This window comes from Oreochromis niloticus, linkage group LG15 (assembly GCF_001858045.2).
Source record: "Oreochromis niloticus isolate F11D_XX linkage group LG15, O_niloticus_UMD_NMBU, whole genome shotgun sequence".
Classification (NCBI taxonomy): domain Eukaryota; kingdom Metazoa; phylum Chordata; class Actinopteri; order Cichliformes; family Cichlidae; genus Oreochromis; species Oreochromis niloticus.
In genome coordinates, this window is record NC_031980.2 from 24,678,088 (window position 1) to 24,799,983 (window position 121,896).

The 121,896-nt window shown below is 42.6% G+C and overlaps 2 protein-coding genes and 1 long non-coding RNA gene across 5 annotated transcripts; 2 read left to right on the plus strand and 1 right to left on the minus strand.

The window, feature by feature from the left end:
* Positions 1 to 35,684: 35,684 nt before the first annotated feature.
* Positions 35,685 to 108,326, minus strand: nmbr (neuromedin B receptor). The gene is made up of 5 exons (XM_005452453.4): positions 106,375 to 108,326; positions 80,646 to 80,787; positions 77,500 to 77,715; positions 50,123 to 50,361; positions 35,685 to 46,099 (listed from the first exon to the last, which is right to left on the minus strand). Exons 1-5 carry the CDS (start codon positions 106,782 to 106,784, stop codon positions 45,940 to 45,942), a joined length of 1,167 nt encoding a protein of 388 aa, XP_005452510.1. The 5' UTR covers positions 106,785 to 108,326; the 3' UTR covers positions 35,685 to 45,939.
* LOC102081273 (uncharacterized) lies at positions 65,212 to 66,731 on the plus strand. The gene is made up of 3 exons (XR_266246.4): positions 65,212 to 65,269; positions 65,390 to 65,473; positions 65,578 to 66,731. It is a non-coding gene; the product is annotated as an uncharacterized LOC102081273 (long non-coding RNA).
* Positions 108,327 to 110,899: 2,573 nt separating the features above from the next.
* Positions 110,900 to 116,815, plus strand: gje1a (gap junction protein epsilon 1a). 3 transcript variants are annotated; one of them, XM_019345448.2, is made up of 5 exons: positions 111,043 to 111,057; positions 111,181 to 111,221; positions 112,414 to 112,596; positions 113,344 to 113,541; positions 114,633 to 116,815. In XM_019345448.2, the coding sequence occupies exons 2-5, from the start codon at positions 111,192 to 111,194 to the stop codon at positions 114,828 to 114,830; spliced, it is 609 nt and encodes a 202-aa protein (XP_019200993.1). In that variant the 5' UTR covers positions 111,043 to 111,057; positions 111,181 to 111,191; the 3' UTR covers positions 114,831 to 116,815. The 3 variants fall into 3 exon arrangements, with proteins under 3 accessions (XP_005452511.1, XP_005452513.1, XP_019200993.1); XM_005452454.4 differs by lacking the exon at positions 111,181 to 111,221 and having other exon boundaries at positions 110,900 to 111,061; XM_005452456.4 differs by lacking the exon at positions 111,181 to 111,221 and having other exon boundaries at positions 110,903 to 111,057.
* The last annotated feature ends 5,081 nt before the right edge of the window (positions 116,816 to 121,896 follow it).

Sequence of the window (121,896 nt, forward strand, 5' to 3'; positions counted from 1 at the left end):
GTATATAAAGCTTCAAAAAGATTCCTTTATTATTTCACACATACTGGCTTTTCCCCTTGCTGTCCCCTTGTTTTATTTAATGAAGTCTTGTTGTGCTCATGTCACCCCCTTTATAAGCCTTGGAAGATAATTATCAAATACCAACACTGCTGGAAACAACCTTTCTGCCCATCAGAATTCATCCAGTTGCACAGAAGCAATAGGCAACAAAGACAGGCAACATTAAAGGGAAGAAATGGACAGCAGACGTGAATGTTGAGGAGAGACATGAAAAGACACGAGTTAATGGGAGCTGAAAGAAAATGCAGAAAAAAAGGATGGTGAAGAAATGCAGGAGGAGACGATCTGATGTCAGTGGAGAGCAGGCGAGGGAGCTCATTACTGCAGGAAAGATGACCTCTGTGACTCTCGACGCTAGCTGAGGATGATTGAGTCTCCATGTTAGAGCCACTTATGCTGGAGGAAATCCCATGCAGGAGCGGTGTGGGACTCAATCAGGAAGGTCCTTCCATTACATTTCAAAGTGTGTGTGTGTGGGGGTAAAACTGCCCGTCAAATGTCCTCCATCAGAAACCTCTCAGTATGCAAATCTGGAAAAATCATAGAAATTCACACAGTATAGTCAGTCTCTTTGTAAACTGTCAAATGACAAGGAGCATGGCAAAAATTAATTTACTGCAGTAAAAGCTCGCCACCATGCTCAACGAATTTCCCTCTTCATTCATATTTTATTTTTGATTTGATTTGGTTTGGTAGTAGAAACCAGTGAGTGTGGAAGTCAGAGGGTGTAACAGGCTTTGGTTGAAGGGTCTTCCAGCTGCTCTCGGCCCCATTTCCTTCCATTTATCACCTTACCCTTCCCAGTCCTACAACCCTACCTGCTCACAGACAGTGCTATTCATCTATGGCTTATCCTCTGTGAGTGTTTCTGTTTTCTAGCCTTTTAGCAGTCTTATTGTAAAACTCTGGGAATCAGTTTACCTACTCCGTGTCCAATTTTGCTTCTGCCAAAGCAGATTAAAAAATCAGATGTTATAGAAGTATGAAAAAATGATGCTCTTACACACTCCTGAATGAGTAAAATACATTAGAGTAAAATAGATCACTGTCTTGTAGTTTACTAGTCACTACTGTTTGTATCTTCTGCTGTTTTTTACAACCTGCTGTTACACACAGATGGGAAAAATATAAAAAGGGAGAGAGACTGGGATCGATTCAGACATAGGGCTGAAACCTGTGGGAGAATTTTACATCAATAAACATTTTAGAACAAACCAGAGCAGTGAAAGATGAGAGAATAATCTACAGCAGATAACATTGTGCTCAACAAACAGGATAAAAAAAAATCATAAATCACTGCACCTATTTCCCATTGTCCTACCAAAATAAAGAGAAATCACTAAAATTAAAGTTACTTTAGAAAGTGCTTCGAAATAACTAAAGCTATTAGTGCTGAGAGACATTTAAAGGTGGTTACAAGTGCAGAGGCTTGGTTTGGCTTTGATACAGATGTTTGTTCAGGAGCTGTAGACGTCACATCAAAGTTAGTGTCATTGTTTTCAGCATGACAAGTAACCATGGCAACTGGAGAAAACATCAGAAAAACTGAGAGCAGATGGGATTTTCACCAGCTGCTTCAAGTGTGGAGAAAAGCTGTCCCAAACACAACTCCAAGTAAAATGAGAAAGTTCTTTCATGCAAACGGAGCATCCTCCGAGGAAAAGACAACAGCAAAAGTGTGATTGAGTTAAACTGCCAGACAACCCGGAGAGATTTTGTCACGAAGAGTTTCCTGATCAGGTTTAATTCACTGCAGTACATGTAAATAAATAATGAGATGCTTCATCACTAAAACATCTGGCTTTAGAGACGAGGACTGTTAATCTCATCTACCAGTAAAAAATCCCATAAACACAGACATCCAGAGGAAAGACGAGTTAACTTCTGTGCTCCTCGTGTATTATTCAGGCTGAGAGTGGATGAAAGCTCGGTTTGCTCAGACGGGTAGAAGGAATGAAAGCTACTGACAGCGAGCGGTATTGATTACTATTTTGGGGCGAGAGGGAGGGCAAGACTTTTCACTTTAAGGTCCTCTGACTTGCCTGCAAATTATGTTTGACAGGGTTTAAAAGTCCTGATGTGAAACTTAACTGATCAGATACAACAAGTCTTCTGCAGCAACATTTTCAGTATGAAAGATTCTCACTCTTGTACTTTGAGCATTTTTCCTAAAACTTATATACTAATAAGACTAAAGGCTTTTAAGGTAATGACCTTATAGTACGACATCACTCCATTAGAGCACTTTGCGCTCACACTGCAGGCTTACTTGTTGTTCATAGAGTATTTAAAAGTAGAATGGGAGGCAGAGCATTCAGCTTTCAGGCCCCTCTTCTGTGGAACCAACTCCCAGTTTGGATTCAGGAGACACGCTGAGTGTGGTTTTTGTTTTGTTTTTTTTCATCTTCTTCTTACTTTCTGGCTGTCTTTTACCGGGTGTCTTCATCTTTTCTTCCTCCCCTCACCCCAAACCGATCATGGCAGATGGCCATCACTCCCTGAGGTTTTATCCTGTTAAAAGGAAGTTTTTCCTTCCTGCTATTGCCAAGTGAAGCAGGCAGTCAGCAAAAGCAAAAGAATTCAAGAGAATCAAAATTCAAAAGCAGGCAAAATGCCAAAAACTCACCACTGGGCATCAAAAGAAGTTGGGTTTTTTTTTCATTGAGGCTTTCTCTCAGTGATTTATAAAATAAGTATAAAGGCAGCTGAAGAAGCGTTACCTTCTTCCATCCCAACTCTGTGAAGTGCTGTTAGGCGGAGTGCTGATGCCTCCATCTATCTTTGAGCCACAGCTGACTCAAACTTGGTGTGTCACATTTTCCTCCATACAAAAACACAAAACAAGAACAATAAAAAACAAGTTTCTTTCTTATTCATCTGAAATCTGCATAATTTGTGGTCATCCTGAAAAATCTCCCCTTTAGATAGAGGGCATCGGGTGATCCATGACAACAGGTAAAAGGGACAACTATTGTAAACTAAAACAAGACAACGTAGAGTTTAATATCTAATAAGACCATTTTAAAAATACGTTTTATTCTAAAAGTTTCCTCAGGACTTCCTTTCCGCTTTCACCAACATGTGTTTTCTTTCACTCTCCGAAGTGGGAGTTGTGTCGTATTCATTGTCTGCACCTGAACACTGAATGACGTCGCTGTTTTCGTGCACTTGGCGATCGGTTTTAATCCTTGGGGAAATTTATTTGTGTTTACATGTTTCTAAATCCTTTCTGCTCTTGTAGCAACAAAGAGCAATTTCCTCCCTACATGTCTGAGTCACATTTTATCTGCAGCCACTAAATTAGATTTGGACCTTTTGTGTGTAATCTGATGTTGTGCCTCTCTCCAACATCTCGTCTCAGCGAACCATGTCCTCTGACTTCCGCTGAGATGCTTTCTCCACATTCATTCCTGATCTGTAGTTAAAAGCATGACTCAGACATGAAGTTTGGCCAATGGAAAAGATGCAAAGAAATGGAAAGTTCAGCAATCGAGTCTTCATTTCTGTTGCTTCTCTAATGTCTTGTCCAGCTGTTCCTCAACAGCAGGACAAGAAATCATGTTCCAAGTGGACAGCAAATGGGTGGCAAAAAAGAGAAAACCCAAATCAAGCGAAGCAGAAGTTAAAACAAACCATGGAAAAAAAGCACAGAAACCAAGTCTCATCAAAAACAGAAGGAATCACCCCCTTTGCTTCAATGCTGCACACGATGAAAGGGAAATAATCTATTTAGATAAAAAGCACTTACTACAAACCCCGCAGGCCTAACCAGACTGGGTTTGGAGGTCAAAGACCATAACAGCTGCTGCTGTCAGTGTGCTGATGTCATAGTCCTAAAGAGCCCGGCTGTTAAACAGCAGGACACCAATCAGCAGCAGACATGTCGAGACCAGACATGCAGACGGAAACCTGCAGGGGGACACTGAAAGGTCCTCATAAGCCGCGAGAGCACACTCCTATAAATGCACATATGTAGAGTATTACACCGAGGCCTGGTACTGCTGCAAAACTCCAATGACAGTGATCTGAACTTGAACTTTATCCACTGAGTTTTCTGAGCTTCCACTCCAGTGACAGCTGTCATCAGAGGCGTTTCATATTTGCATTTTCTGTCTTCACCCTGAGAAGATGATATCATTCAGAGGTTTTTTTCCAAAGGTTCCCTTGAACCTGAGGTAGAATTAGTTAAAGGTGATGGTGATTTTGGCCAGCTGAGGTTCAGAAACGGGCTTTAACGCATTACTTTCGTTCTATTGCTATGAAAAGTTAAAAGTGCAACGCTTAATGTGAGACATGTGAGACAGCTGCAAAAACAGCTGCATTTATTATTATGAGTCTTTTTAAATGAGTCGCCTATTTTTGGTGAAGTGCTTCATCCGTCTAATGACTCCATCAGCTTGTGTTGTGGTTGTTGTTCGGTCAGGACGTGTTGTCCTCGGTCTCCGTGTCCTCTGACTCACAGTTAAAGCACTGTCCTGGCTTCTATATCTTTCAGTCTTCTTCCCCCTTGGCTCTGCATTTACTGCAAACTCCTCCAGTTTTCTAACAAATGAAACCTCTCTCCTGATGCCCCCCACCAACCTCCCCACCTTCATATTTACACCCCCTAACACCATCTTTTGATTCATGGATAAAGCATGTAGCTTTGGTGCTCCACAGCAGCTTTTATAGCTGCAACTGCATCAGATGAAAAGGAAGATTTTTTTTCTTTATGCTTTTTCACTTTCCTGATCCCAGGTCGTAACTCCAATCACTCCCTTTTTTTGAGACTGGTGCATCATTTTATTGGTTGGGTCTGATGTTAGGCTCTATTATATCACCAGTATTTCCAGAATTGCCTCCGCTCCACCAGAAAGACTGAAAAATTAAGAAAATGAGCAGGAACAAGAGGGCGCACACAGCACGAGTCTCTGTATTGTCACTGAGCTGCAGGTAGACATGGATGAGGAGCGACATTTAATCATTAAAACAGCACACATGGTGTTATTTGAGGAACACTGATGAACCAAAGGCACTGGGGCGCCATTAATTATCTTCTTACCATCTGATCTGAGATGATGGAAAATCTCAGTTTAATATGAACCAGTTCAATGAACTACTGATAAAATACCATCTATTGTTGGTGTACATGCAAGTATGAAGTACGTTTTGTGCTTTGACTGCATAGACAGATTGTTAAATTATGCTGCACCATTATTTGCCATTGCTTGGCTCACTGGCACGGTCACCTGTAGTTTGTCTGGAAGACACTCACTGGTATTCAAACACTCAACAATTATTCTTTGAGCGTTAGTGAAACAGGAAATGGGAACTGTTTACCTTCAAAGTAAAAGTTGTGCCGTTGTAAATGTGTTGGCTGAAGCAAGTACTGTTTAAACTATGATCAACCATGGCCGTCTGCAAGACCAAAGCAATTGCTGAGAGATTTTGATGCAACATTGTCATTGCACCTGTTTTCACCCAGAGACTGTGAGCAACCTCCAGCAACCACGTACCAGCCAGCTGGAAAACCTGTGTGACAGAGGGTAGATCAAATTTAAATAACACAGTTTTGTTTTAATGTGGAGACTCATGGAACTTTATGTTTGTACCTTCTACTGCAGAGCTGGCAAACCTTCAAGCCGAAAGCAATAACTCAAACTGTGTGTGTCTGAGAGTGTGTGCTTGCTGACTCACAGCACAGCTGTGGAACATTCACATTAAATCATGACTAATGCATAAAGTGATTTGTGCTTATGAGAAGGTTGCAGCACAATGAGTTTGGTACTATGAGCGGTCCTCTCCTTCTCTCCAGTGCTGCTCAGACGCTGCCCTTTTCTGCCTCTACAGCAGGTGACTGAGCAGTACTCTTCTCATCAAGATCAGCAGTACAAAGGTCAAGAGAGAAGGTGCGGTCAGTGCCAGTGTGGGCCATTAAGCAGCACTCTGACAGTGTGTGGCCACTTGTCTCTGCAGGACGGTGGGAGGTTTGCCTGGTTCCATTAGTTTGCCTTTTACTCTCTTTCAGTTATTTTTGTGGTTTTCTGTTGAGAGTATTTTTTTTTTTTCGCCTTCAGTTAATAACACCATTCAGGTGGCTACCTGGCTTTTTTCACTCCGAGTTATCAGGACATAGGGACAAAATACATGTAAGGACTGGCAGCGGAGGGTTCAGCAAGTTCAACCAAACACAGTCGACCTGCAGGACACACACACAGTGTTACGTTCCCCTGAGGGGTCTAGGCGGTGAGGAAGTAACAAAAAGTGTACGGGTCAGAAAAAGGAGTCAAGGAGGCAAAAGGGTTAAATTAAAGAGTTTTATTAAAGTAGCTCAACTAAAAGAGACGGACAAGCCGCTATCACCATTTAAGGAAAACAAACAAAACTCAAGCGTTGGTCAATAAAGTAAAACCTAAGCCAAAAAGAGAGCAGCTCGCTAGCTGCAACCACACAAACACACAGCTCGCTAGCTGCAACCACACTAATGGCACTCTGGCCCAGAGTTCACCTTTCCCTGGGCTTAAATACTTTAAATTACTCATGTCAGTCAGCTGTGTAAAAGGGAAAGGTGGCACCTCAGGCAGAAGAGGTGGTGGGACACACCCACACAGGCACCTTCAGGAGGAGGCCCTGCTAGGGCCGTAACATACAGCCAAAGTCATTAAGAACTATCTTCAGCGTAAAAAAGAACAAGAAGTGCTGGTATGGCCCCCACAGAGCCCTCCTCTCTACATCATAAAGTGTGTCTGGGATTACACAAAGAGACAGAAGTTTGGAAGCCGACATCCACAGAAGTTCTGTGGTTACTTCTCCAAGATGTTTGGAACAACCACCAGCTGAGTTCCTTCAAAAACTGTGTGCACGTGTACCTAGAAGAAGGCAAAGGGTGGTCACACCAAATATTGATTTGATTTAGATTTCTCTTTTGTTCATTCACTGCATTTTATTGATTTCTGAAAATAAATGATTAACACTTCCATTTTTGAAAGCATTCTTTGCTTACAGCATTTTGTCTCACCTGCCTAAAGCTTTTGCACAGTACTGTATGTATTCCTCCAAACAAGCCGTCTGTGTGGCCAAAAAATAAAAAAATCCAGATTATTAAAGCTGCTTGAATACAAGCTTTTATATCACCTTTTAAGTTAAGGAGCTCAAAGATGACCTCACAGACACCCTGAACACCTCTCGGAGTGAAGCAGATCTCCCCACATGCTTCAAAGCTCTCACCATAATATCGCCCATGCCATCATGCTTCACTGACTTCTGCAGACCCCTAACCCTGCTGACCCTCATCATCAGAAAGGGTTTTGAAAGGCTAGTCACACCTCCCTCTCCAGACCCTATCAATGTGCATGTCAGGCCAACAGGTTGACTGATGATGATGATGTAATTTCCTCTGCCCTCCACTCAGCCCTTACCCGTCTGGACACAAAAACACAGCAATGATAATGAGACACACTTCTGTGTCTGAGTGTGCACAGTGTCACAGACGACCTCTCCTAAATGTAAAACACTGCAAAGCAACGCCTCTACTTCCTCTGCAAACTGAGGAGAGTGAGACCCCAGACACCCATCTTGTGCTTCTTCTACTGACACACCACTGAAAGCATCCTGACCAGCTGCATCACTGTGAGGTTTGGAAACTCCACTGCCTCCAACCGCAGGTCCCTGCAGAGTGCTGTAAGTACAGCAGGAAGGATGATTGGTGGCTTACTCCTCTCCATCCTGGAAATCTCCAACACCTGCCTACCCTGCAAAGCAGTGAGCACTGTGGGCAACTCCACGTGTCCGCCCCACATTTTTTTCAGTCTCCTGCCCTACGGAGGAAATACTGGATCCTTTGTGTGTGTGTGTGTGTGTGTGTGTGTGTGTGTGTGTGTGTGTGTTTTTTAAAGTGTACATATTATTGTGTGTTTGTTTCTTTCCAAAGTTAATAAGTGAACTGACCAATGAAGTCTGACAGCCCCAAACATTAGTTTCCTTCAGGGGATTTTAATGGCCTTTCTGCTTCATTACCTGAAACAATAAATATCACCAAAGAGGGATAGGAAAGGAGATGGGTCTGCCCCAGCTTGCTCTGACACTGCGAGGTCAGGATTTATTGGAGGAAAGATAGAGATTTGTATGTTTTTTGGATTCAAATGTAATAAGAACCCATAAAAACCAACAGATATTAAATGGCAATCAGTACAACAACTACAGTTATATAATCTGGCCTGTTTATGGGGTTTCTATGGCTGTAATAAGGGATAGTGATAGATCTCTCTATTTTGACTTCCCTCCACACATGAATCCAAATAATAACACTACTGACTGATGCCTTTCCTGATTGGCTCATTGGGTGCAGGGGAGGAACAATTTCATAATTCTGTCATTGTTTTATGTTGTGGAGTCACTGAGTGCAATGTTACATAATATCTGTGGCAAGTTTTTTTAAAAAGATTTTAGCCTTGATCAGACTGGACAGAGCACAGAGAGCAGACAGGAGAGCAGGGAGAGAGTCGAGGCGGAATGACAAACCCAGGCCTCCAACAGCCTCAAGACCACCTGTTCAACCTCGTGTGCTATAGTAATACACTGGTAGGGATGGGAAATGATAAGAATTTAGTGATTCCCATTCCATTATTTATATTAGTCATCAATTTGATTCCTTATCGATCCTCATCGGGTCCTCATTGGCTTAGCTTTGAGAATCACCACCATTGGTGGGCGGCATATTAAAGACATTACAGTCAAATGAATTACATGCCATGTACAGGAACAGAGCAAAGAAAAATCTGGAGCACAAAAAACCATAAATCCAAAAAGCTATTCAATAGTGGCTTTTAAATGGCTTTTTGGAGGAAAGATAGAGATTTGTATGTTTTTTGGATGGAGATTTGTATATTTTTTGGCCAGTCAGACCACAGGGCAGGACTCTGGGGCTGAGGCCTCCCACCCGAGGAACAGGTACGGATGCAGAGGTGGTCTGGGTCTTCCTTCCCTGCAGTGAAAAACAGAGAAATGAGGAGTAAAAACCTGTGAATTTGAGCCAGTGGTTAAAAAGCTGCTTCCTGAGCTGGAAATGATAGTTATCTTAGATCATTTTGAAATTTTAAATCAAGTGGCTAATGGGATTTTTTTTAAAACACACAAACACACTTTTTGGCTCTTGCTTGCACATCTAAAACATTCTTACAGTTACCTGCAACACCATGATTCGTCATTTGCATCATTAAAGCATGCACATTACAAATGGCAGCACTGGCACGGTGCTGGTTGTTGCATTTGCATTGGGAGAAAGCCAGCTACATTTAATACCTACTGCACAACAAATATATTTACCCTGCCATCCTCATAGTTTGACTCTGTGTTTGCTTTGTGTCCCTCAGAAGGAGGCGGGGCCACACATCCTCAGGTTTGTGTGCACCCACTGACTCCAAAGCGAGATGAGAACGGGCTGGTGTTGCATTGACCTGTAACGCCTTGTCAAATCAGGCCACTTTAACTGTCCATGACACCACATCTAGTCTCTCTCTCACACACACACACAGATCCTCTGTCAGTGTGATTAGCACTCTTTGACTTTTAATCAGTTTAATTAGGCAGCTGAAAAGGCCAGTCTGTGGTTTGCTGGTCAGATGAATGAGCAGGACCAGTCGCCCTTTCTCTGCTCATTAAACGCAGCCGTAATGGATTCAGTTTTTAAACCTGCAGCGATAACGGTTCATGACTCCAGTGTGATGGTTCAATCTCTGCAGTCGGTCCTGGTCACCAGATGCAGCCACACATAATGAGGACAGAAGATGCAGATCCTGCATTGTCTGATGACAGAATTATTTCTTTTCCTGGCAGGCAGCCCTCAGAGTCCCCGCTGCCTGTTACAGGCGCCCTGTGGAGTTTCCTTTTAAACCAGTCAGTAAAAGCAGATCTTTTGTCTGTAGCAGCAAGTCACACAACACTGTTCTTGTCGCCGTGATTGCTGTATTGTGAATGGGTTTTTTTTTTATTAGCTTAAAACATTTTTTGTGTCTTGTTTCTACACAGACTTCATCTATCAGTTTTCTTTCTTTTCAGGAAAGAATTTAGAGCCTATGCAAAGAGCTGATGTCAACATGCTGGTGTGTTAATAGTAGGACTTCTTTGAGCAGTCTTGTAGGAATGGATCAGTCAGTGATGAATAGCAACATGTTCTAGCTTTATGGAGGACTTTCTTATAAAGCAAAAAACCATTTCCTCTCCAGCTTATGAGTTATCTGCGTTTGGCTGCGTGTGTGAGAGTTATACCAGGGAGTCTAGTACTTCTGATTGGAGGCTCCATTTTTCACAGGAACTCATTATAGGAGTTTCATATCAGTGAACAGGCATGGTGGTTAGCACTGTTCCCTTAAAAGCAAGAAGGGCCTGGGTTTCAATCCACCATTGTGCTTAGTTTGCATGTTCTACGCATGGCTGCGTGGGTTCTCTCCTGGTACTTCGACTTCCTAATGGTGCTTCCCTGGTCAGTGTTAAGCCCCAAAGGGGTTTCTGAGCTTCTTGTTCGAAAATGAAATGCCCAAAATTAATTGAGTATTTTTCTGCAATTACAAACCCTGTGTATACAATCTTGGTATCAAAATAAAGCTAACACTTGTGAAATTTCATCAGAGGTGTAAATATTGCAGCAGATATTACTGTGTCAAAGTAGATTTTTTCCTTGCCTAATTTATTTATTTATTTTTTAGCATCTAACCCTTTTAGAAAATATGCTTCAGTTCACATTTTATTCCAGAAATTCAGTAACCAGAATATAAACATCATCTGTGCAAAGATTTATGTTTCTAAAGTGAAACTGTGAAAAATTACAGCACTGTTAATACATAAATACCCAGACGTTGTACAAAAAAAAGTCAGATTTTGGCACGCATTGGACACCATGTCAGTTGAATTTTTTAGGTATTAAAGAGCAGAAATTATTTAATTTCATTAACAGGCCTAAAAATGCACATTCAAATGGCAATGGGCCTTTTCTGCCATGGGCATGGCTCGTTTAATTGACCTCTGGCCCTTTAAACTCTGAGGGGCTGTAACTTTGGTTTCTTTCGGCCAATTTCCATGATTTTCAATCTCTTTTTAATCGTTTGTGTCACGCCCGGTGTGGCAGGCGTGTGGAGATTGTAGAGAGGACCCAAAAGGCGGCAGCTCTGGTGCAGGTGAGTCTTTATTTACACACGTGGGTACAAACAACAACGGCAGGTGAACAAGAACTGAAAAACCTAAACTGGGAAGAGCTAACAAACAAACCTGAAACCTGAACACTAACCGAGGAAGAACAGAACCAAAATTACAATAATAGAAAACACAAAACGCTGGGTCAAAAGGACCCAGGATCATGACAGTACCCCCCCCCCTCAAGGGCTGGCCCCAGACAGAGCAAAACAAGAAAACCAAGAAACGCCCAAAACAGAAAACAACCCGACCAGGGCGGGCGGTGGGGCCCAGGAAGGAGGGCACGAAGCCAAAACAAAACAGGAGCACCAGAAAACACAACACGAGCCCAAAACCAAAAGAAGACAAAAAGGAAACACACCAGAGCACAGGAAAACAGGCCAAAACAGAACACCACAGGGGCTGGCCGTGAGGATGGCGACGTGGACACAGTTCAGGGGGACGGCCAGGGGGCCGACAGCACCGGAGCCCAAACAGTTCAGGGGGCCGGCCGTGCGGACGGCAGCGGCGGTGACGTGGGCACAGTTCAGGGGGCCGGCCGTGCGGACGGCAGCGGCGCCGACGTGGGCACAGTTCAGGGGTCGGCCGTGAGGACGGCAGCGGCGCCGATGTGGGCACAGTTCAGGGGCCGGCCCGGGGCCGACAACACAGGAGCCCGGACAGTTCAGGGGCCGGCCGTGAGGACGGCAGCGGTGGCGATGTGGACCCAGTTCAGGGGGCCGGCCGTGAGGACGGCAGCGGTGGCGACTCAGGCGAAGGCGGTCCGGGGGCTGCCCACGACGGCAATGTCGCCTGGCCCGTGGCCTGGAAAGTGGCCAGTTAGCTGCAGACCCAGACGGGGCAGGACCAGGCGACGCTGAAAGCGAAGACTCGGAGGCTGGACCAGACGGGGCTGAAGACTCGGAGGCTGGACCAGACGGGGCTGCAGCAGGCGACGCTGAAGACTCGGAGGCTGCAGCTGGCGTAGCTGATGAGGCTGCAGGCGACGGCGTGGAAGCCGGAGACGAAGGCGACGGCGTAGATGGTGAGGCTGCCGCTGGCGTGGAAGCCGGAGGCGGTGGCGCTGCAGGCGGCGGCGTGGAAGCCGGAGACGGAGGCGCTGCAGCTGGCATGAAAGCCGGAGGCGGTGGCGCTGCAGGCGGCGGCGTGGAAGCCGGAGGCGGTGGCGCCGGAGGCGGTGGCGCTGCAGGCGGCGGCGTGGAAGCCGGAGGCGGTGGCACTGCAGCTGGCGTGAATGAAGAGGCTGCAGCTGGCGTGGAAGCCGGAGACGGAGGTGCTGCAGGCGGCGGCGTGGAAGCCGGAGACGGAGGCGCTGCAGCTGGCGGCGTGGAAGCCGGAGACGGAGGCGCTGCAGCTGGCGTGAATGAAGAGGCGGCAGCTGGCGTGGAAGCCGGAGACGGAGGCGCTGCAGGCGGCGGCGTGGAAGCCGGAGGCGCTGCAGCTGGCGGCGGCGTGGAAGCCGGAGACGGAGGCGCTGCAGGCTGGACGGATCCCTTGGATCCTCCAGCGACGACAGGAAGCAAAGGCCGGACGGGCCCCTTGGACCCTCCAGCGACGACAGGAAACAAAGGCCGGAGCGGTCCTTCGGACCCTCCAGCGGCGACACGAGGTAAAGAGTCCACTAGCCGACATAAAGGCAGCTGGCAATGCACTGAGCACTGGCTTTGCCCAGGCAACGCTAACACGGAGGAGTTCTCTGAGGGCTGCTTAATCTTCAGGGGTCCAGTAATAGCTGGGGGGTGAAACCTAGCTTCTGGGGAGGCCCTGGAGTGCATTACTTCGCCTGAAGCAGCTAAAGCGCAAGAATCTCCCTGGGAGGAACTTAGACTTTCTCCCTGCATGAAGTGAGTGTGTGAGACTGGTGACGGAATGAGCGACGGAGCTACGGGGGACACTGGAGCTACGGGGGACACTGGAGCTACGGGGGACACTGGAGCTACGGGGGACACTGGAGCTACAGGCGGCACAGGGGCCTGAACTACAGGCGGCACAGGGGCCTGGGCTGCGGGTGAAACTGGGAGCACTGGAGGCTGGGCAGCTAAGTGAGCTACTGGAGGCTGGGCAGCTAAGTGAGCTACTGGAGGCTGGGCAGCTAAGGGAGCTACTGGAGGCTGGGCAGCTAAGGGAGCTACTGGAGGCTGGGCAGCTAAGGGAGCTACTGGAGGCTGGGACGGAGTGGCGGAGCGAGGCTGGGACGGAGTGGCGGAGCGAGGCTGGGACGGAGTGGCGGAGCGAGGCTGGGACGAGGAGGTGGGGAGTTTGTGTAGCTCTGAACGTGGAAGTCCCAAGAACAAAGCAAAGGATTGCAGCGGAGTAAGCCCAGTGTCTTCCACCACATAATCCTTCTTTCGCCGCTGCTTGCTCCTCCTGCAGGGCCTGACTTCTGAAAGCAGCGGTGGAGTGACACCAGAAAACTGAGCTGAGAGCGGCTGCTGAGCAGGCGATGAGCTGTTCTCATAATCATCTGCCGCACAGAAGACAGCCCCAGAATGAACAGTCAAATAGTCCAAAAACTGAAAAGAGTCCTCACTCACCACAGCCGGCGAATTAGAAGTCCGAACGTCCGGCTGTGGGTGGCGCGCCGGCGGCGCGATCGGCGTTTCCTCCCCGCAGATGGCTCCGACGGGCCGGGCAAGATCACATCCGGCGAGTCGGGCAGCGAGGCAGGAGTGGCTGAGAGAAGGTGAGGAGTGCGCCGGAGAAAAGCCTGCATGGTCGGAGGAAGAGATTCCAAAAGCCATGGCAGGCCAGAAAAGTGCCGTTGAAGCCGGCTTTCAACAGCATGGCGAAGCTCATACGGAGGGTTCTCCAGCCATTTCCCGAGGAGGATCTCCACATTATAGGTGATGTCATCTTGGAGCTCCTCGGACGGATTGAATGCCGCAGGGTCCATGGTGGCTGGTTCGTGCTGTCACGCCCGGTGTGGCAGGCGTGTGGAGATTGTAGAGAGGACCCAAAAGGCGGCAGCTCTGGTGCAGGTGAGTCTTTATTTACACACGTGGGTACAAACAACAACGGCAGGTGAACAAGAACTGAAAAACCTAAACTGGGAAGAGCTAACAAACAAACCTGAAACCTTGGGTCGAGAAACGGAGATGCGGGGGGAGAACACGGAGGGGAGCAACACAGACGAACCAGCAACTAACAGAGGCAGACACGAGGTTTAAATACACAGAAGGATAACGAGGGAATGAGACACAAAAGGAGGGCACAGCTGGGAGTAATCAGACCTGACGAGACAGGGGAAAAGTAAACTGAACACACTAAGATAAGACAGAGACCTTTAAAGTAAAACAGGAAACACATACACGTAATGACACAGACTAAACACAGGGATACACGGGTAGAAAAGAATGAACACTAACCGAGGAAGAACAGAACCAAAATTACAATAATAGAAAACACAAAACGCTGGGTCAAAAGGACCCAGGATCATGACAGTTTGAGCCAATAGAATCACAGTAACGATGCCACGTTCACGTCACTTCAACCAACCAGAAGTTGCAAGGAGGTTGTTGACGGAAGTGGCTCTGATGCGGCTAGTTAGCCGTGGTAGCTCGTGATAATCATGAGCCTATCGGCTAATGGCGAAAATAATGGAGGAAATCGGGATTGTAAGCCAATTTCTGTCTTAGCGCATTTGCGCCGCTGTGCATTTTTGTGGTCTTCTTTTGCAGATCTTTCAGTGAATTTTGGTCAGAGCGTGGTAAAACTTGGTGTTTGGAATCGGTGATAGCTCTGAAGGCTAAATAGCCTTTCTTTAGCCGGTTACATGAAGTCTGGAGAATTTCTGGTTCGGTTTTGTTTTTTTAGCGGACTTTTTTTGTGCATTTATGTAACTGCTCTTTTACTCATGGCTTGTTTTCGTTGTGTTTGGTGGTTGTAGAAATGGTTTATAAGAGATTTTAGCTAAGATTCAGAGGTTTCTGTGGATACCATAAATGTCGGGACTCACATTTCTGACCCCGTGTTATAACCGATTAAACGTGATCTTCTCCCTTTTGAGCTAACCACGCTAACGCGGTGTCGCTGTGCAGCCCCACGCACGGGGCAATTCGCGCTAACTCGCTAACGGAGATTTGCCGCATTAATGCGGTTATGGCATTAATGTCATTTTAACGAGATTAAAGCTTACAGCACTAAATATAATATAATATTTATAAAAATATGTAATTTTGTGTTTTTTGGTTTTGCAGTCCTGCCTTTTGTTTGTATATGAATTTCTGCAATGAAATCTTATGTGTTTTTAATATATTTTTTAAAAAGAAAACTGCATTGCAGTCACTGTTTCCTTCTAAAGCCTCCTTAAACATAATTGTTCAATAGCCCTCAGAGTAAAAGTGGAATCCAGAATGTTTGCCCAGAGCCTATGGAGATAATATTATAGAAAATTTCTCTTCAAGGTATTTTTCAGCTTCAGCCTCTTCCTGTGTGAGGTATGTGGCAGCTAGCAAAGCCTTAGTGTGACAGCTGCTACCATCACGACTACAACCCAGCCAACTCGAACTCCACGAAAATGCAGCTGAAGAATTAAAGGTTAGGTGCAGAACAAACAAAATGACAAAAGCAAACAAAAATGAGTGCAGAACAGATGGACACCGTGCGTGAATATCTTTGTGGCAAAATCAAAAGAGAATACAGCAAAACATCGAACTCAGTCTTTGCCAGACAAATTATAAGAGGAAGACATGATGCTCTAGGAATTTTTATTTATTATTATTTTTTATTTTTAGGAGAAAATGGAGGTCAAAGTTTAACCGTCAGAAAGAAAAAAAAACTTTTTGGAGGGTGAATTCAATAAACTTTTTAAAAGCATCTTGATCATATGAATGATATCATTTTACATGATTAACTCTAAACATGGCTGAACAGGAACAAAACAAAACAGGAGCACAAAGATTCCCAAACTAAAAGTCCACAAGGAACACAGGAGCTCGGGTCACAGTTCATAGACAGTTCAGGAGGCCAACCCGGAGGCCAACGGCTCAATAGTCCATCTCCAAGCAGGTCCGGAGGCCGGCCGTGCGGAAGGCAGCGGCGATAACGGGGCAGTTCTAGAGGCCAACCGTGCGGACGGCAGCGACGGCATAGGTGAAGCAAATTCAAAGACAGGCCGTGTGAAAGGCATCAGCGGCGATGAAGCAGTTCTAGAGGCCGACCGCGCGGACATCATCGACGGCGTAAAAACAGTTCAGGCGGCCGGCCACACAGAAGGCAGTGGTGGCAAGGAAGCAGTTCTAGAGGCCGACTTGCGGATGGCTGCGGTGCCGACACAGACGAAGCAAATCCAGAGGCGGACCACGCGGAAGACAGTGGCGGCATGGAAACAGTTCAGGAGGCCAGCCGCGTAGAAGACGGAGGCGATAGAGCAGGTCCGAAGGCTGTCTGCGCCGGTGAAGAGATCCAGTCAGCGGCCTGGAAAGTGGCCACCGACGCCGAACCGAGGTTGAGAAGGCTGAGCCAGACGCGGACGAGGCGGCAGCGTGGCCACCGCATGACCAGACGAGGCAGGACCAGGTGGCAGTATGGCAACCACAGGACCAGAAGCAGGAGGTGGCTGAGTGGACCCCTCAGCGAAGGCGGACGGCTGGAGTGGTTCCTCTGACCCCTCGTTGAAGACAGGAGACTGAACTAGGGGCGACTGCACAGGAGACTGAACTACTGATGGAGCTGGTAAAACAGTTAATGATGAAACTATCTCCTGAGCTGAATACTGAACAGCTAATAGCTGAGCAGCAGGCTGCGCTAATGGCTGAGCTACTGGCCGAGCTACAGGCTGACGGAGTGACTGAATGGAAGCCTGAGTGACCGAGTGTGGTGATGGTGGTAGTGGAAGTGAAGCAGATGGTTGAGTGGATGGCAGAGCTAACGGCTGTGGTGCGGGCAGAGCTACAGGCTGGGCACCTGACCGAGCTACAGGGTGGGCAGCAGGCTGAGCTACAAGCTGGACAGCCAGCTGTGGCTTCCTTCCCGAAGACTGGACTGACGGGCCCGGCAAAAAATCCTCCGCTGGGCTGGGAAGGCAAGCGGCTGTAGATGGGTGGAGGTGCAACTCATTGAGGAGAAAATCTTGCTCCAGTGGGTGCAGAGATTTTAGCAGCCAGGGGAGACCGGAAACTAGCCGTTGTAGCCGGTTCGCTACAGCATGACGGAGCTCCTTCCCCGAATGCTCCAGCCACAAGTTAATCAGCTTCTCCACAGAGTAGCTAATGTCCTCCTGGAGCTCCTCACACACAGGGAGGAACACAGGAAGAAACACAGGAAGGAACGCGGGGAGACAACACAGATGAACCAGCAACAAGCAGAAGAGAACACAGGGCTTAAATATTCACAGGAGCAATCAGGGAATTGGACACAGGAGGGGAACACAGCTGGGAGAAATCAGAGCTGTCCTGAGTTTGGGTCCTATTTCCCCTCATCTCCACGGTTAGCCAGCGCAGCTGTGACATACATATATATGTGTATATATTAAACTGAATAATGTTGTGTATGTTTCTCACCTTATGCCACAAATAGCTCTTTAACTTCTTTAATGACTGGGCTTTTGCCTCGGGTTTGATAACTACAGGCCCCGCCCTAAAAGAGTGGATTAGATTGATTTTTCACTCTAATTTATTCTAAAACAGGTCATCCAACTAATTAGGTTGCATTTGAAGGTAACATTGTGATGTGTATCTAACTGAATTGAGGTTTACTGATTACATCTGCAAACATCATATTCCCTTAATATTAATTACAATGTACTGTATTTGTGACGTTATAATTGGGAGCTGAGCCCCCCTAAAAGTTTGAACCTAAAATTGCTCCTGGTTTTTACATTTTGGTCATCATTAAAATTAAAGTTAATTTAGAAAATGCAAAAGATAATGGCTAATGGCGTTTCAAGATGGCTCACTGCATTTCTCGAAAGATTTTGGCCTTAAATACAATAAAGCTGGCAAAAGACAAACTTGGTGGCATGTTGTCAGCAGGTGCTTCATGTCACATACTGTACAGCAATCTATACCAACCATTTCCTTTAACCATCGAAAGTTTCTGAGATGAGAAGTGAGAGCTGGTCTGTGGTAATGTTCACGGGACCCACTGAAGCTGCTCAGAAATTAACTTTACACACACATAAACCCACATGAAAACACTTTACTGTGGCAATATGGATAAAAAGGACACACACTGCCTGTGTGTGTGTGTGTGTGTGTGTGTGTGTGTGATACAAAGGAAAACAGTGTTATTGACTGTCGCTCCATCACTATGAAAAACAAAACCACAGCCCTTTGTGCTGTTGAGTCAGTAAAACACACAGAGTCAGGTCAGAGATGGTTATATGAGTGTGTGTGAGCTAAAACGTGCAGCAGAAGGGCTTCATGAGGCAAATTAAATAGCAGTCAGCAGCAGGTCAGCCATCCTGGGGGGTCAGAGAGCTAAAGAGGACTTCTCCTGTGAGTATTCAGGTTCATTGTTTCAGTTTAAAAGCTGCACGGGCGTGTTGTTGGAGCGGTCTGTGAAAATTCAGTGCAAAGATGCGTCTCAAAGGCACTCTTTAGAGGCTTTTATGTCTTCTGACAGGGTCTGTGGGAAACATGCTGCACTGCAGAGAATTTTATGTTGTCACATGGTAAAAACTGTCAGTAGTGCTGACTTGCCACATCATTATGGCCTAAATATTCTATCATTATTGTCAAAGTCCTCTGTATAGGGCTGTATTTGCAGGATGTACACCAGTATGTATCTGTGGCCATTTTCAGGAGAGTCAGCAGTGTTACTGTACATATAGACTCCTGAGTTTCCCCTTTAATGGAGCTAGACCTGGTAAAACTCAGGAGCTGTCCCCGTTCTGGCTGAAACCGGAACCAGTGTTTAGGAAACTGCAAAAACTGCAGTTCCTCTTTCTGCCACTTAAGGCTCCAACAGCAAATCAATGCCTCTAGATTCTCATCCTAAAATGTTGAACTTTACAGCATTAAAGAGCATGTTTATGTCTGGCTACAGGAAACAGGTTTGACCTCTGTTAACACATTGTTTCAACATTAACAGATGGTGCAAAAGTGACGTTAAATCAATATCAGATTTCAACGTTGATTCAGTAGAATTGCCTGATATTGATTTAACATTGTTTCAATGGATATTTGCTATCTGGGTGATGCCTCAAAGCAAGAAGGTCCTGGGTTTTAATCCATTGACCGGCTGGAGCCTTTGTGTCTGGAGTTTGCATGTGTGGGTTCTGTACAGGAACTCCAGCTCCTTCCCAAAGTCCAAAGACAAGCACGCTCGGTCTATGGCGATTCTAAACTGGCCGTGAGAGTGAACGTCTCTCTCTCTCTCCCTGTGTTAGCCCTACAACTGATGACCTGCACAGGTGATCAGGTCAACCTGAGACAGGGTGAACTGTGACAGTTGAGGTAGGCTCCAGCCCCTTGTGACGAATAATGTAATATCATAAGATAGATAAGATAATTCTTTATTGTCATTGCACAGTCATACATAGTACAGTAGTACAATGAAATTGGAAAAACTGTCCTACGTCGGCACTACATATAACACAACACGACACGATATGACACATCACAACGCAACACAAACAACACAACACAGTATATTAACTTAGAAATAAAAAAGAAGAATAAGTGTATGTGTATTGCACACTGTTATTATTGCACATTAATTATTATTGCACCTTGTTATAAATATAAATATTATTATTGTTATTGTTTTAAACATTGTTACCTCCCCCTAAAAAAAGTCCAGGCAGGTAGCCAATCAGGTCAGCTATTTGCATTGATTAGGGCTATTGCCCTATTGTAAAAGCTGTCCTTGAGTCTGTTTGTTCGGGACCTCAGCAGCCTGAACCTCCTGCCAGACGGCAGCAGCTTAAACACCCGATGTCCTGGGTGTGTACAGTCTCGTAGGATGCTGCGTGCCCTCTTGAGACAGCGAGTGCTGTACAGGTCCTTCAGGGAGGGAAGAGGATGTCCAATGATTTTTTGGGCCATATTGATGACCCTCTGGAGTGCCTTTCTGTGTGCTGTGGTGCAGCTGGAGAACCATACACCGATGCAATATGTCAGCACACTTTCAATGGAGCAGCGGTAGAAGACGGTCAGCAGCTCCTTCTTCAGGTCCATTTTTCTGAGGATTCTCAGAAAGTGGAGACGCTGTTGGGCCTTCTTTAAGACCGCAGAGGTGTTAGAGCTCCATTGGAGGTCTGTGTCTATGTGCACACCCAGAAACTTGAAACTGGAGACCCTTTCCACGCACTCCCCGTTGATGCTGACAGGCTGCAGCTCAGACTTCCTCCTTCTGAAGTCGACTACCAGTTCTTTTGTCTTGGTGGTATTGAGGTCCAGGTTGTTATCTACACACCAATCTGACAGCCTCTGAACTTCAGCTCTGTACGCCGTCTCATCTCCCCCTGAGATGAGCCCCACCACGGTGGTATCATCTGCAAACTTGATGACTGCGTTGTCTGGGTGGGTACTAACACAGTCATGTGTGTACAGAGTGTACAGTAGGGGACTCAGTACACAGCCTTGTGGAGAGCCGGTGTTGAGGCTGAGGGCTGAGGAAAGATGAGGCCCCACTCTAACTCTCTGTACACGGTCTGACAGGAAGTCTCTGATCCAGCGGCAGGTGGTAGAAGGAAGTCCGATTTCCAGCAGTTTAACTATTAGTCTGTCCGGGAGTATCGTATTGAAAGCAGAGCTAAAGTCAACAAAGAGCAGCCTGGCGTAACGGCCCTGCACTTCCAGGTGAGAGATGGTGGTGTGGAGCGTTGTAGCAATGGCATCTTCAGTTGATCTGTTAGCTCTGTATGCGAACTGGAGTGGGTCGAGTGTGGGTGGCAGGCAGGACATGATGTGACGTCGGACCAGTTTCTCAAAGCACTTCATTATAACAGGTGTTAGAGCAACTGGTCGGTAGTCGTTGAGGCTGCTAATGTTAGTACGCTTTGGCAGTGGGACAATTGTGGCTGACTTAAGGCACGGTGGGATGCAGGACTGGGACAGTGAAGTGTTGAAGATCTTAGTGAAGACCCCAGCCATCTGGTCTGCACACTCTTTTAGGACCTTTGCGGTTACCCCATCTGGTCCGGCGGCCTTCCTGGGGTTCACTGCCCTCAGTGTGCGCCTCACCTCATATTCCTGCACTATGAGGCTTGGGCTGCTGCTGCTGTCCGATGTTTTTGCTGCTGCTGCCTCTGGTCCCTTCACCTCAAAGCGTGCGAAGAAGTGGTTCAGCTCCTCCGCAAGCTCCGCATTGCCCTCAGTCAACGTGGTATTGCAAGGTTTGTAGTTGGTTAAGTGCTGAACTCCTTGCCATACCTGTCGTGAGTTGTTGGTGCTGAAGTGGTCTTCGATCCTTCTCTTGTATAAAAAGCTTCTGAACGCCTCCTCAGTGGACCTTTTGCTACCATTTAGACTTGACGAGTCTTTGATTCTTTTCAGGTTTATTGTACTTTGTTTAAATTTTGTTTGGGTTTCAACCATCTGTTTTCTATTAGATGCAGACAAATGCAAAAGGACGTGGAACGTATTTCTGCATACAGTTTAAGAGGCTGTAAAATCACAGACGAGCACAGAAACATGCTCCTGCAGAAGCTTCGGTGCAGGCTGTGGAAATAAAGTACCCGTGAACACCAAATGGCACAGGTTTTGAACCCACTCATGCAGACTCGTGTCAGCCTTGAGATGCCCTGTTTAGCTGTGATAGCAGTTGACCAGCGGAGGAAGAAGCAGTCAGTGAGGCTGATGAGGAAGAGGCGGATGTCACACGGTGGATAAATGTTTAAAGCAATAAGAGGCAGAAATGTACGAATTATGACTCGGTGTCACTGATGGACGTGGAGCCATATCCCTCACTCGTGGCTCTTTCAGCATTGTGACATCTTGCCAATGTTACAGCTGGTTATGGATATTGTGTCCTGCAAATACAACTGTTAAGTCATTTGAAATAATTCGGGGACCATGTAAATTCTTCATTCAGCAGTCTGAAAAGGCAAATCTGTGCATTCAGGTCTAAGCTGCTCAGGTGTAGAGTGAAGATAGTCGCTCTTATTCTGCATTATTTGATTTGGCTGCCTTGGCTGAAGCGCTGCTAAGTGTCCCAGCGTGGGTATACAACTGAATGCTTTTGTGAGTGAATGATGAAGCGTGACAGTGTTGTAAAGCGAATCAAAACCACATCCCCGTCCATTCAAATTCAGCTTTTTTCATGATTATTATTCCTCGACAGGTGCAGTCAGCGATAAACGACAAACACTTTGTGGAATTTTTTTTTTTTTAACATAAACCCAAAGATAATAAAATAATAATCCCCTCAGACATTTTTCATGACACGCAGCTCGATTCAAGTCGCTCAATTTATGTGAACCTGCCTGTTTCACAGTGACTGTAGGACAGCAGGGCGAACTTTTTATTTTCTCCAAACTGGTGTTGGTGCCACAAAGCAGACGAGCACTGAAATAACTCAGGCGCCTTACAAAAATGTATGCCATCATCTGACATTTTCTGAATCTGGCCTGCCTGAAGTCGTGCTGCAGGCACAGGGCTATCAAAGCACTCAATCAATGAAATTCAAAGAGCACTTCAGATAAACCCCCGAACACGTCTTAAATCCTTGGAAAGTATCAATAGACTGAGTTTGCCAAGTGAATCCAGTCTGGTGGTGCTTTCAAGTACATCTCTTAGTTTCTTTAGAAGTAAAAGAACCAATGAAGTGCTCAGTGTCTCAGAGTATTAAACTGCATAAATACTGACAGGGTTTGCAGGGTCTGATAATGGCATTACTGCTTTTACTAAATATATTACCAGTACTGTTAGCCTTCAGGTCCAGCTGCTGTTAAGGTTGTGATCAAGGGTCTTTGACTATTTAGATTTTTGAATTCTAACTTTATTTCATGTTTTGTTTTTGATAGGTTTGTAGCTTGAACCTATTCGCTGGAACGTTCAGAACAATTTGCTACACAGCAAAAACAAGACACAAGTAGGCAAAGTTCCTTGTAGTACTCATGCATGAGGGAGACCTGCCTGGAGCCAAGTGTCGTTCCACCCACTTGACCTCCGTCAGACTTTCAGCCAGGTTCCCCATAGCACTCCTTTTATTGTGGTTACATGAATATGCATAAGTTCATTAACATATGACCTCTTATATAGGTATACATGTGAACGAAGAATACCGTGTGTGTGTGTGTGTGTGTGTGTATCTGTGTGTGGGGGTCAAACTGTGACCCCAGGAAGACTCCCCAGAGCCGTCCATCTAAACAAAAGGCACTTAGACTAAAACAGATATAGATACGTTTATCCTACCATAAAGCAATAAGACAAGGTACAACCTCTCCCATGCTCCCAGAGTGTGGGTGTGAAAACCAGAACACTCTGGAATACACACAATGCCGTTGCAGACTATTAAGGATCAAACCTCCTATCACTACACAATCGATTATACACCTCTAAGCATATATGGTTAAATATTTCTTAATACAAATGACAATAATAAAATATAAACCCAACAGTTTTCTATAACTTTATTTTCAGTGTAGGCTGTGTTTTCTTTTATAATTTCTAATAGTAGTTATTGTTTAGAATGAATTCCCTGATTTTCAGTTTTCTAGTCCTCTCCGTGTCTGTTAAGACTCCTTTTCTGTGTCATATGTTTATGTGTTTGGCTACTTCCTGTTTTTATTTTAATAAAATCATCATCTCATGTGCTCTGTGAAATAAATAAAGTGCCTTCAGAATTATTGAGTCCATATAAAAGATGAACAACGAGACTATGTCATCATTGATCCCTAAATTCTTAAACCTGTTAGCATTTTGGATGCTAATATGATGTTTTTTGAGACAGAGTGTGAATGTGGCCTGCTATCAACTACAATAAAGAATGCATTAAAACCTACATGAGTGCAGTATATATCATAACTGTGTGGTTCTGGAGTTTATATTAAACGTGTTCATTTCTGCTGTAAAGTTGGGGTCTGACTCACATTTGGAAACAGCACCAAGTGGCCATTAAAGGAACTGCAGTTACTGGCATTTCTGTGTTTGTGTCATGGTCTCCGTGTCTCTCCAGCTGGCTCACTCTGGGCCAGAGGTTTGTTATTGTTTTGATCTTGAGCCTCACTGGTGGCTAGCGTTTCTTAAATGGCTATACAAAGCCACCACAATAGGGAACCTAATATATACATTTAGCCTCTTAATGAGAATTTTTCACACAGGCTTTTTTCTTTTTTTAGGCTTTATTTAGGTTCAGCAACAGTCTTTTGCCCTGAATTTGGTGCTGCTTCATAACAAAATCATGGTGTTTACATCAAGTTGAGGTCAGCTGACTACTTTCGTTGCGACTGAAAAATCCACTGTTGGCACCCTTCATGAGACACAATCAGCTAAGATATGCTAAACACTTAGACACAAAGCCAGCTCACACTGAACCGTGGGGTGTGGGAGAACACAGAAAGAAATCATGGGTTTCGAGTTGGACTCGATCTTTAAGCCTCACTCTGCTTTATAAGAACAGTGGAAAGATCAATAAGGTTCTCCCCTCTGTAGGTAATGAACATCATCTTCGACCCAGTGATTCTTAAATGCTTCTGGTGAACAATGGTGAGGCGCAGGCAGGTCGTATTGCCCTGAATCTAAACCAGGAAATGGTTGTCTGCCAAGAGACATCACTTAAGTTCAGTCAGCGGAAGCTCAGGCACATTCCAGATGTCAGGATGCTTGGTTTCCTTATTTTTTCTGTTAATGCCTCTCACCTCTGGCTTCCTCCTCACATTATTGTTTGCCCAAGATCGATCCACTGAGAAAAGCTTTAATCAATTAAATCGGACTGGAAATGAAAACAATCTGCCCTGATTCTCACATAGGTGCATATATACAGATAAAAGTCTCAGTCCACTGCCTCTGCAGATTTCTTAGTTGCTGTGTATTTTTTCCCCCACAATCGTGTACAGGACTTTATCTCTAAATAAGAATAACCAAAATACACCCCAGTTTTCAGACAGGTTTGCATCTTAAATTTAGCGGCACCAGATTAGCTTCAGATAAGTTTACGCAGACTGGTGTGCGCAGAAATTTTCATACCCTCAGGAAACAACAAGCTCTATCTTTCCTTTGGTCAACAGAAGGTCTTAAGAACAAAATCCACTTATGTGATTCAACTTTCCTGAGAGGTGAGGCAGTGTTAGTGATAAGCAGCAAACATAAAAACTCCCTCAAATCTCTCTCGCACACAGACACAAAATATCCGCTCTCACTCCTTCTGCCACCCTTCCAATTCTGTTTATTTTCACTTGTATTATCTTCATTCATTTTTAACATTTCTTTGGATTAGAGGAGTAAAATATACAATCGGCCTGTATGAGCAGCTTCTGTTCATGTTTCAGAGAGCACGTGGCATCTCTGAATGTGTCACTGCAGACCTATGGGTTGATCATGACTGAGACGTGTCAGCTGACAGTGGGTCAGACCTCAACCAGTTTGCTTCCTCCTGCATAGAAGCTCAGGTGGGTGGGAATTAAGGTGTGAGGACATTTACGATGGCAGGACGGTTGTAAGTTAGGGAATGGTGCTAAATCAGCTGCTACTGTAGCCACTGTATTTATGTGCATTTGCATTTGGAAAGTTAAAACAGATGCTACATGAACTCAAATGCATGCTTGGTATTGATGCTGCTTTTTCCCAGTGGGGGTTAACCCTCTTTATCACTCATGCAGTATGTCCTCCCAAGAGACTGGTGGTACCAGTATCTGTTCCAGCAGGCAGGTAATTTATATTCAGCACATGTCAAACTGTGTGAGATGATCTCGCTCTCAGACTGTGTCACTCTTTAGAAGATTGGCATCAGAAGATTGAAGTTTCTAGCATTGTACTGTCTTCTTTCATCTCGCTGTTGGCATCTTCTGTTTCCTGTGGGTTGTGTTTAAGTGGCTCTCCTTCCAAGCTATTGGATCCTTTTATCCAGAAGTGGCGATCGTGGCTCAAGAGTTGGGAGTTCACCTTGTAATCGGAAGGTTGCTGGTTCGAGCCCCAGCTTGACAGTCTCGGTCGTTGTGTCCTTGGGCAAGACACTTCACCCGTTGCCTACTGGTGGTGGTCAGAGGGCCCGGTGGCGCCAGTGTCCGGCAGCCTCGCCTCTGTCAGTGCGCCCCAGGGCGGCTGTGGCTACAATGTAGCTTGCCATCACCAGTGTGTGAACGTGTGCGTGAATGGATGAATGACTGGATGTGTAAAGCGCTTTGGGGTCCTTAGGGACTAGTAAAGCGCTATATAGGGAGTGCAGAATTATTAGGCAAATGAGTATTTTGTCCACATCATCCTCTTCATGCATGTTGTCTTACTCCAAGCTGTATAGGCTCGAAAGCCTACTACCAATTAAGCATATTAGGTGATGTGCATCTCTGTAATGAGAAGGGGTGTGGTCTAATGACATCAACACCCTATATCAGGTGTGCATAATTATTAGGCAACTTCCTTTCCTTTGGCAAAATGGGTCAAAAGAAGGACTTGACAGGCTCAGAAAAGTCAAAAATAGTGAGATATCTTGCAGAGGGATGCAGCAGTCTTAAAATTGCAAAGCTTCTGAAGCGTGATCATCAAACAATCAAGCGTTTCATTCAAAATAGTCAACAGGGTCGCAAGAAGCGTGTGGAAAAACCAAGGCGCAAAATAACTGCCCATGAACTGAGAAAAGTCAAGCGTGCAGCTGCCAAGATGCCACTTGCCACAAGTTTGGCCGTATTTCAGAGCTGCAACATCACTGGAGTGCCCAAAAGCACAAGGTGTGCAATACTCAGAGACATGGCCAAGGTAAGAAAGGCTGAAAGACGACCGCCACTGAACAAGACACACAAGCTGAAAGCTGACTGATGAAATGAGAGTGAGTCTTGATGGGCCAGATGGATGGGCCCGTGGCTGGATTGGTAAAGGGCAGTGTTGGGAAATCAGTTTTACCCCGGTTCTTTTTTATTCCTCGGGCTCCCAGAGATGGCACCGGACCCAGTAGTCATTTTTACAAAATCTTTATTCATCTTTATTCATCTTCATTTAAGCATGCACTTCTAGAAGGGAAGACGAGGCCGGTGTCCCTCTGAAACAATCTTCACCCCTTTGTTAGTTCCAGGCAGCTTTATAGAGGCGACCCCATCATAAATCCCCCACAATGTGCTGCAGACTCTGTGTCTGTGTCTATGTGCACGAGCACGTGAGTGCCTGTGTGTGCGCGTACCCGCGTGTCTATGTGAGTGCTTGTGAGTGACTGTGTGTGCATACCTGGTATGTGCGTGCACGTGAGTGAGTGTGCATATAGGTGTGGGAGTATATCAGTTAAAACACTGTGGGTGTGTGTCTCTTCCTAGGGGCCATAAATACCATCTCCCCTCCAGACCACAGTTATCAAGTTAAATGTTGAGACCCCCACACAGGTATCCTCTGGGGAATTTCCACTCAGCATTAACTCCTCTTTGTCTTACTTTCACAGTTCAACTGGGGGAGGGTCTCCTAAGATCTACTCCTAAGTTCATGACACAGTCAGGCCTTTATTTATATCCAGGGCAGTGTCAGTGTCTCTACCATAATTCTACATTCTATCTTAACACATTTCTAAACTCTAAAGGAAACTAAACATTCCTACATGTCTAAACTCTAAAATAAGCTAAACATTTCTACAGCAGAGAGCTCCAGTCCGACTCAGACGCCAGCAAGGTGGAGGTGGAGTACTGGTTTGGGCTGGTATCATCAAAGATGAGCTTGTGGGGCCTTTTCGGGTTGAGGATGGAGTCAAGCTCAACTCCCAGTCCTACTGCCAGTTTCTGGAAGACGCCTTCTTCAAGCAGTGGTACAGGAAGAAGTCTGCATCCTTCAAGAAAAACATGATTTTCATGCAGGACAATGCTCCATCACACGCGTCCAAGTACTCCACAGCGTGGCTGGCAAGAAAGGGTATAAAAGAAGAAAAACTAATGACATGGCCTCCTTGTTCACCTGATCTGAACCCCATTGAGAACCTGTGGTCCATCATCAAATGTGAGATTTACAAGGAGGGAAAACAGTACACCTCTCTGAACAGTGTCTGGGAGGCTGTGGTTGCTGCTGCACGCAATGTTGATGGTGAACCGATCAAAACACTGACAGAATCCATGGATGGCAGGCTTTTGAGTGTCCTTGCAAAGAAAGGTGGCTACATTGGTCGCTGATTTGTTTTTGTTTTTTAATGTCAGAAATGTATATTTGTGAATGTGGAGATGTTATATTGGTTTCACTGGTAAAAATAAATAATTGAAATGGGTATATATTTGTTTTTGTTAAGTTGCCTAATAATTATGCACAGTAATAGTCACCTGCACACACAGATATCCCCCTAAAATAGCTAAAACTAAGAACAAACTAAAAACTACTTCCAATAACATTCAGCTTTGATATTAATGAGTTTTTTGGGTTCATTGAGAACATGGTTGTTGTTCAATAATAAAATTATTCCTCAAAAATACAACTTGCCTAATAATTCTGCACTCCCTGTATAAATACAGGCCATTTACCATTTTATCCAGAAGAGGATGGAGGTGGACAGCAGGAGGCGGCGGCGCTGCAGTCAGGATTCACAGATCACGATATAAATGCTGAAAACTTTTTAAAGTTGTTTTATTTTGCTAGTAATCATAAAAGTTTTAAAAGAGGAAAGAGTGTTAATAATATTTTAGCCATATTTCAGGAAAAACCCTAAGATACTTGAACTCCTTCGCTTGTGGCAGCAACTCCTCCCTGACCTGGAGTTGGCACTCAGCCATTTTGTGATTGTGAGCCGTGGCCTCAGACTTGAACCAGCTAATTCTCATCACATCCACACTTCCCAGAAACCACCGCAGTACGAGATGGAGGTGATATATAGCAGAAACCAGTCACATGCAAAAAGCAGAGATGGGATCCTGAGACCATCAAGCCCAACACTGTCCATCCCTTGGCTCCATGTAGAAGCTCAGAGACTGATTACTGCTGTGTCTGCAATAATGTGGTGTGCAGCGAAGAGAGAGGTGAGAGTGAGAGCAAAGATGAAAATGAGCTTCCTCAGAAAGGTCAGTCCTAGGGACGGGGTGAGGACCTTAGACACTGAAGAGAGCAGAAAAACCAAACCATATTAAAAGGAGCCAATTTAGATGGTTCAGACAACTCACCTGGATGCCTTTCTGGTGAGGTGCTGAAGAGGAACTTGTGTCTCTTGGCTGTCCAGGGAATGCAATGGCTGCATGGATGGATGGATGCATGGATGGAAAGATGGATGGATGCATAGATGGATGGATGCATGGATGGAAGGATGGATGGATGCATAGATGGATGGACGCATGGATGGACTCCTGAAGGTGCAAATCAGAGTCTGATTGTGTAGAAGTTAATGAGAAAATAAACCTTCTGCTGATGTGTTTTATGTCCTCATTAAACATTTTCTGTTAATTTATGTTCTCACGCATGCCATGTTATTTATGATGAGTGTGATGATGATGATGATTCCATTTGATGAGGACAACGAGGACAATAAATCAGGGTACGCTTCAGGGCAGACCTACCTTGTGATAAATCAGTCATTAAAGATGTAAAGATGTAAAGCCTAAAAATTTCACGACGTCAACAAAAATCCCAAAGCCAAATCTGACTGAGCAACCATCCATCTGCTTCTCACTCACGTCTAAATGAAAGTTAAGCATCAGTAACAAGGTGAATTGGCTCTTTCAAAATGTTGCGTACCAATAAATGAAAAAGTATTCCCAGTTGCTCTCCCTGATGGGCAGCCTTGGAGTTACACTAATCACAATCTGGCATCCCAGTTCTTTATTTCCAATGTATTCAGATGCAAATACTTCTTATCTCAGCTCTTTAGAAGTGCTGATCCTGAGGACTTTAATATAAAGTAGAGCTGGTTGACCTCGATGATGAATACATCGGTGACAGTTTAAATAGGTCTTATTGATTGGAAACAAACTGCGAAGTGTTTGAAACTAAAAAACCCATTATCCAAGCATGCCAGCTGCCCACTCACTCTCCACAGTCGCTTCACTCTTTCACACGGAAGATAAATAACGCTGATTACTGCAGCATAGCTGTTTATGCCGCAATACATCCTCCTTTTTCTTTATTAGCACTGTCAGCAATTAGTGAAGGTCTTTCAGTGTGTTTGTACCATGAAGCTGAATTAAAATTGTATTTGTGGATATCCCTTTATATGATTACGTAATAACAAAATGTCTCTCACTTACTTTGCTCTTATCGTATCTCTGCACTATTAAAATTCTTGCCCGGTGGAATTGCAGTCAGATTACTTGGCTTTAAAGCCTGTTGAGCTGGCATTTATCGAAATCATGAACAAAGGAGGAAATCAAAAGAATTCTTTCTGATATTTGCTAGATAATAGTTTGCTGTCGATGCAGAATCATACACTAAATTCTATTGATTCTACTGTCGGTGTCAGAGACTTTAAATGGGTGGCCAAACTGACATTACAGAAACATACTTTTCATTTTCAAACTTGCTGGTAATGGAGCTATAGGCTATAAAGTCCATCCATCCATCCATGACCACCAGGTAGAAGTACGCCATCTGCCTGATGTCCGTCACAGAAAAACAAGTTAATGAACAGAAAAAGTGGCAAAATGAAAAAATTTTTAAATCTAAGTTTTATATTCGAGAGAAATGTCAAAAATAAATAATGAAACACTGACAGTGCAGTACGTAAAGCTTTCACCTTTAATGCCGCGACAGCTCGTGGACAACAAGAAAAAGAGAAAGAAGTAAATGTTACTGCGATGGCGACGTTTCTTTTTCTGTTCAGCCTCGGTTCCATGTCCTCTCATACTCTGTCATTTTTCAGAGAGCAGCTTTGTTGTGTCCTAAACCAGCTGAGAAAATTGATGAAACCTGAGTGTTCCTAAAAATACTTTTTTTTCCACAGCACAAAACCTCCCATTAGTGCTCCAGCTGTCACGTCTGGCCACCTTTGAAAGGAAAAAAACAACAAAAAAAACTCATCCTGTTAGCAAGTCGACTGTCTGGAGACCGGGCCATCACGTCAACACCGCTTGAAGATATTCAGGAAATTTGGTTTACCTGCTTGAGCCACTGTCATCACAGACGCCCACAGTGGGTGGAATCACTGCTGTGTATTATCCGCACCCGAAGCCAATGATTTAACAGGACGTTTTATATAATTTTCAGCCTGATAAAAATGCTTCACTGCCTGGAGCCCATTACACAGTCATGAGAAAATACGTACACCCCATACGACAGCTTGTAGACACACCTTTAGCAAGTAATTGTCATGACTTTCAGTCTCTCACATTTTTACTTCATTGCTTAAGTTTTCTGAGGTTTGCAGACTTACATATTTAAGCTCAGGGTTCCTCCAAATCATTAACTCAATTTGTGTTAAATCTGAGTCCAGATAAGCAGCAAATGGCTCCAATACCAATAAACTACTGTAGAAGAAAACTGTGGAATAACAGACTATATCAGAAAGAACCGCAATCACGTATTAAAGGGAGAAAATAAAGCAGAAGACGCAGCAGAAACATGACATGTCTGTTATTTTCAAGGTTAAAGTTTCCTCATCACAGTATTCTCAAGCTCTTTGATGCATTTTCCTCTGATGCAAAGCGAGAATTCACATTGAGATGGAAATGTGATGTTTTGATTAAGGTCATCTGCAGAGCCATTTTTTAAAAAACGTGCTGCTTCGTTTTGACAACTCGCTGAAACTAATCTACATCCTACTGTCCAAACACTCTAATCTCTCTCTGCTGCAGCAGTAACTTCATGGCAAAAACAAACTCACTCACAGTGGCGGTCCTAGCCTGTTTGGGGCCCCGGGCGAACACTCCCTCTGCACCTACAGCTTAGTTCACAGATTCACTTTGTCTAAGGTGTATTTCTGGGATTTCACACAACCCAGGATTCAAATCATGAATACATAATGGGCTTGGATTTACATCATTATGAATGAAATGTGCTCTATTTGGAAGCAGCCGCCTCCCTCCCCTTTCGACGCGTTGTGTGTGAGACTTTAAATCATCAAACTGTTGTTAAAATTGTTATTGATCCCTTTACCCCTAGTCCTAAAGTGTATATTTATTTTCTTACTCTTCTTATATTTATTGTTTGTTTACTTGCACTGCTGTAACTGGAGCCTCGTCGTCTTGTCTCTCTATATACTAGACTGTATGTAGCGGAGATGACAATTAAGTTTACTTTGACTTCAGCAGCAAGCAGGCGCACCGACTTCACGTATTGAATTTCGAAAAAACACCGGTGCAAATTATAAGTCTGTATCATAATGTCTGGTGTTTTCGTGTTTGTTGGTTTGTTTTTATTTTGTTTTATTTTGTGAGTTGATTATTAGATGCTGCTCCAGCCAGCCAGAGAATCCCCCGCTGCCCCGCCCTCTCCTCCCTGTGCCGCAAGCAGCAGGTGCACCTCGCAAACGGAGGGCGCCCTTACTCCCAGCAAATGGGCGATAGAAAACCAATCGGTGCCTATGCCATTCCCAATATGCGCTGGCTGATGTCGGGGCAGCATGAGTACGAGCCTTTTTTTCTTTTCTTTTTTTTGCCGATGCCCATGATGCCGCCCCCCACCACGATGCCGCCCCGGGCAACCGCCCGTGTCGCCCGTATCAAAAACCGCTACTGCTCGCTCATATAAAGAAGGCTTCCCGTTTCTGTCATGGTCCTGGGTCGAGCGACCCGGTGTTTGAGTTTTATGTATCTTTTGTATTCATTTGTGCCCTAGTTTAGCTCATCTAGTTTATTTTGAGATTGCTGTTTAGTCCTTTGTTCCTTAGTTGTTTATGTCATCTCCCCCTGTACTAAGTCTCCCTGGTTCATCCCTCATGTCTGCGTGGTTATGTTTAGTTCATGTCATGTCTAATCTCCATGTTTCCTGTTTTACTTTGAACGTCTGTATTCAATGTCAGTGTATTTAGTTTCACTTCTCCTGTCCTGTCGTTAGGTTCATGTGTGTCAGCTGTGCTCCCATGTGTGGCCACTTCCCCTGATCATCCCTCATGTGTATTTAGTCTCTGTGTTTCATGCAGTCTGTGTCGTGTCGTCTGTGTTCCCACCTCCATGTTTTCACGGTCAGTCTTTGCAGTTATCACCATAGTCTCTGAGTCTTCTTAGTTTGTCTCAGTACTAGTTTTCCCAGTTTAGTTATAGTCTAGTTTAGTCACGCTATCCCTGCTTTGTTTGTACACTTTGTCTTCAGCCATAATAAAGGCTCGCTTTCTGTTAAGTTCACTCCCGTCTACTCACTTGTGTACGCACCTGGGTCCATCAAACACACCACCACACGGCCTGTCTCCGCAGACCGCGACAGTTTCACAGTGACTTTGCAGCAAAAGTATGAATACAGGAGCGAAGTCCTCAAATACCAGTTCACAGGATGAAGGCGAGTACAACCAACAGCTGAAATAACAGTAATGTTTTCAGAACTCAACATGTGAGGCTCACAAAATGTCTCTCCTTTAAAACATAAGTGGAACCAAACAGCTCCAGCTGCCTTTAAACGGATCGATAAGCTTGTCATCAAGAGAATAACAGCTGATGGGTTTTTGTGACGCAGTAGTTAAACTGCACTGGGATTTGGCTGGTGTCACATCATCTCACTGAACAGATTTTATGTGTAATCACGCCATGGTAAACTTGGTGTTTGGTGATAATAGGGTTACCACATTTGCACAGATGTTATCACCATTGCGGGCTTAACTTTATGTTTCTCATGTTTATCTAATAGTTATTAAATGGTTATTGCTCAGACTTCCAAAAAATCGTATCTGGTCTTAAAGTCTGACATCATTGACTTCAGGTCCCAAAGTCAAACAAACACTGTAACATCACTGAGAGTTACAAACTGTCTAAATTCTTTCATCTGCAATGAAATGATCAGAGTGGCTGCTCTACCAGGTGTAACAATTAAGTTTAACATCCAGGCATCTATGAAAACAGAGTTTATTAAGTTTAACAGAGTTCAAAGTTAGCAGTTAGCTCGCTAGTTTCCATCTAAAGATGATATACAATGTTCTGACTGAGGGATTTCTGAAAAATTCAACATACAGCTCTGCTATCACTTCTGACATAAATGAAGACAGAAAACTAAACAGCAGTGATGTTTGTAGGGTTACTGAAGTTGGGCTAGCTGGTACATAATGATGTGCTATGTGGAGGCTAGCTACACAGTTATGGTTAGCATAATGTAATGGAGGATGAACACTAGGTTTTTTCCACTCCATAAAAGTTAACGTGAGGGTTCCCGACGGTTACGGACAAATGCAATTACATGGCAGGATGCTGTAAACAGACCAAACTTCAGTCAGGAGAACAAATGAGATAATCCATCCACAATATGAGGTTAGTCATTAATATACTGCTGCATAGACTGGGCTGTAGTTACAACGTAAGCTTTTAAAAACTGAGCTTTAAAACATTACGCTGATGAATAGTGGTAATAAAAACCAAGAGAGGCCGACAGTGGTCACTGTCTTTTTTTAGGGGCTTGTTCAGATTAAATAGAACAAGATTAAAAGCATTAAAACATGTTAAAAAAAAAAAAAACAACAGCCTTAATAAAAGTAGAGTAGGAAACAGGGTTCATCACATCATCACTTCACAACCAGATAAGCTCCACAGTACAGGATAATAGTCAAAAACTCCACTCCTGTTAAAGCGCTAGCTTGATGTTCCAAGTTTCAGCCTGTCTTTACCAACTCACCATGTGCCAACATGAAGGGTAACTGCTGTGAGGAGATATATTTTAACCCATACAGTCTGAACCTGGTAGTTGATCATGCCTAAACTAAACCTGTAGGTGAAAGGAGCAGTAAAAAATGTGTGATAAGTTTGGGATAAAGACAAAGTTGAACCACTACAAGTGCAGTGTGAATCTACCTGTGTTACTCTTGTAGCCCAGAATGGGTGAGCACGAATTATCCACCCAGAGTTTTCCGCTCTACAGCCAAACCACCAGTCAGAGAGTCGGTCTTCCCAGTGTGGTTCACAGGCTCTTCCTCAGCTCCTCAGTAAGGCTCTTCTGCTGACGTCTTTTCTTCTCGTTCCCAGTGTTTCGCTGCTGGCTGAAAAGCACTCACTTACCTCATTACTGAACCACTCTCGGTGAGCTAGACCATACCCTGGAACCTCCTCTAGATCTCTCACCTGTCTGTTCACCATCCATTGTTCCCTGGGAAACAAGCCAGTGGAACCCTACAATCCTACAAACTCTTCTGGACTTCGAAAGCTTCCCCCTCCTCCGTTCCCTTACAGCTGCCATCTCATTTTTTGTGTAAAACAAATGCTGTTAAAACTTTTGTTTCTTTGTGCTTGATGTGAGCACTGAGCTTTTCATGTCATGGCCAAATGGTTAAAAACATAAAAATCCATAATGTTTTCAATGCAAACGGGCTACAGCTCTTTCATACACACACACAAAGCTGGAAACCTGTGACTGTACTTTATTAGGGTTACATTACAACATGCATCAGTGCGGTGGCAGCATATTCAGAAAGGTAACATCTGCAAAGCATCAAAACACAAAAATACAGAAAGCTGAAACAGGAAAACACAAATTTAACATTATTAAACTAGAACTCTGATAATTAAACATCTTTACACAGAAAATTTCACACAGTTCATTTTTCATTTGTTTTAAATGACAGCTGAGCACATAACTGTCTTCTTTCTGTTTCAGGCACAATGCAGAAAGTTTTCATCATTCAGGTCTCATCAGTGATGCGCCACCGTTTCTTTTAGCTTTAATTTTCTTTTAGTCACATAAATCTCACATTGACACGTTCACATAGGTCACCTTCTCCTTTTGAACTACTCTTCTGTTTTTTCTTGGAAGGAGAACAGAACCTGTGATCCTTTGAACCCATCTAATTAAAGTCTTTAATATTATAATTGTGTGTTTGTCCCCTTAGACCAACATGAACCGTGTCCTTATCTCCCCTCGCACCACTGTGACACAAATGGCAATATAAAGCAAAGTTTACCGACAACCACTGGTTACTAATTCTTCCTGTGTGGCTCTCATTGGACAAGCAGTTAACAGGCCCGGCATACCTTTTCTTTGTCTTATTCTTCTTTCTTTGTCTTACACCCCCAGAGGTGTGTCGGGCCTAATTGATTTAAAATCGCCTCTCATTTTCCAACACTGAAAATTAATGATGAGTAATAATAATACCCTCCATACCGCATAAATTTGATCAACTGGTTATATTGCAGTGTGTAATACTGCTGTAGTTACTGTCTGTACCTACTGTTAACACAGTACAGTCTCGTGTTAAAAACTAAATTTCAACTAGTTTTATTCCTGGAACCAGTGAAACCAGATGAAACTTTGTGGTTTTAGTCTTGTTGTATTTTCAGGGACTCTTTGCTTCAGTTTTTATTAGTTATGTTTGTTCTGCCATCACACAAGCAGGAGGCCGGTTAGTGAGCACCAGTCATGGAAAAACATTTATTCCCCAGCTGTTGCTGGCACTCGCTGTGAAATGAGTGGCTAAGTTCTCAGTGTCAAACCTACACTGGTTTTAGTTTTTCCCTCACTGGTTGCCGAGCAGTTGCTGGAGGATGCTTGGTGTTACCGGCTGCTGCTGCACCGTGAACCTCTTTGTGGTTGCTTTGCTTGCAAACAGAGTGCTAGTGTCACCCATGGTTTGGATGGAAGATTCTAAATGGTCTGGAAACACTGCAACTGCTTGCCGAGCAGTAGTGAAACTGAGCAGAGTGTGACACAAACAGGAACCTGAGACCGTTTGCCTTCAAAATAAGAGTTGTGCTGTGTTGGTCGCAGTGGTAAAGCACAGCTTTTACTTTGAAGTCCAATGCTCTCATTTTCCAGTTCCAGCTGCAGTAAAACTTGAAAAAGTGGTTCGTTAGCAAATTGGCGTCTTTCATGCAAACTACAGGAAACTGCAGCAATCTACTACTGACCACAGCAATCACAGGGTAGAAGGAGATGACCATGATTTGGTTAAAAAAGAGGAATATTTTTCTTGTACACAACACTGACACTAACATGCATGTCTTTGGACTGTGGGAAGAACCCACAGAGACCCACAGAGGGGTGAACAAGAAACCTCCACACAGCAAGAACCCAGCCAGCTGGTGCATTCAAACCTAGCACCTTCTACTATATTTTATTTTGATTTATAAAACAGTTCAGTGAAAAGAAAAAGCTCCACGATTGTACCTTCTTTGATTGTGAAATGTAAAGCTAATTTTTTACAGTGTGGTCAGTATTTGTCTAAAACAGTAAGTCACTATAATGCCTAACAAACACTCGGGAGGAAACATTCATTTTGTTGGCCTTTTGAGAGGCAGTGACTTCATTATTTTGCTGCTCCTGTGAGTATTTGTAGCAGCAGGATCGGTCACTGTGAAAACACTGCAGTGAAAGCTAATATTCAAGATATTGCTAGTAATTAAGAACGTGTCAGTGGGAGCAACAGAGACTCACTGATGTGTTTTTAAAAGACAATAATTGAGCTGTTTGGCACAGAGGGGTGAAGATAAGGCTTTGGAAACAAAGAAAGCTGCCCCCATCTCTGAAATGTGAGCGATATCTGCAGCTTTTATGAAACTTGTCTAATAATGGGCATGTTTCTCTCTGTCTAATTGCTCAACTTGATTACATATAATCATCTTCTTTCCCCACTCACCGATGTCTTTACTCTGCAGCTGGGAACCCAAATGACCACACTCAACCACCTTTCGGCTGCACCACCCAGACATTTTTTTCAGCTCACAAAGAAGCTTCACTGATATATATCTATATGCATATTACATCAGGCTAAAGTCATTTTTTACTTCTTCATGTTTGCTAAATCTTCAAAGATTCTAAATCAATGTGTAAATAAATATATAGAATAATAATCATAAAAAATAATAAAATAATCACTTTCTATAAATTTATAAGTTGAAGATATCACAAGTTTTATTCATCGTGTTTTGAAAACATTTTAAGTCATGAAACTTATAATAAAAAATGTATTATTGTGGGGTCTGCCTTACAATATAAAGGGCCTTGAGGTGACTGTTGTTGTGATTTGGCGCTGTATTGAATGTATTGAATTGAAATGAATTAAAAGCACACAGACAGTCGCCAACATCATCTTTTGCCTTCTTGTTTGTTTTGTGTCTTATTTAATGATCTCTCCTGCGTTATTTTGTATCTAAGGCTGTATTACAGGTTTAGTAAGCTACGGTATGAGTCAGTCTGCATTATCTGTACTCTGTGCAGTGTTTATGATCTTTTTATTGTGTTTTAGATAACCATTTGGAGATGTGGCCGAGGACAGCAGATTAAAATTAGCCTGTAGGGCAAACTGTGGCTCATGCACTGCTACTTTCCTCTGGATCGATGAATACAGTGCTTGTTAAATAAATGAAATGAGGAAGAGGGAGGTTTCTTGGACCTAAATGTTCTCACCCAGATATTCTCTGTCAGACCTGTTTTAAAATCATCTCATTATCAGCTGCACGGAGGTAATATATGGGCATGCAGCACCTTGTTTCCAGCTCTCTCCTATGAGAGATAATGCGAACATGCATTCAGCACCGCATGAGTTTTCAATTACATTCAGGCCATATCTTTGATTATGCAGCAGCCTCATCCACACTGTGATCTCAAGTGTGACTGGAAATGAAAGAAATAAGCAAAGCAGTTTTTACTGCTGTAAGTTAGTGTAGTGAAGCATGATGGGACGGAGGGCGGCTGGCCCAGCACAGTGTGTTTAAGACTCCCTTCATCCAGGTTAATTCCACCCAGGCTGCACTGCTCCTGCTCCCTGCAGACTGAGCGACATCCAAGTTCTCCTTTTCTTTAAAGACTAAAAAACTTGAGCACTATGATGCGCACAAGTCATTTTGTTTCTTAGCTTTTAATGTAGAAGAATTGTTGAGTGTGGTGCTGTAACAGGATGCCACTATTACAACAAGTCAGCTTAACTGGATTTCTTTCCCTCTAAGATATTCCATGATCAGCTGGAAGTGGTATCACTCCAGCATTAACATCAGCACAGAAACTGTGAGCTGGGTGGTTCATAGTGGGTTTCCATGGTAACGTCTAGGCGGCCCAGTGTTTTTATCCATGTAGTATATGTTGAAAAAAATAGACTTCTCAGTGACGCTTTAATCATATTATTCATCCTTGGCATTTTCCTGCTACAGATCATTACTCATTAGCTGAAATAAACACCAATACACCCAAGTTAAGCTCCCATCTGCCCACAGCATCATCGTGTTTCTGGTGCTTTGACCAGAACGATCCTATGCAGATGTTTATTATATTTTTTAGCAAACTGAGCTGAAAAATGAAGCCGAACACTGGACTTGCTCCACTTGATGCTGGTCCAACAGTGATTCAGGCCCATTTCAAATCACTGTAAAGATGATCATGTTTACAGCCTGCAGGTATATAACTAACAATTTTCAATCAAAACTATAGAAGATATTAAAATAATAAATACAACTTAAACTTAATTAGGTGTTTGGGACATTTCTGCTTTGACCAACTCAAAGTGGCTTCAAAAATCCTCATGTTGATGTTTCAACAAACCATTTCTGCTGCTATTTTCATCTTTTAAAGACAGTTACTACTTAACATACAAAATAATAATACAATGACAGAGTACACCTTGGAAAACACCTTGTCTCACATTCATGCTCGATTTCTGTCGTATTTAAGTCTAAACCACCTGATCAGCCCTACAGTGCTGTGAAAAAGTATCTGCCCCCTTTCTGATTTCTTAGTTTTTGCCTTTCAGATGATGAAACAAACTTTAACATTACACAAAAATAACCTAAGTATTTATATATATGCTTCAGTTCAGTTTCACCAACCACACCCAGGCCTAATTTCTGTCAGACCCACTAAATCAAGAAATCACCTAAAACAGAACCTGTCTGACAAAGTGAAGCTGGCCAGAAGATCTCATTAAGCAGCACATCATGCCACGATCTAAAGAGACATCTGAGAAACAAAGTCAATGGCATCTATCAGTCTGGAAAGGTGTCCAAAGACTTCATCCACAAATGGTGAAGTCAGAGAACAGTGCTGAACCTTCCCAGGAGTGACCAGACCCCCCAAAAACATCTTGCCCCTTCTTCAGAACTGAAGAAGCTTCTCGGATGAGAGATGAAAGGTCCTCAAGAAACGCCACTTTTCTTTCCAGGCTCCTTAGACCAACCTGCCAAAATTAGACCCCTAACCTTAGACCCCTAACCAAAATTACTCCAAGAACGCATAGACAACTCATCCAGGAGGTCACAGAAGATCCAGAACAACATCTAAAGACCTGCAGACTCAGTCGGCTCAGTTAAGGTCAGAGTTCATGATTCAACAGTAAGAAAGAGACGTGGCAAAAATGGCCTCCGTGGGAGAAAAACCACTGCTGACCAAAAAGATCACAAAGACTCGTCTCACATTTGCCAACAAAAATCTGGATGATCCCCCAGACTTCTGGGAAATATTCTGTAGACTGACGAGACAAAAGCTGAACTTTCTGGAAGGTTTGAGTCCTGTTACATCTATATCAAACTACCAGTGTTTCATAAAGAGAAAATCACAGCAGGAGTCAGACACGGTGCTGGTAGTGTGATGGTCTGGGCTGCTCTGATGCCTAAGGATGACTTGGTGTGACTAATGGAACCATGAATTCTGCTCCATACCAGAAAATCCTGAAGGAGAATCTCCTCGAGCAGTCACGTTATGCAGCAGGACAATGATCCACAAACACAGTAGATAATCCACCTCTGTGTTTGTGTGTGTGTGTGTGTGTGGCGATGTCCTGGATTTCCTGGGACACCAGGTCTAGAGAGTGTGTCCTGCCGGGACATGCAGCGGATCAGCCTCGTCTGTGGGAGCTACTTGGGAGAGTGGCTCAGCTTGCGTCGACGCCTGATCGTTGCAAGAGTTCCCGTTAGTTTCCCAGCAAGACAGTCAGTAAGTGTGAGTTTGCCGCAATTGTGAATGTACTAATGGCTGCCCCTGTGATTTCCCAGGAGGAAACTAGAGGGCAACAAGCACGCTGTACAGAGGCACAAAGGGAGCGGAAACACGGAGCACGGACACTGGGAGAAGGTTATTATTTACCTCACTGTAAATAAATGCACTGCATTCATTACAGAGAGTCCTGCATTTGCGCCCTACTTTCCCTGCAACCCCACACAGCTGATGTTTAGACGCATCCACACACACAGTAGGTGTTAGTCGGTGCGTGCATTCATAGTTAATGTCTGAGCAGATAGCATACTTTTTTCTTTGTTTTTTCAAAGAGCTTGAAAATGGTCTGGGTATTTGGTAGAGGTAAACAAAAAGTCTGAAGATGACACAAGAAATCATGACCTGAGAACCTCGAATGACCCACTGCTTTCCTTTTCTGTAGTCCACTGTCAGAAAGTGTGACTGTGGATAGTTTTAAAGAGACAGACAGACGCCCTCTAAACAGAAGCATGATTATGAAGTGAAGTCTCGCAGAAACAAACAGAGCAAAGTCAAAAAGGTGAAGCAGAGAAGGAAGGATTTCAGATTTCAGGACCGGAACAGCTCTTTCTCATTACGTTTGTCATGGACACAGTTTGATAGATTGCTATGATTGGATGTGGTGGGGGAGCTGCTGTTATCACACAGTGCTTAAATAATGCTTAAATAATCAGATTAAATAGTTGTTAAGGCCTGGTCCATTTTAATAACATTCAATCAGTCTCAAATTCTGGTTTCAGTTTGTGGAAACTCTTACAGAGTGTAGCTGATCCTTTTATAAAGTTAGACATATACAAGCTGGACCGACAGATTGCATGATTCTGAACAGAAACCCAGGGTGGGCAGCTAGCTTTGAAACACTCCTTCAAATGCTCCTTTCAGGTCAAGTTTGAGGTGCTCTTCGGTTTGCAGGCACAGAACAGGCTGACAGCTTTCCTCACAGTCAGCAGTTCAACAAAGCAGGTGTGATACATGAACCCAGATTAACTGCTCGATTCCTTTCAGTGGTTCTTTATATCTGAGAAAAAACACATATTATGGAGAGATCTTGGCACTGGAACATAAACTGATTGGACAAATAATATGTGGTTTAATGAGCTGAGACGTGGAATAGAGCTGCAACAAGCCGTTTGACTGTCTGAGTCCCTTTTCAGCCAAGAATGCCAATCATCAACCTTTAGTTCTCAGATCTGACAACCTGCAGCTAGATTTCATGGGAAAAAAAGCCAAGCTTTCCAAAGCTCAGAGGAAAAGTGGAACTTAAATTAATTTTTAAAGTGGATATGAGTCACTTTTTTAAACTACAAGAAACAGACAGAAGCCTTGCTGTATGTAGCCTTCTGTGAGCATCCTTCTAATTCTTTGTAGATTGAAATTCTTTAAAAAGTTCTGAGCTACACTAAAAACTAAAACGTTCCTCTTTCTTCCATGGCCAGATGTTTTGGCATGACTGTCAGCACACCAGCCTCCTTAAAAGACAAAACGGTCATTTATAGCCCTGGCAGCAATGACAGCGTACAAAGTGACAAGATGAACATGATAGCGGCTCAGAGATGCTGCTCGTTCCACTAAACCGACAAAAGACTCAAGCAGATGCCACTGAAGTGTGTATCCATCTGCACTGTTGCCCTTTAATGGTGACATGAAACACACACAGATTACTATATTTTCACTAGTTAAGAGTTTTCAAGCCATGCGTGGTTTATCACTGGCCTGATTGAATCCATACAGGTTCTGATGAAGGTTATTCTGTGAAACGGAGCCATGGTCAAACCATAAGGTTTAGCAGATGTGACAAACCACCCGCTGTCCATCCACCCACTGCCCGGTGACAGCTGCCTGCACGCTGTAATTTCAGCTTCTTACATTTGATTGTCTAATTTAAAAGCTACGAGCCTGAGGTGACGACCAGCAGCCAGGCTGCCCTGTAACCTGTCCTCTCTCCACTTTAAATAAGCCTTTAAAATACATTTATTTCTACTAAAATATGCCAATGATGCTGCAGATTGGTGTGTGAATGTGTGCCCGTGCAGAAGCATTTATTACGTGAGTGTCTGACATTCAAACAGGATTTTCCAGCACAGGAAGGTGAAGCATGCACGATATCAAAGAAAACACACAAAACACGGTAAACGGGACGTCACAGCATCTCTTTGAAAATATGGCACGCTGATCTGTGCACAGATACTCCATCAGCTGTTCACGCTAAGGCAGAAGCACAAAGCTCTGTTAGCCTTTGCATCCACCAGGAAAGGCTTATTATCAAAATCTGATTCTGCGGTGACTGCAGTGACAGGTGAGCAAGATATTGCCGGGTGATGATGGTAATCTTGTTCCATGGATGGGTGAGGAGCTGCTCCTGATTGTTAACAGTCGGTAACAGGATTAATTGAGGCGATCAAAAATGAGCATGAGTGTGTCACAGCTCTTTCCTCAAGAGCATAAGTCTGTGTAATTCTTTATTTCACAGGTCCATAAAAATTTGTGATGCAATTAGTTATTATGGAAGGAAAAGAGAGTTCAGACTAGTCACTCTTACTTCATAACCCGAGGAGTCTTCATGAAGTGCACGGCAGGGCGATGCTTTGCATGTGGGATTTATCTACAAGCAGGCTAACAATTAATTCATGAAATAATATTTGTTTTGAAGCAAAGCACTTCCTATAATTTAGCTCTTATTAATGTTCTAGAACACCCTGAATCCACATTTAAAGCCCTCTAGTTTCTATGTTGCTTTAAAGGCTTCTTAAATTGGAATCAATCTGCTTTTCCCTTTTTTCACTTACATCTCCGGTTCCATTGTCAAATACTCTCGTGAGCCAAATCTCCAAATATTGATGTCAGTGAAATTTGTAATACCTCTGGAGGTCACCTGTGATCATCAAAGTATGCATCACATTTGAGCCAATAATAAAATCCAGTGTTGGGCTGAAGTGTGTCGAGTCGGTGGTTCAGTAAAAATCTGTTTTTTCTTCTGCTTCTCTCAGAGTTGTGAAGGCCGATATAAAAGAAAGCCTGGAATCGTGCCACTACCCTCGGCAAGTAAAACCACTCACAGAAAAATACATTTCAAACCTATCAGGAGAGCAAAAGTCTCTTAAAGCTTGAAGGATAATGAGACAGTTGACATGAAAAGCACGACGCTGCGAGGAACAGTTTGCTGCCTTTCAAAAGACTCTGCAGTTTATTGGCAGCCAAACAACAACAACATTAAAGTCTGCAGTTCGAAAACAGAAACATCAGGAAATCTGAGTAAAACAGAGACTCTGCTGATGTGAGCAGACGGGTTCAGGTTCCCCTTCTAACACCAAAACTATGGCAACAGCAGCATTTATTTTAAAATGAAAAGCAAGAGCTGCTGTTTGTTGGCTGTGAGGTGAGGGGAATTTCTCCTGTACAAATATACATTAAAGTGAATCAGCGATCTCACATCACTTCCAACAAGATCGTTTTCTTCTCATGAGTAAATCAAGAGCTGCAACTTCAGGCTCAGCTTAAGCTATCTGCCTGTCAGTCATTTTCTATCAGACCCAAGATACTTCGTCAGTTTGGCTAGCGACTCGATTTGAAGCAAGAGAAAGTGACCCGAAGCTTTCCAGCAGAGGATTATGGGTCACACTCTGTGCTCGAGCTTCTCAGGTTGGCGATGCTACCGCCTGCAGAAATAGGCCACACTGGGTACTTTCCTAACACCGAGCAGCACCTTGAGATTTGCTCCATGAAAACACAAACAGGACCTTGGTGAGGACAAATGCCCGCTGGCTTCCAGCTCAAACCGCCTGTGTTATTGTTCAAGGACCAGAGGGCTAACGAGAGCAGCCCTGCCAGACCCTATTCTCATCAGAGGTCCTTATGAGTTCAACACACACAGCAAGTTAAAGAGTTTAAGGCTGCTTCCACTAATGTGACATCCAGAAAAACTGAAGCTGGCACCAGAGAAGCACTTTTCACAAAAGTGTGTTTTAAGACTGTTAGCTGTTAAAACCTGGTGGATACAGCGAGCAACAGAGCCACAAAACAAAGCGCTATCAAACAGATTCAGGTTTAAGTCCATTCGTCTCCGAAGTGGTCTTAGCAGGAGTTCGGATAAAGACAGGCGACACCCCATCACTGAGGAGCATTCTCCGAGACATCCTTGGATAAGACATGAACATCTTTTCCTCTGAGAGTTCTGAAACTTGTTATCTGACCGCAGAAGACAAACAAGCCCACTCAGTGAAATCAACACTCAAAATGGCTTTTTAGATGAGTCCATCGACGGTGAACCTCCTGCCAGCAAAGCACAGAGAAACGAGCAATCGCTGCAGATATGCTAACATTGCAGCCATGCTGTCGGCTTTAACGTCTGTGAGGCATTTGTCACAAATTTGATTCCATCCATCTTTATTTTTTATCCAGTGACTGTTAATAAATCTGGAGAATCGTCCTGGAGAAAAGTGTTCTCAGTTTTTATACTGTCCGTGTTCGTCTAGTATTTCTAAGAGGCACTTTCTGTTTGGTTGCCAAGGTAAGGATGTAGACGATAAGTCTGATGGGAAAGGAGCGATTGCAGCCATTCAACTTGTATAAGACTCATGTCCGCTGTCCATCCCTCCACCCATCCATCCATTGCTGCTCCGCAACAGAAAACCTCTCCTACACTAGTCCAACGTTTCACACTCGGGAGGAGGTGAAGCTGAAAATGTCAGACTCTTAGCGTCCTGCTTCACAGAGCCACTTCCTGTCTGTTGGGGTTTCCATTGGCTGCCGGAGCGAGGGCAGCAGTGGGTGTGTTCTTCTTGATGGAGGTGAGGCGGATGTGGGAGGTGCTGTGCAGATAGCTGGCTTGGCGCTCAGGGCGAGGACCTCGACCACATCGCAGCTGACTGATGAGGAAGAAGAAAGCAAAACTCAGTGCAGATGTTAGGGGCTGGATTCCTGTTTACCAGATATTTTTATCATTAGGAGTTTGCATGAATGTGGGTTGAGGCGTAAACCTCTGAGTGGTCAGTAAGCCTCTGTATTCGATATAAACACCGGCCCATTTACCATTTCACAGATGAAGAGAGGTTTGTGGGGAACATGCAGTGTGCCTGCTGAAGCTGAAAGCATGTGAGATTAGCATGTTTAAGTTTTACAGGGTCGTAGTTTCGTGGCTGAAAGGGCAAAAAGAAATCAGGTCTGGTTTCCGTTTATTAGACTCATGTCACTGGATTCTGTTTTCATAAGCTGACATTTCAAACTTATCACTTCTTTGTTCCACTACAAAGAGTTTTATGCTTTTGTTTTATTATCTTGTCTCTGAAAGGTCTGAATAGCTCTGTGATAGAGAAGATGATTGTAGCGCTGGGACTACAGAGTTTTACTCAGTAACTGTCTTGGCAAAAGAACTCACAGTGATGGTTGCACATCTATCTTTTTCCATGTTTTAACAAAATTTTAACATTTAAACCTGCTGTGGAGGAGAGGATTGCTAGCTCTCCTCTGCCTTTCTCTGGCTCATTGCTGGGCGTCGTTGTGTCACTGCCGTCAGCCTAAATATCTGGAACTGTGCGCACTCGATCCTGCCTGCTCGATACCACTACTAGTGGTCAAAAATACAACAGTGTAATTTAATCTGTCTGCAGCATGTGAGAACATTCACTATGTTTAAGTTCTTCTTTCAGGTTTTAGCACAAATGTGGATCTGCATCTAGACAAAAGAACAACAACAAAAAAAAAACTCAGCACGGGAGTAAAGACTGGACTATTTATACACAGAGGGTTGATGGGGGAGTAAAAGAAAACAACTCAAAGACAGAGATGAAACAACCCAAAAGATAACCGCTAACCACCAACATAAAAGAAACATAGTGAAGGCATTAAACTCAATAAACTCCAAGCAGAAACCAGAAAACACAGAAACTCTTCACTCAAGAAGAAATAAAGCAAAACCCCAAAACTAGAAGCTCTACGATAATAATAACGAGTAATCAAAACAGGAATGCACTCTGACATTTCTGTAACAGAAGAACCTTCACAGAACTCACACAGGAAACTAAGAATTCAAATCTCCTTAAATACATCAAACCCAAGGACCACAGCACCGCTGTCGGCTGCTCCTGCTTTAAGTCGTAGCTCTGCAGTTTGGTTGTGTGCAGTTTTACTTTAATTCTCATTCAACAGTAGCTAACGAAGAATTTAGTTCTATGCTGATTTTTTTAACCAATAATTAATCATTGATTACAGCCTATATGGAAAATCTGCATCACATCAGCCACAGATGAATGCCTCTTTCCAAAGAACTATTAAAAACTAAAAAGAACTGGCATGCATGCATGTGCTGGAGATATTTTTCTTCCAAAAGTCATAATCCTCAGAAACAGGCACACATGTTAATTGGCTCTCTGGGTGCAAAAGGTGAAGAAACATTTCTGTACTTGAAGTAAATCCTCACACTTGGACCAATTACATTGTTCACCTGGTACATTCTTCGAAACAGGCAAATAGCTATAATTGCATCCCAAAGGCACATTTTACTTTTCCTGCGGCGTCTCTGCTGCTTCCAAGGTGTCACGACCTGCTGCAAATCTGAGCTGAATGAGAGAAAAGCCCGTCCCCGGGTCACGGTTTCCCGCTTTTTGGGAGGGCTGTGCCATGGTTACGGTGAAGAGTTTAAATTAGGGTTTCCATCGTGCGGAGGCAGAAACATGATGAGTTTCAGGAGGTTTAGTGGGAGAGGGAGTACTCAGGAGGAGTTTTAGAAAATGGCGAGGCTGTGATTATTTTTCAGCAAGTTATAAGAATCCATTCAGAGTGAAGAATGAAATACTCACTGTGTGGTTTTTATCTGAATGCTCAGTCTTGTATAAATGTTCGCCCTCTAGAAAGTTTTGATTAGACTGTGACTGCAGTTTCATGCGGTGTAAACACTCGGAGCACAAAACAACAGAAACACGCTGCCAATGCTGAGCAGCGTGGACGAAGCGTGGCCTCGGCGCGCCGAAGACGTTTCCATCCGTATCCTTCCACCATCTGTAAATCAGCTACAGTCACACTTTATTGATGCAATCGGTAAAGTAGTAAAGACTCATTGGAGCATTCAGCCTCTGCTTGTTTTCCACCTTTTTAAGGTGACAGCAGTTAATGTGAGCAGTAATACAGTGAGCTGTAGCAGCGTCCAGTAAATCAGCATGCCGTGAACGTTTCTACCGATAGTGAAGACAAACAGCAGCATTCACAGTTTCAATCTAATTTCTTCTTCAGTCGTCGACATAAAATAAACATGACCACGTAATTAAGCCTGTTTTATAGCACAGAACCGCCGAGACGAGCGCTGAACCTCCTGCATTCGCTGGCTGACATGAAGCATCTGCCTCTGCTTGATGATTTTGATTTTTTAAGCTGATGTTTGTAACTTTAACTCTGAATAACACACAATCCTGGCACCAGTGAATTTTAAATAAATGTAGAGCACTGACAGGCTGGTTGGCAAAATTACTGACATATTTCTGAATCATTGACTGACATCTTCAGTGGGAGCAGCTGAACCTGCAGCTGAGAGCAGAGTGAGAAAGTCAATTTTGGTCTTTTATAGACACTGAAAAAAATAAAGCAAGAAAATAGTTTTTTCCATATGTTTATTTTTATTATTATCCTTTATTATTTTTCTTTTCTGGGAGTTTTGTGTGTATCCAAATCAGTGCTGGATTTGGATTTTACTAATCCAAACGCTGCAGTGCAGTTATGAACAGTGTTGGTCAAGTTACATGAAAAAAGTAATCAGTAACTAATTACTGATTACTTCCCCAAAAAAGTAATCCCGTTACTTTACTGATTACTTATTTTCAAAAGTAATTAATTACTTAGTTACTTAGTTACTTTTTAAAAACACAATTTACAACCTGAATAGGTGATAAAGCGATAGATCTTTCAGCCCAATTCTACTTTTTCTGCATAATCCATCATACAAAATGTAATCAAATGGAAAAGTCTCTTTTTAAAACTTGTTTTATTAGTTTTAATCTTTTAACTTTATGCATCAAGCAAAAATTAAATCATATGCAACATTCTCTGACTGGAAGAAATTTGTTTAACATTTAAACCTATTTTCTGCATATTCCAGCACATAAAATAAAATATTTTTTTGTGTTTACACTCACTCTTTCAAATAGATGCAAGTAAAACACAGCAGAAAATAAATAAAGTCAAAGGCTAGTTGCTCTATTTTCACCTGTAAAGCAGGACTGGGGTAGGCGGAGGTTTGCCCTGGTGCAGGTGTGCTGCAGCAGTCAGTTGAAGACTCCGCGAGTTTCTCTGTGAAGTTCCCATTACAGTCGTAGCGCACTCGGTGCTTGCTTGGAAGTTAAGGGGGTTTTTTTCGCTGTAAAAAGAAGTTTTCTTCCCACGCACAACGGACACTAATGTTTTTGTCACTTTTTATGGAATCAAACTCAAAATAAGGTCAGTACTTCCACGCTTTAAACGCTGCACGCTCATACTCTCTCCCGTACTTGATATATTATCCATTGTTGATCTGCACACAGTTGTTGTCACGAACGTCGCACTCGCTTAAACTCACGGTTTTAGTAACGCAGTAACGCAGTGTTCCTACGGGAAAGTAACGGTAATCTAATTACCGTTTTTGCAATGGTAATCCCTTACATTACTCGTTACTTGAAAAAAGTAATCGGATTACAGTAACGCGTTACAAGTAATGCGTTACTGCCCATCTCTGGTTATGAATAACACTCCGCAGGAGCACAGCAGTGTGCACACTTTGGAAATATTAAAGGTGGAACTTTCTCGCCATATTGTTTGTGAGATGTTTGAGAACAGTGTCATCTGCCGGTCTCGATTCTCTGGGGCAGTGCAGGGATCTGGTTAGGTAACATAACCATCACAGGTAAAAGCACCTGAATAACTCTGACCTGTTGAAGTGTCTGCGGAAACTCTCACTGAGCAGGTAGAGCGCGAAGGGGTTGACGCAGGACGAGGAGAAGCTGAGGACCCGGGCTAGAAGAGTGATGACGAGGTGGGCCAGCGACAGATCCATCTGGTGGTAGTGGAAGGAGCGGTACATGTAGAGGACGTGGTTTGGGAACCAGCACAGGGCGAACAGGCCCACAAAAACCAGCACGATCTTAGCCAGACGCTTCCTCGTCTCCATCTGGAAGAAAAGGATTTACAGCGATGAGACATCACAAGCTGGAGAGCCTGAACACAAAACAGTTTTCAGTAAACAAAGCTGAAAGCTTTCCAAACTGCATCTTCAAATGGAACTCACTGGATCTCACATGAGCAGACCTCTCTGTGGTTCATTAGAGGAAACATGAGCTGTGGAGGATGTCTGCATGTTAAACTGTCTGATTCTTATAGTTTGGCCAGGGTCACAATGAGAGCATGTGGAGGGGATACAAACTTTGACAGGGGGGCAAATGGCTCAACAAAAGCAGGAGGGCACATTCACGCTGTCTCTTATGTGCACAGTTACACTTGCACACATCCACAACGTCTATAAACACAGGTTATAAACTAAGATGCAACGAACACAAAAACTTTAAAGGTGCATTTAAAACACACACACAGTCTTTAATAAAGGACTTTCCCTTCATGATTTCTTAGTTCTTTCTATATTTGTCTCAGTTTCGTGTTTCAGATCATTACAGACATGTTAGTATGAAACAAAGATGGGGTGTGTGTCTTTGTCACAGACTCTGAGCTCAGAGTGTCCTCCACTCATTTCCAGTTGTTTTGCAATTTTCAAGTGAGGTCTTTAAAGATTTAAAGGCAGCAGCAGTTTAATGACCTGTTTTTGGATCCATTCAGAATAAAGGGAACTTCCCAAAGTCTGCCTTTGATGGCCCATCAGCTCCATCCGCTGCAGTGCCCTCCTCAGTAACTGCTGCAGAAACACTCAGCTACTATGATATGTTGTTACTCCAGTAACTTTTCAATGTTTAACTGTTCCCATTACGGCCTTTACTTATAGCTGTAAAAGCGTGTCAGTAGAATTCAGCTGAGGGGGCACAGTGACCTTTTTGGACACTCCTGGCCCCCAGGGATGGTCCCTAATGCAGAAGCTCATTTTGGCTAAAGGTCTTTCTCTGTTAGAGTGACTCGTGCCTGCTCCCGTCTGTATGCAGGGCCACAGCCACACATACTCGAGGCTTTGTTGGTCATCCCTTTTAAGGACATTCAATGATTTGGGGACATATGTCTGAACACTGCTGCAAACGTATTAAGACGGGTGTGTTGGAGTCCATCCCAGGCATACATTTTATTTATTCTTTCTGAAATGTGTAACTTTTATACATTTTTCATAGAAATTTCTTTGCAAAGAAAAACACAGAATCAGGAACCAGGTGACAGTTAAACAAGAATGGCAGCTTCCCAAGTAAGTCACCTGCATCATTCAAGTTTTTGTTTAAACCTTTTGCTTTTATAACCTCATGCTTGGATTACTGCAACTCCCCTTTAATAGGGGTTGGCCAGGGGACTCTGTCACACCTGCAAAATGCTGCGGCATAGTTTTTAACTGGTAAAAGAAAATTTGAGCATATTACTCCGAGTCTTCTTACACTGGCTTCCAATTTAATTTAGGATCGCTTTTAAAATCCTTTTACTGTTTTTTAAATCCTTAAATGGTCTGGCGCCTGTATATTTGTCCGATGTGCTGCCGTCCTATGTCCCCCCTTGTTCACTCCAGGCAGCCGAGCAGCTGTTGCTCTCAGTCCCTAAATCACAGCTGAAACTTCTCTATTGTGGATCCGAAGCTTTGGAATGATCTTCCTCTTCACGTCAGGCAATCTATGTCAGTGGTGGTCTTTAAATCCAGGTTAAAAACTCATTTTTTTATTTGCTGGCTTTTGACGCACTGGGTAACTGACATTGTTATTTTATTGTTATTTATTTAGTTATTTATTGTATTTCGAGTTCTCTTTATATTTCTGCTGTACAGCACTTTGGTTGACCATGTGTTGTTTTTAAAGTTACCATACTATAAATAAATTATAGTATGGTAAACTTTTGAAGGTTTAAACCTGTCTTAACCTCTAATTTTTTTTCCTTATTATTTACTTTATTTTTGTAGTAATGTTTTGTTTTAGGTTTGCTGTGACAAATGTCTTCAGTCACTGAGTCGTTTGTCCAACCCTCTATCTGTTCTCACACACACACACACACACACACACACACACACACACAGTATAACTTGTACGCTTATTTATATGATGTGATTCTCCAATAATACAACCTATGTTCAGTTTTCTTGTGTTTCCCTGCCTGCACACATTTGTTTGGCTTGATTTTTAGTCTTTGGAGGATAAAGTCATTACTGCATGGATTGTCTCACTAATGAGTGTTTTTGCAAAACTCAGTGTTGGCTAATTAGAATTTAAGAAAACCCACCATCTCCTCCCTGAACACCATAAAAAAAGAACGTTTGTCACACAGGTTGAGTATGAATATTTTGTGACAGCTGGGATGTTCATGAAAAGCTTTCCATCATTATGGTTTTGCTTTTTTCTGTGTCTGATGGCTCTGCTTAAAACATATTATTTGTTGGAAGTGAGCAGCATATAAATATGGAGACTGAGCTGCATTTAAAGATGAAGAATAAACCTTTCTGGAGACCAAAGCAGAGTAACAGCTCTCAGGGAGGAAGCTGAAGTGGATGGATGGGTCAGCGTCCACCAATCAGACGTGCTGGTTTATTTTAATAATGACTGCAATCTTCCCACAACCTCAGTCATTTTTGTTTGTGATTGCCGATCAGAAAACAACATGCAATTCTCACTTTAAAGCACCGTCACACCAAACAAATATTCATGTAGGCCATTTCTTCTTACAGTCTGATGCTGATTAGTTTTTAAAAAGTAAATCCACAGTATTCTTCCTCCAAGCAGACTCGGTGAGCCAAAGTTTCTATGGTAACTATCAGTCTTCATCAGTCGCACCAAAAGGCAATAGGACTTATTAGTACTTTTATGACTAATGAGTTGTCAGAAGTGGTGAGTCTCTCCACAGCATGTCCCATTTTTCTGTATTAAACACTTGTAACTGTATTGAATGAATCCAGAAGGCAAACGGAGTTGAAACAGTAGCCTTCATAAATGGGTTTACATTTGAAAAAAGGTTCAATTTAGCCAGAATTCATGAGAAATTAGTCCTGTAAGTAATTAAAGTAAAACATATTTATATAGCGCTTTTTAGGACAAGAAATCAGTCACAAAGTGCTTTACAGAGATATTTAAAAAAAACGCCAAAATGAATACATAAGAACAAAATCAAAATCATTCCTAGACCTGACTGGAATCCTCTTCAGACACTTGTATGTAGCAGAGTATGTTGAAAGCATTTTGTACAGATGGGAGGCAATTAATAGATGCGTTAGACAGACAACAAAATAGACCATTACAGTAGTCGAAGCTGGAGGAGATGAAGGCAAGAACGAGAATGTCCAGTTCACTTTTTGAGACAACAGTCCTAAATTTAGGAATATGTCAAAGTAAGCGCAAGTCAGAAACTTGTTATGAGCATCAACAGTTAAAGAGTTACGTGTGCTAGCTTGAACAGTGGATGAGAAAGAGCTCCAGAAGGATAATTAAAGACTCAGTCTTATCTGTGTTAAACTACATAAAGCTATTTACCATCCAACCATTCACTGCATTAAGACAATCAGTTAAAAGCAGAGGCACAGTTGATGGCTGGATATACAATGAAAGTAACAAGTTACTTAATACTTGATAATTCAGCCACATCTTACCAGAAACTGCCCACTGAGTCATCATAGTGAAAAATAAAACTCTGTCCACAAACGCGTCTGAGCAGCATAAATTAAATGGGCTTACTTGTCTTTGTCCTCACAAATAGTTGAACCTACTAAACTACATGCTAATGCTAAAAATGGTGAAATGCTAACACTGGATTGTCAATGACAAGATGAAATCATGCTGCTTTTTGTTTGTCAGGCAGGACACAGAAATCCTTACAAGCAAACCTGAGAGATTCTCGCAGTAAAAACAGGTAAATGCAGCAGTTTTGCCCCTCGATTGTTTACTCTGGTGTAAAAATGTACTCAAGCTCGATGGAACTGATAGATTGACTCCCATTGGGACTTGCATATTAAAAGCAACGATGAAACGGATGGAAAACAGAATGAGTGATGGGCGGAGAGTCCAGAGAATGGATTTAGGATTATAATACCAGCAGATGCATGGAGCGTACGCCATCATAAGAGGAACTTGACCTTGTCAAGCTGATGCTCAGCGATTGTTAGAGACACATGGAAAAAGGTCAATCATGTCAGTCAAATGCATTTTACACAGGTCACCCATTTCTGCACGCCACAGTCCAGCTCGACACAAACACGCAAAAAATGTCAGCGGCGTTTCTTCAGAGCTTCTCTGTGTACGGCAGACGTCACACCCATCAGACCTGCTGGCTTTCTGATGCTCCTTTAAAAAGGAGAGCAGCACACCGACCTTCACCATTCCCATTTTAAAATCCTCATGAGCACAAATTAAACTCCGAGTGCATTCAACCTTCTCACTGCAAACACAGAAAGAAGTAGAAAATCAGCTCTGCAGTACGATGTTTGACACAAAAGGCCACACGGAGCACTCGGTGGAGGATTTTATTCCCCCTCAGGTGCACAGAGGTTTTTTCCTTCTCTGTGCTTGCATCTCTTTGATATTTCAGTGACTCGCCATGAACGTCACAGCACTGCAGCGAGACACAGTTTGTCAGTAACAATCAACCGGTGCAGAGTAACAAGGACCGGGGGCGATGTGTATGTCGACTTCATCATATCCTCTGCTGATTGGCTGTCACAGGAGTCACCTAAATCCTCTCGAGACTTGTTTAATTCTTTGAAGTTTCAATTTCACTCCTTTGACCAGGTTATGTTAGTTTTAAATTCTGTGTCATTTGATTTGTTAGTTTTACTCAAAGAAAGAAGAATTAATAGGCTCAAGTAAAGCTGTAGCGTACAAGTATCAATTTCATGGGGTAGAGATTTTTATTTGGGAAAATTTCATGTTTTTAAAGGGTAGAGATAATAGATTTTTAAATAGATTTTAACTGTAGTAAAACCCCTTCTGCCAGCATCTGCCAGCTTGATTAGCAGCATGAAGCCAGCAGCAGCTGAGAATTCGCAGCAGGACCTCCCGACAGCATCACCTCCCGACAGCATCACCTGCAACCTGCAGCCGCCACAACCAGCTGCTTCTCCTGCTCACATGAAAGTTTTCTGCTGCACTGTAACTTCACTCCTAACACCTGTTTCACTATTTATCTGGAGGCAGGTTTGTCTTGTTTTTAATTTCAGCAGCCAGTTAGCATGTGGTAACAGAGTACTAGGTATGTTTGGACAGGGTCAACGTCCTTGTCAAATATACTACTACAGCTAATAATAGTGGTCATAAGTGCTGTATTTTATTTCAGACATTGTCCATACAACACTGTTAGCACTTATTTACATTTCTCTGGCTCTGATATTCTCTGCTGATGTTTAAATGTTGTATCAAAGCGTAATCTGCACACAATAAGAGGATTGTCAGCACGTGAATAAATTAACTGAGGCGTACATGTGTTTCTTTTCCACAGTGAACCTCTTAAATGAACACATTGTGCTGCGTAAAGAACAGATGTGGCTTTCCAGCTACACATCATTAACAGCGCCCAGCTGCTTCTCACCTCGCCTGACTCCACCAATAAAGATGAGAAACGTTTGTAGAATAAAAAAAGTTAAAGCGACAGCAAACTCTGCTGATTGCAGAGCAGGAATCATCTCAGTGCTGCAGGCGGGCTGCTGATTTGTGTTTGCTCTGATTTGCTGCCAGCACTCGGGCAGAGCTTGGCATCTTTCCTGAGATCCTCTTAGGCACCTGCTGCTACAGGCCACTACTCATCTGGAAGGCTGGATTATGTCAATGTGTGTTTGCATGAACTTTTAGAGGTACAAATAAACTTTTCCTACTTCTAATTTCTTTGCAGTTTGTAAATTATTTATTTATTGTGTGTGCCTGTGCCTCTGCATGTGAGTGTTTGTGCTCAGATCCAGTTAGTCTGTAATAATGTGAGAAAGTTAAAAGTAGCCAGAGGAGGCACATGTCCCTCCTTCCTCGCTGAGGAAGAAGCTTCTGAAAACATCTGGGAGTTGAGAGCTGTCGGGTCCCATTAGAGGTACGTCTGAGATGGATCGACACCTGAGGTGAGGCGAGCCATCACGCTGTCATTTTGCTATCACACTCCACATGCTGCAAAAATGCCAAAATCCAGAAAAGCCACTTCTTTCTTTGTGCACTTGTTAACCTGTTGGATTTGAGATGAAGTCTAGCTTCTGTATTGGAGAAGCTTCCCATCATGCACTCTGCCATCCAGTGTTTTCTGCATCTATCCTGGAGGCAGTTTGTTTGCAGGAAACTGCAGGATAGTGGAGGATTTCCTTTATCTTCTCCTGACAAGATAACAAAACCATCCACTCTACGGCCATATTTTACAGGCAGTAACAGAAACACGTAGAAAAAAAGGAATGAAGTGAGCCGGGTCCAACATGAGCAATGAACCAGGGTCAGAATTAAAGTGTGTCAGGCCAGCAACTGTCTATCAATCAGTTAACTGTGATGTTCACAAAGCTGCACACAGGGAAACATAACAGGCGCAAAGACCAGCGGGAAGGCAGGGCACAGAGGGCTGATTAAGGAATGGCCACCAGAAAGTAATAGGACACAGGTCAAAGAAGGAAACCTGACTTACACAAACTTTCAAAGTAAAACAGGAAGCACCCAAAAAACAAACATTTAACACAGAAAGAACTAACACATGAGGGATAACAAACTCAAAACAGAACCTGAAGCCAAATAAAGACGGAATTCACAACTCTATGAAAACTGCAACTTCAATAACACAGATGGACCAGAACTCAACATACAAAACTGACAGTGAGACCCATGAACCAAAGCACAGGGTCATACAGAAACATGAAGACAGAAATCAGAGACTCAACAATATCACAAGGAAACAGACCTGATAGTTGAATAATAAAGAAATCCAAAACTCAGCCTACCGCATGAGAATCCAAAGTTCAGACGCTTGGAATAAACCCTCAACAGAAGAACAAGAATCCAATGCATTCATCAAACAGTGAAAATAAATAAATAAAAAAACCCAAAAAACTCTTTAAAAAACCATGAGGCCATGATGGGAAGGAGAGGCTTTATTTCATATTTGGTCCGAGTGTGGTGGAGCTTAGTTTCTCGCTAAACATCATAAACCTGGGTGGAGGTCAGCTCCACAGTGTTAGTGTTCCACTCATGTGTAAATGGTAAAAAAAAATACTTATGAGCAAAATGGTTGATTATGACATCTTATTAGTATAAATTACGGTGGACATTCCCACTGTCCTCCAAGGAGCAGACACATTTGGGCCTAATCAGCTCTGCTTTTGCACATGTGCCAGTGACTGATTTAAAAGTTACACAAGTCCTCAGCTGGACTGGAAGTGGGTCAGAGAAAGTTTTCATGGTTTAGCTGAGACTCAAATGTCACAACACACCTGACATTTGACCCATATAAAGTGGACTAATGGCTGAGTTAGACTTTACACTACCAGTCAAATAAAATGCAAATATGGATCATATTTGGGTCTGACAGTTATTGTTATCAGGACAATATTCCTGGAAGGAGTCATTGCAGGTGAGGTGAAGAGCTTTTCTAAAGTTAACAGCTACACTTGTTACCACAGTTCCAGTGACAGCCTCCATCACCTCTCCACCTCTCCACCTGTTCAAGCAGAAAAGTGTTTTCTTTAACAGACCATCAAAGCTGATTTACTGGCCCAGGGAGGCCAAACTAGTCTGGACACACAGTAATTTTGTGTCCAGGTCTTTGCATAGTAATTTAGACAGTTATTTTGAAGTGTTATCTAAACTAACTGGTTTTAATGATGGTGAAGATAAAACAATCATCTGTAACTTTTCTTCCACCTTTTTTTTTCTTCTTCTAGCATCGTCTTTTCTCTTTTAAGTGGATTTGAAGTGTTTGTCTATGTGAATTGTGTGATTTGGGGGCTTTTCTCTGTAATATTTTATATAGCACCTTTCTAGACAGAGTCACAAAGTGCTGCACATAAGATAACAAATAATAAAAGGTAAAGGTCTAGCTTTAGGTCAAGCTTTAGGTCTATCTTTAGTTTTAGCTTTAGTTCTACCTTTGGTTCTACCTTTAGTTCTAGCTTAAGGACTACCTTTAGTTCTAGCTTTAGGCCAAGCTTTAGGTCTACCTTTAGTTCTAGGTTTAGTTCCAACTTTAGGTCTACCTTTAGGTCTCGCTTTAGTTCTAGCTTTAGGTCTAGCTTTAGTTTTAGCTGTAGTTCTACCTTTGGTTATACCTTTAGTTCTAGCTTTAGGTCAAGCTTTAGGTCTACCTTTAGTTGTAGCTTTAGTTCTAGCTTTAGGTTTACCTTTAGTTCTAGCTTTAGTTCTAGCTTTAGGTTTACCTTTAGTTCTAGCTTTAGGTCTACCTTTAGTTCTAGCTTTAGTTCTAGCTTTAGGTTTACCTTTAGTTCTAGCTTTAGGTTTACCTTTAGTTCTAGCTTTAGGTCTACGTTTACTTCTAGCTTTAGGTCAAGCTTTAGGTTTAGTTCTAGCTTTAGGTTTACCTTTAGTTCTAGCTTTAAGTCTATCTTTAGTTTTAGCTGTAGTTCTACCTTTGGTTATACCTTTAGTTCTAGCTTTAGGTCAAGCTTTAGGTCTACCTTTAGTTGTAGCTTTAGTTCTAGCTTTAGGTTTACCTTTAGTTCTAGCTTTAGTTCGAACTTTAGGTTTACCTTTAGTTCTAGCTTTAGGTCTACCTTTAGTTCTAGCTTTAGGTCTAGCTTTAGGTTTACCTTTAGTTCTAGCTTTAGGTTTACCTTTAGTTCTAGCTTTAGGTCTACGTTTACTTCTAGCTTTAGGTCAAGCTTTAGGTTTAGTTCTAGCTTTAGGTCTACCTTTAGTTCTAGCTTTAGGTTTAGTTCTAGCTTAAGGTTTAGCTTTAGGTCTAGCTTTAGGTATATCTTTAGTTTTAGCTTTAGGTCTACCTTTGGTTCTACCTTTAGTTCTAGCTTAAGGTCTACCTTTAGTTCTAGCTTTAGGCCAAGCTTTAGGTCTACCTTTAGTTCTAGCTTTAGGTCAAGCTTTAGGTCTACTTTTAGGTCTAGCTTTAGGTCAAGCTTTAGGTCTACTTTTAGGTCTCGCTTTAGTTCTAGCTTTAGGTCTACCTTTAGTTTTTGCTGTAGTTCTACCTTTGGTTCTACCTTTAGTTCTAGCTTTAGGTCAAGCTTTAGGTCTACCTTTAGTTCTAGCTTTAGGTTTACCTTTAGTTCTAGCTTTAGGTCTACCTTTAGTTCTAGCTTTAGGTTTACCTTTAGTTCTAGCTTTAGGTCTACCTTTAGTTCTAGCTTTAGGTTTACCTTTAGTTCTAGCTTTAGTTCTACCTTTAGGTTTACCTTTAGTTCTAGCTTTAGGTCTACCTTTAGTTCTAGCTTTAGGTTTACCTTTAGTTCTAGCTTTAGGTCTACCTTTAGTTCTAGCTTTAGGTTTACCTTTAGTTCTAGCTTTAGGTCTACCTTTAGTTCTAGCTTTAGGTTTAGTTCTAGCTTAAGGTTTATCTTTAGGTCTAGCTTTAGGTATATCTTTAGGTCTAGGTTTAGTTCCAACTTTAGGTCTACTTTTAGGTCTCGCTTTAGTTCTAGCTTTAGGTCTACCTTTAGTTTTAGCTGTAGTTCTACCTTTGGTTCTACCTTTAGTTCTAGCTTTAGGTCAAGCTTTAGTTCTAGCTTTAGGTCTAGCTTTAGGTATATCTTTAGTTTTAGCTTTATTTCTACCTTTGGTTCTACCTTTAGTTCTAGCTTAAGGTCTATCTTTAGTTCTAGCTTTAGGCCAAGCTTTAGGTCTACCTTTAGTTCTAGCTTTAGGTCTACCTTTAGTTCTAGCTTTAGTTCTAGCTTTAGGTTTACCTTTAGTTCTAGCTTTAGGTCTACCTTTAGTTCTAGCTTTAGGTTTAGTTCTAGCTTTAGGTTTACCTTTAGTTCTAGCTTTAGGTATATCTTTAGGTCTATCTTTAGTTTTAGCTTTAGGCCAAGCTTTAGGTCTACCTTTAGGTCTACTTTTAGGTCTCGCTTTAGTTCTAGCTTTAGGTCTACCTTTAGTTTTATCTGTAGTTCTACCTTTGGTTCTACCTTTAGTTCTAGCTTTAGGTCAAGCTTTAGGTCTACCTTTAGTTGTAGCTTTAGTTCTAGCTTTAGGTTTACCTTTAGTTCTAGCTTTAGGTCTACCTTTAGTTCTAGCTTTAGGTCTAGCTTAAGGTCTAAGGTTGAGCTGCCCCTTGGTGGTCATCCATCGCAGGCAGACCATACCTCAGGTTCATGTTTCCATATTCTCAGATGCTTCTTCAGCCCACGCTCACCTGGTCACAGTTTCCTTTTGTTCATGTCGACTTTTCACCCGTAAACGTCAATGTAATGCTGCCTTTTGTATTTTACCATGTTAATGCATTAGATGTAATCAGTGAATATTACTTGTGTACTCTTTTTTTACACTTTGAATTTAAGCATGTGTCTTTCCTCAGACAGTGTTATTCAGCTCTTCTCTGACTGTCTCAGCCTGAGATAAAATTGACTCTCAATCATGCAGATCACAACCACCTGAGTGATGAATGTGTTTCTCTTCCTCATTGTGCTTTGTGGCTTCTCGTCTGCAGCACCTGAAAAGATCTCTGTTCGATCAAAATGCAGCACTATGAAATGAAATTTGCTAGGAGCATCTTATCTGTGCATGCATTGTCTGACTTCTGCCTTCGGCTTGTTTTTGATCCTCACAGCTTGTTTGTCTGAGGGAAAGTCACAGTGATGATTAAAAGAAAAACTCTGATTGTTAGTGGGAAACAAGACGTGAACAGGCCTCTCTTGTATCAAGATCACACACTTTGTCAGCACATCCATCTACCTGAGCCACTTCACTTTAAAAGGAGAGCTGCACCTTATCAAACATATGCAGCGAAAACACATTTCGATGCAGCAGGCTGGATACGTGAACAACTCCACACCATAAAGACTTTAAATGTCTCCAGAGGAAGCTGAACTTTCTCAACTCCTGTTGTTGGATGTGTGATGACAACAAGCATGAAAAGCAAAAGAAATCTGGGAGTGAGAGGCAAAAAGAACTCGTCTCTGCTGCAGGGCACACACTCCAGACTCCAGCAGGAAATGTGAGCATGAATTCATATTTCTGATGCTGACGTCAGTGGTTGAGTTGGAAAAAACAGAGTCCATTCACCCACACAAAACTTTCAACATCCAGGAACAACTCTGAATAAAAACATCTCAGCAGCAAAAAATGAATAAAGTTAAAGGGAACAAATATGCATGCATCAATACAGGAATCATGGGGTGTACTTAGTTTTTCATAGACTGCATAGAAACTAAGTAGATCCGATTATTCAATAATAAGATGATAAGAACTTGTGTTGTTTGCTGTAAGCCTCTTTTAACAGAATAGCTTCAGTTCTTTGAAGTACATTCAGGAATTTTCTGTTGCAGATTTGCTCCTGTGCTCAGGATCATTGCCCTGTTAATGACCCAGTTTGGTCCAACTTTAGCTGTGGGACAGACAGCCTCACATATAGAAAACTCTAGAATACTTTGGTAAACAGATGAGGCCACGGTCCACTGAGTGACTACAAGACTGCCAAACCATCATCACTGCGCAGCTGGTCTGATGTGTTTGGTTTACTCCAAATCTGCTGCTGTGCATTATGGACAGAAACTCCACCTTCTCAACAGTCCAAAGGACTTTATTACAGAAGTCTTATTGTTTGTGCAGATGCAGCTTTACACACTCGAGCATTCTGCTGGCACACCCTGAATTTTCTGCGATGTCCAATCCTAGGAAGATTGGTGTCATTTTATCACACACCTGTTAAGGTTTTGGGATTTTTACCCAGACCAGTTAAATGCCAAACTTTTACAGAGTGGTCACAAAATCTCTTTAGCAGCTCCTGGGTCTTACTTACCCTCCTAATTCCTATAAAAGCAGGAAGGGTGTAATTAGTTTTTCAGAGTCCTTAAAGCTCCACATACAAACCTCAACATATATATCCAATGGTACTAATGATATTCTGCGTGTTTGTCAACCCTCCCCTGATGGACTGTCATGGCAGATCGCTGGCGTTCCCTGAGCTTGGAGATTTCTTCCTGTTAAAAGGGAGGTTTTTTTTCTCACTGTCACCAATTGCTTCCTCAAAGAGGGTTCTTTGAATCTTGGGGTTTTCTCTGTATTATTGTAGAGTCCTTACAATATAAAGCATCTTTAGGCAATTTTTGTTGTGATTTGGCGCTATACAAATAAAACTGAAGTGAATTATTTAATTTCGGGATAACAGCCAAGTCGTTAGCTTCAGCTTCATCCAGCTAAATGCCCTTCCAGTAACTCTAACTTTACTGAATCCTAAAACCAGGTCTTATATCTCAAACAGTTCTGTACAGGAGTGTGAGAAAACACGAGCAGCCTCACTCCAGTGGACTAAAACCGAGCAGTCCTCGCATAGATGTAGAAGAGCAGCCTGTCCACACACACGCACTCAGACTCCATCTACTACAGTTTTGTTTTGTAAACTCTGTGACTGGAAGGCTTTTCTGGGGGCTTTTCTTTTGTGAGCATTTCATGAATAAACATGAACTTTTGTCGCTGTTTTCATATCAGAGACAGAAAATGGAAAAGTCTGACTTAAACTGCTGCTGCAACAAATTCTGTGTGTTTCTGAAGTGGCAGCTTTTGTGTGTGTTGTTGTTAGCTCTTACTGCTGCTGCCATTGTTGGAGGTTTTGCTGAAAGCACATGTGGCAGCAAAACAAGAAAGAGACAAATTATGATGTGTACTCCACTGCTTATCTGAGGGGCTGCTGTGATACAGGACTTACAAACGCTTGGAAGCATTAGTAGGTGGTCAGAGGTGGGGCCCATGTGTGATGGAAAACAGCAGAAAAGGAAAGACACTTACTGCAACATGCATACATACTTCTGAAAATAGCTCATGTGGACATATGTGATCAACACCATTAATTTATTTACAGAAATCACAAATGCCTGGCTAACCATTTCAGTTAATCCGAGAATAACAAAAACTAGAGCTAGCTGAAAAAAAGGGTATTTGGTTTTTGAGAAGCAAGCTCCAACAAATCCAAACGGCCCTCCAACCAGCATATTGTGGTGTCACAGGCCAGTTTCTGCTCTTTCCAGTTCATTAAGCTAATTCTTTTTGCTCAGAGACATCCCAGCATGAAGTTGGTAGAAACTCTTTTTCATAAGCAAAAACTGACTTGAACTAAAACTTCTGTAGACATAATAAAGTGTACAGCTTTAGCCAAGATAATTTTCTTCAGTTTTCTGCTCTGCACACCGTTTAGTGTATAAAAATGTTTTGCCAGCGTCTTTGTCCCACTGAACCACCTGTTGCTCTGAATATTATTACAGTTTTTCTGCTCTGTTGTGAAGATTATCCAGGAAAAATGGACTGGCTCGCTCTGTCCTCCTGCTCAACCAGGTGTTTTTGGCAGGTGGTGATTGGTTCTTATTTTCTCAAAGTTTGGTTGAACACCAAATATCTGCCACGTGTGACTAAACCTTTTGATTTTGTTTGACTGTTGGTCCCTGTTGTCTATGTAAATAGATTGCAGTTATATTTATCTTTAGCAAAGCTGAACAAATGTTTTTCATTCACTCACAAATGCACAAACCTTGCGAGGTACTCAGCCACCATTTCGGCCCAGCTGGGAGTTTGGTGTGCTGTAGGTCTCACTCCACCATCTATTTTCACTTTAAGATGCGTAATCCTGATCACAAGATGACCTGAGTGGACTTGTGGAAGAGGTGGTATAGGAACTGATTAATAATACTCTGTTAACATTACTTTTTTAAAGGCGCGATTTACCAAACCGCACAAAATAGCATGTGAAAAGTTCATGTTTGCCATATGCCATAAATACATCATGTATGCATATTATGCCCTATTTGTTTCAACTTATACAGTTTCTGTGAGATTTGATAATAAAAATCAAGTTTGTCAAAATATTATTTTGAGCATCTTCGTCTGCTTTTGTTTTAATGGAGCTGATGGAAACACAACAGCTGCAGTCAACAGATTAATAACTTGACTGATTGGTTAACATAAGATAATATCAGTACTTTCAGTGTGAAATGGTGAAGCAGCCAGCACAGTGACCACACTGGAAACGTCTTATTGCCAAAAGTTTATTTCTTTACTCTGTAACGCAAAGTATTCAGTAAAAAAATTGATGAACTAATAAAAAAAGATTTGCAGATTTCATGTGCGCTGTCCATGGTCCTGAAATTCAGTTTAAGTTGACATCCCCCACCCACAAGCTGCAGTTTGTAGAAAAGAAAAAACAGTTGCAAGACATTTTAGTTTGGAGGTTTCAGGTCATCTCTCAGTTCACTAAACAGATTCCGACTTTGGTAGCTTGCTAATCTGTACATTTTCAATACATCTTCATCTGGCATTGCAAATAAATCCATTAAGTATTAACCGAAATATTAAATGTTAAATGTTAACACAATAAAAATGGCTACATTTACATAGACTAAGCATTCAAACAGCACTTTATTCTGTGGAACTCACACAGTTTATTGATCCTAAATTGAGACCAACAGCCAATTTAGTCTTCTCTGTCTTCTGGTTTCTCTCTCTGTGTTCCATGGTTGCTCTGTCTCCCCTGTCAGCTGTATCCCCTTGTCAGATCCGCGTGTCTGTGTTATGTTTCCTGTTTTACTTTGAAAGTCTGTGTCTTATTTTAATGTGTCTGGTTTTGCTTCCCTTGTCTCATTAGCCCTGATTTGTCCCAGCTGTGTTTCCCTCCTGTCTCCCATTCCCGGATTGCTCCCTCTGTGTATTTAAGCCCTGTGTTTTCTTTTGTCTGTGTCATGATCTCATGCATCCTATGCTGTGTGTTCTGCCTGCCTGCCTGCCTGCCTGCCTGCCTGCCTGCCTGCCTGCCTGCCTGCCTGCCTGCCTGCCTAAGTTTGTTTTTGTATTTTCAGTTTTGTTACTTTTGAGTTTAGCATTAAAGCTGTTTTAAGTTCACACTTTGCCTCTGAGTGTCTGCGCTTTGTGTCCTCCATACTGCCTGCCTGCACACAGCCATGCCAACCAGTTAACCGAACATGATTGTCTGGACTGTGGGAGGAAGCTGGAGCAGCTGAGGAAACCCACACATGAAAAGTCGTAAATATGAATTTAAGTTAACTATTAGTGAAATGTAAAGGATCACAGGTCCTATAAATGTAATGAATACTGGCTACAGTTACTGACTCTGCAACTTTATAAAGGAGCGTTATCACGATGTGGCACGCTGTCCTGCTGGAAGCAGGAAGAAGATGGTCCACTGCAATCAGAAAGGGATGGACGTGGTCAGCAGCAACACTCAGGAAGGCTGTGGGGTTTAAATGATGCTCAGGTGCTGCTGATGGGCCAAAGACTGACAAGAAAACCTCATCATCATCACATCATTGATACAAGGCAGGCTGGATCCATGCGTCCATGTTCACACCAAATCCTGACCCTACTGTCCGATCACCGTAGCCTCATCAGATCAGGGAACGTTCATCCAGTCTTCTGAGCCCATGTGATCTGTAGCCTCAGTGTCCTTTTCCTCACTGACAGGTGTAGCTGTCTCAGACCATCTGCCTCGAGGTTTGATGTGCTGTGTTCAGAGATGCTCTTCTGCATATCTTGACTGCAGTGAGTGGTTATTTGAGTTACTGTTGCCATCTTGTCAGCTCTCCTCTGGGTCATTCTCTGTAAACCCTAGAGATGGTCCCTGCAGATCAGCAGCATAGATTATTCTATGTGCTGATAAAGCTTCTGTGATAACTTTGTTTTTACTGGGTGGTTTCGCTATGAGATGTGCAAGGGAATAAAGTTGTGATATAAAAACAAGATTATCCTAATGGGCTTCAGAGCTGGTTGGTGGGGTTGTTTCCTGCATGTAGTTTCTTCACACACAGCAGCTTTTTATTTTCTCCTAATATCCTCAGACATCAGAATAAAGCAACAGTCCAGGCTGGTGGCAGGGGAGGCAACACTAAACTGTGTACAGATCCCAGTCACAATTCATCCAATAGGAATGTCTCACTGGCTGCAGTAATCATAATTTCTGTGACATATGAAGTTTCAGTCACTGACAGAAAACTGTGGTTGGAGATTTGAAAATGATTTGAAATAAATTGTTGTGTTATAGAAACAGACGAAACTTAATTGAAAGTCTGGCAGCTGTAAAGAGGAACACAATGACCTTGTGCCACAAACCAAACAATCACGAGGTGGGAACGTGCTGTACCTGAGCTCACACCTATGCATCAAGGAAACACGGAGCTGCTTATGGAGAAAGATTAGACCTCTATAAAGAATACAGTGAATTTCATTTATGCTCTTGCTTGTGAATGTCAAGACGTTAAAGCTGAGCTGAAAAGCCCTCAGCAGCTTGACGATGATGACAATATCTGCAGCCATACGTGCAATGAGTGATTAAACAGACCTGGGGATAATTTCACCTGCAACATCATCAGTGTCATCAGTGACACCTGTAATCTGAGTGTTTGGTACCGAAGGACATCGCAGGGATGGAGATATCATATGAGAGATTCTCTGTGGATGGAGATTTCGATCACTGTGGATTACATTTTGGTTTTTCACTTTAATTTGAACGAATAAGTTCAGCTTTTGGTGAAACGGCATCCTCTGTCAGCCTCGTGTCACGAGCCATCGATTCATAACTCAGCTTTACCATTTGAAGACCATGAAAATGAAAGGCAGTATTGAAAATGCACATTCTAGATGTGTCAGATTTCATTCATGCTTCATTCTTGTGCATTATTGACTGTATCTTGTATCATTTAGGTGAGTTTATTTTCTTACAAAAGTCTGTTTTAGCAACCAGAGAGGGGACCGACACAGCATTCTCCTTCAGCTGCCACCTTTCATTCAGGGGTGGAGCACGTGTGATGGACCATGTCATCACTTTTATGCATATTTTTCATTGTTAAGCTGTGCAAACCTGAGTGCTTATTGGATTTCAGCACAGTTTATCAAGGTGTGCGTAATTATGTTAGGCGACTTTGTTTTCTTAAGCCAAAAAAGAGAGAGATTTAATGACTTTCGGAGGGATGCAGCACTCTTACAGCTACAAAGATCCTGGGGAAAGATCACAGAACCATCACATTCTGCTGCAAAAAGTCAGCAGGTCACAAGAAACAAGTTAGAAAAGACGCATACAAATGAACGGCCAAAGATTTGAAAGTAAGGTGCAGGCGGTGTACTGGTTTGGGCTGGTGCTATTCATAATGGACCAGTCGGACCTTTTCAGGCAGAAGATGCACTCAAAATCAACTCCCAAACAGACTTCCAGGTTTTAGAAAGACAGGTTTTCATCTTTCAAGAAGACCATGATTTTATGCAGGACGACGCTCCATCGCACAGAAGCACTCCAAATAATGAAAGAATAATAACGTGGCCCCTTCCTCACCTCACCTCACCTGTGAGCCCTTTTTAAACGAGAGGCTTATGGTGAAAGAAGAACATCAGTGCTCTGTGAGCAGCATCTGAGGCTGCTGCACAAAAAGCTGATGAAGAAACCGACAGACTGCATGACTGGAAGGCTGAAAAGATGTGTGTGACTGTGTGCACAGAGATTTTCTCCTACGAAAAATAAAGCCTCACTTTTACTTTCTTAAATGTTCAGGTTTGACTTTAATTAATGTCTTGGATTGACCTAGACCACTGTAGTAGTTCAGTAATAAAACGAATGCTCAGAAATGCAGCTTCCTAAAAGTTGTGTGTAAATGGAGTGATAGAATCCATTTGGGTAGTGTTTGTTCTCCGCTCTGGATGCCTCCTCCCACAGTCCTGAGCCGAGTAAATGGCTCAGAAAGTGGGTGAATGGGATGAAATCCTGCCACGCATTTACATTAAGGATTCTCTGAGTGCAGCTCTGTGTGTTACACAGTAATGTCAGTGTTGTTAATGATAATGTGAGATATTGTTTCTTCTTTGGATTTTTGGCAGCTGTGTGTGCAGCAGATAAAGTTTAGAACAGAAGTCTTACGAAGCACACTTTAAAATAAAACAAGTGGTTGTTTCTGTGAACAGACTGGTGGCAGGTGGAGACTGTGCGCTAACTGCCTCGATCAACAGAACCCCAGTGGCTCCGCTGATGATGATGCAGGGTGGCAAGTGAAGCAGGAAAGTGATGAGGCCTGTTGAGCTGCTGTATTATATCCCAGAGGAGGACGTGAGGGAGGTCAGTGCAGACTCAACACTGATTTTCATGACTGGGTGAGAGGCACATAGCAGTCTGAAAATATCTGGATCTTAAAAAGGAGCTGAATTCTCCAGAGAAAAAGTCGGAGCCAGCAGAGTTTTAATGAAGTCATCTCTGCAAACTTTTCCCTTGCAGAAGCTGTCTGACCTCTGACCTCTGTGGATTGTTTGGCACTAAAGCCCAAGTAAAAATGTTTTGTCTGTTGGCAAAAAAGAGAAGCTCCACATAAACAGTTTGGGGTTTGATGCTTTCCTTCAGGGCACACTGAAAATATTTTAAAAATAATTGGTTTGAATTAAACTTTGTAAAATGAGCTTAATGAGGACCACACAGCTCTAAATAACACTCAAAAGAATTCAAACAAAAACATTTTTCATGATTTAGCTTCTTCTAAACCTTTTATACCCCAGCTGTATCCAGCCTCTGCCACTGGGAAGGTCACACATGTTCTCCAAAACGTTCCACACAATAGAAAGGCAGAGATGATTAAGTACAACTGTGACTAGTTCAGGTGCAGAAGCACTCAGCTAGAATTCTTCAGAGCAGCAACTGAAAGTTTTAGTCTTAAGGCCATAGACGGGAGAGCGGTCCACCTCCCACTGGCCTCACTCATCCCTGTATTTATCATTCTTCATACAGACAGTTTAAGTAAGAAAGCACAAAAGACTGCCATCAGTATGTACTGGGTTCTTGATTTAGTCATGATCCACCTCTCTGCCGAGTTTTATCAAAGTTAGCGTGGTACAGTTCAGACGGTCATCCTGTTGGAGTTTGTAAACTCTCCCGAAGTCTCCGTCCGACAGTATAAGCGTCAGGGACCTGGGTCTGAGCGACCCAGAGTCCATGAGCAATTGCCTACTTATATTATATTATATTATATTATAGTGCGTGTGCGTGCGGCTATGACAGGCACCTTCAGGCCTGGTGGGTGTGGCCGTGCCAGGTAGGTGGCCACACCTAATGATCATCACACACATCTGGAGCTGATCAAGCCTCGTCGGGGAGCTACTTAATAGTGTAGCTGAGCGTTTCTCGATGCTGGATTGTTGCGTGAGACTCTGCGCCAGTCTTCTAGCTCAATAAAAAGTCAGTAAGTGTATGCCTGCTGGAATTAAGTGTCTTGATGGCTGCCTCTGTTATTTCCCCTCAGGAGGCACGGGGGTGTGGACACACATGACAGAGAGCACGGAGCACAGACTTATTGGGAAGAAGACACAGCACGGGAGTAGAGGGAATGCACAGGGATTTATTGTTGTGTGTATTGTTGTGTAACTTTAAACTATGTGACAGCAGCACATGTAGTTTGCTGATGTTGCTCCTGCTCTTCTTCATCACAGGTTTTCAGGCAAGTTCATTTTCTTTGTGCTCGTATCATCAGTGTTCAAACACTTCTTGCTTTGTTTGCAGCACATCATGTTCGTCCTCCATCATTCACACACAGGATGGACTCCATATGGAAACATGTTTTTCTAGGCTAGTGCGGTAAATATGGCTGCCCTGCACTGTATCCTGACCATAGCCACATTTGGTCTTACTCGTGATAGTCTTACTAAGAGGCTTTAAACACAAGAAGTAAACATCATCAAACTCCCTCTTTTCTACAGGATAGAATTATTTTCCATAACTTTATACATATCTCGAACCAAATCCTTGAGACTTTCTTATTCATGAGTTTCATCCTTTTCTTGCTCGATGTCTACTGAGTCCTGAGAGAGTCTATATTTCTCTTATGTATTTATTTTTAATGCTGCAAGTCGAGACAGTGCAGCGATGGTCCCAGCCTCATTCATGACTTGCTTCAGGCTTGTATCCTCCACAGCAGCCACATGTCAGCGTTGACACTGGAAACAAGTGTTCCAGTTCCTCTTACCCACCACGTGCATCATTTTGCTGAATTCTGTAGCTGTCAATCAGCTGTCAGTTGCAGTGATTCAAATTGTGAATGTACTGCAGAACTATGCAACTGAAACAAGTTACAACAGAAAATTAGATTGCATGTAATTACACTTGTTTCTTCCCCCTTCGTGTCCAAGTTTAACTAAAACATGTAGTAAAGTTGCCATGAGTTACATTTTCAAATGCCCCCAAAATGACCAAAAACTAAGTTTTTCATTCACTAGCCAAAGGGGAAAGGTAAACTAAGCTAGAAAGTAGCTAGATGTCTGTTTTGTGTTATTATGTGGCAGCAATATGGTAAAGCTGTGGGGTTTGGGCTGCTTCAGACACACATGAAAAAAGATTAGGGTTAGAGAAAGAACAGAGTTTGGTTTGAAATGAGTACTTCATTAAACTTAGAGGAAGTATGAAGGCTCACCCATCCATCCACCCCGACTTCCTCGCTATAGCAACTAACAGTCATCTTTGTGGCTTTGCAGTGATGTCACCTGACTTCCTCATTTCCTTTCTCCTTAATTACAACAATGGGTAGATGGCACTTCCAAGCATTTGTGAGAATTGGCTTAGCAGCCAATACATACAGGACTTTTTCAGTAGATTTACTGCATGTGCACCTGTGTGGGTAACTGTGGGCTTTCATTCACAGTGGGCATTTCTTTACATAAAACAATTCATAAAAAAAACTCACTGCTGTGTGAGTTGAGCCTCAACTTCTGAAAATAAATCGATGTAACAGCAATTATTTAAATTCCAGAAAGCACTGAAAAGCTCTGTATAGCTAAATAATTGCACTTTTCTTGTCATTTTTAGACCTCCCAATTGATGAAGCAAAACTGAAGTAAGTTATTTTGTGTTTCTTTTAGATGGTGACACTGACAAGAGCCAGAGTGCCACCAGAAAGTTCAGTCAATGCAACCTGCCAGGCTGATGGCTGTAATTCCCTCACATCGGATTGATCTGCAGCCTAATCTCACAGAGAATAATGTCATCCTTTTGTTATTCTGGAGTTGTCACTCAACTGTCACATGAAAATGAAAGTCAAGCCCGCTGCTGGGGTAAAGGGACAAAAATGAAAGCTTTCATGTCATGAGTTCTCTGTGTTTAACATCAAAGGTTTCATAAGAAACTTCAGCTTAAAAAAAGAAAACACTTACCCTTTAAGTGAGCGAGTGGAAATCCATGGAAATATATGTATATCATTTCACATCATAGGCTTAGGTTGTACTGCAATTTTCTACTAACAGCTGCACAATGTTTCCCAATGAACCACACCTAACAGACCTACAAGATTCAGAAAGTGCTGTGGAGTAAGCAGAGGAGGATCCAAATCCAGGATGTTATTAAATGTGATACAAAAGTGAGCCATTCATTGGCTGTTTTCAAAGTAAAAAAAAAACAAAACAAAAAAAACGTAACCCAAGAAAACGTGAGAAGCAGACAGATACCACAGGGAGCACAGACAAGGAATCTAATTTAAAAAAAAATTAAAAAAATTAAAAAACTGAATATCCCGAAATGTATGCCCTCTGACAGCCAGAGCAGAGAGGTAGACCATGGATGGACAAACTCGTTCATAGCCCAGTTATCCAAATCTGATCCCCCTGATACTGAGCTCTGTGTGGATGAGCAGTTAGTAGTTTTGAGAGCCAGGTGGAGTTTCAGGATTTTAAACCAGCCAGTTATGGCTCTGGTGGGGCAGTGATACAAAAACCAGACCATTTCAGAATATCTGTCATAGAGGAGACACTGAAGACAACATCTCTAAGGTGGCTTTGTCCTGGGCAGATGAGCTCTCATTTATCAATCAGTCAGCATTTCATAGCTGAAATGAATTCCAGAGCCAAATCCAGATGTTTGCATCAATGGGGGTCTTCCTAAACTTTTGGTTTCTGTGCTGCCTTGTTTAAACCATCACACAGATTAAATCTAAGCACAGCATTAATCAAAGTAGGCCAAGATGTTTGCTTTAGTCTCTCCACAGGTCACCACTACAAGCAGCTTTGCAACCCACCGATGCCTGAACAGAGCCACACAGAAAATGGAAATAATGTTCTTGTCTTCACCATGTTTTTCCTGACTGGGCTGTATGAGCCATTTGTTTTCTTTTGATATTAATAGTTCCAGCTGTCCAACACAAAGAGGAAAAGTTGGGGGCTGCATTAATCTCCAGAAAATGGGAATCAGTTTACTGTCACTATAAGAAGCCTGAAGTAATTCATCTCATAAAAGCTAAGTACATTAGCCCACCTCACAGCAATGCCATGAGCGATTTCTCTAAAGCAGTTTATCTTTTTGGTCCACACAAAACCATACACTCCTTCAATGGTTCATCCTCTACCTCCAAATACACTTATTATATTCTGAGGGGAAATTCCCAGCTGACAGAGTCAGAAACTTTCAGTTTTTTTGTGTCTTTGTATAAAAGTCTTTCATTAAGTTTTATGTTTGTATTTGAACTTTCCTCCACCTGTACGTTTTTTTTTTTTTTTTTTTTTTATCTTTTTGATCCTAAAAATTTGTTTAAATGAAACATCAAAATACAAAATGACCAAAAATCAATACAGCGATGTTTGGTCAATGATGTGGTTTTTAAATTCAGTTTTCCAGCTGCTGTGTGTGTGTGTGTGTGTGTGTGTGTGTGTGTGTGTGTGTGTGTGTGTGTGTGTGTGTGTGTGTGTGTGCACGCGCGCGATCGCCCTCTGATGTATTTCTTATCTTGGGTGAACATAATGAATTAGCTCTGCCCTCTGATAAGACGGTAGGCGGGTTTGGGATTGATGTGTCTGCAGTTAATGTACAATGTCTTTGCGCTCCTGTAGATGTGAAGATATGGGCGGGGTGAGAAAAGGCTTTCCCCCATTTATTGTAGTGCTGATAATATCAGTCCCCCTCGAGAAGGGACGGATGGATTCAGCTGTAATGAGCTGAATTAGTCAACTTGCACGATACGACAAGACCGACACGGACGTGCAAGAAGAAGTTAAGGAGGGTTTAATTCTGCAAATGTCTGACTTTGGACTGCGTGACGGTCTATTTTCTCTCACCTGATTTAATCATTTTCAGCATTAGCATCACGTGTCCAAAAGTATGCTCTCATCATCTACATTACACCCATGTGTGAGACGAGCCAGAATACTCTAGCCAGGAAGAGCCTAACATAAGGAATAAAAGGCAAAGATAGAAAAGAGACTCTACAGTCTACTCTACAGTTCAAACTTTGGTTTGTTTGTGCAGATGTGAGTATGGTAATCGCACGGTGGGAAAGTGATCTGACCTTGATATGACCAAGAACACGCCTGGTATGTAGGCTTTACATTCTGGGATGTGGCGAAGTGCCTGAGATGTCTGAAGGTCAGCATGGGCCAGCAACTAGCCATGACACATCTGACACATCAATAGCGTTTTTGGTTCTTTTGGATTTTTCACTTTGATTCGACCAGATTAAATGAGCCAAGGGTGTAAAAACGCCCTAAAGTGTGCCTCTGTGAGTCCCTTTTACTAAAGGCTCCTGTCCTTGCTGCAGCAAAAGGAGCAGCTGAATCTCTTCCTACATAAAGATCAAGTTAAAAAGACCGCAGTGTTTCCAACAGACCGAAAGTTTGACTGTGGTGGTGGAGAGCAGGCTCCCTTCAATGCACGCTTTCCTCATTGAATTATTAAATAATGCCTTATATAAGTCTCTCCTACAGAAATTATATTTGTCAAATACTTTGTGATAAATAACAGTCCAATGTGATTAGTTGATTCTGAGTTGATTCTCTCATCCGTGTTGTGCACATAAACCTCTTCTCCATCCGCTGCAGCTCCTGTTCAGACTGATCCTGCAGAGCAGAACCAGGCCTGAAATCAGCCGCTGCAGTCCAACCGTGAGAGAAGATCCTCTCCGTGGAAGCAGCTTATTTATATCAGGGACCACAACAACAGCAACATGAGCACCGTGCCAGCTGCTTGCTAGAAAACATGAAGGGCCTGATGAGGCTGATGAGCAGAGCTTGAAGTTGGTTAGGTTGAGATGATAATTCTGGCTTTTAAACATTTTAATATAAATTCTTCTGTTAGTTTAATTCCTTTTTTTGGCATATTCAGACAACCTCCTAATTTCTCTGTGGTATGTGGAAGCTCAACATTTGAGCCCTCTCTGTTTTCACGTTGTGCAAACTCGACTGGAACCCCAGCAAAATGGAAAAAATGGCTTTGAGTACAAGACGCAGCATTTGAATATCTAGATGTAATGTAATAAAATACAGCAGTAACCAGACGAAAGTTAAACTTCACAAACGAGTTTCAGACTTAAACTGCCAAGCGCTTTACAAACCAACAGCAGAGTTTAGAAGTCACTGCTCTGACCAGCAGGAAGCAGGAAGTTGTGATATCTGCTGTCAGTGTGTGCATCCGAGTGTTTCAGGGACAAACCCCACAGGGGGGGCTTTAGCTGATGAGGATGGAAACATGCTCTGTATTTATTCTGCACATTCATTGGAGTGTCTCTCACAGTAACAGTTGAATGGAAGCTGAAGACAAACAGCCAGTGATGACCCAGAAAAGCACTGGGTCATATTTTGTCCTCATTTTTTCCTAAACCACGGGCTTGGGGACATTTTGGTTATCTATTACTTGTTCTAACAAGCTGTTTATTTCTGTCATTGTTCAAATCACACACATCTGTGCTTCAGGTGGTAGAGCAGATCAGCTACTGATCGGAAGGTTGGTAGTTCGATCCTTGGCTTCCCCAGTCTGCATGCCAAATATCCTTGGGCAAGATACTAACCCCGAGTTGCCCTCCGATGCGTTCATCGGAGTATGAATGTGTATGAATGTAGTTTACGTTGCACTTGAGTTTAGAAGTGCTTGTATGAGTGGGTGTGAATGGGTGAATGAGGCATGTTGTATAGAGCGCTTTGAGTACTCCGGGAGAGTAGAAAAGCGCTATATAAGAATCAGTCCATTTACCATTTACCACAGCCCGGCAGATCATCAGTGTTTTTCATGTTTCAGGGCCACACTGTGATTGTACTCCTACTGTATCAGGAGCTGATTCAGGAGGCAGGGACTGCACTAACCCCGAGTTCATCGAGGCTCAGGTCTGCAGTCGGACTTCTGGAAGATGGCATGTTCACTTATTAAACTCCTTCATGAAAAACATGTCTGTGTGTTTGCACACAGATAGTAGCTAAACTTGAAGGGTTATCACCTGCATCATTCAGGTGGATGGTACTTGAGCCTTAGACCCAGGGTCAGTCATGTTTGAGCAGGTTTTGGCTTCTTGCAGGTGGACTGTCTGTGTGAAGAGCAAAAGGCTGAGCACAGGTATTTAAGCTTATCCACCCTTGCTCTCTCCACTCCTTGCATGCTCATCTTCCCACCCATCTCCCTCTCATTCACACACGCAGTATTCTGGCTTGGTTCCACTGACATTCATTACTCTTCTCTGGTGGAAAGGCAAACTAAAAATCACTGGCTATAATTTTGTGCTGATTTATTTACTTATTTATTTTTTATTTTTATGAAACTAAATTTATAGTATGACTACAAACAAAAATTAGCACAGGGAGCACAAATTCTTAGCCTTTATATCAGCTGGCAACACCAAAGCTGCTGAACACGCATTGCTCCCAGAGACAAAGTCATTAGTCTGAGCTCAGTGCGATCTCAGACCGAGTCTGAGGCCAGTCACAGTCACGTCTCAGGCTAAGTTTTAACAACCACAGTTCAGGTCCAGAGTGAGGCGAATCAAGTTGAGCGAAAGTTAAATGTGATTAGAAAAATGCAAAATCGAGAGTGATCGGAGACATTGCCAAATCAAGTTTCACTCAACTGAAACAAATCCGAGTCGAGTACGAGCAAACTGGAAACTTATCCATCCACATGAGATTGTTTCTACTCTTCATAAAACCACTTTGTACACCTCCAGGTAAGAGACAACATCAGGAAGATGAAAAGGAAACACACATCAGCTCCGATTACAGAAACGCAAACTCAGTGAAAGCAGCATGTGCTCTGAAGTATGCATGAGATACACACATTTTTGTCACACATTATACCTTTATAAACGCCAGTTTGTGTGTTTAGTCTGATGTAGTTTCTTTGAAACGTCCATTTCTGTCACTTGAAACGAGTGAAACCTTCACAGTGACTCCAGGTGAAGTCTTACTGAGAAGACAAAAAGTCAACATTAAGCGCATCAGAGCTGCCGGAGTAGGATCTGAATGTTTTTGTCCAGTCAAATCTCCAAAGAACAAGAAGAACCTTGTCTCAGGCTCCATCAGCTCTGTCAGCGGTTCTGCTGTTAATGCTAACGGCTCTACTCACGGTGTGACTGACTGCACTCAGCACAGACAGTTCATGGAAAATAAAAGACTTCCAGACGGCGCATAGAATCAGGCTTTTAATGTGGAAAACCTCCAGGAAGTGTCGGTTCTGACTGATGGCCCGAAAAACAGGAAGTAAAAACTTTTCTTTTGAAGAGAAACTCAGAGTGGTGAGTATGACCAGACTCTGATTGCATTAGAGTGATGAAGGACATTAAACTGGACTTTCCATCAGTACTGATTATTGTCAGCATACACTCTGGAGACACAGCAGGGACTCCCAGGTCTGCCACTCCTTCACCAAGTGTGTACACCTGATCTGACCTGCTGCTGGTCGGGCTTTAATAATTCAGCCTTCCCCTCCTCCTCACCTCTCCTCCATCTGTGAAGATCAAGCTTGTGTAAAGTGATTACTCATTCCGGCTGGCACAGCCCTGCGCCGAGCCTCCCTCATGACCAAGCTGTTTACCAAGGCCTCCGAAGTTGCCGAGAACGGAAGGTGTGGGTGCAAAAAGCATCACGTCCGAGTCGATCCCACCTAAACTTAACTACAGAGGCTTTATCTCCCTCAAGATTCACAAATCACAGGAGGCTATTAACTCACTTTGCTCCTGCGTGACTTCACGGCTTTATGTTTTCTTTGTGGTCCAGAGAAACTCTCCATGGCGCAACGTGAAATGAAAGCACTCCACACTCGTTCACTCATCCACTCATCATCCAGTGGTCACCTGTCTCTTGGTGTGCTCGCTGACTTCCCCCGGCATGTCATGGGCACTCTTGATGAGTGTGCGGGCGATGTGGTAGTAGTACACCGAGATGATGGCCAGAGGGATGAGGAAGTAAACCAGGAAGATCATCACTGAGTGGATCTTAGGGTGCATCTGATTGGACAGTGGGTAGGGCACGCAGTTCACAAAGGTGACATTTGTGTTGTCCCTGTGACCCTGAGAAGAAACAAGAAGAGGAAATTAGGAAAGGAGAGAGGACAAAGAGGAGACAGCAAGGAAAGGAGAGGAGTGGAAAGGAAATAAAACAGAATGGGTTGTTGTTCTTAGAGACATTAAGATGAATATTATGTCCGAGAAGTGCTGAAGGAAGAATGAGGAATGAAAAGCAGAAACTCGTCATTCATAAATCTGACCGAAAGAATCTTTCCAGGGGGTAGGGAGGGGCAGAACATCAGTAGAATGTCACAGCTCATGGCTGTGTCCCGCTGCCTCGGTCATAATCAGCGTCTTCTGCCTCGCTCACAGATTCACTTATATCTGCTGTGATTGACTCTGTGATGGTTCTCAGGATTTAACGAGAACACCCTGAACGCCATCAAACATGCTCAAAGTTTCTGTGATGGCTCGACTCCGGCTCTTACAAAGGTAAAGGCTTGACTTGGATGGATCCTCAGTGTGTTCGATGGCGGATTGAATTGGATTTCCATCAGCGTGGACGCAGCAGGTACACAAACTAAATGTTTCCTATGACAGAGAAAACTGAGCTCGTTAATATTCTATAAATCGCTCAGAAACAACGATCCTGGTTGTTTTGTGTCACCCTGCGTGAGATGGCCCTAATACGTCTCTTAAATCAGCGAGCAGATACATTTCATCAGCTCTCGTCATCCACCAGCCCAGCGTGAAAACGCAGCAGATCGATGCCCAGCCTGTGGCCTCTGGGGCGAGGGGGGAGTGTGAAGACGTGTTCGGGTAAAGGAGGGGAACATGGACTGTAAAGTGAAACGTTTACCACTTTATTCTGCAGCGTTTTACGCACCAATGACATTGCACATTTCTCTTCAGAGGGTCTGATGTTGAAGCCACGGCAGAATTTTCTAATACTTGTATTACTAGTACTTCACTAGCTGGGACCACATCCTCAGTAATGATAAGCGATGAAGGCTGAGGAACTATGAACTGGTGCTGTGGTTTGGGGAAGGCCTCGAAGGGGACTGGCAGCGGCTCCCGGGCCAGGCAGATCCCCATGTTTTAACGAGAAGTGAAAGAAGGAAAAGGAGAAGAGAAGAAGAGAAGGAAAAAAGGGGGGAGGGTGAGGCATGAAAATGAGAACAGCAGGTATTGGTGAAGGGGGCACAGGGGCGGTTAGGGGGGTTATGACCCCCCCAATAATCAGACCCAACCAATATAACCTCCCCAATAAAATTATGAATTATCTTGCATAAATAGGCTGTTGATTTTCTTTACTCATTTCAGTTATTACCAGCAAAATAGTTGCATGTTTAATCATCTGGGAATTTACTCAGATTTATTTATTTATTTAGACAGAGATCTTGACCCCCCCAATGTTCAGCACAAAGTTACACCAATGAGGGGGCATATATAGCCTGAGGCTGGAAGGAGCGTGAATGAGGTGTGGTCCTGCTCCTGAAATTCAGCTGATATTTCCACTAATAGCGCTGCATGAGGAAGACGCAGCAGATCCTCTCTGACCCCAGCCACCCAGCCACAGACTTTTCACACTCCTGCCGCCCAGCAGGTGGTTCAGGAGCATTCAGACCCACACTAGCAGACACAGGGATAGTTTCTACTGCTGACATTCTGCACACACCATTACACACTCACTACAACTACTGGACTCTACACACACTGTCACTTTAACCACTTTAGAATCCTCACTGCACACGTTTTTTGCACAAAATGTAAATACCAAATAACTGTCTTAAATTCTCTTAATATTTTATACTTTAGTATTTTGTTAATTGTTGTTGTAGTTGTTGTCTTGTCATTTTCTTCTTAATGTAACTGCACACTTTCTATATGTTCATGTAAAGCTGGGGAGCACGAGCCAAAGAATTTCATTACGGGTAAATGTGGCTACAATGTTTATCTGTATATGCAGTGTTGGGGAGTAACGGAATACATGTACCGCCGTTACGTATTCAGAATACAAAATATGAGTAACTGTATTCCGTTACAGTTACCGTTTAAAAAGGTGGTATTCAGAATACAGTTACTTTGTTGAAATAAATGGAATACACGGCGGTACTTCCCTGTTTCATATTGTCGCGGGTCAGGATTATTTGGGTTTGTTTGACAGCTACGTTCTGTTGTTCCAGGCGGCAGCGTTACGGTTGCCATGGTTACAGGGTGACGCTCTCTCTCTGCGTGTTTCCTGGGTGAGAGAGCGCTTTTTTGTTGTTGTTGTTGTGCTAAGCTAAAAGGCAGAATGCTACAGGCATAGCTCTAAAGCATGTAGCCTGATGGGCAGTGTAGTCCGTGCTGCAGGGAGAATGGACTGCCATACCCGTTATGTGTCTGTGAGCGAGGGAGGGAGAGAAAGGAAAAGTCCGAGCTGTCACGGAGCAAAAACGGGAGCTGGAAGCATGTAAATATAATAATAACCACTGCAGCCAAGAAGAGTGCCTGACGAGCCCATTTGTAAGTAAGCTATTAAGACTCAACTGTACACTGTGTTCGTGTTTTCCTCCGGAAAAAATAAGTTCCGTTGGAGAAGCCTTTCAACGCCTCTCTCTGTCTCCCGCAAGCAAAGTTGACCCAGACAACAAAGTAAAGCTAGTTTTCGGCTACCAGCCCGACAGGGAACCGGACGTATTAGCCAGAGGTCCCTTTACTACGTTTCGTACTACGTACCTTCAGTAACAGTAATAAATCACAGCAATAGGACATTCATGTAGTTGTAAACAGCATGATAATATATTAAGTATTCCAAAGTATTCAGAATACGTTACTCTCATTGAGTAACGTAACGGAATACGTTACAGAATACATTTTGGGGCATGTATTCAGTATTCTGTAGTGGAATACATTTTAAAAGTAACCTTCCCAACACTGTGTATATGACAATAAAACTTGAAACTTATAATAATAGTACTGTTTGCAGGAGTTGATATACTTCATGTTACCTGCATGGAGACGACTTGGGAGAAAATAGCCTCAGGAACAGCCAGCAGGACGGACAGCAGCCAGATAGAAACAGCTTTCAGACACGTCCAGAAGACAGCGCTGGATGTCTGGATGTCCATGGGGTTTACTATGGCCTTATACCTGCAAGGGACGGAGGGAAATGTCAGTAAAACGTTTATGGAATAAAACAGTAAGAAAGAGCATGATAAAACACTTTACATGTAAACTCCCCTCATTCCAACGCTTCAGTAATTGTCTTGATGCATGCCCAAACATCCAGCTAAGGAAATCACGCAAAGTTGATTCTGTTCATCTGGACGTAGCATTTTCAGTGGGAGAAACATTTCGTCTCTCATCCAAATGACTTCTTCAGTCACAGGACTGCAGAACACAACATTTTTCAGTAGCTTGTAGATTTATGTTTAGCATCAATAACTTGAAGGATTTGTTTTCTGTGTGGCTTTCAGTCTATCACATCATTGTGGACGAATTCAAGCTCACTTTTCTGCAGCATTACGTTAAAACACACCTAAACGCTCCAGATCAGCAAACTGCAAAAACATTTACAGGTTTAATTATGCTTGTTAATGATCGACTAACCAACTGCATTTACAGGTATTTGCTCCCTCCTTCCAGTAAGGGTTTCTTTGTCTACACAGAGGACTGAAAACGGTTTTCACATAGCTGTATGTCTCAGCCTCTGCACAGGGTTGAAGAAACATGGAGGTTTGCTTTTGTAGTCACAACAGCTAAAATATTCATACTTTAAGGCTTGTTTGAAGGGTGGAAATGTATTTAAATGACTATAAACATCAACTAAATAATTCAGGGGTTAACTCTGTTTGCTGTGTAGCCGCTGGTTGGAGGAATGAAGTCAAATGTTTAAGTTGGTGTTCATTTTATCCAACTTCCAAAGCACAATGTGAGACATCTGCAGGCATTTTCACTGGCTTCTGGTGTCTGACGGCATTATCTCAATCATAATCACATGCTGCTGGGTCTCTGTTATCCTGTACCTGCTGCAGCTTCGTGGCCTTTCCTCTCTGATCAGCTGCCAGGTTTTGCCTCCCTGCCTGTTTCTTGACTTTCTCCTGCCCTTTTGCTCCACTCACTTCTGATTCCTGCCACTCTCACACTGACTGAAGCTCATCCACTCACTTTGCCCCTCGTTCATTTCTACCTGTTTTTAAAAGTTGTTTCAACTTTCTATGTGCCGCTGTGAGTCATGCATTTGACGACTGCACTGCACGGACAGATCAACATCCCAATGAAACTGGAAGATAATAAAGTGCTCTCATGTTAAGAGAGATGCAGCTCATCTGAACAGTGAAATGAACTCTTATCAGTCTAAGATGCAAATAATATAATTTGACCTACTGTTCACTTCTAAATATTTACAACCCTCAGATAGATGTATAGAGATATAGCTATATATACTTTATTTTTTTACATTTCATACTTTCTACACATCAGTAATTACCTCTTGAATCTCTTTGATGAGAGCATATTCATCAGAAAGGACTCATGGTGATAATTAAGATTAGCCACTATAATATTGCTAGACCTCATCTAGTATAATGCTGAGGATGGTCAGGTCTCATATCAGGCACACTTTACAATTACTGACAATCTGTTTTAGCATGCAACACCAAAATCAAGAGTAAAATTGGGTTCCAATAAGGGCAACAAGATTAGACCCATTAGTGCTACAGCGCTTAGACTCAGAGTTACACAAATCATCTATGAATGAAGACAAGTATGAACTCACAGTACTGAGTGAGCAGTGAGCTAAAAAAAAAATCCACACAGGAGCTCAAAAGACTGCCAAAATAAAACAGGAAGTGAGGAACTATTACTAACCAGGACAGTGCAGACACATGAAAATACTTAACGTAGGCGAAACAACAGAATAGAGACGCACAAAGAACTTGACACTCAAAGACAAAGAGTACATTACAATCAAAACCAAACACAAGCAACAAACACGTAGGACCATTAACGCCACACCCATTAGAGACAGTTAAAGAAGGTCCGACCAGTTACTAAAGGTCCACGTTTTTCCTCAAGTGCTGAGAATGTCTAACAAGCATGTTCAACAACGAGTGTATTTCTTTCCTTGGTATGTTTAATCAGAGTGTTGTAGCTAAATATGTAATGAAGGCTAAGGAAAAAGGACAATCAACACAATGCATTTTCACTTAAATGTATTTGTGGCGCGGGTGTGGTCTCTGGCCCGCTGCAGAGGAGGGGTGGCACGGTGCGCTCCCGGGGCGGCGCGAAGGCGGGGCTGAACAGGTGTTTGGGACGAGTGACCCATTGTGACTTTTCTTATGTTTCAGTGACAGTCGAGGAAGTGACAGAGCGACTACTGCGTCGGGAGTGTCTGTGTCCCGTGCGTTAAGCCGAAACCACAGTTACAATAAAGAAGTGTGTGTTACCATAACCACGGTGTGTGTGTGCGTGTGTTGGGGTCCGACATCACAGTATTTTAATTCTCTACCCGCTACTTTCATATGTGCATCAGATAAACTGTTGATGAAGCTCCTTGTGTGACATTAAACCTTCCACAAGAAGAGATCACTTAAAGAAAACATGTGCTCAACACAAATCTTGTGACTTTTGTTTTTATGTTTATCAAGATATTCCAGCTTTTCCACATCAGCAAAGCATTAAAACTTCTTTCATATTCTATTTGAAAATGGTCATAAAACAGCTGGAAACAGAGCTAATGCAAGCACAATGAGGCATACTTCCTCCGTGCGGTGCCTATAAAGAGCCTCCCTCTATTGAAGCAAACAATACTGAAAAAAATTGGTTCATTGCTGAAGGTAAGCAGTACCCCCGACCCTGTTAGTCTTCATTAAACTCATACAAACACAGGTGAAGCACTTTGCAGCAGGTCTGAAGAGTACACCTCCAATGGTGCATTGCTTCCCTGTGCAGTAGAAGCAGTTTAGTCTAACCTGTGGCCGTGAGGAGGAAGTCAAACAGTGGATGCGAGGGACTGAAGGATTCAGCCCTGAAATGACTTTGTATTATTCTGCAAAATGAACAGAATATTTAAAAAAAAAAAAAAAACTATTTAACTATTTCTATGAAAACACAATTTCAAATCAGACATCAAGGTCCTGCCATTGTGCAAAGGCTACAAATCATTACTGCGTTAACCATTGATCACACTTCATATTTTTGCACTGAATGCAAACATAAATCATTTAATAACCACATCATTTTCTTTTGCTGGCATTAGCCGCTCCAGTCTCTTTGTTACTTAATGAGAAACCACATCATCCATCGGGTGGCAGAGGGGACGCAATACTACTTTGTCACACTAATCACAATTATTCTTTATGTGTAATTGTGGAGCTGAATTTTAAATTCCTCATTAGGTCAAGCAGATCAGTCATTCAGCTGACAGGGACACAGCAATTTATACCAGTGACCAACAGCCATGCGTTATTTCTCTCCAGCTGGATGAGGATGGCCGTTAGTTTTAATTCTATGAGACTGTTGACTTCAGGTGGGAAAAATACAAATAAGCAAAACACATCTACAAAGAAACAAGAAGTGGAAGAAGTTCCACCTTACATCACCACGTTCTGTGGTTTCTCTGCATCAAAGTTAAACTTTTTTGTTTTTAACATGAATTTAACTGCTGATGATTCTATTTTGATAGCCCTTCTTGAAACACAGGTTTGCATCAACTTTGCCACACTGAGTTGGTTTTAATTTTCATCATCATCGGAAATCTGTGGTGTACCCCAAGGTTCAATTTTAGGTATTATTTTGATTTGTCTTGACACTAGTTGTCTTTGGAAATTGATCTAACATCCCATCTCATTCCCTGCTATGCAGAGGACAAAAGGATCATTTTGTTTTAGCTTGTCTCTGGATTATCACCTGCTGAAATAGTGAAAAAAAAAATCATGAAATGCTGTCTGAGGCTACAATTTAGAGGTTAAAACCGCTATATCAGACGTCACTTCGATCTGTCCCATTAAGACCACCCTTGTCCACTAGTTTGATAGCATAAAGTTAAATTAATTTTTTTTAATAGTTTCATTTGACCTGAAAGGAGCTGCTCAGTCTTCCTTCCTCCAATTAAAAAACATTAATGATAAGTTGCTTTCACCCACGAAGGTGGAAAGAGTCGGCTTTTATTTTCTTGAGGTTACAATGCTGCAGTTCATGCCACACATTTCCTGTAGGTTTTTAGAAATGATTTTCAGATTCTACTGATAACTTCTAAAGCATGTCTGGCAGCATTAATACAGTACAGTGACTTTAATTAGCTAAAATGAAGGCTAGCAGATAGCTAGCAGCTACAGCTGCACCTATTAGCTCAAACTTTACACCTTAGCAAAAGTAAAATAAGAGATTTTTGTCATGATACGCTGTGTAGCAGACAGATTTAGGACCCAATACGAAGGACAAACTCAAAGGATAGCTTAATCGCTAGAACTCACAGAAAATACAAAACAAAACTGAGCCAAACGTGCGTCTTTGGAGCCAAAAGAAACCCCCCGACAGAAGTGCACCATGTAGAAAAACAAAGACCTTTGGAAAACTGAGGCCTTAAATAGACACATGAGGTAGTTAGAAAGAGAGGACACACTGGGGAAAATGAGACACAGCTGAACAGAATCTAAGTAACAAGACAAGGGGACAAAATAAAACAGAAAGTAACAAAACCTGAGAACAACTACACCCGGGAAAACTTCCATGGACACGGAAAATAAGGGGAAAGCCAAGAAAAACAACAAGACACTAAACCAAATAACCCAAGGCATAATACTAAGTGAAAACAGACATGAACTGAAACTCGAGGACTAAATCATAACCAAGAATCTAGACCTAGGACCCACATAACCAAAAAGATAACTGAGGACAGAGAACAGCAAACTAGAAAAACTAGATCAACGACCCAGGAACCATGACATTTATGAAATAACAGTTTGTATATCAGGATGTAAACATGTTTATTTCGGCTGTAAAACTTGGGAGCCTATCCAGACTGACTCACTTTTGGAGGCAGCAAGTGTCCGTCAATGAACTCCAGTTTTTGGCACTTTTTAGCTTCGTGTTTCAGCCACAGAGGTTTATTTTTGGTTATGAAATAAGCATACTGACTTGTGACCATGTTTATGTTCAGTCTGTGGTAATTATTCAGGTGTTCCAGTAAACTGTCACTGTGAAAAGCTAGCATTAGCATAAGGCATGATATTAGTTGGCCATGCTGTGGTTCATCTAGGGTACCATAACCAAATTTAAAATAAACATTCAGATTCAGAAAACATCATTTATTCCACATTGGGCAATTCTGTTTGTCAGTCCACCATTATAATGGATAGATAAATGAAATAGATAAAAGAAAAAAATAAAATAAATGCACACTTATAAATAATATAGAACATAATATAGAAGTCTAGCATTCAACACGCAACATTCAGTTTGTCAGTGAGCAGCTTGACGTTGTGGTCTCCGAGCAGAACTCCACACATGAACCTATTCATAACCAGATGAATAAAAACAAAGAGCCTCTCTTGACATTTATCAGCTGAATAGAAGAAAGTATGAAAGAATTTGAGAAGTGCTTTGTTTTTCTAAAGGCTGCATGATAGCACCGACCTGAGGGCAATAAAACAAATTCACGTGAAAGAGTGTGCTCAGATCGATGAATGAAGCCTTTTACTTTCTCCCAAAGTGAGCTGAGATCTTTGATCTTGGAACAGAGTTTCACAATGCTATTGAGACTGTTCCTGTCCTTCACAGAAAGCCCACTGAACCAGCACATGAAAGAAAATGTTAAAAGACTTTCTGTAAAATAATAAAGAAATGACACAAGATATTTTTAGAAATGGTAAGAAATAGTGTGCAACAAGTAAATTCTTTGTTTTCCTCGTTTAACCACTGACTTTGTCTGCATCAGATTTAAGCTGATATTTATTTCCGAGTATCCCCACTTTGGACTTTTTCGCCATGTATGATACCAGCTTTTGGCGTACTGCTGTCATTCTGGAAATCATCAATTATTTTCTTAGTCTTCGTCACATTAAGGTCAACAAAGTTTTCATTACACCACCTGGGCAGTGCAGGCAGAGCGCCACTATGACCTCACAGTGAACCCTGAAGAGGAGACAGCAGGGCAGGGTCATCAGAAAATGGTAAAGAAGATTGTAGCTGTCCGTGTAGATCAGGGGTGGGAAACTCCAGCCCTCAAGAGCCGGCGTCCTGCAGGTTTTTAAACAACACTCTGGGTCAACACTCCTGAATCAAAATATTAGTTCATTACCAGGCCTCTGGAGAACTTCAAGGCATGTGGAGGAGGTCATTTTGCCATTTAAATCAGCTGTGTTGGATCAAGGACACATCTAAAACCTGCAGGACACCGGCCCTTGAGGCCTGGAGTTCCCCACCCCTGGTGTAGACAGTAGAAGCAGAGGAGAAGGAACACAGGCACAGTTACAGAAACCTGCAGAATGCTATCAGTTAAAAAGTGTAATATATTCTGATCCACGGGGGCTTCATCTGCAAATAAAAATGCTCATGTGAGATTTTGGTTTTCCAAGATGCTTATGTGCTCTGTCTAGAATGACAAACAAACTGCAGTGGATCTAATCTGGCATCAATCAAGAACAACCTCATCTTTTAAGATTATGACTCATTCGAGGTGTGAGAGGCTCCCTCAGCCTGGAAACATTATTTAAGAAGTCAGATGTTTTAAAAATGAGGAAAAAAGAAATTAAATGCATTTGTCAGGTCAGCATCATCCACAGCATGTTAAGAAATGGGTTCCCTTGTTTTACAAGAGCGCTGGTTTATGGATGCCATTCATTTTATCCCCGGCCGAGCTGCTCTGCGGTCACTGCTAAAGTATCATTTTTCAGTTTTATTTCGATACAGATTTTTGGCCTTCCTGGTTTCATTCCTCTCTTCTCTGAAGACAGGAGCAGGAGTATGAAAGAAAACATTTTGGCTCCTTTCTGCAGTTAAAATCTGTCCAGGGGAGAGAAAAAAACCTCTCCTGCTTCTGTACATAATCATCTCTACAAAGATGTTGCACTGAAGTCTCTGTCCTGCTGTTGCTTGTGTTAAACTGTCAGAATGTTAATAAAAAGCAGACTGTTTCCAGAGCTGGTGTCACTGTGAGCATGTCACAGATTTGCGTTGTGACTCGGTACAGTTTCATATTCGGGACTCAAACCTGGTCTCTCTACCCTGCTGTACATTCAGTGACTGACAGACAGGCTCAGGGGGGAGTTTGGACTGGTCTGCACAAAGATTCATTCATGGACCTCACACTCACCCATAAATCTTACATCATATCACTGTAGCGCACTTCATGTTTTATTAATGCAATCATTTATTTATTATTTATGTCATATAGGAGCTCAGAGTTTAAAGCCGTGTCCCCGGGCTGAATAAGCTGGATGGAAAAATGGATATAAAGTACAAGATGATGCAGATGTATTTAGGATGGTTAAAATGGGGGTGAACAGATGTAACCCAGACAGAAAAAGTAGTTTTAGTGTGAGAAGAAGTGAGAGAATCATCTTCTGCTCTCAGGGTAGTTCGTGACACAGCTGTAGATGTAGATCAGACACAAGTTGCTCTTTTTTGAAAGTCTTAATTTGGGTGTCCAGGTACAACATTTTCAGCCCATATATGCAGACGCCGAGGTAAAGAGGTAAATAGTTGCAAATGCAGCGTGTGCTCTGTTGGTGTGGCCAAAAAATGTTAGGATGTGAAATCGAATCTAAAATCTTTATTTCTTGTCTCAGGGCAAGTTTGACATCCAACATGAAATCACAAAGTATTCGGTGCCAGAAATCAGCGTGAGACTCATCTGGAAGCTTTCTGGGCATGTCAGATTGTCGATGTGAGATCAGCCAAAATTAAATCATGTTTGGTTTTTAATTTCCATTCGAGAGTCTCCTCCCACTCGTTTTCAAAAGTCTTCATGTGTGACAATCTTTGTATTTTGTTCTTTCTTCTGCTTTTCAGGATTAGTTTCCGTTTAGTTTTTTTCCATTTCTGTTTTCAAGAGTAAGACCTCATGTTTCTTGAATAATTACCTTTTTATTATTTGAGTAATGTCAGCTCTTGTTTTGTCCTTGGTTGTTATTCCAGCATTCCCGTGACTCTCTGTGTATTGTATCTGATTTTCTTGTCCTTGTTAATTTTGGTCCTCTTATTTCCTGGTTTACTTTGTCAGTTTCTCCCTTGCCCTGTCTTGATTTTTACTTTCTAGCTATTCATTTCCTTGATTGTGTTCAGTTGCCCCTTGTTTCCCTGCTGTTTCCACCTCCCCTGATTAGCCCTCAGTGTGTCTAGTCCTGTCTCTTCTTGTTCTTTGTCAGAGCATCTGTTTACCTGCCTTCATGTGCGGCCTGGTTAGCCACTGAAATTCTAGATTCTTTCTTGTTGCTTGACTTTCCATCAACTTAATAAAAGGTCAATTTTTTGTTACTTTCTGCTTGACTTTTAGAGTCCTGAGTTTGGGTCCTCAACCTGCAATTCACAACATCATCACACCAGGACAGATGCTTTTCTAAAGTCTGGCTTTTATCCAGTGACTGCGAACAACAGAAACTGTCATCACGGGTCACCTGCAGCAAAGTGCAATGCAGCTAAAGACGATTCTCAGAGTTTCTGCTGGCGTTATTTTTCAGTTTCATGCAGAGGAGGATATGATAGTTTCACCTGAGTCTCACAAGGATACTGTGACTCAAAGAGATGTGAAGATCTATGGATATATCCATGCTGATGCTAAAAGATAATTACCAGACAGAAGAGTGGCTTCATTATCAGTGCACAGTTTTAACTTAGTTTATTTGTTTCATTTCCTCTCCCTAATAATAACACATCCCACCAAAAGTGCCTTGCTTCTGCAGATTTAGTTTGTTGGGATCAGATCACTCTAATTAAAAATAAGTATATTTAGTGCCTGGACTACATATTTTTCTAGGTTATCCTCTGACAGGCCTCATCGTCCATAAAACCAAGAAAACAGAGCTTTCAGTGGTAAATCATCTTTTCCTAAACCTTTAAAGAAGAATTGACTGCTGCATGCTCAATCATTCAAGAAAAGAAATCCCATCGACGTCTAAAATGTCCCAGAACAAAACACCAATAAAGCAGCTGTAGTGAGAACTGCAGAAAGTTTGTTAACTTACTGAAACTTTTTGGAACAAACTTTATGAAAAATCTCCAGACAGCAGTTACGTGTCCCTCAAACACAGACCAAAACACCACAATGTAATTTCCAGAAAGACAGGTTGTATAAGATAAAAACAAACTGAGTGGGAACCTTCAGCATTTATCTCAGTTGTTTATACAGAACAAGCCTGAAGAGACTCTCACGCTACCAGCGACCTTCTGCTTCTGAAACCCTTCATTCATCACACCTGCTGGATTCATACCTGCTTCAGGCTATTCTAAACTTTAATCTATTCACAGAGATGGACATAAAGCTTCACATTCATTCATGTCAGGAAGCTGTTGTTGCTAAGAGCAGTGTGGTGGTGCAGTGGCAGGGTGAATGAGGAGAAGATCCAGCAGGTTTTCAGGGCTTTAGTGTCATTTTTCAAGTTGAGAAATGACTTGAGAGGCACTCAGTGCATCACACTGTGAAGCCAACAGATTTTCAACAAGTCTGTCCAGCAGCCTGATTTTCTCTTGCTGTCTGACTGTTACTTGGCTCATTTCTACCTTCCCTCCACAGATGGATTCTGTAACAGCTAAACATCGCCATGGTTGTGTGTGGATACTGTATTTTAGCATATTCACAACTAATAGAGGAGATGGCGAAAGCAAAATGTTGACAAGCTAATCTTGTCAAGTTTTTATTTGTTGCCACCACATAGGCTGAACATCACGTTGCACCTCTCAGGCCAGAGTGGACTTGGAGAGAGAAAAAGTCTTTGGCGAGATTAAACCAAGATGAGCTCACACCAGAATGATGGGACTGCTGATAGAAGCAGGAGAAAGGTTATATTTAAGATATCTGGCCAATCAAAATCATCTGACTTTGGACTGCAGCATTTTAGATAAGAGTAGTCATGTGACCTTTTTTTCCTCTTTTATGAAGCTGTCTGTCACCAAACGTCATTAACCAGAGAAAGCACTCCAGTTCTAGAGTTTTACCTTTTCCCCTATCACTCAAACAGTTAAGACTTTTTTTTTTAGGGGCGATCGTGGCTCAAGAGTTGGCAGTTCGTCTTGTAATCGGAAGGTTGCTGGTTCGAGCCCCGGCTCGGACAGTCTCAGTTGTTGTGTCCTTGGGCAAGACACTTCACCCGTTGCCTACTGGTGGTGGTCAGAGGGCCCGGTGGCGCCAGTGTCCAGCAGCCTCGCCTATGTCAGTGCACCCCAAGGCAGTTGTGGCTACAATGTAGCTTGCCATCACCAGTGGGTGAATGACTGAATGTAGTGTAAAACGCTTTACAAATACAGGCCATTTACCATTTTAGAACAGATTCAGTAACAGGGCACATTAAAATAAACCTGTTATGAATATATGAAAGGAAAAAATGTAGGAAATAAACACTGACAAGCTCTCAAGAATTTTTTAAGAATAAACTAAAAAATATATATTTAAAAAATTCTCTTAGAAATTAGGTAAATTTAGAAATAAATTATTTAAATTAAATTCAGAATAAAAAATGTTAATCATTTTTAAAGTTAAAAAACAAGATGTTGTACTTCTAGTTCAGCTTTTGAACAGATGGCTCCACATATTCTTCAAGCACTTTGTTATGATGGAGAATTCAAAGCTCAGTCCCTCAGGGAGCAAAGCAGCCTGAAACCAGAACATTTCCACCACTGCAGGTGCATCGAGGTTCCTGCATGAATAGATTCTCTGCTGTGAGGCTGAGGTTTTCTGACAGAAAAAACACAAAATACCCCCTAACAGCTTGAAAAGACTGTGAATGGTGGCCTGTCTTTGAGTTAGCCCTTTGACAGACTGATGACCTGTCCAGGGTGTAACCCGCCTCTTGCCCTATGGCAGCTGGGGTTGTATCCAATCCTTCCACAACCCTGAATGAGACAAGTGGAAGAAAAGGAACTCAACAACTTCTAAAGGTAACGATGGATAACTAACTGTTGGTCTCACTTGGGCCCAAAGGCTTGACTCCTGGGTGAAAGTGCTTTGTTTGACATCCATCTACTGAATACATACACTTCAACTACTGTTTCTCCCACTGTGTGATGAGCTACATCTGTACTTTCCCAACTTCTTTTTCCCTCTGGATGCATGCTGTGACATCACATACCTGTGATTAGAATTGCAATTCTGAAGCTGGAGTTAAAGTAAAAAGGGGTCAGCTGCCAAACATGTCTACTATTACTGCGACCAAACACATGATTCGTCTGTCCAGAGGTCATTATTCACAATTACGATTATGGATATGCAAGACTGGAAAATTATACATAATCACAAAATTACATGTAAATGACATAATGCTATATACGACACGATTTCAAATTTCTCTTAGGTTAATATTGGTGATAATCACGCTGAAACAATGACAACTGCTCCTTTCATCTGTGGCAGTCGTGTCACAAACATTCAACAAAAAAGCAGCTCCACTGCGATTTGTTTCTCAGAAGCCCCTCAGAAGTTTATCTCAAAGCCACAGGACACCAGCACATTTAATCTCACCTTCAGATTCCTAATTAAACAACACTGAGCAATAAACCAGTCCCACTCTGCGCCCTCTCAAAGTGCAGACATATGATAAAACTGCTTTTCTTCAAGTCATGCCCCCCAAAAATAATTTAGTCTCTTAACTAAAAGCTTTGAGGGTCATGAGTAGATTTTAGGGGAAATATTTGGCTTTGAATATAACCGATACACACAGCTCCAGACTTTGAAGACTTGACAGTTTCCCTTAAAGTTCAAGTTTTAAAAATAGATCCTTTCTCAGCAGGATGAGCACACCTTCTGTCTGAAGCATGATGGACTTAAAATGAACACTTCCAGGCCTGAATGACTCTAAAAACACAATTATGGTGGGCTCTAAGCGCCAAGCTTCGACTTTTGAAATCATTCTCTTTGTTCTCGCATGACTTCATCTGCTGACCGCCGAGGAGCATAAACATCACCTGAAGCTCTTCTGTGTCTCTGCAGCAGATACACGGTTCTTTGTTCCATTAACAGTTCTTATCAGCTTGACATCCATACATGGCCTTTACATGGCCCCTCCCACCAAAACACGAGTTACTACAGCAACTACACCAAGAACATCCACAAGTTATGTTTTTTTTTTAAGAAAGACTTTGTTATGAAGCTATAATTGCATCCCAGAATACCTCCAACACTCTCAGCGTGTGAAGGAGGCAATTTCCTGGACTTTGCCGCCCCGCTGATAAAACCACAATGCTGGTCAGTTATGAGTCATTCTGCGGACGCAGACACTGACCAGCTGTTGTGTGAATTTGTCCTCTCACAACAGTAAATCATCCTCTTCAGACACATTTACACAACTGGAAATGCTTGTTCAGTTTAGTGCGGCGAGTCCTGGCTTCAGTGACCTGGCTTCTGTAAGAGCAGTCTGCAGTTCGGGCTTTGTGGTTTGAGGTGCTGTGAAGAACCAAAGCTAAAGAAAAGGTGCTTTCACTGACACCGAAATAAAACTGTCAATAGTTTTACAGTCAATAGAGGAAGACTGAAGATGTGGACTGGAAAATAAATAAATCGTTGTTTTGACTCGGGCAGCCTCAGAGACAAGGGGGAAAAGGGTAAAGGCCCTTTGAGAGAGGCGAAGAAAGCAACGCCTTAAAAAATAAATCAGTCAAACCAGCAGGGGTCCTCCCCCAGAAATGTCATTATTCAGCAGCGCACTTGTTGACCAGCTGCTGGTTTTTGGTCCAACACAAGCTGCATGTCCGTGACAGCTGCTCAGAAGTTCAAAGAGACATCAGACAGAATTAAAACCTCCCATTCAGCTCTCGATCGATCATCTGTCCTCCATTGAAAAGGCTTTTTTTCTTTTCTTTTTTTCCAAGGCTGCCATTGCTCCCATCCTTGTTCCAGCCCACTTTTCAACCAGTCAGCATTAAGCTGCGCATAGCGTAGTCCACACTGAGCTACAGGCTGCTGGGGTTTTGGACAACTGCACACAAGCATGGTAAGGTAAGTTTAAAACTCCACTCTGTAGGCAAATATGTATGCAAACTGATATGTACGCTGAGCCACAACTCACAACAAGAAGGCAGCTCACGTGTAGATGTTGTACTGACTAAACTTTTAGTTTAGACTTGGGGTTAGTATCTTGCCCAAGGATATACGGCACGCAGACTCAAGCAGCCAGGGATCGAATCACCAACCTTCTGATTAGTAGGTGATCTGCTCTGCATCATGGTGGCAGGTTAAAAATAAAATGTCGGACTTTCATTCGTGCGCCTCTGGATGGACAAAGCAGAAGAGATGGATAAGGATAAGCTTTATTTGTCGGTTGCAGTTGCCTGCAACTGAGATGACAGACCTAGTCGACCATACATACAATATACAAACTTTACATTGGGGAGAGAGGTCAGGCTAAGTAGCAAAAAAAGGATAGACAATGAAATATGTAACACATATAACACAACAATTCAGGAGAGAAAAAAAGATTTCTGCTCATTTTACATTTTAAATTTAATTTTTGTTTTGGGGGGGATGGGGGTATTTTTTGGTGAAATGGCTGGAGGAAAAAGATTTCTCTTGAAATTCAGGACAAGGTTAAAGAAAGTGTTGAGGGTGAGAGCTGAAGATCACTTTAATCACTTCTTAAATACTCCACTTCTTCAGCAGCAATTCGCTCTCCTGACACCTTTTACCCTTCAGAATAATCACGTCACAAATCATATCAGCAGATTTTCTCAGACTTTCTTCTTTTTGTTTTTTAATTCCACTTCTCAGGACTCCTGCAGTCGGTGCTTTGGTGGCAGGCGGCTGAAAGAAAAATCAATTCCACAAACAAAGGGTGAAAGAAATACTTTCTTCCTCTTCAGCTTAGCTTTGATTTCTTTCCCTGCCAATCCTTGATCACACAAACCCATCCTCCTGGGCTGCAGGGGCTGCTCTCTGTTATCAAGAGGCTAGGACATTTGATTCTTGACTTCTGCACTCACTGCTCCTTATTTTCAGCTCAGAGTCGCGCGCTCACCAAGAAACTCAGACCATCATTTTCTGTCTACACACAAAAACGAAAGCTTGTTTATAGGTGGCGCCTTTATGTAAGGGCATCACAGCATCTAATAAATGATTCTCTGGTGTTTGCAAACCAAAATCGAATCCAGAATTCCTCCTGGAATCAAACTGGAGAACTGCCCCGTGGTTAGTTTTCAAGCAGCTTTCTTAATATTTTCATAGATAAGTTTTTTCTGATGCTGTAATTATTACTGCATCATTACTGGAGCCAAACCTCATGACACAGTCCTCATTTGCCCCTCAGTGCTGAATCACGCTGATGTTGTTACACATTAATTAGTCCCATCATGGTTTAAGTACTGAGTTTAAATTACAGGACAATCTGGCAATCTAATGATACACCATCGACACAGCTGAGACCACCAAAGAGAGACTGCAAAGGCCTGCTGGGAATTCCCAGAGGGAATGGGAGGAAACGGTGCCCTAGCCCCCCATCCCTAGCCCCCCATCAAATAATGAGGAGGCTGACCTGCCAGGTGAACACCTGTGAACTGTTATGCATGCACACTCTGCATTTCCAACTGACACATGGTATAGTTTCCCCAAAATCCACCGCAGAACTTCACATTTATGTGCTAAAGGGGGGAGAAAAAAAACCTGAGAGCTCTGTAAACCAGTCAGAGGTCAAAGATGTTCCTGCAGGAGTAAATGGACGGGTTGAGTTGGATGTACACAGAGCTCTGTGGATGGCTGCTCGGTGAAGCCTTGACATTTCTTCTTCATCAATGCTAAATAAAAGGTTGCCCGATGATGAGGACCTAAAGCCAGCAAAGGTTTCTGCCTCTGAGTGTTGGCAACAGACAGGCTGAAGGAAATGAGGCAGAAAGAAAAGCCAGCTAGTTTTTAATTTGTTCTCACATACTGCAATATTCAGAGCTTTACAGCCTCTGACCAGCTCACTGCTGAAGGGTTTGGGCCCCCGGCAGCGATCACCTCATAGGTTTGAGGATTGAATGGGGTACTTCTGTGCATCATCTTGACGGGAAACGATCAAGGCTCCAGTAGCCACTCCAATCACCATGCTAATTATGCATTAGGCTTGTTATCCTCTTCAAGGACCTTCAGGCAAGTTAGGGGCCGTTATGAGCTCGTTAGTGGCCTTTAGTCTCGTTAGGGGCTCATTAGAGGCCATCAGGGTCAGACACACAGCTGGATTGCTGCTCGCAGCTGTGCGATCAGGAAATGAGTTTCCAGTTACCATGCTGATATCATAGTGTTTCAGGGGGGACGACGATGGTGTCTGCTGGTAAATAAACGGGAACAGGAGACCCTGCAGGGCTTCTGATTACAGCAGCTTCCTTTCACATCATCGACGGAAATTATTTATTCATTTAGTCCGAGTCACCTTCAGTTGTTTCAGCAGTTTTTTAAAGAGAATATCAAAAACAGAGTAATCTCTGGCCAGTGAGATGATCACCACATTCTCCAAAACTAAACTAAACCATTTTTGTACCCACGCTTTTTATGAAATTATTAATCACATCAGAAAACACCCACACTGCATGACAACCATTTCTAGGACCTAAAATTTTCATAGATTTCATATAAAATCTGCCATCTGCTTCACTCTGTCCCTATAGGCAAATTCTACACAAATGGACCTCATAGAGCTTATTATTGGACACATGGACGGATGGATATGGATGGACGCATGGATGGATGGATGGATGGATGGATTATTATTGGACCTCGTTATTTACGCCATTACTTTTAGATTTAAAGTGCAGTAACTGGAGTCTGTGTATAGCCAAATTATAGATTTTACTTATTTTATCAACATTATTGCTTGTCAAAGAAACTGTGACAAGTTCTGTTCTTTACGTAGACATTGTTCTGGGTTTGGACCTTCTTGAGGAGAGACAAAGCTTGGTGTGAGTAGAAAACTACAACACAGATCCTGATCCATCTTCAAGTGCATAAATGAACAATAATAAAAAATGAATAATGCACCCAACTTTACACCTTTTTGTAAAAGGTTCACTTATGTCCCATTACATCGAGGTTACAGACTGATGAAAAGTCACAACAGTGGTCACAAGTAGTCCCTCTAAAGTGTACAATGGTGGTGTGATAGATGGTACAATCCCATAAACCATAGTAGGATGAAGGCACAATCACACAGGCGTTATAGTTTCTGCATCTTTGGGTCTGCTGAGGTCATCATCAAACAACGAGCGCAAGGTTCTGAGTGGATGTCCACGTGCCTACCAGTTTTTTGCAGCTGCACAGACTCGTCCAGAGAGACCAGCTCTGCCCCTCAGGTGAACTGTCTGCATCTACAACAGAGTATAATTACCATTCAGTGCCTCAGTCATGAAGGCCTCCAGAAAGTCTGATGACTCCTGGAAACCTCTGGTCTCTGGGGAAAAGTATTTGTTCCCAACTGGTTGGCGAAGGGCTACTGGAAGCTGCTGGCTGTTCAGTGAAATCACTCATAAAAAAGGTGCTGTACCCGAGGCCTCCTTGTGACTGCTTGATCGCTAACAGATGGTTGTGATTGCTCATATTTTGTCAACTTTTCTGCACTCACTCACTATTTATTGTCTAAAATGTGCAACGCAAACGAAACACATTTCAAAAGGTGCAATTTTTACTTTTATTTTGAAGGTATTTCCTGTTTTCACCACACTACTGACTGCGCTGTAGTTTGAGAGTGATGCAGACAAGATGGTGTATTCTGTGCAAACTACTGGCAGTTATAGCAACCTGTTAGGGACGACAGCAGTCACAAGGAGGCTTCCAGTGTAGCAGTGCATGCCTCTTTGCAACCAGTTTCATACAACGACTGCCAGATAGTCAGGCAAACACACGTCTTTCCATTACAGTCGATGGTTGGTCACCGACAGGTCTCCTTGCCTGTGTGACTGAAGCCTGTGGTACTCAATGAACAGTGCAACAAGATCTCAGTCTTCCTTGACTCATGCATGTTTGGTCTCCTGCACGCTTCTGTAGACGTCTGTAGATATCCTGCAGATATCGGAAACACCCTTTTCTGTGTGTATAGCTTCAGGTACCTTTGGGAAAGCATGAGCACAGCTTCAGAAACATTTACCAAAGTTTACACAGAAAAAAACTGAGGCTGAAACGAGGTGTTGGAAATCCTTTTCTTTCCTTTTGATTATTAATGTTGGATGGATCCACAAAACATGCAAACACCAAAGTCAACAGACAAACAGAGAGTGAAGACAGACCTCCTTCGACAGCCTGATGCTGCATTAATGTACATCTGCTGCTGTTTCCTTTCTTCTTCTGAGTTTGCATGCAAAGGTCAAACCCCGGATTTAAAGTGGATTCCACCTGCATTACCATTCTGCAGACTTGATCTGGTCCCATGCATTTCACATAAAGTACTGACCTTTACCTTGACTGTACAAGACAAACACACACAGACACGCATGCACTCGAGATCCGTGACCTTCAATCAGAGCAGAAGTATCTCTGTTTGTGCTTCAGTTTCTGCTGTTGGCTTGGGTCTTTAAAAGCATCGCATATGCACAGACAGCATGATCAGACCAAATACATAGCAGTAAAAACACAGGTTACTGAAACTGCAAGTCAGAGCTCATGACGCTGATGAAGTGCACAGAAATATTTTCCTAGATTTTCCTGAGACTAGTTTACCATTAAAGCTTTTTAAATGACATTAGGTCGTGTGCAAAAATGGCTCCTGTTAGCTCTGTGGAACTGGAATGAGGTGCATCATGCTAACATGCCAGTAGGTTGTCATCAAGGGTGATTATGATGCCGTTGTGTCCTTGGTCTCGTTCCACGCTCAGTGAACCATTGGCGGTGGAGTCTTGACGCACAATGCTGGCCTCCAAGACACAAAAAGTCCTGCTTCAGAGTCCCGCAAAGGTTGGGTTACAGGGTTGGGGGGGCGTCAGGGTGAACCAGAAGACTCTGGCTCACCTCCTGCAGTTTGTTTTCTTCCTCCTATGTTTCTCTTTTCATTTCATCCACTGGTTATGTTTGGGAGAACATGGTGATTTGATTTAAATTATTCAACACCACCCTGCATGTTTAAGTGTCAGACCAATCGCAGCATATGCATAAACCTAAGATCCTGAAAATGCCACTGCAAAGATCAGTCATGCTTGGTTAAAGTGGCACTAGCTGTCTGTGAATGAGGAGGGCCTGAATGTGCTTACTGTCGACCTCTGCGGCCTTTTGTGTATCTAAATCTATCATTTGTTAAGTGGCAGTAAATCAGCCAAGGCTGATAGAAAAAGTTCTAACGGTGATGCTAGACCAAAAGCAAGATATCACCAAACTCTGTGCAGAGAGACGGACAGACAGAACTCTGACACCGCCTCACGGCTTTGAATGAAATTTTTTAATATCTCAGAGTAAATTTTGGACACTGCAAAGCAAAGAAAGTGGTGAAAAATAAAAGTGCTGTGCAGAATATTAGGATGCTGATGTAAAACTAACAATCTGTCCTGAGCTCACAGTGAATAATTAAACCAGAATAAGTTGTAAGTAGCAGCATGTTTGAGCTGAAAGTTGACTTCATTCATGTGTTCAAGTGGCAATTTATGATCCCAGTTTGGACTGATGGCCACTTGTAAAGCAAACGCTGTCGTTTCCCTCTGTTCACTTTCACTTTCTCTCTGACTCACTCTGCGTTCAGCGCTGCCTTCATCTCATCAAGTGAAATGTCAGCTGGATTAAAAAGAATCCACTTTCTCACATACAGATGGCCTCATGTTCAGACTTCTGCGTGACCCCTCCAACACGGCTCGCAGACTGTGAAGTATGACACAGCATCATACGTTTCCCACACTTTCCATTAACGTTTAACCACCAAGCACATGATAGATTCATAACCTGTTTAACATACCCCAAAACCAAACGAAGGATATCCCAGTCCAGCAGGTGTGACACCCTGACTCAAACCTGTCACCCAGAAAAACGTCCGAGCTTGATGCAGATGACCATTTTCTAAAGATGTAAGAAACACAAAGTGCATCAAAGTATATGAACACGTGTGCACGTTTGGTCATCTTTAGTGCTACAGCACATAGTGAGATTTTAGACAGAGGTATGGGTCATAAAATAATTATTTCATAAGAGCCACTGCTGTGTCACAGTATATGTAGCAGGTTATCATATTAGTCAGAGCACTCTGTCACTCCCAGCGTTTTTTACTGTGTCACATCCAATCAAAATCTTTCCTAAAACCAAACAACAGGTTTTTGGCGCCTAAAATTAAAGTGAGGTCCAACAGTGAGAGTCTACAGCCGTCTGTGAGACATGGTGGAGGCTCTGTCGTGGTTTCAGCTGCATGTCAGTCAGTGGTATTGGAGCTCTTTGATAAACTGATGAATCATGAACACATGAAAAGTACCATCAGATTTGAATCCACCATGCAGTAACATGTGAAAAGAGTCTGATTGGTTGTATTTCCATGTTTTAATAATCGCTCCACCTGTTTCTGTTTTCCTCGCAAAATATAAAGAAATCATGGTGGTTCAAGACTTTTGCACAGTACTGTACTGCCCAAAATGGACTTGAAAGGTCTGTAAAATGAGGCCCTTGGCGAGGTGCAGGTGATTAAAAAGGTGATACGTGTGAATGAGAATAGACAAACTCTCACAGGTCCCAAATGAAACAACAAGTACGAGTTTGTCCACTAGACGAACTCTGATTAGCAGAGTGATGACCACTGCAAGAATGATGAACATCATTTAAGATCAAAAGCCTTTTATCATTCTGCCAGTTCTCAGACAACTGGAAATGTGGGTTTACTGGATTTTAGAGGAGTTCACATGCCAAGCTCTACAGAGCGAGATCCTGCTTGTTGTATCGATCTAAGACAACATTTTAACTTTATTTGCACTTATCTGAAAATCCAAGCTTCTCTCATACCCATCCGCAGTCCAGCACATACACTTTATTGGATGTTACGCTGCTTTATGTGGTTTATAAATGTCGTGGGCAAATTGAATTTCACTTCAGAAGCCCATTAGTCCCTTTGGCGCCCGCAGGGAGATGTGGCTGTCAGCTTCAGTTTACGTCCCCAAACGCATCGAGGTTCTGGCGTTTTCTTGCTTGTTTCCAGACAGAGCTGACCTTGGATTCAAAGCACAGACAACTCTCTGCTTTATCTCATCACGGCGAACTGAAGTGAGTCAGAGGGCAGAAGATTTCACAGAGAATTAGGCCGTTAGGAGATAATTAAAGGAGTGTTTCATGCGTCATCAGACTGGTTTCTCTGCGTTGTTCAGGCTCGGAGTGATCGCTGGACAGGAGTAATGAGATGACAAGCGGACAGGAAATAACATGTTTCACGGTGGAAGGAAGCAGTGGTGGAGCCCGCACACACACACACACACACACACACACACATACGCACACACATGCGCACACACACACATACGCATAAATTAAAAAGTTGTTCTCCTCTGAAACGCAGGGACAGCAGCTGCATAGCTCCACCCGTCAGAGGACGGCCATGACAGGATTTACAGCCAGAGGAGGTGGTGTAGTAGATACTGCTTAAGTATTTATCGATGAAAATGGAAATGCTTTGGAGAACTTAACCTCAGAAGGCCAGCTCTGTTTGCTCAGCTGTTTGCATTTGTCTAATATCTCATCACACTGCAGTGCTGCTGACAGCCGGGCTTTAAAAGCAGTGCTCCTGCTTATGTGACAGCAGATTTTTACGTTTATTTTATATAATCACAGTAAACTGTAGCTCTCAGCAGATTTTCCAGTCCAGATCTGGAGAGCCTCTTTTCATTCCTGTGGCATCAGTTTGTCCAAACCTTCAGTATCCTGATCGCCGTTCACTCCCGGCCCTTCCAGCGAGCTGAGGAGTGTTTGACCCCAAACCATAATCTGTTCCTGCAGCTGACCCCGTTTTCCCAACACAAACCAAATACACTGTCACAATCCTGGGACTCTGACCCAGCGTTTTCAGTTTACATTTTGAGTTCTTAAGTTATTCCTTGAAATACTTAAGTAATAGGATTATCATTTGGTTGCCTTAAGTCTAGTCTAGTTATGCTTCATTTAGGTCTTCTGTGTTAGTCTGTCATGTTTCTTGTCTTCAAGCTTGTGTTATCATGTCTACATCATTCCATGCTGTTTCCTTTTTTATTTTGAAAGTCTGTGTCCTATGTCAGTGTAGTCGGTTTGCTTCCTTTGTCTCGTTATGTCAGATTAGCCTCAGCTGTTTCCCCATGTGTTTCCACTTCCCCTTATCACCTCCTGTGTGTATTTATTCTGTGTTTTTTCAGTCATTCCTTGTCAGATCGTCTGCTGTGTTTCCAGGTCATGAATTCATGTCAAGTCCTTATGGTTCAGTTTTGTCATGTCAGGTTCTAGGTCCATGTACTTGTTTTGGGTTTTATTATTTAGCTCACCCAGTTTAGTTTATTGTTAGTCTTCCCTATGCCTTTTGCTATTGTGCCTTTGTCCAGCCTACAATAAAGGGCTTGTTTTCAGTTCCCATTAAGTTTGTTTCCATGCTTTAGTTTGGGTCCACTATTCGCACTCCACACCGTGTGTGTCACAGGTTTCCCTTTGCAACCTGTGACACACACGGCGAGTGAGAGCCAAACCCAACACACCTGAACCCTAGCCTCCACCTGCCCTCCCTCCACCCATGTAACGCAGCCTTTATACACTTCATTACCTACACCTGTTCATCTGCTCGTTAGTGCAAATATCTAATCAGCCAATAGGATGGCAGCAAATCAGTGTATTCTGGCACATACAGGTGACCTGTTCAGACCCAGCAGCAGAAAGAGGAAGAAAAGGAACTGAAGTCTAAGGTCGGAGAATGGCCAGACTGCTGTGAGCTGATAGGAAGGAAGAGGGAACTCAAAAACACTCATTAAGACCAAAGTATGCAGATGAGCATCTGTGAATGCACAACATGTCAGACGTCGAAGCGGCAGAAGACCACACCAGGTGTCACTGCTGTCAGCTAAGAGCAGGAAACTGAACAACACAAGATCAGAGTAATGTTGGTCTGATGAGCCTCCGTTTCTGGTGCAGTAATCGGAAGGTAGGGTCACGTGTAAACAGTGTGGATCCATCCTGCCTTGGATCAGTGGTTCAGGCTGATGGTGGTGTGATGGAATCGCTGAGACTTTTATAGTACATAGCATCAGCTGAGCATCATATAAACACCACCACCTGCCTGAGTGTTGTCAGTCACCACGCCCCTCCCTGTATGACCACAGTGATGGCTGCTTCCTGCAGGATAACACGCCGTGTTGCAGATCATCTCAAACGGGTTTCCTGAAAACGGGAATGAGTTCACTGCAGTCAGGTGTTTTCCACACTCACCGATCTCAGTCCAGCAGTAATCTTGCTGCTGCTCCTGATGCCAACCCTTCCATGACTCCACCTGCAGGACTGATGAAGCTGGTGGGTTGTGTTGTTAACCTGTTAACTAAACCCACACTTACAGCTTGTGCTTGAACCCAAACAATTCCAAACATCTCAGCATGAAGCCTGACATCTTACATGAAATCACAGATTCTGTGCGCTCCGGCTCTATGTCGTGTTGTTACCTGATTTAAATTTAGTGCAGCACAATGCACTTAACCTTTGCTGGTTAAAGTTTTATGAATGGCAAACATAAAAAATGTTTAACGTGGTGTAAATATGTATTATGTCGAGTGGAAAGAATATGTGTGGGAATAAACCCACACTCTGGCTGTTTCCGATGACCTAGATCTCATTTCCTTCTACGCTCTCTCTCACCTCGTCTTTCCACCACATTCAACTTTTTAACCAGAATTTTCCGATTTCTTCTTGTCAGCTGCTGCTCATCCCCATCTTTCCTCCTCCTTATAAATCACACCAAACATGTACAACCCACACACACCTGTGCACAGACCTGAATAACAGGCTGGGCTTGGACCTTAAACGTGTCAGCGGTCATTCATATTTAATGTCCAGAATGAACTGCTGTGAGGGGCAGAGCTGTTTCTGTGTGTGTGGATCCTCACTGCTTTAAGCTTCACTGTGATCTGAGCCAGCTCTGCCAGCAGCTGAAGACTGCCCAAACACCAAAGCCCGGACATCCTAGAATACAGAAAAACTTATAGCCCAGCTGAGTCTGAAGATACTGGCTGATTTAAAAATCGAATATGTCAACCAAAAGATTTCCTTCACATTTGTTATGTGTAGTTATTTATGAGAAAATTTATTAATCCGGTTTAAGGTTCGTGTTTTGGTGGCGTCTCAAACATTTTAGGCAACGTCAATGTCATGGCTGAAGGATGTTTCAGCATCTCTTCTTTCCTTTTTTACTGTCACTTATCAGCAATTATCAATGCAGTGTCTGCAAACAGTTAATACCAGCCAATACCATCACTCTTGATATATCAGTCAGATCACGTTTTGCAGAGAGGAGGACCAAATGCAGACTCTCAGGCGGGCAAACAGGTGAACTTAAAGTGAGTCAGTAAATGAATTTTTAAAATATCCAAACGGTCAAACATAAAGTTCAAAAACTGTAAACTAACCGAAACCTTAAACTTGAAAACACACGAGGGCTGGGAACCAGGACAACAGCCAGTGACTGTGTACACACAGAAGGCCAATCAGGGAAGTGGAGACGGGTGGGAAGAATGAAACACAGCTGAACTCAATCACAGAAGATGAGCCGAAGCAAAACTAAAGTAAAACAGGAAGTGTGATAACTAAACAGGGAAAAATTAAGAATTAAACTCAGTTAGGAACAAAACTAAAAACAGTAAATAATACAGGAAGTGAATCTAAGCATTAAACAAACCTGGATTCATATAGGAAATTTAAACGACCCAACGAGAAGGCCCAAAAACTCAAAAACACTGGATGAACTGACTGCTCAGGCTCGCCCAGAAATGTCCACACTTCCTAAAAATGAGTCCGAATCAGCTACAACAAACCCCACAGAGTCTGAGTCTGTTGGGTTAATCCCACAGAGGAAGTGAAGAAATGAAGGTGAGAAGAAATGAAAGGGGAAAGGAGCTCAGGGTGCAACAGTGGAGATGGAAACATGCAGAAAATGAATGAGTTCAAGAAAACATTGAATGATACGAAACTGATTCTGAAGCAGCCAAGTATTCATCTCATCATTATCTTATAATAATATTAAATTAATATAAAGAAACATAAGCAACCACCAACATGTCTTCAGTCTGGTCCAGACTGCAGGTCTTAAACGCTGAAGCAGCATCAGTCATGAGCTGCCTGTAATGTCTGGAGAGAGACTTAATGTGGGCCAATGCCACATCTCCAACACGCCAAGGTCACGAGATGGAACTTGGAGAGAGAACTTGCCACTCTGAGTCTGTGTCACATTCAGCTCTACAGTAAAACCGCAATAACTGTGAGTTTTAAGGAGGGAGAGCACCGAATTATCAAAGATAACAAAACGTCTGGCCTTAAAAGTCAAACAGCAGTCACTGATTATTGATCCAGTCAGCCAAGCACACCCTCCAAGCTTAGTCTACAACACCTCAGAGTTTCTGAAAGTCTCAGTGAGAAACTCTGATGGTCTGATTTTAAACTGCTGACCGTGGTTTTCTGCACTTTGTCAAACAGTTTTCATTTGCTGAGGGTGAAACTCATTAAAAGGTCAAGAGCGCCTCTTCCACGCCTCTCCGCTGCAGTCCTGCCAAGCTTTTTCTCATCCTTAGAGTTTCCTTCATTTCTCGGACATTATCTAACACTCATCAATGCTGTGCCACAAATCAGCTTAAAGCGGCTATATCCATGCATACAAGGCTCCAGAGGCTCTTTGTCTGCAGCTCCAGATAAATGGCACATTCACATGCAGTCATTTTACAGCAGTTTAATCTAATAACGTCTACTCCCACAGAACATCATCGCTGAACATCGCATCGCATCGCTAATTAGATGGCTCACTAATATTTTCCCACACTGAGAAAGTGTGCACTGATTTTTCAGATTCATTCAGCTGCTGCACAGCAATTAGGTTACAGTGGAGAGCTGCACCTCATCTGGGCGATCACAGTCAGAGCACAGAGTCCTGCAGCAGCCGGCGGACCGATCCGCCCTAAAGGTGGAGACGAAGCCGGGAGGCGGCAGACGGCTGTCAGGGTTCTTACAGGAGTGTGAGGACATTTTTTTTTTTTTTTTTTTTTCTGTCTGAGAGTCTGAGAGAGCTCGCATGCTTTAAATCAATCAGCACATCTGGCAGCTTTCATTTCCTGTGAATCACATTAAACAAGTTCAGTGTGTGGATTCAAACTGAATGTGCGACCTTACCTCTGAAATATCGACCAAGCATGAAACAGAACATGTTTAATAACGAGCTACACCTTCCGCTCAGCCTGCTGGCGTTATTGAGCGCATGCTCCGTAAAACTATCAGCTGTTACAGGTGCTTTCAGTTTAACCTCCTCGTTTTTCATTTGACACTAAAAACTGCTTCAAATTTGAATCATTGAAGTTTTCACAGTTTCACGCAGTGCCTTGAAAGGCCAGAGTGGAACTGCTGGTGTCACACCGTCACCGCGAGAAAACACTGTAGCTCTGTGATTTTGCCCCCCGTGATTCTCCTACCTGTCAGCGCTGAGCGCAGTGAGCGTGAACACCGACACCCCGACCGAGGTGAGCTGGATGACGGGGATGAGTTTGCACGCCGCCTCTCCGAACACCCACTCCTCGGAGAAGTAGCGGAAGGCGTCCACGGGCACGCAGGTGACCAGCAGCAGCAGGTCTCCCGCCGCCAGGCTGGAGATGAAGATGTTGGGCACGCTCCTCATGGCGCTGTTGGTGATGAAGATCTTCACCAGCGTGATGTTGCCCAGCAGACCCACGACGATGATCAGAATGTACACGGAGGTCATCACGCAGCGCACCACGAAGTGTACGGTCTCCGCACCGTCCGCGGACGACCACGGTCCGGGTACCTCCGTGGAGTTAGGGCTCAGAGCCTCCGCGGGAAGGTTCGAGAGGAACTCGTCATCCATGAGTGCGCACGGAGGGTCGACCGCTTTTGCGCAAAGGGAAGCTCGCGCGTAAAGACGCAGAGACAGCAGGGGTGTGGGGGGGTCAACACCGGCACCAACGACCAGAGAGACGGAAAAGTTTTCCTGCAGCTGCTCCTCCGATAAGCTTCTGGAGACAGAGAGGAGGCTGACGCGCGTAAAGAGGGGGAGGCACCGCTCTCTCCCCCCTCTCTCACACCAGTCCTGGGGGGGGGGACCGAAAGTTTGAGGCGAGACCCGGGCTCATGTTTTAATCTTCCACCATCATTTTTATCATTTTAGCGGTTTTATTACGTTTGAAATCTTTTTTTTTCCCAGAGATTTCTTCCTGAAATGTTGAGTTTGATCTTTTTATTTCTAACAATATGATCTGGAATTTAAATAAAATCCACGAGTGCAGACAGCTTCAGATTCCACTCAAACGGAATCATTTTAATATTTTAGCTTTTAAGCCTGTTTTTAATTCACCTCAGTAAAAATATTCCTTCATATTAATCTCGTTTGTTTTGATTTCCATAAGAATCTCAGCTCAGCGCAGGTTTATTTCACCAAGCTGCCGGGCTGGAAAAGACCAAACGGACACATGTTTTATATTCAGTCCAGTTTTTTTTATCTTTGCTTTATTTAAATGTTTCTCGCACCCGGTTTGAGCTTTTCGATGATAGCCTTAGTTCTTTTTCCATTTTTCACACAAAGAAAAAGAAACAGTAAAGCAGTCAACATGTCACAGATTTGGAACAATGTAAATCCGGTGGTTACACCGACTTTAGTTTCTCGTCCACCCCTTTTCTGTGCTTTCATGATCGCTCCTTCTTCACCTCCTCATCCTCACTTCTGTTCTCCTTTATTATATCTCTCCTCTTTCATCCCGTCATCACTTCGGTTTTATTCATCATCAGTTGTCCATCTTCCTCTTCCTTCTTCCAGCCGTCCTCCATCTATGCTGGGGTCACTTCGTCCTCTCGCTGATTGCAGTAGGGGAGATTCAGAGTTCAGGTTTTTGTTTTTTCATTCCTGATTTGATTTCTTCTTTGAATTTCCCTCCAGCAGAACCTGCAACTCGGATGAGAAGTGCCACCGCTGCGGTGAATTCGAGAGAGGAGTGATGAATCACTCTGCCTGTTGATGCTGTTTATGATCTTATTTGTTCATTTGCTTTCAGAGTCACGTTCCCACTGACACCAGATCAAAAACCGCATATAGGCGACGAAAGAGGTTAACAAACATCCGGGTATGTTGTAACTTATCTTTGACAAAAACCTACATCCAGTCTTTATGTAAAGAAAGAAGGAAAAGCAGCAGCTCTTCGTGTGGGTGGAAGCATATACAGCATCACTGAACTATGTCAGAGCATCAGTGCCATCTATAATCGTGTCAAAAGCATTTTGTGTTTTTAGGTGTAAAACGTTTGACATCGGACCTATGCTGCATATTTAAAAACCAGAGCCGTGTTCTACCTGTGCTCGTGCACAGGCAGAACAGAGCTCTGAGGTCAGCTCGTCTCCAGAAATGGTTTTAAAAGTTGAACGCTGTCGGAAGAACAAACAGCAGATCTGTGTATCAGGAGATGTTCCCTGAACACGATCCGTGACTTAAGTTTTTCAATCCTTCCTGCCGCTTTTCTAACTTCTGTCCTGGAGCTGCGAGGTTGCAGCTGAAGGCGGCCGTCTGTGCGTTCCATCATTCAAATGGACAAATTCACTTTAAAATTCGCTATCGGCGGCTGAGCGTAGCTTTGTCTGTCACAGCCACAGATGGCCGAGTCAGAGGTGCTGCAGAGTCATTTGATCCGATGTGATTTGCTTTAAAAGAGCCAATCTGTCATCTGATCGCTTTCATGTCAGGTTCGCATAATTACAAACTACGCGTGGGTGTAATTAGAAACCAGCCTTTTATCGACTGAGCTTATTTTTCTCTGAGATCACTTTTAAAAGCAGAAACTGTTAAAGATGCAGGTCCTTCCTCCTCAGATCTCTGTAGCCGTTACAGAAACACAACCAGCAGCACTTTCAGTCAAGAGGCGTCCCATCATTATCATTATTATTATTATTATTATTATTACTGTGATTGCAATGGAGGCATCATTTTGGGCTTCATTTTCCAGGGGTTCAAATTTCAGGTGAAAGGTGAAAACTTTCAGAGCATATTCCAGCAGCACCTCTGTGGTCGCTAAGGCTGTCATTAAAGCTGCAATTCACAGCTCACATTAGAAATAAGTGTCCTTTTTTTATTTTGGGGTTTCTGGGATCTCGCTGACCTGGTGACCTGGTGAGCTTCTAGAATGACTGTTATCAGCTGAGAGCACACCTGGTGATGTCAGCCTGGTGCTTAACCTTTCGATGTTTAATCAGGAAAAGATTCTCTGAGTAAAATTATCTCTGTTCCCAACAATCACCCAGATATTATCTGTTCGTCTTCACAAAAACACGGCAGCTGTAACCAAACACCTCTGGACTGAAGCTAAAGCGCCCAGATCTCAGCAGGTCCCAGTTCCACAGTGAAGGCTGTGAGTGACGAGGTCAGCATCTGATGCGGATGCGCGTCTGTTGCTTGAACTCTGGAAAGCACTGAAAGCGGGCGTTCAGTCGTTCTGACAAACTTCTCTGCTGCAGAGGAAACCAGCTGTCTGCTGCCACAGTCGGCGGGTTTATCTCTTCCTCTCAGAGCGATGGTTCACCAGTCCATCTCACTCTCTGCTCCCACAAACATCATTACATGATCTGCTTTGAGAATCAACGCCCCGAACTTCATCCACCATGTCAATGTTTGAGTTAATCACGTCATCGATCCTTGTTACATTCAGTTTCATCTCAGCATCTGTTGGTGTTTCAGATCCGTCCACTCTACATTTATAATAATAATAATAATAATAATAATAATAATAATAATATTTAACCAGGATGTCCCACTGAATCTCTAACAATGGAGACCTGATCAATGTAACACTGCAAACGCACAACATCAGCTACATGACTGACAACGTGATATACACCACACACCTACAACATGAAACACTAGTGACCTCCCAAGAAACACATCCACACCCCCTCCACTGCGTTCCTGCTTTTTCTTTCAGCAGTAGGCCGACAAACATATCTGCGCGACTCATAAAGAGGACGATATTGAGTGAGAGACTTTGCATTTGGAATAAAACATTTAGACGCAGGAGGTATTAAAACTGAGGAGGCACATCACCATCATCACAGGCAGAAAAGTAGCTTCAGCAGAATAAAAGTAGAAGCTAAATTTATTTCTAAATTTTTTCTTCTATTTATTCTTATGAAACATTTTTTTTCACATAATTCCGTTTTGTGTTGTTTTTGTAGTTCTGGAGAAAAGAAAGAAGAATCCACTAAAGTCCATTGTCAGTTTTTATTGAGAAACAAAGTCTGAGTCGAACATTTGGAGTTAAAATAAATAAATATTATTAACAATATTAATATCTTATTTCATGATACATTAATTACTGGAGATTTATTAAAATCTCTTAAATCCTTTAAACGTTTATATACAGAACTTTTTTTTTATTAGAATGTTTGTATTGCGCATGTCCGGTACCAACAGCGGCTCACGCCCTTTTACGCACGGCCTCCTCCTCCAGGTATCACACCTGGCTGTGGAAGTGGCGTTAAAACTCACATAGTTAGGACGGATAACGCCGGGTACTCCAACAACGGACCTTCAAATTAAAAGCACAACATCGCCAACAAGACAAGACAAAAGTCTCCAAATATTTATTTAGCATTTTTAAGCTTCACTCTTTGTGTATAAAGACGAGCTTAGTTTGATTCTTTTTAATGTATTTCAGATTTTTTTTTATCATGCTAAATACTGTTTTTATTTATAGAGCATTGTTAAAGCTCTTTCTCTCTATTTTGGGTTTTTATTTGACTTATTTACAAATTTTTTCTGTGAAGATGTTTTCTTTTTACAGATGTCCCAGTTTTTATTTAATGATGTATTTCAGACATATTCAAATGTTTTATGAGGTTCTTGTGGTTTTATTTTTCATATACTCGCTGTGAATCGCAGTTATTTCACTCATATTTCTGACTAATCCTCAGGTGTCCTGTTAACCCCTCTGTTCCCTCCGTGCACTTCTGGATGCGTTCAGAGCTGGGACCGGAAGTCGCGCAGGGTTATCCTTGTGGCTTGACTGCGCTCTCTGTCCCGCAAAATCCCGCAGCTGGCATGAGTTTAGGATCCGTGAGTGGAAAAAAGAGGGGGGAATGAACAACACGCCGCCAGGATTACGGTTGGTGTGTGGACTTTTATTTCACTTTGTCCGCTTTTGGTTTTGGGGGATTTGAACTTTGATCGGGTTTCTTTCTGTGTGGCTCGCTCGTGGCTCTTCATCGGACTGTATTTGGGACCACAGCCGCTACGTGAATGCTCTTCCACAAATATTTGGAGTGCAGGGTGTGTTGTCATCACTCTTGTTTTTGACCAAATGTTTTCTCATAGCTGATTAATCATGTGTCCATTTCAACTCCACGAAACCAAAAATGATGCTTTAGTTAAGTTCTATAAAGTCCATAATTCTATTTAATCTCATTAAAGCAGCCTGTGTGTGAAAATGTTACAGCTCAGTGGGTTTTTCAAAATAAAGTTCCAGATCGTGAGCATGACTGTTAGAAAGTGTAAGTTCTGAGGTCCCGTGGAGCTCCCGGGTTCTTTAGCGCACTGTGTGCTTTGTATTTAGTTGCGTGTTTGCCATCTCTCTCTGCATTGTGTTGAACAGGGGGGTGTTTTTCGCTGACATAGTTCTGTAGGGATTATAATGCAGGGAGCACATGCCCTCACGGCCCATTGTTGGCCCCTCTGTTTCTGTTGTCTCTCTTTCTACTGAGCGAGTCAATTGATGGAGGGATAAAAGGCCAAAAATATGCACTGACATGGCTTTCAAGAGAGAGAGCAGGGCAGAGGCAGAGGGTCAGTAGCAGATTTGGTAGACCTACTGTTGGTGGCCTGTACCCAGAGTCGGCAGCAGACAGGCCATGACGGCCCAGAGCAGCCCTAGAATTACACGGGGAACATTGAGAATCGAGCCATGTCTTTAAACTACATCAAAAACTTCTACGAAGGATGCGTAAGTACATCACTCAGACTTATTGGAGGGCTCTTCCTCTAACTGGAGCCTGCCTCGCCGAAGCTTTGACAGTTAGAGAGGAGCAGTGCTTAACACACGTCCCTCCCGAGGCTTAAACTGAAAAAACATTGATTTTTTTTTTTTTTAAATCAATCTTCGTTTTGCTTCAGTTTTTATGTAGCTGAGCAACGTATTTGTGAGCCAAGAGGCTCTCTGCTTTGTGAGAGTGCCATTTAGGCCCTTTTTCTGATAAACATGAGTCGGGCCGGAGCAGGCAGAGAGACGAGACGGGAAATGTTTCCTCTCAGTGGGTTTTGTTTTAGCCTTCAGAGCTCAGGGCCTGCGAAGCAGCTGCTTTTATCTGGCTGACAAAAGCTGCTTTCTCTTTGTGTGTGTGTGTGTGTGTGTGTGTGTGTGTGTGTGTGTGTCATGAAAACCTGTATGGGAATGTAAATACCCCTGTGTGTGCACATATGGCTGTCTGCTTACATGTTGCCCTGTGTGTGTGTGTGTGTGTTCCAGCTCAGGCCTCCTACAGTTATAGGCCAGTTCCACACCTTGTTTTTCGGCTCCGTGCGGATGTTCTTCCTGGGCGTCCTTGGCTTTGCCGTCTATGGGAATGAGGCGCTGCACTTCAGCTGCGACCCCGACCGCCGAGAACTCAACCTTTACTGCTACAACCAGTTTAGGCCCATAACACCGCAGGTAGGAGTCATCCAAACTTTCATCCCTCTGATGTCACAAACCAAAGCAGAAGGAGCTTTTAGAGGTGCCATCAGCTTTTATTAACACAAAGTAAATGCTACAAAACCTCAGAACAATTCTAAATATCCCGAAATGTCTTTAAATTTTGACCAGCATTACAGATCATATTGAGTTTGAGTTCTGAGAAATCACGTGTGGACAATGACGAAAAACAGATGTTCATTATCAGTTTGGATAAATTCTGCTGAAGAATACAGCGTCATGCATGAATCAGGGAAGTTTCCAATATTCCAGCTGAGGCATGTTTGGGGACAGATGGTGATGTGTCCAATCCAATAAAAAGCATTTGCAGTCAGAAAACAGTCGCAGGTGGTTATCAGCATGTACGGCTTTTCTCCAAATTGGTGGAAAAGGCAATTTGGGAGAGAACATTTCAGCAAACATTGAACTACAATTGACCAGATTCCCGCCTGCTGCTTTTCCAGAGACACAAATCCTATATTTCACTGATTTCCACCATCTGGAAGGCCAATTTAAAAGCAGTGTGTGAAGTCATGCACAATAAATACACACATGTTCTTTTTACTTTGTTCTTGAACTTTCTATCCCTATTTAACCTTTTTCTCCTTCCCCTGATTTTCATCCTCGACTTGTTGATCTTGTTGACGTCCTCTTCTTGCTTCAATCCATCAACTTTACTTCCATGATCTTTTCTCACTTTCTCTGCATTGTTCCTCCCCTCTCCAGGTCTTCTGGGCATTACAGCTGGTAACAGTCCTGGTTCCTGGAGCAGTATTCCACCTTTATGCCGCTTGTAAGAACATAGACCAGGAGGAGATCCTCGAGCGACCCATCTACACAGTCTTCTACATCATTTCTGTTCTCCTGCGCATCATTTTGGAAGTCATCGCCTTCTGGCTACAAAGTCATCTCTTCGGCTTTCAGGTCAGTCGGTAAGAAATGTGACACAATAAATATGTTTATTGGTATGTTCACCCATATTCACACCAAAGGATAGCAACAATGAGAACTGTGACTGTGTCTGGAACATATATATATTTTTTAAAGATTTTATTTTGTATTAATACCCAATTTTAATAGTTATAACTGTTTAGAATGAAGATTTAAATTTATTTAAATTTATTATACATACCTACAGTGTAAACAAACGTATTAGTCCATCTGACATAAAATATTTAGACATTAGACTGTCCAAAACCAGTTCAGAAATTTAAAAATTATATTGTTTATTTGGCAAATGATAAACTCAACTCACATTTGATACCCAAATTTAAGCCAGCACACTGGACTCTTCTGAGAAGTCAGAAATTAACCAAACATGACATTCAAACACTACAATTAATTTTTCTCTTCAGGAATGTAGGTTTATTTATCATGTTCGTCTTCTGATGGAAAACAAATAATATCCTCTTCGCATGTAGTGAATAGGAACCTTTAAACCTGATAGAAATATATGACGATATCCACTGATATGAGAAAAGATATTGGAGCTTATCCCAGCTGTCATAGGGCAAGAGGCAGGGCACACCCGAGGCAGGCCACACCCGAGGCAGGGCAGCAGACAGACAACCATTCACATTCATGGGCTAGATGGTGGAATCGAACTTGGGATCTTTTTGCTGTGAGGCTACTGACCACCCCACCATGCAAATATAGTTATACCAGCAATTCTTGGTGGAAAGTTGTCATGGTCTGACATTTACGTCATTATTATTATGGCAGAATGGTCAAATTTCACTACCTGGTAAATTAACCTATAATACAGTACAAGATAAGTCTCTTTAGGCATGATGTACCAGGGAAGTTTGCAGCTTTACTTTGATCATGGATCTGTTCCTTTTTGACTCTGTTTTAAATGGTTTGGCACATAATAGGTACAGCCAGAGTAGTTACATTGGCAATAATGCTGATCAAATTCCTGTCTTCATGAGAAGTAAGGATTGAGCAGCCAGTGCCTAGAAGTTGAGATAAGAATGGAAGCTTCAGTGCCTCACATTTCTCTCTTTTTTCCCCAGGTTCACCCACTGTACATGTGTGATGCCAGTGCTTTGGAAAAGGCTTTTAATGTGACAAAGTGCATGGTACCCGAACACTTTGAGAAAACCATCTTCCTCAGTGCCATGTACACCTTCACCGTAATCACCATACTTCTCTGTATTGCCGAGATATTTGAAATACTCTGCCGACGGCTGGGCTATCTCAATAATCAGTGACACAAGTGCACAGATAAAATGACTTGGGGTAAACCTGTGTGACACCTTATCTGCCAGTTTTACCGGGCTCCTGCCGGCTACGGCTGGACTTTTATAAAACAGGAAGCGAACAGAAGACCAAAACCTCACCTGTGGTCAATTGTGAGTAAGTGGCACTAAGAAATTTGAGACAGTCCAACAATGTCAGAGCTGGCAAGTCTGAAATAACCTCCAGAGTTTAACCATAACTATAGAGTGATGATCCCTGGTTGTATATCAGATATCAGTGGGTCTGTACTGGTTGTGTCCAAAGGTGTTGTGTGGACAATAGTTACCTCTTACTGAACACTTGGGGATGGACTAGAAAGACTTTTGGTTTTCTTTTTTTTCCTACAAGACATGACTGAAGGACAGACTTCATGGTGCTACTAAAAACTCTTTCCAGATGGATTACAGCCCAATGTCAAACACCTCAAAGGCCCATTACAATCTTTTCTTGGAGTTGTACCTCAGATCTGCCTATACAGAAGAAACCCCGGAAGCATTAGCTGCACACATTTTTCTAAAGGGCCTGACATGCACTAAATGCATCATGGTTCATCGAGCCAACTTGGTGCATCCTCTGTGGACTCTGTTCACTTATGGAGTGCCAACCTAAACAGTTCTTCTTACGGTGCAAAAAGATCTGACTGGAAGGCGTAAGGTCTTCATGTAATGTAACTGTAAACAATGCAATTAACTGAAGAGCTAGTCACATTATTCTGTATAAAGTGCAGATGAACATAACTGTCTAGCTTGCCTTTCAGGTGCCGACCACCAAACATGACAGGCACATCGCAGAGCTGGCCACAGATTGTCACTCATGCCATGCATAAGAAACTGTCATCCAGTAACCTTACCCATGGGCAAGTGAATTGCAGGTGCCATTGCTTCCGACACTTGTATGTGTGACAGTTATCGCTTCCAATGTGTGTCTGATGTTGCTCAAGGTCTGTTCTGACCTTCACTTCGATCAGCACGAGCACCACAACTTTGTTGTCATTTCATATAAGATGGTAGTTCTTAAACAACTTGATCATCAAGCTCATGCGCCGGTTGAGCCTAAACATATGCTTGAGTTTACCTCAGTGAGATTAAAAGGCATCTTCAGACCACTGATGCGTCTTACCAAAGATGCCATTGCTAAAATGGTTGCTATGTAGTGTTTTACTCTTCAAGGTAAAGATCTGCCCAAAGATACAACTTAATATGAAATGGGTTTGATGCAATGAACTACGAAAAGGAAGAAAACACCTTGTAATATATATTTTTTAAAAACTTCATCAAAATCTATCACCTGAAAAATCAGAGTTAAAAAGTAACAATTAGATTTGGCTGTAAAAATGTGTTGAAATGAAAATGTTTCAGTTATATAGTAGTACTAAAGTTGTAATGGTTTTGAAATTTCTGAAACAAAGCATCAAGCTCCAGTTAGAACATACATATGTTAATTTTTTGTTAATAGGTATTTAATAAAATTCTACTGGCAGATTTGTTGAAATCCAAGCTGGAGAAGGTTCAAGCCATTCACGGTTCTGAACGTTCTGGGACACCAGAAGAGGTGTCCTGAGTCCCCCGCCTTTGCTTCACCCTTTTTTCTTTGCTTGAAGTATTAATACTTTCTGTAATATTTTCCTTTGGTGTCATTGTCCATGTATTTTGAAAAAGATTACCTCATGTTTTGTAATGTTTTATTTTTAATCAGACATCCATCCAACTTTTGTTATGAAGTTTTCAGCAATCTGTTCATCATCTCAGGTACAAAATTGCATTACACGACAAAAGTGGATCAAACCCTCTTTCCGAACCCTTTTAAACCCTTAACCCTTTTCCTCTCTCTGTGTCATCACTCCAGTTGCAGGGTTTAGAAGGGTTTGAACCAGGTATGTGACTCCTGTGATTTGGGTTTGTCTGCGTTCTGGTATCTGTGACTGGACGATGGTTTTAAATTTTGCCTCTAAAAGTTCTGTTACCAAGACTAGGGCCTGGTTTACATGAAATTAACAACTGCAGATGAATTTGGCAGGATAAAAGGTTTCGATGTGGTGCAAATAATGAACAAATCCAGGAATCTCACTGGATAAGATGGGATAAAACAAATTTAAGTGCATAACAGTGGTCTATCTCAGTCTATTCGCATTATCTTTGAGTTAGTTTATCTTGTTCTTCTGCTCAGGTATACGAGGTGCTATCAAAAAATTCAGAGACTGGAGTGATAGAAGCAAAACCCATACCTGATTTAAATGTAGCTACCGTCCCCTTCACAGTAGTCACCTGATACAACGATCCATAGTTTCGGCTTGTTAACCACACCTGGAACACTCCCCGGAAGTCCCATTTTTCTCATTGGTGCTGCTTCTGTTCAATGGTGCAAATAGTTTTGTTTTTTTTTTCCCCCCCACCTGCAGGGTAACACAGACTAGTGTAACATTCACCTAAGCTGCTTCTGGCACCTGTTGCATGCTAAGAAAAGAACTTCTGAGGGAGAAGTCAGTGTCTTTTACTAGACTGTACACATTTACTATCTGGTTACCAGACAAGCTAGTTAGCTTACTTGCAGTTAGCAATGCAGCTACCTTAAACAGCTCATGCTACTTTGTCCACTAGCTAGCAAATTGCTAGAGCACATCACATTTCTATAGGTTTTAAGCCTCTGTTCAAACCGGTGGGCTAGTTTCAGTCCTTGTGAAAGGTACTGTTTATAAGGTTGGGGAAACCTGTAGTCAGCTGAGACTGAAGAAGTCACCTGGATGAGTGATGCAATGTTTCTCCCACTGAAAATGCTATGTCCAGATGAACAGAATCAACTTTTGGGGGTTTTTAAGCTTCTAGTAATTTCAGAGGGTTGTGTCAATCTTTCTGGTGTGACCAGGCTGACATGTTAGTTTCATGCTATCTCCTGTAATTTTGAAAAACAAACCCAGGACATTTAAAATCCACAAGAAGAAAATGTTTTGCTCAGGTTGGCCAAAGTTCAGCGTTCACTTGTTAGATTTTACCATAAGCTAATTTGGCAGGGTCACACCTCGGGGCTAGTCTTGGTTAAGAGCTTAATCAAATTTGTACATGAAGCTGTGTTTATCTGTCTTTGAATTATTAACTCAGATCTTGGAAAGCAGAGCTTGTTGTATTTTTGCAAGGCTGATTCACTGATAATCAACAGAACTGTAGAGATTGGAAATATTGGGGGGTATATGTGATATTAAATATATAATTCAGTTATTAGATTGATTGATCATACTTTATTCATCCCGAGGGAAATTGGGTTAAGGCTGCCAGCCGTGCCAGCGCCGTCTTACCCTTAAAAAGGGGGCCACAAATTCTCAGCTTGTTCTTTTAATGAACTCATGTAAAATAAGCACAATGTGATATCGTCGTGTTGGTGTTGTTCCCAGATCATCATACTAAATGTTGTTCCAGGATCAACATTGCAAGTGATCAATCAGAATGTTGTGACATCTTACTTTTGCGACTTCGGGAAAAACCGCCGTAAAACAAAAAACTGTACTTAAACTGCGAGAAACCGCCTCTGTCCACCGATCAACGGACCCTGACCCTGACCCTTTAATAAACGGTAAGCAGAATTGATATTGTCCTTGCAACACTGGAATTTCATAAATGCACGAATGGCTTGGCGTGCAAAAGAATAACGTCACAACAATGTGATTGGTCACTTGCAATGTTGAACCTGGAACAACATTTTCATGATGATCTGGGAACAACACGACGATATCAGATCATCTGTAAAATAAGTCAAAGCGTCAGCATAAAGTAGGGAGGTATGAGTCATGCAGCACTACTGTAAGCTAATTTACTTCTTTTGACCACTAATATCAGGGTCATTTGTGGAACTTCAGCTATGACACAGAGTATACAACAATGCAAATTCATCTTTTTTTTTTTTTTTTTTTTTTATACATCTTTGATTTTTACCGGTGATGTTATGTTAGTTGTTAAAATGGAGTTGAGGTTTATTACATTTTTTGACCACAGTTTGTCTCTATGAAAATATTTTGTCAAAGAGGCGCAGTTTACAACCAGTGCATCCATATTAAAACAAATCTGTTTAACTACAGTTTACTGAAGGTGACCAGTAAATTCTGACTTGTTTTGTCTTGAGATGATTATTAAAAATGTCTTACAATTGTCTTTGTTTCATTTTTGATTGACTTGACTACAGAGTACTACAGACTACGGTATTTATAGAGAAAAGTGTATATATAAGGGGAATGTATATTATGATGGAAGGTTTTGGTTCACATTGGTCCACCGGTTGAGGTGATGAGGTACATTCAGACATTTACACATGCGTACCCTACGATCATTATTGTAAGATTATTATCTATTGATTCATTGTTTTTATGCTTATCGAACTCAGAGTCAGAGGTGACTGACCAGCTATTATATGGTTGTGGCAATAGCATGTGTTATAAAAGGTTTCTTGAATCTGTCCTTGTGGCAGTGGAGCTGAGTCAGTCTGTTAGAGAAGGAGGACTGCTGGCTATCCAGTGCATAATGCAGAGGGTGGTCAGTTTGTTCAATTAACTTATCCAGACCACATCTTCAGAAGTGTCCAGCCAATCACAAAGCCACCCTTCCTGATCAGTTTATTCAGTCTATTGATGTCAACAGCTCCAACGGAGCTCCCCCAGCAGACCAGATTAAAGTACACTGCAGTCGCCTCAACTGACTGATAGAAAATCATTTTGCTGCACACATGAAAGGATCTCAGCTTTCTCAGGAAACAGAACCTGCTCATTGCCTTCTTGTATACAGTCGCTCCTTTTTAATATGTATGTCCAGTTACTTGTACTCCACCATACCAGCATCTTGTCACAGGACAGACACAGGTTCTCTCTGAACCTGCTCCCCGTCTCTCTGGTCTTATTGATATTCAGAAGCAGATGATTCAAAATCTTCACCACACCACAAAGTCTAGTGCTCTGTACCTCACTTCCTGCCCATCACTAATGTATCCAACCACTGCGGGTGTGATGACCCAGGTTAATACTAAAAGTCAGAGGTGCAGAAGGTGAATCAGAGTGGAGACACTCCAGTGCCCCTGTGGCGCTCCTGTACCGTACTGTACATCTCCAAATCAGAGAGTCTCACATACTGGCCTGCCGGGCAGTCAGTGATCCATGAGACAGTGGATCGCTGACATCCTTCTCTTTCAGCAGCAGCTGCATCACATTCAGTTTACTTGACAAATCAAATAAGGTGATCCTCACCATGCAGTCCTTTCTATCCACATTAGTCCAAAAGAAAATAACCCACTGATGCTTTGATTTGTAACCCCACCAAACATTTTCTTATGAGTTGACAAACTGAATTGTTACCGCCAAGTCTTACTCGAAACAACATGATGTTCTTTTGTAAACTACGGCCTCACTAGAGTCAAAAAGTTCATGATTTGTGTCCAGAATTTTACCTGCTAGTCTGCATGCCGACTGTTCGGAACATATTTAATGCGTCCAGAGGGGCTGCAGATAATAAATACAGCTAAAAAAAGACAGAAAATATCTTCTCATTGAAGCTACAGTCAGGTCCATAAATATTGGGACATCGTCACAATTCTAACATTCTAACTATACACCACCGCAATGGATTCCAAATGAAACGAACAAGATGTGCTTTAACTGCAGACTATCAGCTTTTACTTGAGGGTATTTACATCCAAATCAGGTGAACGGTGTAAGAATTACAACAGTTTGCATATGTGCTTCCCACTTGTTAAGGGACCAAAAGTAATGGGACAGAATAAGAATCATAAATCAAACTTTCACTTTTTAATACTTGGTTGCAAATCCTTTGCTGTCAATCACAGCCTGAAGTCTGGAACACACAGACATCACCAGACGCTGGGTTTCATTTTTGGTGATGCTCTTCCAGGCCTCTACTGCAACCGTCTTCAGTTCCTGCTTGTTCTTCGGGTCAGGTGATTGACTTGGCCATTGCAAAACAGTCCACTTCTTTCCCTTCAAAAACTCTTTGGTTGCTTTTGCAGTATGCTTTAGGCCATCGTCCATCTGCACTGTGAAGTGCTGTCCAATGAGTTCTGAAGCATTTGGCTCAATATGAGCAGATAATATGGTAAATGATAAATGGCCTGCATTTGTATAGCGCTTTACTTAGTCCCTAAGGACCCCAAAGCGCTTTACACTACATTCAGTCATTCACCCATTCACACACTGGTGATGGCAAGCTACATTGCCCGAAACACTTCAGAAATCATCGTGCTGCTTTTGTCAGCAGTCATATCATCAATGAATACAAGAGAACCAGTTCCACTGGCAGATATACATGCCCACGCCATGACACTTCCACCACTGTGGTTCACTGATGAGGTGGTATGCTTAGGATCATGAGCAGTTCCTTTCCTTCTCCATACTCTTCTCTTCCCATCACTCTGGTACAAGTTGATCTTGGTCTCATCTGTCCATAGGATGTTGTTTCAGAACTGTGAAGGCTTTTTCAGATGTCGTTTGGCAAACTCTCATCTGGCCTTCCTGTTTTTGGGGCTCACCAATGGTTTACATCTTGTGGTGAACCCTCTGTATTCACACTTCTCTTCTCTTCTTCTCTTGATTATTGACTTTGACACACATACACCTACCTCCTGAAGAGTGTTGTTGATCTGGCCAACTGTTGTGAAGGGTGTTTTCTTCACCAGGGAAAGGATTCTTCGGTCATCCACCACAGCTGTTTTCCGTAGTCTTCTGGATCTTTTGGTGTTGCTGAGCTCACCGGTGCGTTCTTTCTTTTTGAGAATGTTCCAAACTGTTGTTTTGGCCACGCCTAATGTTTTTGCTATCTCTCTGATGGGTTTGTTTTGTTTTTTCAGCCTAATGATGGCTTGCTTCACTGATAGTGACAGCTCTTTGGATCTCATCTTGGCAGTTGACAGCAACAGGTTCCAAATGCAAATGGTACACTTGAAATGAACTGCTCATTGTAATTGGGATAATGAGGGAATAACACACACCTGGCCATGGAACAGCTGAGAAGCCAATTTTCCCATTACTTTTGGTCCCTTAACAAGTGGGAG

Bases quoted from the DNA above. Each gene is read 5' to 3' on its own strand.
- nmbr (XM_005452453.4), bottom strand. From the start codon at position 106,784: ATGGATGACGAGTTCCTCTCGAACCTTCCCGCGGAGGCTCTGAGCCCT. The intron at 80,788-106,374 runs GTAGGAGAATCA...CGTCCCTTGCAG, and splicing joins ACTGCGCTCAGCGCTGACAG to GTATAAGGCCATAGTAAACC. The intron at 46,100-50,122 runs GTCAGAGTTATT...CTTCCTCATCAG, and splicing joins TTCCGCAGACACTTCAACAG to TCAGCTGCGATGTGGTCGAG.
- gje1a (XM_005452454.4), top strand. From the start codon at position 111,032: ATGAACAACACGCCGCCAGGATTACGGTTG. The intron at 112,597-113,343 runs GTAGGAGTCATC...TCCCCTCTCCAG, and splicing joins TTAGGCCCATAACACCGCAG to GTCTTCTGGGCATTACAGCT. The intron at 113,542-114,632 runs GTCAGTCGGTAA...TTTTTTCCCCAG, and splicing joins GTCATCTCTTCGGCTTTCAG to GTTCACCCACTGTACATGTG.